The sequence below is a fragment of the Microtus oregoni genome, unplaced genomic scaffold (assembly GCF_018167655.1).
Source record: "Microtus oregoni isolate MIOR12 unplaced genomic scaffold, Mior012 000064F_ref0000363, whole genome shotgun sequence".
Classification (NCBI taxonomy): Eukaryota; Metazoa; Chordata; class Mammalia; order Rodentia; family Cricetidae; genus Microtus; species Microtus oregoni.
The window spans coordinates 3,660,083-3,804,261 of record NW_024543874.1 but is presented as its reverse complement, the minus strand read 5'-3'; the positions used below and the strand labels follow the sequence as shown (position 1 = coordinate 3,804,261).

The 144,179-nt window shown below is 41.9% G+C and overlaps 1 protein-coding gene across 3 annotated transcripts; it reads right to left on the bottom strand.

The window, feature by feature from the left end:
• Positions 1-40,658: 40,658 nt before the first annotated feature.
• Positions 40,659-111,382, bottom strand: Fam126a (family with sequence similarity 126 member A). 3 transcript variants are annotated; one of them, XM_041640608.1, is made up of 12 exons: positions 111,196-111,382; positions 83,399-83,477; positions 76,688-76,789; positions 68,611-68,790; positions 67,290-67,370; positions 66,678-66,793; positions 66,299-66,394; positions 64,278-64,394; positions 60,493-60,580; positions 59,836-59,995; positions 44,744-45,120; positions 40,659-44,199 (listed from the first exon to the last, which is right to left on the bottom strand). In XM_041640608.1, exons 2-12 carry the CDS (start codon positions 83,447-83,449, stop codon positions 44,155-44,157), a joined length of 1,413 nt encoding a protein of 470 aa, XP_041496542.1. In that variant the 5' UTR covers positions 83,450-83,477; positions 111,196-111,382; the 3' UTR covers positions 40,659-44,154. The 3 variants fall into 3 exon arrangements, with proteins under 3 accessions (XP_041496542.1, XP_041496541.1, XP_041496543.1); XM_041640609.1 differs by lacking the exon at positions 40,659-44,199 and adding an exon at positions 45,849-46,143 and having other exon boundaries at positions 44,986-45,120; XM_041640607.1 differs by having other exon boundaries at positions 40,659-45,120.
• Positions 111,383-144,179: the final 32,797 nt, after the last annotated feature.

The following is a 144,179-nucleotide window of genomic DNA, read 5'->3' as shown; positions in this document are numbered from 1 at the left end:
TCTATTACTTTCTGTAGGACTGGATTCGTGGCTACGTATTGCTTGAATTTGTTCTTATCCTGGAATGTCTTGTTTTCTCCATTTATAGTGAACGAAAGCTTGGCTGGGTATAGTAGTCTGGGCTTGCATCCATGGTCTCTTAGCTTCTGCAGTACTTCTATCCAGGACCTTCTGGCTTTCATTGTTTCCATAGAGAAGTCAGGTGTAAGTCTGATAGGTTTACCTTTATAAGTTACTTGGCCTTTTTCCTTTGCAGCTCTTAATATTCTTTCTTTAACCTGTATATTTTGTGTTTTGATTATTATATGGCGAGGGGATGTTTTTCTTTGATCCAGTCTGTTTGGTGTTCTGTATGCTTCTTGAATATTCAAACGAATATCTTTCTGTATGTTGGGAAAGTTTTCTTCCATAATTTTGTTAAAAATATTTTCTGGGCCTTTGAGCTGTGACTCTTCTCCTTCTTCTATTCCTATTATTCTTAGGTTTGGTCTTTTTATTGTGTCCCATAATTCCTGAATGTTTTGTGATGAGAATTTGTTGGCTTTGCAGTTTTCTTTGATCATTGCATTTATTTTTTCTATGGTGTCCTCAGAATCTGAGATTCTTTCTTCTATTTCTTGTATTCTATTGATTATGCTTGTTTCTGTAGGCTCTGCTCGTTGACCTAGATTTTCCATATCCAGCTGGTCCTCAGTTTGTGTTTTCTTCCTTGCTTCCATTTCAGTTTTCAATTCTTGAACTGTTTCCATTACCTGTTTGATCATTCTTTCTTGGTTTCCCAGGGTATTATGTACGTATTTACTCATTTCTTCAAACTTTTGGTTATACTTCTCATCCATTTCTATAAGGGCATTTTTCACATGTTGTTTAAGGGACTCTATTGCTTTCATAAAGTCAATTTTTTCCACTTCTTCTGTGTTAGGGTGTTGAAGACCTTCTGTTGTAAGATCGTTGGGTTCTGGTGTTTTCATGCTGTTTTTCGGATTATTGGGTGAATTCTTGCCTTGGCGCCTGCCCATCTCCTCCTATGGATGCTATCTAATGGGTCTTTTAAAAACTGGTTCAGGTTTCCCTGCTGGCCAGGGGCTCCTCTTACAAAATGCCCTCGCTGTGGTCTTCAGGAATAGGGCCTGGCTCCTCCTTTGCCAGGGACTTCGCCAACCAAAGGCCTACCTCTTTGATTTAATTGTAGTGGGGCGATCTGGTCTTGGTGTGCGGTCCCTGCAGCCTGTATCTGCTGCCACGATGGTTCCCACCGCCTGCGGCCTGCGCCTGCGTCCTCTGCTGCTGCTCAGGTCTCTGGGGGGGTGGGGTTGCGTCTGCCTCTGCAACCGACCGGGTTTCGTCTGCCTCCTGTCTACTGAATTGGATAGCCAACTGAAGTGACAGAAGGTAGCTTTGTGGAGGGTGAGAGAATCCGAGAATCCGTTGCATTATGTTCAAGAGACCATGCAGTTAGAAAACCCAGTGTCTCCTCTGCGCACCAGTTATATGCAGTCAGACATCAACAGGACACCATGCACCATGAGTGTAGGGTTCAGCTGCATTGGAAACATTTCACTATCTAGAGAGATAAGCACCATTTATTTTCTAAGGGACACCTGTTCAGCTCAGGAAGTGACAAACTGCCATCATTTCCCTTTTTATTCCCTGGGTAACAGAGGGTTGAGTATGTGCCATATTGAAGGTGCAGTCGGAGGCACTGAATCACAATGGACGTCAGTCCTCTAGCGTGAGTCTAATTTCGGACTGCCGCAGACCTACATTGGCCACAGGATAGCTCTAGCCACTGGGCATTCAGCAGACTGGGGATGCTGGGGAAAGATGTGGTTTTCGGGCGCAAGAGGAGTGAGTGCTTTCTTTGCTCTACCTCACCACATCCTGTCCTCGGCTGTGGCCCATGCCTCTAGCTGCAACAGCTGCCGCACAGAAATGACTAACAGGCAAACGCCGGTCTGCTGAGGGTACCCAGACAGATGGGCAGAACCGGCTGTGGATCTGGATGGCATCCCTGAGCTGCTGAACCAACTGACCCTCCCCGTCTGTCTCTGCTTCTCTCCCTCCTTCCCTCCCTCCCTCTCTCTTTCTGAGTCAGGATCTCACCTTGTAACCGCGATGGATTTAGACTGACTGTGCTCTAAGCTTTCAGACATGCCTGCACCACCAGGCCCAAACTGACTATTGAAATTCTTGGTTTGCAAAGGACAAATGGTCTTCAAGTTGAAGCCGCTGTCAGCTGTGTCCTGTGTGCAGTCACAGTGCTCTACCCTGTGACACAGATCTTTAATGACCACTTCAGTGACGGCCCATATTCAATATCCAGATTTCACTCTTGCTAATATTTCCCGTATTGGCTTTGTTTGTGTGTATATTTGCATTTTAGTTATATTATTATTACTAGTGTTGGGGGAGGGGAGAGATGTCGGGGGTGGGGGGATGTTATGTCCTGTGGTGCATACGGAGAGCAGAGGACAACTCTGGAGAGTCATCTCTCTTCCTCCACCTTCACACCAGTGTGAGCAATTGGACTCGGGTCACCAAGTGCCTTTCCCTGCGGAGCCCTCTCACCAGCACCGACTTTGCATTTTAATATGGGGAATGAGTTGTAGGTGCTTTATTTCTTTAGTGCTCATCTCCTCAAATGAACATTTTCCCTCATACCCCCAATGTGTGTATCTCTTCCCGACATCACGTTCATTCTCTGGTACCCTTAGAGAACCTGCCCAGCCTCAGTTTCCTCTCCTGTTCTCTGTGGCTGGAGAGATTTGTCATTTAATGAGCCTGATGGGACTTGGGAAGTTTTCACTTTTTCTTTTAATGAGAAAGGAAGATTCACTGCTCCTTCGTCTTGGGAGGTTAAAGTCACTTCCCAGTGCAAGACGATTTATGAGGCCACAGAGCCCCCGTGACAATATGAGAAAGTCTTGGAGTACTTGGGAGAGTGTGTGTGGAGTGGATCTCCTGGGGAGTGTGCGCTTGTCTCAGAAGGACACCCCAGACAGCCGTGGAAAAATGCCTGAATGCCTACTGCAGAGCCGGGGGCAGGCTTTCTTCTGATGACTATGTGGTCACACTCCACAGTTCACATGCGCAAAGTTCCAGGAGACGACGCTTTTGCGGCATTGGGCAATCACCCTGCTAATTGAGCACATCAGTCAACACTACTTCTGAGTATAACTAAAAAGTAGACTCAGCTCCAACTTTGGAAGAAAGAGATGGGAAAACAAAGCCGTGTTAGGACATTTAAATTAGTAAAATCAATTATGACTTATCTAGAATAGTATTACAAATTATTACAAAACAGCATTAAAGAGACAAATGTTACTTGACTTTCCTCGGCTATTTTTTAACTTCTTGTTTTGCGCAGTCACGGATGTTATGTTCAGAGCGACTATAACCTGGACCAGAGTGAGTGCAATGGTGCCGTCCCCACCCCCATCGCGGGATGCAGGTATGGACGTCAAGGCTAAAAAGGACTTACCTTCGGTGCTCATCTTTCTCTTCATGCCCCTGTTGTCTGAGGCTTTCGGCTGTTACTCCTCATTTCCAGAATTTTCCAACCATAATTAGCAGCTAAGAGGAAACAGGTTTCAAACAACAAGAAGTACATTCCAACCTGCTTAGTCAACTTAGTTCTGATTGGATCCCATTCCAGCAATCAGTATCCCCCTCATGCCCCTGGAGAGTTGGCTGTGTGATCCATCGTAAGGGCTTCATCACACACGGAGGCAGTCAGAGCATATGCAGGCCCACTATTGATGCTCAAAACCAATTATTCAGGGGAACAATCATCCAGCTGCAGTGAGAGACTCAGGAGATCAATCATACACACAGCAAAGGTTAAAGATAGGTTTGACCAAGTTCTCTGTGTGACCATTCAACCCTGGATCCACAGTCTATGCAATTTATCCTTTCTGAACATGTTCTTTCTTCCAATTTTGAATTTCCAGCAGGGTAAATTTATTACAGCTGGCAAGTCATAACTGATGAGAGTTATAAACACAAGCTTCTCTTCTAAACATTTATCCACAGAAGAAAATGATTATTTCTGCTAAGGACTATTTTATTTCTAAATAGGGTGAAAACTGGGGCATTCTCCCAAACATAACCACTTTACTTACCAAACACAGACAGCAGCAGGGTTCGGGTCCTTCACGGGAAGGCCACATGCAAAAGACAGGGAGGTGCAGCTGAGCAGCTCCTGAACCACACACAGGTCTTATTACCGTGCACGGCTCTGTGTGGAAAGTGCTGGAGGGGTGACCGTGTCCTGGGTGCTGTGCAAAGAGGTCAGTACAATATGCTCCAACAGGGGTCCTTCTGGGCCTACAGTTCAGTGCAGTAGAAGGGTACCTGGGGCTCGGTCACTCCCACGGGCCTGGACAAGGATATGCTCAAATGTTCTTGTCATACAAAAACCTGGGCACATCCAGGAACATCCTGAATTAAGATTCGTAAAAGAAAAAAAGCCTGTTGATACTTTGAAATATGTCAGACATGGCTTAGAAGCAAGTAGCTGGTCCTTGGTAGAGTCAGGAGGACAACATGTCACCAGACGTCTATATCCCCCCCGCCACCCACAAAGGCTACAGCTCCCCAGGGTTTCCAGAACGAGGTTACCCAGCACCCTCCCCCTGCCCCACTTCCGAAAAGACAGACTCTCAAATGCTGCGATTCATTCCTAAGACAACTACACGGGTTAACCCCTGGGCCGAGGACCTCACTACAAGGCAGTACTAGCCACAGGCTTTGAGCTGGTCTCCTTGGGGCCGGACCTTCTTCAAGAGCCTAACCTAAAGAGCTCAGGTTTAGAAATGGAATTTCAGGAGGTTTTGTTTGTTTGTTTGTGTTTTTCTGGCACAGTATTTTGGGAAGACAGTAGGACTAGAGAATGTATTGTTTACTTTTACATTTCTGGGACCTGCCAGAGAGAACTTTGGGGAGGGGCCTTTGTTTGAGTCCCTGCTTTCGGGGAGTTTCTGTCCAACATGCCATGGAAGCGGGCGGGGACACTCAGAGGATGGCATCAGAGTGTGCAGGAGACTGTTCACATCACAGAGGCCCGGAAGCAGAGGAGGAGACCTGAGGCAGGAGGTGGGCAGACCCTTCAAAGGCCTGCCCTTAACCTCCTCCCACCATCTGTGCCTCCTGGGCTTCCAAGTCACCAGGAGAAAAGCAGTCAAAACCCGAGCCTGCAGGGCATTTTGGATTCACACCAGAGCGCCATCTCCAGGTCTTTGGGTCATAATACAATGAATAGTATTGTGTAGCAGTTGTGGTCCAATGAACATGTCTTCACTATCCCAAACATTCAGTGTTGAGTAACGGAATGTCTTGATTATCTTCAGTAATTCCTAAGACAGTCCCTTCATGCAAGTGCATGTTCCCAACACGCTCAGGAATGCTCGGTCTGTACATCCTATTTGCAGTTAACTGAGAAATCTAAAATAACCAAGTTTTCAAAGCATAAATGTTTTTACAAAGAAAGAAGATTTGCAAAAGCCTGTGCTTAACATGTTATAGACACGGTATTTAACTTTTAACATGCTATAGACACAGTATTTAACTTAACATGTTATAGACACAGTATTTAACTTAACATGTTATAGACACAGTATTTAACTTCTGCTGCAAACATTTCAGCCTTTTAGTAGCATGATTTTGTCAAAACTCTCCTAGTTAGAAGTGCTGTAGTCCTGGCGACTGGGGAGCTCAGTGGAAGGGAGACTCTTATGAGCTGACAAGGGAGCGGGGTGCATGACTTCCATCCTGGTGGGGCTTTCAGTCACTAGGTCATCTTCCCAGCTTGGGACTCCATCAAAAGGTGGAAACAGAACAGACGTTTGTGCAAGGATCCCCATTTGTTGTATTTACAAGAGTGACTTGGGGGAGAAGCAGTTAAGAAGGAATAGGCCATGTCCCAGTTTCATCTTTGAGGAGCACACATGTTCCATCACCCGGAAGGAAAAAAAGAGGAAGTGGAATGGCTTCATCCAGGGAAACACTGTCAAGGACTATGAAGATGGTAGAGCATCATTGGGACAATAGGAGTTTCCCACGCAGAATTAGACAGGTGTCAGAAAAAGCCAGTTCATAAAAGAAAAAATACAAGTGGCCAATAAACAAGTGTTGGGGCCATGACAGAGTTGCAGAGTGTTATCATGTGGCTATGCTATGTGTTATCATGTAGCTCTGGTGTGCATTTTCCCACTTAGGAAACTGATTGATTTCCTTTTATCTGTCCTCACAGGTTTTCCTCTAGCTCTTGTAATTAAGCTGAAGACATCTGGAGATTTCGTTTTATCAATAGATACATTGTCAAAACATACATAGATAAAATGAATTTATTATGTGCATGTATACATACATGTATGCAAATACACTTAAATACAGATTCCTGTCATCTAACTCAAAATTTTAGTCATAAATCATGGATGCTTTGACTATGACTACAGAAATAATAAATTCCCCAAATATGGATGGAGCTAGAACAAAGGGGGAAATGTAGCAGTGTAAGATGGACAGCTTCCTGGAAACAGGAAGACACAGGAATTAGTGCAAGGCATGCTGGTTTATGCTTTCCATGTCACCAAGCAGCAAAACTGACATCCAAACTAAAATCAAAAGAAGGACGAGGGCACTGGTCACCGGCCCAGATCGCCTCTAAAGGACGCTCCTTGCTATACTTATTTAGTGCCATTGGTTAACAGAAGGTAAACAGATGACGGAGAAACTGCTGTGAGTTTGTATGTGACAGTAGGCAGACAGGCTTTTATTCTCCTGCTAAGATTTTCCTCCCACCATGCATTGCCTGATACGATGATGCTGCTGACTCAGAAACTCAAGGCTAATGGGGACTGAAGTAAAAGGCTTGAAGGAGATCAAGGAGGAGGCAGTGGGATGTGGATTAGACTACCTTCATGTCTTCAAAGTCCTATTCATCTCGGTTTACATCACATCCTAGTCTCTAGTCTCTGCACTCCTATGGACACTGGCAGTCGGTGTTCCTCTAAGCAATGCCCACTTCCGAGCCCACTCCAGATGGGTCTGAACCCACCCACAAGGATCAAAGCCATGGCTGTCTTCTTCTCGCCTTGGTTTTTTAACTCTAAGATGAATATGATGATGGTACTTACCTCGAGAAAGGTGCTAGAGCCGATGGGAATGATACTGTACAAGGTGCGTGAGACGGTGTCTGTCAGAGGCGGCGCTTGAAAGAGCTTAGGGAATGGTGTGTATTGGGAGCCGTATTCACATTCGGTTATTAACATCATCACCACTGTCACCACTATGAGGTTCAAAGCATTAAAGGGTCATCAATGCAGAGGAGGGGCACTGAGTGCTATGAGAAACATAAACTTATAAAAGCACCCTTTGCTCCTTCCCTGCCTGTCAGGCCCCAAAGATGAAGGATTAATATAGACATCCCACTGAGACAAAGCCAACAGGACGAGTTCCACAGAGCAGGACCACAGTGGCAGGAACAAAGCCTCTAGTGTGGCAGGGGACACAAACAAGATTGTTTTAGCGTTTGAACTTAATACTCATGCTATAAATACATAGGCTTGCCTTACGAATGATCAAATAACATAGACGAGGGGATACTCTCTTGACCACCACTGCTGACCTAGGTCCATTCTTCCATGTCCTGTACAGGGGGAAGCACACAAGATTTACTGTGAGTCTCATAAACGGATTCAGCTTCCCCCCTGTTCTGTAATTCTATTCAGCACCGTCTGGAAATGTTTCCATGTTGCCGTGTATAAGCAGTTCCTTCTCACTGATTCTTCTCTATTTGTGTCTATTCCTACTAATCATGATGGACGGCATCAATAGCGGGTGAGCATCCATTGCTTGCTCCCCTCTGTCTGCTCCAGAAGTCATGGCTTCATGGGAGAAATGCCACTAGCCTAAGAGACGGCTAGCTACTGTTCTTCGGTCCTAGCCGTTCTAAATAGAGACCACGAGCTCGTCGTTAAGCTCTTCTGAGCTTCAACTTCCTGATCCACGGAGGAGAGGGTGTGTTTCAAGATTCCCACACACCTATGCTAATCCGTGTTTTGGGTTTTGTGACAGAGAAAAGCCAGTCTCTTCTAAAAGTGAGAATGAAGGAAGTTACGTGGGTGGGCACAAGCTGATGGCCCCTGTGACATTCTTCACACTAACAGGACACAACTCCCACAAAGTGAAGCTTGTTCCGAAAGCCCACCTAACTTGGTCCTCCTAAGGCATACAGAGTACTCAACAGGATGTGAGCCTTACTCTACGTTCCAAGAGTCAAGGAACTTGAATGTATTCCCAAACTGAGAAAAGTAGTTGGATTGTTTGTTGAGGGGTGCTAGAGGGCGGATCTGAGAAGTACGTGATAGAGAGAAGGGATCTACATGCCCCCAAAGGGGGTATCAGACTTTTGTTCAGTGTTTATTGAGCATCTACTATGCAGCGGTGAGGATGTTGAAATAAAAGGTGTAAGAGCATTAACCTTTGGGCTGGAGAGATGGCTCAGAGGTTAAGAGCATTGCCTGCTCTTCCAAAGGTCCTGAGTTCAATTCCCAGCAACCACATGGTGGCTCACAACCATCTGTAATGAGGTCTGGTGCCCTCTTCTGGCCTGCAGACATACACACAGACAGAATATTGTATACATAATAAATAAATAAATATTTAAAAAAAAAAAAGAGCATTAACCTTTGTGCCTCTGAAGTGTTAGTCATCACTGGTGTCCACCCGTGGGGTGTGTACGTTATAGAGATATCGCTCACTGCCCAGCCCATCGCCAAGGTGTCCTTGTGCTGTTGAAGAATCCTGATGAAGACTTGGAAAGTTGCCTGCCAGCTTGATTTTTTGGTTTGTCGAGACAGGGTTTCTATTCATAACCTTGGCTTTCCTGGAACTATCTCTGTAGACCAGGATGGCCTCGAACTCATAGAGATCTACCTGGTGACCTTTGGCCTGTGGTGAGGTAATACCTCAAGGTGGAAGAAAACTGATCACTTCATGACAGCTGAGAAGCAAAGAGAGAATAAAGAACCCAGGTGTCAGTCATACCGGCCAAGGGCACATTCCCAGCCACAAACTTGTTCCAAAAAGATCCAGCCCTTAAAGATTCCCCTACTTTCCCGTAGTCTGTAAAACTGTGACTCCGGCATCATTTCAGACCTCTTGCGAAGCAGTCACCTCCCAACCCCCGTACCCCTTAGCACTGCCACACTGGTGATCAAGTCTTCTAGGCCAGAGCAGAGGGCAACATTTTGGATTCAAACCAGCTCCCCCATTTGAACTGCAGTTGGTTGTAAGACTTGGAGAATTCACAGCCTCCTCTGTCATCACAAAAACTTTGGTGCTAAGCCCTTGGGGAAGCTAAGGTCAACCCTGAAGAGACTGGCATTGGCACTGGATACATCAAGACCAAGTTCTTGGTGATATGTTTCTGCCAATGCAAAAGGCCAGATCAGACCAGATTAAAAATAGATAAATGCAGGTTTATTAGGCTTGGCTCCTGGGCTCACTGGTCCCAAAGAATAGGGCCAAAGGGCCACACATCCAGGCTAAAGCAGGGAGGTTTTATAGACTCTAGGTGAGTGGTGATGATGTGGCAGCCAGGAGCTGGGACTGTGCCCAAGTATGGTTAAAACCTTAAGTCCCTAGGCAGACACTTGGGTGCCATCCCTTTGTTCAGAGTTTTCTCAATGTGGGCAGGGTTGGGGGAAGTAGGGCAGATGGGGTTTTCCAGCTTGGGCAAGGGGGAGCCAGGGTTCCAACTGAACACTCAGCACAAAGCACTTTTATTTGCCCCAGAGGGACAAAGAGCAGGGAATAAAAGACAAAGACAGGAGACAGAGAATGAGGGAGAAGGGAAAGGATGCAAGGGAGAGGGAAAGGATATTTGTCCCAGAGGGACCAAGGACTGCCTCTCGATAGAGAGGAGACAGACATGGCCCATAGGCAAATGGCAGTTTATAAAGAGAAAGGGGGAAACCCCATGTTAGCATGAATCGGCTAATTTTGATTGAAGATATTAATTAGAATAGCCAAAAGGGGCTTTTGATAGTTTGACTTTAATACTTTGATAGCTGGACCTTGGTGATCAGCCTCAGAAAGTGGCCAAATAAGGGACTAGCTTAGCAACCAAGGTCGCTAGCTTTAAGAATGTTCTCTAATGGTTTAGCTGGGAGGGGGGAATGGAGAAGGGCGAGGCCTGCCAGAGCCACGTTTGTCATGCTCAGGCCTGCTAGAGCCTTTGGAGCCCCTTTGTCCCTACCTCACATTCTAAAAATCATGTCCACACCCCCAGCTGTGTTCTGGACTCTTAACTGTAGTGGCCGCTCCTGCCCAGCTCTTTTCCTTCCTGGTCCCCAGGGGAGTAACCTTGTTTGTTCAAGAGAGTCCTTGGAGGAAACCATGTTTGGTTTGGTTTTGGAGATACAGCTTCACTACACAGCTTTGACTGGCTTGGAACTTGCTTCACAGACCAGGCTGACCTTGAGCTCACAGAGATTCGCCTGTTTCTGTCTCCTGAGTAGGAGACAGAATTCTGCTTGGGTTAAAAACATGAATAGTTTTGTTTTTGAGACAGGGTCTGGTTGCATTGTCTATGCTGCCCCTATCTTCCTGTCCCTGTCTCCCTAGTGCTGAGATTCCAGGCGTGTATCAGACCTGGAGAAATGGTAGTTTTAATGGCATGCTGAGTTGTTTTAATTCACAAGGTTTAGTTTGGCTTTGTCTGAAGCCCACCAGATCTCCCCAAAGTGCCTTTCTAAGAACAGCAGCGCCAAGGCTTTGCCTAGTTCTCTTTCCATCCTTAAAACGAGAGGAAGAAGAGTGGAATAAAGTTGCCATATGCCCGTGACTCATCAAGATGAAACAGATACAGGCTGTGAGTTATTTTTAATGCAAACTGAAACAAACTCACCCGTGAATTAAAACCAGAATATTTGTATACTTTGGCAAAAGTACTCTAAGCCCCAAATCTGTGTTGGGTTAAATTCTTAAAGCTGTTCTATGTAGATTGCCTAGTATACATATGTTCATTTTCTGATAAATCGTTATCTTTATATTAACTTTATGTTAGAAATAACAGTGGACTAATTTAAATTTGTTCTGTTTAAATGGAAAGATCTGAGTTATTTGAATTGATTTTCTTTCTTTTTCTTTTTTTGGTTTTTCAAGACAGGGTTTTATAATATAAATTCTAATTGGTTTTAATAATAAAAACCTGGAGTCAGCTATCAGCGATGCAGAGTGGCAGTCACTGGAGTTCTTAGTGCTACCAATGCTCAGACCAAAGGGGCAATCCTGTCCTCAGACTGCGCTGCCCCTCAGACTGCATTCAGCTCCTGTCTCCTCCCGCCTTGCATTCCTCTCTTCGCCCAGCCACAGCACTCGCTGGAATTAAAGGCACGTGACTCCAGGTCACCTTTGTGTGATCTCTGTTTCTCTTTTAGACTGGATCAATCTCGTGTGGCCCAGGGTGGCCTTGAACTATTAGTGATCCATCTATCTCCTGCCCCGCCCCCCCCCCCCCCCCAGTCCTGAGTGAGATTAAAGGTGTGGGCTACCACTGCCTGGTCTCTAGTGGCTTAGCTCTGAACTCTGATCTTCATGCAAGCTTTATTTGTTAAAACACAAACAAGATACCACTAGTGGGTTCTCTGTGTAGCCCTGGCTATCCTGGAACTAGCTCTGTAGACCAGGTTGGCCTTGAATTTACAGAGGTCCAACTGCCTCTGTCTTTTAAGTGCTGTGCCCTCACCTTAAGGGCATCTGCCAACACCACCTGGCTTAGTTTTGATTAAATTAAAACCCCAATTTTTTTGCACATGTATATATTTAATGAAGTAATTTCATTATATTTTTATTAATGATGATTGTTGATGTTCACGGACTGAGGAACACCTAGAGAATGGGGAAAAAATGCCTCTGGGTATGTCTGTGAGGGACATTTTCCCAGGAATGTGCTTCCAGAGAAGATTAACCAAGAGAGGGAAGATCAGAACCATCCTGTAAATTGGGGGACCCAGACTGAACAAAAGGGGAATGAAGAAGTCTGTGTAGCATCTCTCCCCGCTTCCCACCCGTCTTTCTGCTCTACCTCCGAGCCACTGTAAGGTGAGCTGTTCTAGTCCTCCACACCCTCCCAGCCATGATGGACAGACACCTCCGAAACCAGGAGCCAGAAAACATCTTTCCTCCTCTGGTAATAGCTCTGTCACAGTGGGGGAAAAGTGTAACTTACAAAGGACATTCGTTCCAGAGAAGTACTGTCACTGTGTGACTAAACCTGACTACAGTTTGGAAGCCCTTGATACTGATTTGTGAGAGAACTTTGAAAAGGTCCAGAGAAGCAGGCTAGAGAAGCCATGGAGAATGCTGTACACGGGCTTCCATTGTTTATCATGGTGGGAGTTCAGAGAACCAACAGGCAGTAGTAAAGTCTATGCTCATGAGGTTTCGGATAGAAATGAAGACTCAGTTAGGAATTGGATTTAGAGGCCAGTGAGTCTGGCAAAGAATTTGTCTACATTTTGTCTGTGACTTGAGATGATTGGAGTCTTTGAGTTGAAGAAACATTTAAGGTGGCCTGGCATTTAAGGCGGCCTGGTATTTAAGTTGGACTAGTGTTCAGACTTTGCATGGATTTTGCTGATTGCTTTTAGTCAGCTTGACAGTGAGAACAGTGAGCAAAATGAAAGGTGTGAAAACTTAGAGTTTTCCAAGAAAGGGAGGAAGGGAAAGTTAGGGCCAAGGAAAGCGTGGCTGCTGAGGAATCAAGAACTTAAAACACTGGCAGGATGGTAGGAAAGAGGCCTTGAAGGCGCCCTCCGAGTCAGGGGACCCTGCTCATCACAGGCTCAAGGGGTAAGAGGTGTCTGCTGTTGTTGGGCTTGCTTTATTTTGTTTCTGTGGAGGAGATGGAGACAAGGATTCACTATGTAGTCCAGGCTGGCTCAGGACTCACTGTGTAGGCTGATCTCAAACTCCTGGCAATTCTCCTGCATCAGCACGCCACTGACAGTGAGATTGGAGGTGTGTGCCAGCAGGTCTGGCTCAGGGGTATAAAGGTTTTGGCTCCTTTGGAAGGTTACACCGAGGAAAGAGCTCTGAGGAACCCTACACTTGGACCCCTTATGGAAGCTTTGTCGTTCCCCCCCCCCGTACCCCACCAGCCACCCAGAGACCCCTGCAGACACTGCCTGACGGCTGCTCGTGCTGATGGCAGAACTTGGCATCCAAGTGCTGCTGGTTTTATAGTCATGGCGTCTATCAGATTTCAAAAGGAAGCCCTTAGAGGCGGTGTGTGGCTGGGTCCGGAGCCCTTGAGGTAGCCCTTGAGAAGTAACACCTGAAGTAGAAGAACAGTGTTAACTTTAGAGGCCTGGAAAGTGGGACATCTGCCAGGCAATGGGCAAATGTGAGGCTCGCTGGGGAACTGCCTCTCCCCCCCCCCCCCCACATATCATGCTATAGCGGTCAATGTCAGACAAAAACTGAGCACCTGTCCTACCCAGTTCCAACCTAGCTTTGGTCCCGTCTCACCTTCCTATGCCCCACTTCTCCGTTTTAGAATGGGGATGCTTACTTTGAGAAGTGGTATATTAGAAGTATGTAACTTTCTTTTCTTATTTCATAGGTGTCAAGGCTAAGCATTTGCCTTGAGCCTCAGAGGACACTTTGAACTTGGACTTTTGAACAGTGTTGGAACTGTTAAGCTACGGGGCCTCTTAGAGTCAGACAGAATGTATTTTGCGTTACAAGACAGACACGAATCGTTGAGCTGTCAGGGTGCAATGTTATGGTTTACAGAGATGGTTTGTGCATCATGTTGATACAAGGTAGATGGGATGCTTACCTTGATAGTCACCTTGATTGAACTGAAAGGGGCCTGGGGGTCAGAAAAGCACAGAGCTGGCTGCTTCTGTAGTTTCCAGAGAGGATAAATTAGTGTGAGATTCACCCTAGATGTGAGCAAAACCATCTCCTAGGTAAGGGCCCAGATGGAGTGAGAAGAAGAAAACCTGCCAATTCAGGAGTCTGCTTCCTGGCCACTGTGATGCGGGTTGCTTGGCTCTGCCATACTCTCCCCAACATGATGGACTGAGACCTTGGAAGCCATGAACTTATCATTTCTCCGGGTAATGGTTTCTGTCAGGTATTTTGTTACAATAACAAGTGTACACAGTAGCCAAGAGCGTTCTTAAAAATGGCAGAGAGATGGACCAATGAAGGTGTCATTTTCTATCTTCTTAACTTTTAGGCAGGATCAGGCTTTGTTAAAATTTAGTTCTGTTTCAGGTACTTATATATAAATGTTATCCCCGCCCTCCCTCAAATATTTCCACATGGATGAGCGGAAGTTCCAAAGCTGTGTATGTTACACACAGTCCTGGGGAGGGACCAGCACGTACTGAGAACCTGGGTGGTCCTCCAGACTTCACAGCAGGATCCAGGCCACTGTGTGCTAAAAGCCTTCCTTATAGCTTAGTGGTCTGTGGTTCTTACACCCTACATGGCTTTCAGCCTCTCCTCATTTTTTCCCTTACATAAACCTTACTTTGCCCCAGGAGTGAGGCAAACAGCCTTGAGGTTTTAGAAGCGTTGTTTCCAGACAAAAGCTCATCCTTCCAGCTGCTGAAGCCCTCACTGCGGCCTGGCCATTTGTCATAATTTAATTTCCTCCCTGTAGAGCTCTCGCAGACCATGCTGCTTCTTTAGCCCACAACATGCAAAACCTAGTGTAGGTCACAGACAGCACTAAACGCCAGCGAGGAGGGGAAGCCGTTTTTATTACCATTTCTTCTGTCATGTGCACTGTGAGATCCAGCTAGATGAGCCCCAAGGTTTATATTACTGCAAAATGAAGATATTCCAAGTTCTTTAAATTTGGCATTCTCAGAGCTGTCATCTTGCCTCTCTATATTTTAGAAACAGACTTCTGGATGCTATGATCATATTTAAATCGGCTTTGCAAATTCCAGCAGGAGATTGTGTCCGCATCGATGCTGGCCCGACTCTGCCGACTTCCCTTGTTTCCTCCTAGCCAAAAGATAAGTCAGTTTTTTATAATCATAACTTTCCTTGTAAAGCATACAGCTAGCTAGGTTCCTTGGGAACCACAGCACAGAAGGGAAAAGGACAGACAATATGACTTCAGGCAGAGTTCAAGAGAGACTAGTAAGACTAAAGCAACGGAGCAAAGCGGGCTTTTAACCGTGGGCCGTGACTCGGCTACTCTAGTGGCTTTAGTTCTTTCTCAGCTAACCTTGGGTGGTTAGCCTTTGAACATCACAGGGCTGTGGAAGTCAGCAGGGGACACCTGGCGGCACAAAGCCCTTTCCTGGGGCATCGGGCAGCAAGGACTACCCCGCAGAGCTGGTTGGCAACTACAAAGCCCTGGAGAGAAGCGGACTCTGGGCCCCGTTTCCCCACAGTCTCCTACCCTGTCCAGGCTTCTGTGTCTTAGAGTCCTCTACATACAATCATCTGTGGGAATATTACACAGACAACAGGAACCCAACAGGAGTGGGGAAGGGAGGGGAGGGTGAGAAGGAGAAGCGGGGAAGGGGGGAAGCAGGTCTACTAAGCATTTCCCGACCTTAGCCTTTTCTTTTCTTTCTGTTTTTTAATTTTTCTTTTCCCAAGGGGGGGGGGGTCTTCTCTCACAAGCTGGGAGCTTCAAGTATAATCCACTCCTCGTCAGCTCTGAACTCCGGGCAGAAGTCCCACTTCTCTAAGCCACGTGTGTTCAACCGTGTTCAACCAATACTTATCAAGCTTGTGTTTGCCAAGCAGTTTGCATAACTCCTCTAGGCGCTGACTTCTCGCCAGAGAGAAACAAAACACAGCGTGATAAAGTGACCTCTGTTACAGTGGACGGCACCAAAGGGCTGTGACAGGGAAGGGAGAACCGAGAAAAGAGGATGGGAAGGAAGGCTTCCGTTTGGTTTGGCTGGAAAGGCAGAGCTCTCTAGGAGAAGAGGTTCGGTCAGACACTAGATGAAGAGAGAGCTGTGTCTGCGGGAGAGCAAGCTTGGCCTGTCCCCATGAAGACAACGAGACAGCGTGGCTCGTGTGACATACGTGTAGGCACGGTAGATGAGGTCAGATGTATCTAAGGGGCCATGTATGTCCTCCTGTGCCGTGGGTCCACGGAGTATATTCGAGGACAGGGAACAACGGATGAGTTTTACATTTGTTTGTTTACATTTAGTGTGTGCGACCTATGTGCCAATGTTTGAGGAGGCCAAAAGAAGGTGTGGGACGCCCTGGAGCTGGAGTCACAGGTGGTTGTGAGCTGCCCACTATGGGTGCTGGGAAATTAACTCAGGTCTTCTAGAAGAGGACATGTAATAGTCTCCAGGCCCAGAATGGGAGACTTTTTAAAAAAGATCTATTTATTTAATGGACACGGGTGTTTTGCCTGTATATATTCTGTGTGAGGGTATCAAATCTTCTGGCCATGTGGGTGCCGGACATGTGGGTGCCAGGAATTGAACCTGCGTCTTCTGGAAAAACAGCTAGGGCTCTTAACCACTGAGAATCTGACAACAGAGTTTTAGCGGAGGAAGTGCATGGTGCTTTTGTGAAGCTGGATACAATGGCAGAGAGGCTTGCTCTGTCTAGCAAGGACTCTGGGAGCATTTTCACCCTTGGGGTCATTATTTGAAGGCAATTCTTCTGCCCTGGTCTTTGCCATTCCCATCGCCCAAAGTGACATGCCGAAGTAAAGCTCACTACAGGAAAACTGGTCAAGAATCTCTGACCTTGGTGGAGACCTACTGTAAACAGAATAAATCCAGCTGGGTGGGCCAGTCAGCTGACCGAGGGACCACCCATGAGGAAGGCAGATGCTGGGATCGACAGCTTGGCTTGCTGGAGTTTTTCAATAAAACTGCCACCTTTGAGTAAACTTGGACCTGGCTTGACTTTCAAACTTTTCCTGCCTTTTAATTCTTACTAGGTAGAAAAAAGGAGCCTGTCCCTGCGCTCCACGTGTGTCAGTGGGATTCCAAAAGCTCCTCGCTGACCTCCAAACATTTCCTCAAGGGCCTCAGAGCATCCTTACATAAAGGAGTTTGTTTGCTCAAGAATGCAGAGAATGCACTGAGCAACAGCACAGGGGTGCACAGCTGTAATCCTAATACTTGGGAGACTGAGACAGGAGGATTGAGAGTTGGTGGCCTTCTTGGGCTACATCAGTCAATTCCAATCCAGGCCAGCTTGGAACGACATGGGGGAAACCTCATCTTAAACAAACAAAAAGCAAAGCAGCAGACTGTCCTAAGCACGGGGTGAAAAAATCCTGCCACGGAGGACACAGAAGCAGCGTGGCAGCACGGTTCAGCCCTGCCTCCAGGGGGCGTCTGACAACAGAAAGGGGAATGTCTGGACCACAGCGCAGGATGGGGATGGTGCTGGTACTCAGTGGTTGAGAGCTGGAGCTGCTCGATGAGATAGCCCTGCACAGTGTAGAAACTGAGGACACGTGGCTACGGTTAAGGGGAAGGTTTTTAACTGTAGAAGTGAGGGGAGGACAGCTGGAGGCACCTGGGGGAGTTCTGAGCAGAGTGAGAAAGCAGTAAAGTAATAGCCTGGATGTGGTCAGCAGAAAGAGGGGACAGAGGTGGGGGTGGAGGGACAGGGACCAAGAAAGGGCAAAAGAGAGAGATCAAGAGAGCTCATAGCCAAAACAGCAGGGTTCTGAGGAGAAAGGAGTAGCTGGGGGACCGGGGTGGGAAGCTGGAGAAGTTTAGGGGAGGGGAGGGCCAGAATGCCAGCATGTGCTCTGAAATATGTACTTGGATGCTGAGGAAGCCTGGAGGCCAGTGTGCATTGGGTACGTAATAGGCACCGCAGATAGCTTCTCCCTTCTGCCAGCGATAAAGAGAAATGGCTCCTTTGATAGAGGGAAACTGACTTCACAAATTCCCAAGAAAAGCTAGCTTTTGTGTAATTGCTGGGATTTGGGGAAAGGGAGTCTCCTTTGGAACTGACACAAAATAAATGCTTTTCCCACCCCAACTTCCCACATTATTCCTCTGAGAAACACGCAGGTGGCAGGAAGTCCTGCATGAAGAAGTCCTACATGTAGTCTAGCTCTAGGGAACCCATGAAGCCTGGGCCCCGAGGAAACAGCACTGAGCCCCAGACTCAACCCTAACAGTAACAGAGTTGGGACCTGAGCTATTTCACTATAGCTATTATTTTGTCTTCTTTACCCAGAAAACAGGAAACCCTTTCTCTCACCAGCTCCGCGGAAAGCTAGAGAAATAGATTAAGATGTGGACTGTGTATGCTTTTATTACATTGTAAATCATCGGGCTAAACAGCTTACCCCTCTGCACACACAAGCTGTTAACAAGATAAAAATGCAGCCTATGCCCCAGAGAATTTGTAATTCAATCAGCAGAATTAAAGAGCTACAAGCCTTTATTAGATGACAGAGTAGGAAATATGCTTTCAAAATTACAGGACTGTCTTCGCAGACCAAACATCTTATATTTAATTAAATTTACTAATGTCAATTCGATTTTTTTTTCTGGCAAAGGATATTTTCCAAAGCATATCCATTCTATACTAACATGCATTAACTCAAAGGTATCTAAAATACTACTTGGTTTTTAGGTGCTACTGTTTATGTCACTTTCTTCCCTTTATTTTTCTGCTTTCGTTGAGAATACTATTATTTCTTATACGGCAAATTAGTTTCATTGAGAAAAAATATGATCTGTTAAAACAAAACTGAACCAATTCCTAACAAAATATCATGGGGAAACATTTTTAGGTTTATTTATTTTATTTTTATGGATATGATTATTTTGCCAGCATGCATGTATGTATGTGCACCACATGCTGCCTGAGGGGTTCAGGAGGAGGTGTTAGAGCCCCTCAACCTGGAGTTACAGATGGCTGGAGGCTGCCATGTGGGTGCTGGGAACCACATCTAGGTCTTCTGCAAGAACAGCAAGCCCTCTAGCTCCCCAAATTTCATTTGTTCACAGAAAATAATGGCGTCTGGGTAGGTGTCTCGGGCAGTAAAGGCTGTGTGAGGACTGTGCTCAATATCCCCCACCCCACCCCCACACTCACGGAAAAGGTTAACATGGTAGCACCCCAGTGCAGGGAGGCTGAGACAGGGAGAGCCCCAGGGCTTGCTGGATAGCCTGTCTGGTTGAAACGATGAGATAAGAGTCCAGTAAGAAACTGTGTCTCGGCTTCCGGTATGGATGTGGGTGGGAAAAGACTCAGTTTTCTTTAAGGGGCTGGCCCCTGGGAGTTTAACCGTGCTCCAGGGAGAACATGGGCAGCACAAATTGGACTTCTCCTTCTTTTTTGTGCAGGGAGGTCATAGTTGGTGGGGGTGGGGAACCTGGAAATTCCCAAATAATCAACAAAAATATTACATTAAAAAAAAGCAAGAAAGAAAGGAGAGAAATGGTGGCAGACACCTTTAATCCCAGTGCTCGGGAGGCAAAGGCTAGGAGATCTCTGAGAGTTCAAGGCCACTGACGCTGTTGAGCCCTGTCTCAACAACAACATTCCTCCAGAAAAAAAAATAAGGTGGAGTAAGATTAAGAAAGATACCCACATTGCTCTCTGACCTCCACACACAGAACACTACATGTACACATACACACAAACAAAGCCTCCCATACACACACACACACACACAAACACACAACACTTGCCCCTCATATGCACACACACATAATCTCCCCCACAATCACATACATATACAAGTGCACACACATGAGGGCGGGCACACATAAATTTTAAAAATTTAAAATGATACTCTACCACAAATAAAAAATGATGCAATTTGGGAGCATCTGAGCAAAATATACTCAAGTCTGGACTCTAATTCTTCGAGGAAGATAGTACTCTTAGTTAATAAAATAAATAATAAAAGTGAAATATAGACGCTGTGGTGGAGCGTTTGACAAAGTCATTGCCCACGCCGGCCCACAGCAGCTGCAGCGGTCTAAACACTGGCAGGTCAGTCGGCATAGCAGCATACATGCGGGAGGGGCTCGGGAGGCAGAAAACTCTCAGGAAAGACGGAGGACTTGAATAATACTGAAAACTACACTAAGACAATCAGTATTTAGTATTACATTCAGCAACCGCATAGGCAAAAGTTAAAATTAGAAATCAATTTTTAAAATGCTATCCAGAAAATCTCAAATATTTAGAAATTAAGGGGAAGTGAGAAGAAGCTGAAAAACAGCGAATCATCTGACACATCAGCATATATCGATGCCGACCAGGCAATGTCTGGAGAGGGATGGAGAGCGTCCCAGCCAGGGTCACTATTGCTGGGATGGAGCACCATGACCCAAAGCAACTTGAGGAGGAATGGGCTTATTTCACTCATCGTTCCGTAATTCATCATCAGAGGGCAGGAACTCAAACAGGTCAGGAACCAGGGAGCAGGAGTTGATGAAAAACTCGTGGGAGGGAGCTGCTTATTGGTTTGCTCCCTATGGCTTGTTCAGCCTGCTTTCTTATAGAACCCAGGACCACCATCTCAGGAATAGCACCACCCACCATGGGCTAGGCCCTCCCCTGTCAATCACCAATTAAGAAAATGCCCTATGTATGCCTGTCTACAGCCTAATCTGATGGGGGCATTTTCTCAAATGAGGATCCCTTCTCTGGGATGATCCTAGCTTCAGTCAAGTTGACATAACGCTAGCCAGGGCAGAGAGCTTCAGATGCTCACGATAGGAAAGCTCTAAGGCCGTGCATTCGACCGTAAGCTTAAAAAGAATCAGGAAAGTAAGTCCAAAGCAAGCAGAAGGAAGCGGATAAAGTCAACTAGAACAGAGGTCAGCACGACAGCAAAGAGACAAAATGAGACAAAGCCAGCACAGCAATCACCAAGGGTTACTGGAGCCAAAACTTTAAATAGAACCAAAGCAGAGACTCCCTGAGCATCAGTAACAAAGACAGGTTAGTACTGGCAAAAGGTGGATACACAGACCACTAGAGCAAAGAGCCCAGAGACAGGCCACACATACGGTCAATCAAATTAAAAACATTTTTAATCCCAAGCCACTTAAAAGTCAGGAGATAAAGTAACTTTTTTTTTCTTTTGAGGATTTCTCTGTGTAACAGTCCTGGAACTTGTTCTGTAGACCAGGATGGCCTCAAACTCACAGATCTGCCTGCCTCTGCCTTCAGAGGGCTGGGATTAAAATAACCTTCCTAACAGACGGTTCTGGTTATTTATAGGGAAAGGAATCACTGATTTCTCAAATCATCTACAAAACTAAGCTGAATTTTATACAACAGACAACTGTAGAACCTAAACTATAAAAGCCCTAGAGGACAATACAGTTGTGCAGAATAAACATGTTTTTAGACAAGAACACAAAAATATGCAAAATGAATGAGAGAAATACAGTGTCAGGTTTTCCAGCCAAAGGACAGTGAGCATGTAAGGACGGAAAGACGTTCAGGGCAATGGCCATGAGGCACAGATCCAAACCACAGCAGGATCCCACTCCCAATATGCTGGGGCAGCAGGGGCAGAAAGGTCAGGGCTGGCAGGTTAGCAAGCAGGTGTAGGGACAGCTATGGTGGCCCTGGGGCCAGTGCAGAGTTCGTGGACACTAGAGAGCGGCCTGTGGCTCCCCGGAAGGAAAAGCATAGTCTTACCACAGACACGGACAGTCCACACCCAGGCATGTGCTAACGACAAATAAAATGCAAATCCATGTTTTTAAAACGGCACAGAAATGCCCGTAGCATTTGTAGCTGCCCCCAAAGAGAAACAACTCAGAATGGACGAACTCATGGCAGGGTAATCAAGAAAATGTGATTTCTTGGTATCAAACATGATAGGGAAAGAAAACATGAATAACTGATACCAAGAATAAAAAAACCCGGGTTAAAGCCACATGCAACAGAAATTAAACGATTGTGGAAAGCTTTATGAAAATGTCAGTCAAAAAAGAAAAAGGGAACTGGACAGTTGAGATGAACTGACCAAATTCCTGGAAAACCCACAATTTACCAAAACTCATAGAAGAAACAAAATATCCAAGTGCCTGCAGGACAGTTCAAAGAATTGACTGTTTCCTCCTATCTGCTGTCCCACAGAATGAACTCAAGGCCACGTGGTTTCAATGGGGGGTTCGCCTATCAAGGGACAAAGAACACTGATTGCTTGTGAGATTTTTCAGAAAGTAAATGCAGAAACTCCAATGCTTAGTACTTGAGAGCCTATAACTCCAGCAGGTTCCTACAAGGCATCCATAGTGACATCCGCCACAGCTTCCACTCCCACCGCTGCCACACAGGAGGATGCTTTGCAGCGTGGGAAGGGCTTTTTAGTATCTTGACTGGACAGGGAGGGAACCAGACTGAGTGAAGGTACAGCCACTAGGGACCACATTTCTGCAATGTTTTAAAGGTTTTACTTATCACAGAACACTGAAGGAAAACAAGTAGAGGATTATACTTTTCTTAGATTTATTTATTTATTTATTCATTTATCTCTTTGCTTTTTCGAGCCAGGGTTCTTCTGTTTAACAGCCCTGGATATCCTGGAACTCACGCTGTAGACCAGGCTGGCCTCGAACTCACAGAGATCCACCTGCATCTGCCTCCCGAGCGCTGGGATTAAAGGTGTGCACCACCACCACTTAGTCTTAACAATTTTTTTTAAAAAAATCTATTTATTTTTATTTAATTTGCATTGGTGTTTTGCCTGCATATATTTCTGAGGCATTGGATCCCCCGGAACTAGAATTACAGACAGTTGTGAGCTGTGGGTGCTGGGAGCTGAATCTGGGCCCTTTGGAAGAGCAGTCAGTGCTCTTAATCTCTGGGCTATCTCTCCAGTCCCTAGATTTTTAATCTCGATGTAGACAGCTATAAAAACACCATGAGCATAAGATTAAAGCTGACAAAACAAATAAGGCCAGGAAGATAGGATGTATAGACACTGTCACACCAGTGGAAAGGTAGTGGTTACCACCTTAAAGTTCCCCTTCAAGAACCTGTGTCTGAAAAGCAAAGGGCAAGCACACACTGCGGTTTCAGGTGTAACGGCCTCATTTTAAAAGGCAGTTTTTGTCACCATCGTCACCTTGTTCTCCTCTTCATTTACTTGTCATTTGCTTGTTTATATTGAAGCAAGGTTTCATCGTAGCCTATCCTGGCCCCAAACACACGCTCTTCCTTCTGCAGGCTCCACAGTGGGAAATCACAAGTCTATGTTATCCTAGAGTTCCATTGCTGGGAAGACACCCTGACCGCAGCATCTCTTCTAAAGGAAACATTTAACTGGGGCTGGCTTACAGCCAGAGGTTTAGTCCACTGTCATCCTGGAAGGAAACATGGCCGCACTCAGGCAGACATGGTGGTGGAGAACAGTTGAGAGTTCCACATCTGGATCTTTGATCCCCAGGCAGCAGGAAGACAGAGAGGAGACACTGGGCCTGGCTTGAGCATTTGAAAACTCAAAACTCACCCCCAGGGGCACACTTCCTCCAACAAAGCCACACTCACTCCAACAAGGGCACAACCCCCAATGGTGCCACTCCCTACGAGCCTATGGGGCCATTTTCTTTCAAGCCACCACATTCCACTTCCTGGCTCCTATAGCCTTGTAACCATATCATAATGCAGAACTGCATTTAGTCCAACTTCAAAAGTACCCATAGCCTGTCAAAGTCTCAATGATGTTTAAAGTTCAAAGTCTCTTTGGAGACTCATGGCAATCTCTTAACTGTAATCCTCTGTAAAATCAAGATAAAAAAGCAGACCACATACTTCTAAAATACAATGGCAAAGGATTTACATTACCATTCCACAAGGGAGGAAAAGGAGCACAAAGCAGGACCAAAAACCAGCCGGGCGAACCCCAAAGTTTGATATCAAAACCCTCTTCCGATCTCCAACTTCTTTCAATTTCTTGGCTGCATCACACTTCCTTCTCTTGTGCTGGGGTCTCCAAGGCAATCCAGGGTTCACCTTCACAGCTTGGCACAGTGGCCTCTCTGGGTCTCCGGTCAGGGACACCCCTGGCACATTCTTGGTCTCAGCAGCTTTCCTTAGTTACAGAGGGAGAGTCCACAACCCCTGTCTTGTATCCTTGTCTCTAAAGCCAGAACCACGAGGCTGAAGCTGTCAAGTTCCACTGCTGACTGAGGATGACACATACCCCCTTGTTCAAACACATTGTGACCAGCTTGCTATTTTTGATGGGTCCAGAGCTTGGCTGTCCTAGATCATGCTGTATAGACAAGGCTGGCTCAGAGATCCACCTGCCTTTGCCTCCGGAGTGCTGGAATTGAGGGTGTGAGCCACTATATCTGGCCCTAAATGTTTCATTAATTCCTTTTCACAAGTTGGAAGCTTAGTTGGGTGGGGTCTTGACCTGAGGTCACTTTTCCCTTTATTCCGTTTAGTAGCAGATTTTTCTTTAAACTTTTTATCTCCTTGAGCACTGAACTTGACTCCATTAAACCCTAGGGCTCTTTTTCTCCTCCTTTGTACATTTGCATCTTCCCTGTTCAGCTGCATAAGATTGGCCACTAATAGCAACAGAATACCGTCAACACTAGACTGCTTTGAAATCGCCTCTGCCAAAGATGGTAATCTCTAATTCTTCAATTCGACCTCAGGCAGGCAGATTTTTTGACAAGGACAAAAGTAGCCACATTCTTCACCAACATATCATAAGAATGGTTTTTAGGCCACATAAAATATTCGTCTCCTCTGAAACATCCTAGCCAGGCCTCCACAGTTTAAATCACCCTCAGCACCGCTGTCTTCCATACTCCGACTAGTATGGCCCATTAAACCCTGCTTAAAGCATTCAACTGCTTTAATCCCAAACCCCAAAGTTCACATTCTTCTAAAAAAAAATCATATGGTCAGGCCTATCACATCAATACCTCAGTCCCTGGTACCAACTTCAGTCATTGCTAGGGTTTCTATGGATGGAGAGACACCATGAGCACAGTAACTCCTATAAAGGAAAACATTTAAATAGGTTATTCTCATTTTATGTGCATTGGTGCTTTGCCTGCATATATATACATATATATGTCTATGTGAGGGTGTCTGTGTGAGGGTGTTGTCAGATCTTGGAGTTACAGGCAGTTGTGACCAGCCATGTTGGAGCTAGGAATTGAACCCAGGTCTTCTGGAAGAGCAGTCAGTGCTCTTAACCTCTAAGCCATCTCTCCAGGCCAAGGAAAACATTCAATTGAGGCTGACTTACAGGTTCAATGTTTAGTCCTTTGTCATGGCTGGAAACATGGCAACATGCAGGCTCATATGATGCTGAAGAATAGCTGAGAGTTCTACCCAGATTGACAGATGGGGGGGGGGGGGAGGACAGTGGGCCTGGCTTGAGCATTTGAAACCTCAAAGCACAGTGACACACTTCCTCCAACAAAAGCACACCTACTCCAACAAGGCCACTCTTCCGAATAATAACAGTGCCACTCCTATGGGCCTGTGGGGACCATTTTCATTCAAACCACCACGTGAGCCTTTATATGGGGTTCATTTCTTAAAAACTTATCTTTGGTCCTGGGACTGAGTCTTCCACATGTGGGGCAAGCGCTCCACCACTGAGCTACATTCCTACCCCAAGATTAACAACAGGAGTGAAATCATCAGAAAGTGTGCGACTAGTTTTTGTCAGCTTGACACACACTGGACACCTGGGAAGAGGAACCCTCCACTCAGGGACTGGATTGTCCTGTGGGTGTGTCTGTGGAAGGGCACAGCCCACTGTGTATTACTACCTCTGGGCAAGCAGTCCAGGGTTGTATAAGAGAGTAGGCTGAGAAAGCCGTGAAAGCAAGCAGCAAGTGGCATTCCTACATGGCCTCTGCTTCAGTTGTTGCCTGAAAGTGCTGCCTGCCTTTGCTTCCCTTGCTGATGAGGAGAAAGCAGGACATGTTCAAGAGGAAGGAGGGAGTATGTGCTAATGAATCAAAATTCTGTGGTTTAAGACAGATATGCGGTTCACGCCTGCAGTCTTGGTACTTGGGAGGCTGGGGCAGGAAGATTAAGCTTAAGGTCATCTTGGGCTACATAATAAAGTTCCAGGCCAGTCTGGACTACCCTATGAAATCCTGCTCAAGGGGGGGGGGGGAGAGAGAGAAAGAGAAAGAGAGAGAGAAATTAAGGAAGAAAGGAAGGAAGAAAGAAAGATTCTCAAAGGAGCCTTAAACAGGAAACATTAAACATTAAAAATTATTGGTGTGGGAGGTCCTTCTGTCTATGTGTTGCTTTTATTGGTTAATGAATAAAAAATGCTTTGAGCCTATGGCAGGGAAGAACAGAACTAGGTGGGGAAAACTAAACTGAATGCTGGGAGAAAGAAGGGCGGAGTCAGAGAGAAGCAATGGAGCCACTGGAGACAGACGCTGGGAACTTTAGCTGGTAAGCCACTGTCTCGTGGTGATACACAGATTAATAGAAATGGGTTAAATTAATATGTAAGAGATTAGCCAATAAGAAGCTAGAGCTAAAGGGCCAAGCAGTGATTTAATTAATATAGTTTCTGTGTGATTATTTCAGGCCTAAGCTAGCTGGGCAGCCGGGAACAAACAAGCAGCCTCCTTTCTCCAACAAATTATTCTTATAAAATTAGGAAAAATAGAATAATGTATACAATGATACATTACTGTTTGTAGCAGTCTTACTATGTATCCTATAGCCTATGGTCTCAAACCTGGAATCCTCTTGTCTTAGTCTTCTGAGTACTAGGATTACAGGAATGTACCACAACTCCTGGCTCTGTAGTTTTATTGAGATCCCCACTTCTATTATTTCCTCAACTTAAGAAATATGCCTTGGTTAGCTTTTCTGGCCTGGCACCTGTGTGACACACAGCCTCCTGTTCCCCACACAGTACAACTAGGTTGACCCTTTCTCCTCCTCCTTCAACCCCACCAACTCTTAGGATTCTGGTTGAAGGAACAGCACAGTGAGAGAACCTCAAGACCAGCTTGTGTTGTCGGCTACAATTGTGAAAACCTCATTGCCCCCATCCACCTGCTAATTCCATGCATGCCTTTGAGAGTGTCTTCTTTTGGTGGCATTTATCTGCTTCTCATTTGCCAGCCCATCAGTGTTTCCATCCGGCCCTCCCCGCTTCCCTACCCCCAGCCTCTACTACCCTACACTCCAGCTAGTGAGCGCCTCTGGACACAGGTGTGGAGAGTTCATTAATCACCCCCAAAGAGAGGTCAGGCCCTTGTCCTTAGCACCTGAAAGGTGATCCCTAAGCTGTAGACTATGTAGGTTTATAGTGGGGCCTTTGACCATGCAGTGACAGCTTACCCTTCAGACATGCCAGCTAGGGTCAGCTAGGCAGGCAGTCAACCATAGCTATGCAACTGACTTGGATGGAAACTGTATGTACAGTTGGGCAATTCTTCATCTTGTCTTACACCATAGCCAGGAGAGGTCAGCAGTGTGCCGAGTCCACCAGAAGACAGGAGGCTACACAAGGACTCCTGGACTCCGCACCCTGCATCCCCCCCCCCCATGGGCTGGTTTTTAGTCCATCCTTTTGCTGGAATAACCCACAACTGTAGTGTGACCCCCTTCCTGTGAGTACTGTGTGACCTAGCGAATTACTGATCCTGAATCTGGTCTTGAGACTCTCTCCCGTGCACCGAGACTCTCTAACATCAAGGTCTTTCACACCCACAGACCTTCACTCCTATAGATCCTCCACCTACAACTTCTTCATGATGCTCCTGTCCCTTCTTCCATGCCTTTTTAAAAAATACTACTCAATACTGGCCTGATCTACATAGCAAGTTCTAGGCTTGCCAAAACAATATAGAGAGATGCTGTCTAAAAACAGCAACAAAAACAAAACCCAACAACAACAAAACACCCAGTTAGTGTTGCTTTCTTTCACCTGAAAAAGTAAGCTTTCTTTTTATATGAAATATTTGAACAGACAGGTACTAAAAATTATCAGAGAGTCACCTTTGTAACTGCAAAGGTTAGGAATTTAAACACGTGATGTGAAAAGTGTAACTGAAATGAGTTAAATTTCCATATTTAAATTCATATGCAGATTTCTCAGAGCAATCTAATTTTAACAAGAAAATACATCATTACAGTTTCCCTTTTCTTCTCAGCCAATTAATTTTAGTTAACTTCTAGTTGCGAGTTATTGTAAAAAGTACTTCATGACTAGGCTTCTCTCTCTTTTTTTTTTCCGCTGAGACAGTCTCACACTGTAGCCTAGGCTGGCCTGGAACTTACCATGTAGCACAGGCTGGCTGCAAACTCATGTCACCACACCTGCCCCAGCATTTTAAATGTTGAAGTTACACATAAGAATGTCCCATGACTGGGCTGGAGAGATGGCTCAACGGTTAAGAGTACTGCCTGCTTTTCCAAAGGTCCTGAGTTCAATTCCCAGCAACCACATGGTGGCTCACAACCATCTGTAATGAGACCTGGTGTATATGCAAGCAGAACGCTGTACACATAATTAACAAATAAATCATTTATTTAAAAAAAATGTCCCATGACTGACTTAAATGTCCTTTTTTTCTTTCTAAAGCACTGGTCACCAACCAAGAGGCAAAATTTACAGAAATGATGATGCTTTTGTTCTTTCACGCAAATGTGTGTGTTTATTGTGTTGATGTAGCTACATAGCTGGGGTTTGTCTTTCTGGACTTTTACCCTAATGATGCCTACGGTCGACAACATTTCATGACGGAGTAAAGTAACCAGTGTAGAAAGTGCCTATTTATTTGATCTCGAGAGCAGAGAGGAAGACATCCACGACACACTCCTGGATGACAGCCTTCATAAGCAATTACAGAGCCCACATCTTAGAGATTGCCAGCAAACCGGCGGCTGCTCAGAGGCCTTTGCCCTAGAAGGCATCCAGAGATCTTGTGATAGAAAGCATCGCTGAGTGAGCGGGGTTTTGTTTATGTTTTGGATCAATTGTTTACTATTTGTTAGCTATGAGTCGTTATGCTGGGACTGGTTTTGTTTTGTTTTTATTCTAAGGTCTCTGCACTTTAGACATAAACTTTAGCAGTGTCTTTGGCAGCAAGATAGTTTACTATGAAAACCATTTACGAGCCCACGTACTGCTGTTCTCACGTTCACCTTCAAGTGCAAGTTCCTGTAACGTTTCTGGTTCCAGCTCTGTACCCGTAAGTCTACCATAACCAAATGTTTCTGGCTCCATAGCCCCATCTCAGCAGAGCAGTCACATCTACGTCGCTTTTGTTGTGTTTGTTCTTTCCAAAAAGGATGCTCAGATGCTCAACATTTGAGAACCGGCCAGTGACAGTGTCACAAAGGTATGTCCTTTGGTCTCATGGGAGGCCACTGACCACCGGCCACTTTCAAACCCAAGAGATGATGCCAGTTCTTCTTCTAAACTCAAACAAATGATGCCTCTTCCAGGGTGACAGCATGAGGGACTCTCAGAAAACAAGCAAAGTGAGAGTTAAAAACTGCCCCCCTGGTTGGGACTCAAGAGATGGCTCAGCAGTTAAGAGCCCTTAATGCTTTCGCAGAGACTGTTTCCCATAACCCACACTGGCCAGCTCACAACAGCTTATAACTCCAGCTCCAGGGGCTCCAACACCTCTGGCCTCCACGAACTACACATGCTCTTACACTGTGGTGGTTTAAATGAAAGTGGCCCCTATCAGCTCATAGGAAGTGACATTATTTGATAGGATTAGGAGGTGTGGCCTTATTGGAGAAAGCCTGTCACTGTGGGGTGGATTTTTGGTTTCAAATGCTCAATCCAGGCCCTGTCTTTCTTTCTTCCTGCTGTCTGCTGATCTGGATGTAGAACTCTTGGCTACCTCTCCAGCACCATGACTGCCTACCTGCTGCTATGATGATAATGGACTATACCTCTGAACCTGTAAGACAGCCCCCATTAAATGCTCTCCTTTATAAGAGTCGTTGTGATCATGGGTCTCTTCACAGCAATAAAAGCCCTAACTAAGATACACATAATTAAAAATAAAATAAATAGCTTTTAAAAAAGAGCTCTCACTATTGGGACAGAGGGTGTAGCGAGGGTGGATCTTGGAGAAGTTAAAGGAAGAAATAGAGGGTGAGCGTGATCAAAATATATTGTGTTGTTGTATGGAATTCTCAAAGAATTGAGAGAGCAAGAGCAGAAAAATATTAAATGAAGTTCATCCGGCTAAAATAAAAAAAACTCATTAAATTTGAATGTATCTGAAAGCAAAGAAAGTGTGGGTAAAATTAGAACTATATTCCTGTGTAGATATAGAACTCTACTTTATTCTTTCATCTGACTTACCAAGTGTATAAACTTTATACATGCACGTATGTACGTGTTTCTGAGCCTGAAACATTGAGCACAGAAAAGACAGCTTGGGCTAGAGTATGGCCATAAAGAAATGACACAGTGAGCCGGGCGGTGGTGGCGCACGCCTTTAATCTGAGCACTCAGGAGGCAGAGGCAGGCGGATCTCTGTAAGTTCGAGGCCAGCCTGTGCTACGTTGCAAGGTCCAGGACAACTACGACTATTATACAGAGAAACCCTATCTCAAAAAACCACAAAAAAAAGAGAAAGAAACTCAAACTCATGAGACCAAGCAAAAAGCACAAAAATTACAAACAGGAAAGCTAAATATAAGAAGCACTAAATGTAAATTCATACCTTATAGACATTATTTTTATCAGTAACACATATACAGCTACATAACTAACAATTATGACATTTTCATGGCTTTGTAGAGCATAAAAGACGTAGCATGTATAACAGCAACAACACGGAGCAGTTTTCCCTTCCCATGGGGTTAGGCTGGCACATCTGACGGTGGCTCTGACAGGTCAAAATGTTTAAGATGAACTAGAAGACAAGTACTGAGACAAAGACAGAGGCCACAGTGGAAACAATCATTAAGTTTAAACATGATAATAGGCTATGTTTTTCTTTCCCCTTTTTTGAGATTTATTATTTTTCTGTTATATGTATGGGTGTTTTGCTGGCATGTGTGTCTGTGTGCCATGTGCTTGTAGGGCCCACAGAGGTTAGAAAAGAACACTGGATCTCCTGGAACCAGAATCACACAGTTGTGGGCTTCCATGTGGGTGCTGGGAATTGAACTCAGGTCCTCTGGAAGAGCAAGGCCATCTCTCCAGTCATAGACAATGTTCATTTGAACATAGACGTAGTGAGAGACAAATAAAACAAAAAGACAGAGGCAGAGACTCAGCCTGGCAATGGTAAGTCTAACTGTATTAATATAACATTAAATATGAATTATTAATTCACCCAGAGGCAGAGACTGGCAGTCTAGAAATGTAGAAACATCCAACTACAAGATCTCGATGTGTTATGCATTTCAGATTGAAAGACAAAAAAATCAAGTTGAAAGCAGAGGGGTAGGAAAAGAAATGTCATATAGACAGCAAGCATGGGAACCTGCACGCTACACCAATGGCAAGTCAAATAGCCTTTAAAATAATGGAGCACTAGAGGCAGCAACAGTTGGCCACAAGAAGCAACAAGCCGGGCGGTGGTGGCGCACGCCTTTAATCCCAGCACTCAGGAGGCAGAGGCAGGTGGATCTCTGTGAGTTGGAGGCCAGCCTGGTCTATAATAGCTAGTTCCAGGACAAGCTGCAAAGCTACAGAGAAACCCTGTCTCAGAAAACAAACAAAAAAGAGCACCATGCCAATGCCACTAGATATCAAGAATCAAGAAAGGATTTTAGAGCCTTCCTCAGACACATGGTGCTTATCACACTTAGATTTCAGGCTGCAAGAGCTGCGAGAACACACACTGTGTTGTTTTAAGCCAGAGTTGTAAGACTTGCTACAAGCCCTCCAGGGAACTAAAGCCCCACCTTCTGAACGTTTGTCTCCTGTGGAGTTATTGCCTCACTGAGAGGGAGCTCTTGATGCTGCTATTGTTACCATAGAGTTGTCACTTCCTCCTGGCAGCTCCGCCAGCCTTTCCTCATATAGTCTGAGACTTTTCGGTTAGGTCACTTGTTTTATAATTGCCCTTTCTTCATAACAGATTCACCTTGATGTTTATCATTATAAAATGCCTTTCTCTGTAATAAAATTTCACGTTGCAGTTAGCGTGTATGTGCGTGTGCAGTGTGTGTGCGCATATGCACACACCATGGTGTATGTGTGGAGAGCAGGGGACAGTCTGACAGTTGCTTCTCTCCTTTTGTCATGTGGGGCTCAGGGACCAGAATCATCAGGATTGATTGGCTGGCAACAGGAGCCTTTCCCTGCTGTGCCATCTCACTGGCCCTATAATAACGCTCTTCCTCGCTTTAAAGCACCAAGGGATGATGTCAGTATAGCTCACTGACTCCTTTATGATTTCCTGGCAGATACAGTTTGAGGTATGGGTGGTAGGATAAAGGGGGACTGGAGCTTGCTAGCCAGTTAGTCTAGCCAGTTCATGAGCTCTAGGTTCAGCGAGAGACTCTGCTCCAAAACATAAGTTGGAGAGTAACAAAAGACTGCAGAGACACCTGATGCCAACCTCTGGTCTCCATAGCACACATGCATACTCGTGAATATGCATGCATGAATAACATACATGCATGATTCTGAGTCTCATGACTCACTAATCAAACCCAGTTTTAAGTCCATCTCTGATAGCACTAATAATTGGCTTATCTGTGGACCCAAATTTTGTCTTTATATTTGCAATAAATGTATAAAATAGCATGTTTCTGTATGGCTTTCCCACATATTCTTTTTTTTTTCTTCCAAGATAGGGTTTCTTTGTGTAGTCCTGGCTGCCCTGGAACTCACTCTGTAGACCAGGCTGATCCGGAACTCACAGAGATCCACCTGCCTCTGCCTCCCGAGTACTGAAATTAAAGGTGTACACTACTACTGCCTTTCCACATATTCTTAGTTTGTTACCGTTCCCTCCTTCCTGTCCCCCCACTCCTTCCCTACTTAGACTCTTCTGCCTGCAGCATTCTACCCCTACCTCATGTCTTATGTGCTCTACGACATCCCTCCCCATCTAGTGGCCCCTGTCTATCTTTCTGGTCTTTACTCAGTGTTAAGCTCAGTACTCTAAAACCTGTAGCTAGGATCCGCCTGTGAAGAGCAGGCAGCATTCGTCTTTCTGGAGCTGGGTTACTACACTCAGTGTAATGTTTTCCAGACCCATCTATTTTCCTTCAAATTTCACAGTTCTATTCTTGTTTATTGAAAACAATTCCATGGTACATATTTCACTATCAGTTGATGGGCAGCTAGGCTAGTTCCATTTCCTAGGCTGTGAAGAGAGCCACAGGGAACATGTATATGCAGGCATCTCTGGAGTAGGGATATGGGAATATGCCCAGGAGTGGTAGAACTGGCGCATGTTGGCTGTTTTAGCATTTTAAGGAACCATCGAACTGATTTCCATTGTGGTTGTACTAGTTTTGTTTTGATTTTGTGACAGAGTCCCCACATATAATCCAGGCTAAACTAGAACTCACTATGTAGCCTAGGCCAGCCTCAGCTCTGTATCTCCCCAGTGCAGGAATTACAGCTGTGCATCAACATGCCTGGCTCCAAAATCTTGATTCGCCTGCCTCAACTACCCTAATCCTGGGATTACAGACGTGTATCATCACGCCTGGCTTTGTGAATCTGTTCTAGTTTCATTTTCCCCTCAACGATTCTCAGAACTTGTAATTCTCACGTACGTAATTCTAGAATTGCGTGTGACACATTTTATACCAGTTTCCTACAAATAGGGATCATCCTAGTGGGAGGAAAGTGGGGATGTGTAGATCACATTCATCTAATCAATAATTCAGTTGACTTGATCCAGGTTGTGACTTTAAAAGGCTTAATTTACTCTGACCCATCGGTTTCTAGGGTAAAGCTCTTTGGCATTCTGTGGGCTTTTCTGCTGTTTTGTTGTGTTCTGTTGGTGCTGGGCATCGAACCCAAGGGTGTACACATGCAGAACCTACACCTTAGCACCATGCTACATCCCCTGGTCTGATCATGAGTCAGCTTCTGGGATGTAACTTGCATTTTCCTCTTAAATAAATACTTTTCTTTTTTGCTTGTTCAATATTACAAACAATGAAAATATCAAAAGCACAACTTGGCTCTAGTTTTCAGCCTCTCTTTCTCTGTATCTCCCTGTATCTCTCTCATCAGTCTTTCTGCTCTGAGCAGTTGATGAATATGGCAACCCATCCCCTTAAGCAGACAGCCATCAGGGCCAGACTTGCTTCTCTGAGGCTCCCCCTTACCGGGCTCTGCTCTTTCCAATGCTGGCTGGTTTGGTGGCCTTCCATTGGTTTCTAGTTCTGTGTGCTGTTGCCATAGTATGCTTGTTTCTCATACTATGTTGTTCATAGTATGCATAGTATACTTAGCAGTGAATTTTTCAGGGGTCTTTTGCCCTAATTTGTGTCAAAAATTGGCAAACTCCAAATGGAAGAAATAGCTGTGGGTAAGCCAGACCCAAAAAGAGGAACATGGGATGTACTCACTCATAATTGGTTTCTAGCCATAAATAAAGGACATTGAGCCTATAATTCGTGATCCTAGAGAAGCTAAATAAGAAGGTGAACCCAAAGAAAAACATATAGGCATCCTCCTGGATATTAACCTTCATCAGGCGATGAAAGGAGACAGAGACAGAGTCCCACATTGGAGCACCGGACTGAAACCCCAAGGTCCAAATCAGGAGCAGAAGGAGAGAGAGCACGAGCAAGGAACTCAGGACCACGAGGGGTGCACCCACACACTGAGACAATGGGGATGTTCTATCGGGAACTCACCAAGGCCAGCTGGCCTGGATCTGAAAAAGCATGGGATAAAACCAGACTCGCTGAACATAGTGGACAATGAGGACTACTGAGAACTCAAGAACAATGGCAATGGGTTTTGATCCTACTGCACGTACTGGCTTTGTGGGAGCCTAGGCAGTTTGGATCCTCACCTTACTAGACCTGGATGGAGGTGGGTGGTCCTGGACTCCCCACAGGGCAGGGAACCCTGATTGCTCTTCGAGCTGATGAGGGAGGGGGACTTGATCGGGGGAGGGGGAGGGAAATGGGAGGCGGTGGCGGGGAGGAGGCAGAAATCTTTAATAAATAAAAAAAAATAGCTGTGGAATATAGTCCCTTCCTCAGACTATACAGGGAGACTCCACATCTCACCCCTGCTCCCCAGTCAGGGACTCACAGAAGGATTCCAAGGGCTCACCGTACAATTGTGTTCATGGCTACTGTTTATTACAGCAAAACACTGGGAAGCCAAGTCAACAAAGGGAAGAAAACTGCACAGGATGAGATCTGGGGGAAACAAGGTCTGAGCTTCCTTACTCTAGGGGGCGACACCTGCTGTGCTTGATTCAGCCAGCTCTGAAACATGCCCTTTATGGATGCTCATTAGACACTTACTGGCCAAAGTTTGTGTTACAGCTAATGCACATATCACAATTCCATACTCCCCAAAGAAGGCATTCAGTATAAACCGCATTGCTGAGAATAAGCAGCTTCCAGAGTAGGGAAGGTGGAGCCTTTTAGAAAGTTAAGTTCCCAGACCAGAGCCAAAGTCCAACTTAAAGTTCTTCAATAGCTTCAGACTTGGCTTCCAAGCAATTTTATCCAGTGTTGTTTATTTTTCCAAGGGTTGCACTGTTGTAAAATTTCAGGTTGTCTACGCATTGACTTTGAGAAATCGTAAAGCTGTTAAGTTCAAGATGATGGGCTGTTTGTTCCTCTGGAGTAGATGCTTATTGTCAGGAAGCCAGAAGAGTACTTGAACATGGCTTCAGGAATTGACATGATCTGGGGAGGGGTTGAGACAGTCCTGCTATGCAGACATGGCTATTCTGAGCTCACCATCCCCCTGCTTCAGCCTCTCCAGTGCTGAGCTCTCTGCCCATGTGTCTGTGGGAGAGCTATCCCTTCACTTCCCTTTCTCTCCCGTGGTAGAGATTTAAAGCCCTAACCCCAGGCACAGGCGCTGTCTGAACCCTCTCTCACGACTTGGCAGTCGCTGCCATCCCGTTTCTAGCTTCCTGAAGCAGTAAGATGAGCAGAAAGTAAGCTCACGTCTTAGGTGTTTCTTCTATAATCAGCCAGCATCGCCAGGAAATAAGCTGGTTTTAAAAGTTTTTGTTGGGCCAATGGGATGTTAGTGGGACAAGGCACCTGCTGCCAGGTCTGAACTGGATTTGATCCTTAGGACTCACGGGGTAGAAGAGAAGCAACACCTGAACACTGTTTTCTGACCTCCACAGGAGTGTGCGACACGCATGGGTGTGCATGTGTGTGTGTGCTGCGCGTGCGCACGCAAGCTGCTTTGGCCGGGCATTTTGTCCAGTAGTGAGAAGTGTGCTGTTCCTAGAAAGAGAACTCCAATTTTCTCTTTGGATGTTTTAAAGTGAGGCTCTTCAGGACCCTTTGGAGAGAATCAAGATGGTAAACAGGGCATCTAGTATTGTACATAGAAGTCAAGGTACTTGGGGAAGGCAAACTGAATCCAGACTCAGGACTTGTGTGGGAAGACAGACAGCTAGCTGCCTCTCCCTGAGAGGGTGGAATTGAAGTCCAACTTGCTGACATCTGTGCACAGCCTTGATCCAGTATAGCCAGTAGCCTTCCTCACAGTCGTCTGCTGACTGAACAGGGACCCCCCCTCCCATCTTGATTATGTGCTTATTAAGGGTCTCCTTCACAATGGGGCCTGTGCCTAGCATTTATGTGGCAAACAACTATTCTCATATGAGCCCATTTTAAGAAGTCCAATCATACCTGTAGCTCTAAAATTTCCATCACTATTACATCCATGTCCCCAAGCACCTGGATGGGTGTAAAGGGTGCCGAGCTGCACCTCGGGATGGCTCCCTGAGCAGACAAGAGCACAGCTTGTAGTCCTCATCCCGCCCTGCTGGCCTATAGCGCCACCTCCACAGGGGATTTAATACCACAGCTCCAACCTACTCCAGCACATTGAGCAGTATCGCTTGAGTGGTTTTTCTTCTTCGGTGAGCTCAAAGTGTATTATTTTCCATTGCAGGTGGTTCATGGTTTTCTTTCTGCCAATTTTCTCCTTTTGAAGGTCTTATACATTTCAGCTTGATTGATGTAAATAAATTAAAAAGGCTTAGGGAAAGAAGTAATTACTGAGCCAGGTGTTGGTGGTGCACACCTTTATCCTACCACTTGGGAGGCAGAGATCCCAAAACTACACAGAGAAACTCTGTCTCTAAAACAAACAATCAAACACCAAGAAAGAAGTAATTATTGCAACAGGATTCTGAACTAGCGAGGGATTGCAATAAAAGAGGGGAGAGTAGTTTTAAAGGAGAGAAGAAACTGCAACTGGCAATTACGCGAAGGTCAGGGGTAAAAAGGTGCAGGTTAAACAATGAGCAAGGGTTCCAATGAGCACCCCGACTGCTCAGCATTCCACAGCAGCGCACCCAGCCCAGCCACAGCTAGTGCGGCAAGGAGAATGTGAAATACAGAAGACAGGTCTTGCCTATTTCGTCATCTGTTTTGAGTCTCATCATTAAGTGCAGCAGACACAGGAGAGAATGATGGGGCAGAAAACGACAACAGCAACAAAGTTAATGCCAAACGCTAGCACAGAAAAATCATTCTGCTCCATTATCGCTCTGAGGAAAAGAAAACATGATGTCTGTATTTGCAACATATTTATGCAGACACATGCCTAAGAATCACAGTAATCACACTCTACTCTGCTCCATGCAGGGGAATGGGAGGGAACAGGCTTCCCAACCTCCCTTGAGTGCATGAGAAGCAATACAGTCCGCTGTGGTTTTGCTGCCTTCCTGGACTAGAGTCCATCCAGTAGAACACATCTTACTCTATCGTGCAGAACGTACTAAAGCCTCACTAGGGAAAACACAAACAGCACAACGTAGTGACTGTCCTAGAGCAAACAGTTAGGCCCAAGGGCTGTTAGGGTCAAGGCGCTTCAGAAGAAACTGTGGGGATCTTCAGGGTAGCCCTGAGAAGTCAGTAAACACACTGACTTACCACCCCTGTAAAAGGGCAATAATTCCAGCCCATGAGCCCCAGCTAATGGGCAGTGTCAGAATGGCTAAGAGAGGACGGGCCTGCCCGTATCAGCCTGGCTTCGTTACTGATTCCAGGAACTCTGTGTCCAGGAAAGAGGAGAATATAAACGAATGAAGCAAATGCACGAAGCATCTCCATTTCTCTCTTTGCACTAAACAAATTGGAAATAATAATCTGCAATCCTAGAGGTTGCTTCTCAGTGGTTAATTTAGCAAGGCTCTTTAAGACACTCCCGCCCCCGCCCCTCCCTCCCGCAGCCACCATGAATCCTAACTATGAACTCTTTCAAACCCAATCCATCCCTCATGACAGAGATGCTCATTTTCACAGAGATTCCCCAGTTCTGCAAGTACCTTACTCCTTGCTGCAGCCAGAGACGCCAAGGTGACCCTTCACGAAGTGAGTTCTATTTAGTTTTGCTTTGTTGACAAGTCATCTGAAGTTAAACAGCAGCAAAGATGTTTTAAAGGAGACTGTTGACTTAATGGGTATGCACTCACATACAGGAAAGAGTCTATTTTTTTTATGCCAGAACAGTTTGTCTTTCACTACAGGTCTCTGTCAACAATGTCACTGACAACTGAGAAACCCCACTGAAAATACCAATCTCTTTGAGAAGTCTTTTCTAATAACAACCCGGCACCGAATACCTGATCCACTGCTGCTCGTTACTGGGCCAAACTTGATGTTAAATTGAGGAACTTACTAGAAATACAGGTTTCCAAGTTTCACACACAGTGATTAGGATTCTTGGGAATTAGCACAAACCCAAGAATCTCCATTTTCAAAGCATCAGTTTTTCACAACATAGGTTGTGGCGTCTGTATGTGTGTGCGTGCGTGCATGTTTGTGTGTGTGGTCGTCTGTATAAGTATATGCTGTGTGTGTCTGGGTGTCCACCAAGGCCAGAAAAGGGCATTGGATCCCTTGGAACTGGAGTTGGTTGAGCCACCGGATGTAGGTACTGGCAACTGAACTCAGGTCCTCTTGAAGACCAGCAAGCACTCTTAGCTGCTGGTCCATTTCTTGAGTCCTAAGCCTGTCTTTAGACCACATTTTGATAAACAGTGTTCTTCCTTGGTCTCAAAAACCACACATGAATCTTGTGTGTAAGTGTGTATATTACATATAATATACATAATATGTAATATATACACAGACATTCAACATAAATATAATGAAATGGGCTCACATTTTTAATGGCTATATATACACTATATGTACTAATATGTACTAATTGAGACATTTAAAGTCCTGACTTTTTTCCTATTACAAACAACAAAATTTAATGCAAAACAGAGTAGAACAGTTATAGGGTAGGAGTACTAGGTCAAAGGCATGGGTAATGAGTCTGCTGAATTGCTCATTAATCCATTTGTAGCAACTTACATTACTACCAATTGTCTCAGGCACTAAGGATTTCTCCAGATAAATACAAATACTAGTTCCAATCTTTACCAATCTAAAAAGCTAAGGAACCATTTATTTTAATTTGAATTAGTATATTTTAAATACAGCAATAACTAGCATTCTAATTACCAATGAAGAACAATTATCTCATATTCCACAAAGTATGGCATCATTTAGTTTCATTAAAATTTTACTTTAAGATGGATTAAATAAGTTTAAATACATGTCCATTTGATAGGACTTAGGATCCTTTTACTGAGCAATAACAGAGCTGTAAGGCCAGCCTATATTCAAGGTTGGGCATGGCCACCCACCACTTGGTGACCTTGAGCAAGGCACCTGCTCCCTGAAAACTTCAGTTTCCTCTTTTGTAAAATGGGGTGCTGCTCACTTTTAAAGACAGTTTTGAGTACTCAAGTGATGAATCAGCTATTACAGCCACAATAACCCAAGAGAAATTATGGAATGATTTCAGTCCTTATGAATGACTATAGAATGGGCATGCAGGTGTTAACAAAGTCCGACTCTACTAGGGGAGCCGGCTGTGAGCGAGGGACTCTGCTGTCACCAGAAGACTGCTCGTGTCACAAGATCCAGTTACAAGTCTTTAAACTGTCAGGCGCTGGTTCCACAACCATCTTCTAAGAGTAGCTAAGGAAGTATTTGCTTAGGTTAGCAGGCGTTAGTCACATACACAATCAACTGCCCACTAGAATGATTTCTTTTTAATGGGGCTTGTTTCAGTATACACAATGCAGATCAGGAATGCCACTGGGATCTCCTGCCACCAATAAATGAAATATTGGGGTGTATCTTACCATCCAAAAGCCAGCAGCAGCCCAACTCTGCTCTGCCCACCACACCTAAAGGCCTGTGCTCAGGTCTCGAGGAAACCCTCTGCACTCAGAGACAAACTCATTGAAGTTAAAGGCAATCCTATTCACTTTGGCTATGCTTCAAGAACCCCGTCCCGCACCCGGAGCTCATCCTTGGATGGACACTAATGGGGTTTCCCAGTTCCTCATCCTGAGCTATAAAGGCAGGAGTGAAAGTCACTGGCCGGCTAATGGCCACAGCTCCCAGCAGCTCACAGCAGCTGGGCTCCCCAACGCTGACTTCTGCCCCCCTCCCCATTGCGAAGCTCACAAACTCTTATAGCAGCTTTTAATGACTAAAATGATCTGGAAAATTACTTTTTAGTTTTTATTTCAATGAAACAAGAGGAAACACAATGTATAAAGTACTGCATATGGATAACATGTATGCAAATGTACAAAACTTCAAAAAACTCAACTCCAGTTTATTTCAACATCTTAAAAACGTAGAGAGCACATAAAAATATCCAAAGTCACGTTTATTCTTAGGAATGTAAACTCTAGAAAAACAATGACAAGTTTATCTGTGAGAAGAGTTTAGCATTACCACATGATCAGAAGTAAAGGTCAGAGGCACAAAGTCAGCTCCAACAAGAGACAGTATGGGGGACAGGAGAGGAAAAAAAAACCACAATTGAGACCCATGTCCGCTAGCACTCCACTATAAGTTACAAAACCATCTTCAAAGTCTTTTTGGATATGTGCAAGTTACAGAGTACAGAAGCTAGCACACTGGTGCACTCTTCACCGGTACTAAGCACACATCTCAGTGACCCGCTGTGTCAGCACTCAGCAGCAAGCCTACGAGTGTAAACATATGCTCACTAGAGGACGAGGGTGTCAGCCTTCACTTAGGGACTGGGAAGACACTATTGTACATTAGTTTCTATCTATAACGCCTTAGTACCCAACATTGTGTTTTCTATTTTTCTGTTATAATACTTAACATATGCTTCCTTACTGTGCTTTCCTTATTATAGACGTTTAATGTGCCTGTAGACCTAGACATTAAGCTACCTTACTTCAGCTCTTGCTTAAAATCATGTTTCAGAGTAAATATTTACCCCGTAATTTACTGTTCAACATTTTAGTTATGACTTTCCAAAATGGGCAAAAATCCCTTTAAACTGGGACCCTTTCTATCTATTTTGATTTAAAGAAATACTTCCCTTTAATTCAACTTTTAACAACTGGGTATTATTTGCAGAGTGGTTGCTTTACAATTGAAAGGGCAATGAAAAATTGCTTTTTCAAAACAAATAAATTGTTAGGGAATCCTTGCTCTTGGTGTTACAGAGAGGAACGGTTCAGGAAGCCTCCCAGTGACCCCCTCGGGATCGAGGCTCCAGGGAGGAGGGGAGGCACCCAGGCAGAGGGACCCCTTGAAAAGTCCACTTTCTCTCCTGACCTGCACTTCAGAGGTTAGTGCTGGGCACTGCTTCACAGGGGTGCCCAGGCAGCACAGCTCTAAGAATGCAAGGGTCAGGCCAATTCAAGAACCCTATCTTATAGCTGAACTATGGGGTGCCAGACCCCAGTTTTGTGTGGAATCCTCTTGGCAAGAGCTATTACTCTGGATCCATTTAACAACTTTATAGAAAAGTGACCCACAAATCTACCCAACCTTTCACATTTGAAAGGTGAGTAGGGAAAGACTTGTGAGTATAATAACAATTGTTACCATAGTTAACATCATCTGACTTTTACAACTGTTATAAAAAGCCTTCAATGTACACAATCGTATTTGAAATAGTATCAAAAGTAGTACAAAAGAATCTCTTGTTAACATAATTCCACATTCCAGAGAATCAATTGTTGTAAATCATTTGGAGCCAAAATTCAGACTCACTCCATGGTGTAAGCTGTTACAGAGCCGTAAAGAAGCATGAACACATGCAAACAAGCTGTGCCTCACGGAACAGTTCAAAAACAAAGGCAGCGCCTTTCCTCTGAAAAGCTTCAGCATCCGAGGCTCTGGTTTCATTCACAATCAACAAGAGAAGCAGACGATGCCTCATTTTTACTACAGAAATAAGTGCGAACTAGGAAATTAAAATGAGAGGGTGTAACAAGTCATGTGTCTATGTTATTAGAAAGTTAATGAGCTGTCAAAACTAATGACGGTATGAAGATCTAGTATCCAATATCTGTGCTTGCAGGCTGTGAGACCACGGAGACTCCTGCATATTAGACAAGTAATTAGCACTCTGAAACTGCCTGCACAAAGATGTATGCACACAAGCATCATTGGGGACCTTGCTAAAATGCCAGTTTTGAGTCACTAGGTCTGCCCCTAAAACTGTGAAGTTTTATTAAGATACCAGGTCACACCAATGGTCTTTGAACCACATGAGTAGCAAATGTCTTGAACAATATCAAAATGAGGCTTCCTTATAGTAGTTGAACATTATCCTGATCTCTCATTTATGCCAGATAATGTTGCTTTAAACTTATTCTATGCTTAAGCAAGCACCTTAACTTGCCTAACGACAATCTTTTCAATTTCTTCTTAATATTTATCAATACTGTTAGTGACTATGTGTAAGAAAAGCTCTTTGTTAAAGAATTACAAAAAGACAATAGGAACTTCACAGTGACATTTTACAAACATTTTCAATGGTACACAAGATTACTATTAAATCATTCCAATATCAATCTTACTCTCTAGTTACAACTTTTGAGGACAACTTAAACTGACAGTTCATTCATTACTGAAACTAAAATGTTAAACTCACTGATGCTGAGAAGCACAGGCCTTAGCTTGTAGGTAAGCATTTAGAACTGGATCTCAGCTGTCAATGTTTTGCACTCTACAACAATGCAGTTTTGTCGTCAGTATGAGCTGGACCCACGCAGGTTCAAACGGAAACACAAGCATGTTCTTGTGACCACAGCTAGGGACCATGAATAAGGAGACCTTGGTGTACTAAGAGTCAAGGAAACCAGGAAGTGGTCAGCTTCCCAGGTCTTCCCCACTCCAATCACTACTAGAACACACTGGCTTCCTCAGTGCTTTAGCCAACAGAGCAGATCAGCACAGGCACCGAGCCTGCGAGTCCTCCAAGAGGTCACAGAGCTCCCCGGAGCTACAGACACAGCTGGTTTGCTTCTGCCTTACTGCCTTTCTTAGTTTAAGTGTTTGATTGGCCGGGGTGGGTGTGTAACTGATTTATTCTTTCTACATCATAACAAGAACACTTAAAGCTCACAAACGAGAAGTACATTCTTCTTTTCTTATATTAAATTGAGGAAGACAAACACAAGCAGTCCTAAGATAATGTAGTGTCCTTTGTCCAGAGTCACTGGCTTCATTTTCTTTTATCACATTTTGTAGATGAAAAATTATCTATTTCCTTCATTTGCAGACAGTTCACTATTAAATGCTTGATACTGGTATCTTGGGAGCTACGTTGAAAGATTTACAGTGGTTTCCAGGAAGTCTTCTGTGATGTGAGCTCTGAACTCTAAAATACAACCTAACTAGGATTCCAGAGTTGAGCAGCAGAGTCATTCAGCTTTATGGCTGGTTACACTTTAGAAACCGAAAGGGACTTTCGCCTGTGGAATCCAGATCAGACACTCGAAAATATTATCTACCAGCAATCTCAGTTTTGCAATTTAATATTCTAAGGACACCAACAGAAATCCTCCTGCCTTCCCTTTGCAACTGTTCTCATCTTAAGGATGTTGTGGTCACAGAGCTTTGACGGCACTTGGCATCCTCACTCTCTCTTCATTTCCACAGGCCTGTTTGTCGTCATGGCTTCATGGATTCGCTCCTCTGTCCAGGCTCCACAGCCAAGTCCTCTCATACAGAGACTCTCTTTGACTTCTCAGGGAAAACACACAGACACTACAATACGAGGTATTAAAAACAACCTCACTGAGGATGTACCAACTCAGACAACTGCAAAACTTTATTGTCACGTTGACAATCTTAGAGCAACAATAACAAGGGATGGTAAGGAGGAAAGAAGAGTAAAGAACTCAAGCCAAGGAGAGAAGGGTACCCAAGAAATTACAAGACCATATCTCAGTTTTCTGCAAACTACTAATTCGTCCCTTTACAGTCAAAGGAGCCTTCCAAATTCAAGACACAGGCCTCCTGCCAGGGCCAGACGTGAAGGACTCGGTACTTTCATATAGGAGCAAAGCCATCTTTCAGCCTCACTGGTTATAAGAGAAAAATAAGTTACAAGTTAATCTGCAGACAAAGTGATGCTAATACTGGGAGGTCCCTGCGGACTTGCTTGATACTTCATGGCAAGCTCAGTCCTTTCTGACACGTAAGCGAGCTTCTCTTCTTGGAGACTACAAGCAGAAAACCTATGAGCATCTGCCCCAGCAACACAGCCAATGGCAGGAGAGGGGCTGCGTGGGACTGGGACACCACTGACCTGTTCAAAGGATTTACTAAACACAGTGGCTGCAGTCTTAGCCAAGCCTTGGCTGCTGGGCTTGGGCAGGGACTGGCTGGAGGTCAAGGTTAGTCTCTTCAGAGAGAGAAGCTCAAGGTTCTCACTCTGGGCTCTCTGGGTTTGTTTGCGAGCAAAGTGATCTCTGCAAGACTCCCCTGCAGGTTCTCTCTCTTTTGCTCCAGCTCTGCTTCCTCCTGACCGTCTCTGGTTCTTTCCTACACCTGTCTTGTTACTACAATTGTGACTACTGTTTGAGAGACCCGACTGGCTGGTGCTAGACGCAGCCCTGGAATAAAATCCCTCGTCAACTTCAGTTATCTCCGTCAGTTCTTCTTGACCTGTTAATTCTGTATCTCCTAAACAAAGAAATGACAAAGATTAATTAACAGTAAGTATCTTAAGCAACATTTAAAAGAGTAATACCAAATCAATTACATTTAAATCAATACCTTAGCAGAATTTCTTAAAGCAATAGATTATAAAATGAAATCAGAGGATAAATTGAAACATTCTATAAATGTCAAAAAAGTTCATTGTAATTAAATGACAGTGATTTAGAATATATTAATCCAACAGCATGCTGTAAACTATCCCCCACTACGTTTTTAGAAAGGGTTCTCCTATTATGCATGCAAAGAGCAGAAGCAATTAGAAAAACCATCAGACATTATACACTGGGTGGGGGGGGGCCTCTCTATCACAGCTCCTACCAAGGAACTTAAAACAGAAGAATATTTAAAGAGGTTTCTTTTTAAAAGAAGGTTGTATTCTCTATTCCAAATACTCAAAGAATTTTAAAACAGCATATATATGGTTAAATTCTATATACATTAACCTTTATATATAAGATGAGAAAATCATTTAGTTCCAAACTTAAGCAGAAAATTACTTCAGAAGCAGTTTTCTGCCTCAGTTTCTCTAACAGATCCCTCAAAGACCATCTAGGGGTAATCATTCCAAAGAGCATTAAAAGTCATTGAGAAATTATGATGCACAATTCATGCACTGTATTAGATGACATGCAAATCGTCTGTGGCTGTGCAACTGTGGCATAGCATGCACCAGTGCCCTTGCCTCAGGATACCTTGGGTGTGGCTATAAAGTGCTCTGCTAAAACTGCACTCTGCCAGCTGTGGCCATTCCATCCTCCATCATTTTTCTTACAGATTTCTGCCTCCTGAGCTCAGGCAAGCCTTTGCTCTCACTTCTAGGGTCTGTGGCTGTCTCCTGCACACCCTGCATATGCTGGGCATCAATGTCTCCTAGTGCTCTGCCTTTTTCCCCATTCCCGGTTCTCTCTCCGGACACACTTGTGACACTAATCTCGGGAATGACAAGGATGCCCACTTCAGTAGCATCATTATTGCTGTCAGGTTGCTCTAGAATTGAAGATGATAAGACAAAATGATGGCTGAAGACAGAACAAAAGAAAATGCAAAACAAAACAAAACCCACAAAACTCGATGATTGAATGTTATGACGTAAGCCAAACACTGACACTGTGATTCCATGATTTACAATCCCGTGAGAGCACAGAAGACAACAGGTTCAGGCTCTTTAAAAGTCTGCAGAGCATCAGTTCATTGCCTGTATTTTTCACACATTTGTCACATAAATTATGAAACCCGGTTTTTAATAAACAAAAATAGAATTCCTTGAAAAAGAAACATTGTGACCAACTGAACATATGCAAACTTTAGGTAGATGTCCCAAATCATACAGGCAACAACTCTGGCTCTTGTCACCAATGGTAACCAAAGCACACAGAAAGTCCCCTTTGTACACGCCACATCTTATTTTTAATTAGGCTACATTAAGCGTGACTTAACCATGGTACTTAGTGAAATGCTTATTCAACCACGGCATCACGGTCAGTAATCCTACAGCTCTAGCTGTTGTCTCCCGCACTCAGCAAACATTCATGTGCATAAGGTAGAATTAAACAGTCTATTTCTTCAGGTTCAAACTGAGTCCACGCATTTTGGTCAGCTTGTAACAGTCCACTACTACAATGGAGAAAAATGAAAATAGATAGGGAAAAACAAATTGGTTCTCAATAATTTATTCTGAAAATATCCTTGTAATTCAAACAAATGAACAAAACTCACAGCTAGTAAATACCTATAAAGATGACTTTATTTTGTGCCTTAAATCCAAAAGGTTTAAAGCTCAAGGAAATATCTGCAATAAGTGGTAAAAATAAAATAAATATGTAAAAAAATTGGACAAGTGGTGAAATTTAAACTCCATAGAAACATAAGACAACACAACCAAAACCAAAAACAGAAACAGTTTATACTCTTAAAAAAATGTAGCACACAAATCTGTTTGAGAAAAATGACTTTGTGCTTTCAAAGTGTTTTCAGAGACAGACTTATCAACCCCTTGCTACTGTGTAACGTCTGAAGCAGAATAGATAGTAAAGCAACAGAGGCCACAGCTGCACATGCCTGAGGCCTAGCTTTGCTGAGTCAAGAACACCCGGGCATCTTTGAGCATTCCCAGTGCCCGTTTCCACCCTGAGCGGCCTGATTCACAGTAGGATGAGGAGGATGGGCACTGCATGTCTCCAGCTCCAGGGGGGGACAAATGTGCAGCTGAGTTTGGAAATCAATGCTCTGCTTCCTTCGTATTTGGAAAATGACTTTGACTATCGCACCTCGCACAGGGAACACTTCCGCACGTCTCCTCAAAGAGCCTGCTGTCCTGCGGCCACGAGCATGAGCTGATACAATTATTTCTCTTCACTGTTGCTTACACACCTGTGGCCACAGCTTCTCCACACCAAGTTTCTCATTCTCAGGCAGGCTGAAGGATGTGACGCTCTAGGGCCCTGCTGCTCCTGTGTGTAAATTCTCTAACAAAGCCTGTCCCCAGTTGCTAATAGCTATAATCAAAAGTAAGGGCAATCAATTCCTATTGAAGTACATGCCAGAGGTCATGGCAACACAGAGTAAAATCACCATGGCACTCTTGGGTGGCAGCCAAGACTTGTTCTTTTGCGTTTGTAGAAACCACTTCAAAAAGAAACATTACAGAGACTTCCACTCCAAAAAGTAAAGCAAAAATGTTGGCAGTTACTCAATTATGAAAAAACAACAACAAGAAGTAATATTTAAGTTTTATAAAACTTTAAAAGTTACACATAGGCATTCTTATAGAATAAGGGACACTCAAAGGCACTATTTTTTTTAGCACATTCTCAGATATTACTCTATTATATTCTCAAAACAATATGGCACTGAGACTCTGAAGTAGGCCTTTCAATCCCCATTTGCATAAGAGGAAACTGAAGTTTAGAAAGTTTAAACAACTGTTTAAAGAGAGAGGCTAAGAAATGAGACTTCCGTTTTCAATCGTCTGTTCACACATATGGTGAATTCTAACTCAACTTGTTAGGTCAACTTGATTGAATGTTCTCTGCCATCTCCCAACAATGTTTAATTTATTTGTTTAGAATCTTGGTCATTTCAAAGAAGGCAAATAATTTACTTTGGCTGAACAAAGAGCCACAGCAAATACACTCTAGATGAATACACAAGGAATTAATAAACTCAAGGTCAGTTTACTTTTGTTTTTAATTGGTTTTATTTGTGAAAATATGCTGATGGAAGTTAAGGTTTAATAATGGCGATTCCCTGGTGGAAATCCGCAGGGAAACTAAAAGTGGTGAGAAGAGCATTAATAAAGCAGCACTGGCAACTGAACCTTTAGCCACTATCAGGACAGCAGGCAGGGGCTGAGCAGATGTAAAATCGTGAGATTAAATGGGATTGAAAAGGGGATCGAGTGCTTTCCCATAACAATGAACTCTGGTTAAATAATACAAGTGGTTGCTCTAAAGGTAACCAGAATGTCTTAACTACTCATTAAATCCATAAAAAGAAGAGCCTGTTATTCTGGAAGAAGCAAGAAAGGCAAGATTATTTTTAGGGAAATTAGATAGAAAAGAAAGATGATGAAAGGCCCAAGCATTTATTACATGATCCCTTCCTTAATGTCTTTGGCATTTTCCACTGTATAACTCTGTGACTGAGTCCCTCGTTCCCCAGAGCTGTTGGACTGGCCCTGGATTTCTCCAACAGTTGAGGGGCACACCTTAGTTCTTCAGAAGACTTTCCAATGCAGACTTCCCTGTCTCAACATCCCCATATTCCATAAGGCCTCTCCCCGATTCTATTTCTTTTAGAAAACTACTTATAACAAGCTACAATCACCTTGTCTACCTAGTTGTATATTCCACAGTGACACTGATTTTTGTCTGGCCACTGCTAAATGCCTAATACTGGGAAAGTAACTTGTATATAGTAGACAATAAATCTTTTTGATTATTTTTTCTTTAATTTTTTTAAAAAAAATGCTTATTTTATATGTGTAGTTATTTTGCCTGCGTGTGTGTATATGCACTACTTTTTTGCATAGTGCTCTGTAGACCAGAAGAGGGCTTCTAGTCCACTGAAACTGGAGTTAGGAATGGTTGTGAGCATCTATGTGGATGCTGGGAATTGAACCTGGGTCCCCTGGAAGAGCAGCCAGTCCTCCAAACCACTGATTCATCTCCTGAGAGCCTGAAAATTTATTTTTTAAATGAACTGAACAAATCTCTATTGCAAAATAAAATTATTATTTAAATAAGTAAAGATGAAAATGCAGAAGATATGAAAAAGGTAAGCTTGGAAAATGCTATTTTTTTATTCAGTCAAGTAATACACAGCTTAAGATAATAAAAATTTTTAGGTGGCAAAAGAGCAAAAGTTCTTTTTTTAAGAAAAATAAAGTAGGCATTTCTAAATGTAGGTTTATTATAATGCCTAATAACACCAAAAATATTTTATAAGCCAGTTCATTTTTATTGTTATCCAAAAAATGACATATATAACTAAAGAGAGGTAATTAAATCTTTCTGTAAGAAAATTATATAGAAGATGTTTAAGGGAATAATAATTAGATAACAAAAGAGTTGCTTTTCTTTGGAATTTAAAAATGTATGCAAAAGGAATTACAATTAATTTAAAACCTTGTTGGGTATAAATTTTTGAAATATTTAATTTCACTTCAAATAATTAAAAAATTGAAATAACCAAAAAGAAAATTCTCTGCGACTATTTCATAACTTCTAGGTACATAGCACTTCTCACCTATGGAGATGAAGAGTTAAAGAGTACTTACTCAGGGTTACAAGATGCAGCGGGTAAAGGCACTCACCATGTAAACCTGACAACCTGAGTTTGAAACTCCAAACCCATGTGAGGGTGGAAGGGAGAGCTAGCTCCACAAAGTCGTCCTCAGACCCCTCATGTGCACGCAAGTCCCTACTTCCCTCCACACACACACACATTCACACAAACACACACACGCTTTATAAACATTTAAAATTTAAGAATATCTATGCTATCCTTTGTCAGTGTCTACTTTAATATGGATTCTTGTTGGATAGCCCAGTCTGGCCTCAAACTTCTGATTCCCCCGCCTCAGCCTCTTGAGCAGCTGGAGCTACAGACCATGCTTGGCCATGTCCACTTTTAATAGATAATTCCAATTTTCTCCTCAAACGTAACTCAAATAATTTCACCCTAAATATTTCTTCTAATTTTTGAGGGGAAAAAAGGTGAAGTGAATTACGACCATTATTAAAACTGATTTCTCACAAACATAATTTCATAAATCCAAGTATCTATTCTATCTGCACTCATGAAATCGTCTAGGTTCTGTTCTTACTGCCTTCTGGCTGTTTTGTTTACTAAAGGTGACAATTTTAAGAAAAACAATTTAACTATTAAGAGAATTTACATATCTTTGTACTCAAACTTATGAGCTAAAGTATGGTATGAAGCTGCTGAAACCTCTCTGTGAAATAATAGACTACAGCTTAGAACAGCTGAAGGGCTGCATCACATAGCTTTGACAGTAATTGTGAAAAGAGCTTTAGATTCCGAAGACAGCCACGTACATCCTCTACAAGTTACCACAATGCAGCTCCTTCTGCATACGTGTACAAAATGGTAGAAGGTGCATGAGCAATTCTTATTCTTTAATACTGCCTTTTAACGATCATATTTTATTCTATCAAATGGAGAAACATCCTCTATGTATTTACTAGGGTGTACCTTAAAGGATTATTTATAACAGGAGAAATTAGAAGCAACTTATTCGATACATGGACACAGGTGAGTAAATGACAAGTTAACAACTCAAGGCGGAATATATATTATGTAGCCATTAAAATAACTGTAATAAAGTTACCAGGAGAATTTGGAGAAACATTTGAAATGTTAATTAAACAAAACCAAAGTGCTAAACATTGAAGTGAGGTAAATGATGAAAATATATGCACGTGTGAGAGAATACAAGGAAAACTCTAACAACTGACAGCATTGCAAATGAGCAAACACCAGCCCACAAATCAGCTTTCATACAGCAATAAAACAATCAGAAAAGATGGACAAATTGCTCGCCCTTAAACTTTTCAAGTCATCCGTTCATTCACCCATGAATGTAACTACAATGTATCTAGCACCTATACTGTGCAAGCCATCATTTTAGGCACTGAGAGATCAATGGCAAACATAATAGATACCGGTTCTTCCTTCTATGTAGAAAAACAAATTTGAAATAGCAGAAAAATGCAAATAAAAATAGTGGAGCCAGTAAGCAGGCTAATGGGGGGCAAGGCTACTTCAGAGTACTTTGGGAGGCTTCTCTGTAAAAAAAATTACTTGAGATCTGAATATTGAAAAGGTACTGGATACAGAACAATCTGGAAGAAGAAAGGGTGCAAATGGGTACCTTCTTCCTAGTCAAATTTCAGCCAAACATCCCAAAGAACTAGTCAAAGGTCCTAAGGCAGAAATGACTCTCGAATGTTTGAGGGTTAGGAGGAAAGACTCTAGGGAGTCGGAGTGGGAATGCTCTAAAGTGAGGTGGAAGCAGTAGGGAACTGCACTCAGACTGCAAAGGCAGCACCAACAGGCACATGGACCAACCAGCTGCTTACTTTACTAGCATTTGAATGCAACAGAAGTTACACTGCTTAATATACTTGAACACAAGTATACCCCAAGTTACAAAGAAGAAGTTCTGTGGCAAGGTTTAGCCTGGGCTGGTAGTCTTAGGAAGAGATCAAAGCTTCACAGAAGCACCAAACCAGGACTACTACTGAAAGGGCTGCTCCCTGAGCAAGGCAAGATTGAAGATGGACAAGAACAGAAAGCTACACCTGAAAGTCAGAAGCAGACTGTGCAGCAAGGGAGCTTCTGAACTTACTGTGCAGAGCAGGCTGGCCCTGACCGCCATGATGCTCCATCTCAGTTCGTGGTGCTTAGGTTCCAGGCCTGGCTTAGAACTGTGACATTCTAATTGGAGATGTAGAAGGGATTCTAATAACCAGTTACTAAAGTTGCCATCAAAGTTTCAAATTATCACTATTTCTCAAAATGTTTTAAAAACTCTTACCAACTTTCATTTCCCTCAGTTTAAGCCCTTTTCTCATTAAATCATAAAATCAGACTCGCAAAATAAATATTCCATCTCAAGATTTATGAGTTTCTCTTCTCCACTATCTAGAAAGACAGTCTTAAGTGGTTTGAGATGCTTATAAACAATTATTTTAAAGACATTTTCCTAGAAATGCATTTATGACTTTTATCTTTTCAACAGTTACAAAGTAATTACTGTCTTGCTTCATCAATGTTATACACACCAGAAACTTATTAACACTGTCTACAGCACTAGCCAGTTTAAACAAAATGATTTTATATACAAACAGTATCTTCTGCATTTGTGTGTCTGTGTGTTTATGTGTGTGCACATGTAAATGTGTGTGGAAGCCAGAGTTCAGGAATATATCTCCTTCAGTTGCTTCTTCACCTTGTTTTTTAAGGGGTCTCTCAATGAACCAGCAACTCGCTGACAGAGCTAGACGGGCTCATCAGCGAGCGCCAAGAAGCCTACCATCTTTAATGCCCATCTCCTAGGGCTGGAGTTATGGACCTGCACCACCACACCTAGTGCCTAAATGGGTGCTGGGATCTGAAGTCTGATCCTGAGACTTGCCTGGCAAGTATTTTATCTACTGAACTATATCCCAGCCTCTGAAGCTTTTTATCATTTCTTTTTTTATTCATCTAGTAAGAGAACACTTAATCACTGAGCAAATTCTGACACAGACTACTTTTCTCGTATTTTATAACATTATTAGAAGTCTCCTAAACTATACTATCTCACTTAGTTTTAAGTGCCATGGTATCCATTAAATAGAAACAATTTTATAAACCAAAGCTGTAATCAAATTGCTTTACATAGTAACTTTCAATTGCTCTTTTTTTGGGCTTAATATATCTAAATTGTATTAACCTGATTTCTTTCTTTCTTTTTTTAAAAAAATCCTTCTCATTCTAATTGTTTGGACAGGAATGTATTATATATTTTCCCCCACTCTCCTTCCACTCTCCACCCTTCCCTTCCACACTCTGATTCTTCCATATAGTAAAATATTCTAAAATTCTCAAGGTACTTGCTTTTGGTCACCATGTCAGAAAACATAAAAATACATATTACCTCTTATTCTTTTTCACCACTTAAAAGGTTGAATTCTTGGAAATTCTAAGTCAAAATACTTAAAAAAGTAGCCCTAATTAAAAATATCTACTAATTAAAAGGTACATGAGAGGCTAAAGGAGGGGGCTTCTGCGTTAAAGACCAACCTGCTCTACATACTGAGATCCTACCTCAAAAACTCAAAGGTTAGGGATAGAGCACACGGGAGCCCTGGATTCAATCCCTACCACCACTAAAAAAGAGACCAAAAGTAGGGTGATGTTCAAAGGATCTAGTTTAGAAATATTTTCATTATCCTTTATTATTGACACTTTCCTGTTGCAGACAGTTCTGTGTGTAACTGAGAAATCCAAGTGAGATCTAGTTTCTATTTTGACATTAACAAGATGAAGTAAGAGACTAGGTATGAAACAACATTTTAAAAATCCTGGTTCTAAGAACATGAACAAGGAAGTCAGGATCGGGAGGGGTGCACCCATCCACTGAGACAGTGGGGCTGATCTATTGGGAGCTCACCAAGGCCAGCTGGACTGGGACTGAATAAGCATGGGATAAAACCGGACTCTCTGAACATGGCAGATAATGAGGGCTGATGAGAAGCCAAGGACAATGGCACTGGGTTTTGATCCTACTGCATGAACTGGCTTTGTGGGAGCCTATCCTGTTTGGATGCTCACCTTCCTGGACCTGGATGGAGGGGGGAGGACCTTGGACTTCCCACAGGGCAGGGAATCTGGACTGCTCGTCAGTCTGGAGAAGGAGGGGGAGTGGAATGGGAGAGGGGGAGAAGAGTAGGGGCAGGGGGAGAGGAGTGGGGGGAAGGGGAGAGGAGTGGGGGGAGGGGGAGGAAAATGGGAGGCAGGGAGGAGGCAGAAATTTTTTCAATAAAAAAATAATTAAAAAATAAAAAATAAATAAATAAAAATCCTGGTTCTAATAACAATATGTCAGGTACTAGAGGGATGTCCACAGCAACACTGGACATACTGCTGGTGTTTTATAACACACACGCTCTTATGCTTGATAGTACTCGCAAACTGAGCACATTTATTTCGAATTAAGAAAACTCAGAATTTATGTTTTAAGAGGAGAATATCATTTGAATGTCAAATTAGTTAGTAAAAACTTATCAAGAACACAATTACTGGCTAGCTAATAAAGAACTAGTCAGCCTGTGGCTGGTTGAACTCAGCCTTCATGTGGTACTTCAAAGCACACGGAATGCTCTGAACTTGCTGCTGCCGTCCCTCGGCAAACACACAGGAAAGGACACAGAGATGGAGACTTGGGGGGATTATTAGGTACTAGTTGGCAAAGTTGCCCGTGCTCATTATTTACAACCATATGTCAGTCCCTAACTTAAATAGGGGACTTATATAAAAAGGAAATGTTATTTCAGTAACCATTCTGAGAAAACAGAAAATAGTTTATGTTGTTCCCATGTAGGTATTTTTTTTAAGTGAAGAAGAATGAGTCATAATATTGGTAGTTGTGGGAAACAAACAAAAAGAACAGCTAAATTTTCTCTGGAAGAGGGGTAAGAAGGGAAACTCTGGGAGGACAGGGACCCACAGCTGCAAAGGCAGAAGCAGCTGCTGTTTTACAGAAACTCTCAAGACCAAAGAATAAAGCACAAAGAAATGCTTTGTCTTCCTTTTCTCTATATATTACTTAAGTTTTTACAGAAAATATTTAGGTAAAATCGCCCTTTTTTGGTTTTAAAAATAATGCTATTGCTTTATCAAAATTTAGCTTGTTTTTCTTACTAGAATTTTCATTTTTAGCTCTTTTTTTGTTACAACCTATTTATCCTTAACTTTTTAATCTCATCTTTCTTCCTCTACTTGCCTTTTACTTTCTATATAGCCTCAACATATAAGTGAATTAAAAATCTTTATTTGAAAAATATACCTTTGCCTTGAATTATTTACCATCACAGAGTAAAGGAAATACAACAGTATTGAAAATTAAATTATTGCCATGTAAATAAAGACACTAACCATGAAACTATGAAAAGTCAAAGCAACAACTGGGCACTATAACTTCCATTTCTAAACATAGGCTGAATCATTAAAACTTGCTCAAGACTTAAATACAAAACTTGAGGAATTTGAAAGGCACAATACTGAATGAAGCCACTTCACTGTAATATTCAAACAATCAAGAGAAAAAATGTGGAGATCGGGTCAACATACAGTGAATTGTTGAATAGCTTTCTCTAAAATAATACCTACCTCTGGGAATATCCTTCTATTGTTACTTGAAATAGGATGTAAACCCAGAGCTTCCAAGCAGACAATGGTGCTGCTGGTTGACAGCAGGACAGTGGTGCCAGTGAGTGACAGCAGACATGAAAACTTACATCCTATAAACTCACTTTTGCTGTGAATCTAAACTTGCCCTGGAAAAACCATTCTGTTAATTAAAAAGTAAAACACAGGGCCAAGCAAATGACAAAACCGGTCATAATACAACCAGATAGAGGAGAAGGCTTGTGATGGCTAGTATCAACTGTCAATCCCCCAGGACCTTGGCTCTGACTTCCTCATAGGGATTATCTTCATTAAGCTAACCAAGGTAGGGGAAACACACACACTCTGGGTAGCAGCATTCCCTGGACTGAGATTCCAGACTATAAAAAGGGGAAAACAAGCGAACATGCTTCACCTGACTTCCTCCTGACTGGGGAACACAGTGTGAGCAGCTGCCTCACATCCCGCTGCCTTGACTACCAAAATAGTCTGCACCCTCAGACCGTGAGCCAAAAAACCTTTCCCCTTAAGTTTCTTTTTTCAGGGTATTTTGCCACAGCAACTGTGGTGTTCTGAACAAGAACGGCCCCAATAGGTTCATATATTTGAATGCTTGGCCCCTAGTTGGTGAACAGTTTGGGATTAGGAGCTATGGCCTTGTTGGAGGAGATGAGTCACTAGAGGAGGGCTTTGAAGTTTTAACCCCCTGCCCCGGCACCATTCCCAGTTAGAGCTCTTTCTCTCTCCCTCCCTCCTGCTTGTGAAGCAGATATGAGCTCTCAGCTACTGCTCCTGCACCATACCTGCCTACATGCTGCCATGTTTGTCTTCGTTTTAGAGTGTTGGTTACAAGTTGGTATGGATAATGGTCAGGAAAAAAGCTAAACAAAAGAGATTAGATTCAGAGTTCTTGTTTTGAAAAGAAAAATAGAGGAAGTGCTGTGAGATAATGTTCTTGTACCTTATAAAGATTTGTCACTTGTATTGGTTTAATAAAACACTGATAGGTCAGTAGCTAGGCAGGAAGTATAGGCAGGTCAACCAGACTAAAATTCTGGGAAGAGGATAGGCTCTGTCTGCAGTCACCAGTAGATGCAGAGGAAGCAAGATGAGAATGCCTCACTGAGTAAGATACCAAGCCATGTGGCTAAACATGGATAAGAATTATGGGTCAATTTAAGTTGTAAGAGCTAGTTAATAATAAGCCTGAGCTAACAGGCCAACCAATTTATAATTAATATTTAATAAGTCTCTCTGTGTTTTGTTGGGACTGAATGGCTGTGAGACTGGGCAGGACAGAAACTTCTGTCAACATTACCTTGATCATAGTGTCTCTTCACAGCAATACAAAAAAAAAAACAACTAAGACAAAGTTCAACAGAAGAGAAATGCAATAGTCTTTCTCACAAGTGGAAAAACAAAGGACTCAAGAAGAAAAAATAGAATACTCCTTAAAATTGATTTTGCTTTTCCTGCCTTCTTCTCCAGGCTCCATCACCACTTGTGTAGGGTTACAGTTGTGTGTCTGAGGATGGCTGTGGTAAGAGTGGGGAGAGGGGCTGAATAGAAAGCATATCTAGGGTTCCATCAATCGCAGGAACTCTCAATGTCTTCACAGTCATATCCTGCAGTGACTCTACAGTACCATGCTTCAGAAACATGAGCATGTAGGAAGGCCACTGGAGGCCACCCTGGAGTCTTCAGGTCCTTTCATATTATGTCCCCTTCGTACTATTTCTTTTTCTTTTTTTTTTTTTGGTTTTTCGAGACAGGGTTTCTCTGTGGCTTTTGGAGCCTGTCCTGGAACTAGCTCTGTAGACCAGGCTGGTCTCGAACTCACAGAGATCCGCCTGCCTCTGCCTCCCGAGTGCTGGGATTAAAGGCGTGCGCCACCATCGCCCGGCCCCTTCGTACTATTTCTAAAAAATATTTTACTTATACATTGTTGCAATTTTTACATAAATACAATAATATAATCATATAAAGATAATTTTAAATCTATTTTTAATTTGAAAACTGTCTACATATTTAGAAATATACAATGATAACCATCCTCTCCACAAGAATGGTTAGAGAGCCAGACAAGAGTATGTCCAGGCAGAAATCACAGGAAAGGGCTGAACTGAGCAGAACGTAGTAACTCCATGAACAGTGCTTCTCTAGGAAGATATGGTTCCTATGTGGTTCAGGGCTGGATGCTAGGCTAGCATGATGTGTGAAAGGTAGTGCAGGCTTTCAGCACGGAGCCTGGGGGAGGCGTTTAGAACTTTCTGTTGTAACGATAGAAACTCACTAAGGAAAACCAAGACTAACTACCTTAGAAAGGACACTGCTGCCCCTGCAGAGACACATCAGACTAAACAAGCATTATTTCACTGTAGGCCAGTGGGTAACAGAAACTCACACTGTGTAAAGTGACAAATAAAGCTAATCCATATTCAGTATCTGCTCATGGCTGTGTCTTCTTCTCTTTCTATAGTTCATTCTCTTCTATTTCCTCATCTATGACATTTGTGCTCAAGTGACGTGAAGGCTAACATAAAAACAGGCAATAAAAAGGCTACTTTAATAAGGTTATAACCTGAGACAGAGCACAAACCGTGCAAGGAGCAGTCAAAATTGAACACAGATCCATAAGAGCATAACAGAAGCAATATACACAAGAAGTCTTTGATCTTGTTTTGGCATTTTTTTTTCCTACAAAATGTTTCTAAAAAATAACTTCCATCTTGTTGCAGGATATGTATCTCTTTCTTTTAAATATCTGGTCATGTTCACACATACATGCACGTGTGTGAATAGACACACACACACACACATGGACACGCACAAACTAGGGAGCATCAATATTTCTCTCATGTTTGAACTGTATGACACCCCCCCCTTCCCAATATGTCCATCTAAACAGTAAGAAGGGAAAGTAGAAATTAGAATTCATTCTTGCATTTTTTGGAAGCAGTAGTTTGGGAGTGATTATGTCCATGAGGCCAGTACAATCCAGTTTGTTGTATCTGCACCTACTTTCATACAACAAAGCTGGACAGAATTACTAATCTTTAGTGTATCACATATCCATTAGATTACTTTCTGTAATGTATTTTCATTAAACAGCATAGTTTCACTGAAGTACATTTGGGGTTCGCAAGTTTAAATGGATTTTGTATGTTTATTTGCCTAATAGCAAACACCACCACCTCTTTTATGCCTCCCTGTTGGACCTTTAGGACTGCTACAGTAATTTTAAAAGGGAGTAGAATCAAAAATGATCATTGGCTAAATGGTATAACTTCACTCTTGTTCTTTTCTGGCATATTCTCTCTTAGCACGTCTGAGGGGGAAATGGCAAGCCTGCTCAGTCAGGATTAGCTTTCTGCATTATGATCTTTTTTTTTTTTTTTTAATGTCTTCTTCCTCTTTTATCCATTCTCTCCCCCAAGGAACACTGATATGAGTTATAGTCTATCAAGCTGAGCTGCCATTTTCATCAGCAGAGGAGGAGGAAGGCAGAGTAGAGTCCTCCTCCTTAACACACATCCCCTCCCCCATGCTCTCTCGAGGTAAGGACGAAGTTTCCTGCCTCCCATGCAAAGGTTGCTTCTGAGGAGGGTGACAGTGATCCTCTGGTTCTTGCTACCATGACTGCCAGATAGGAGAAAGGTCATGAAAGGAAGAAGGAGTTAAACAAGTAGTAGATTAAGAGAAGAGACGGAAGTGGGAAAGCATGGAGGTGGCATGGTGAATGAAATTAACTTCCAGCAACATTTTACAAGAGTAAAATGAAACGATAAAAAGGAATACGGACATGTCCTGAATGAAAATAAACTTGTAAAATAGAAACACCTGGTGTTGTACTGACAGCATGGCATTCCTTACCCGGGAGTCCAGACAGAACGTAAGATCACTGGGAGTTTTACTCCAGTGTGAAAAACTTGCTTGGTAAATGCCTGACTGGGACGTAAGAACATTCATTAAGGACTATGCACAACTACTCAAGAATAGCAACTTAAAGTATATGAGTAGCTAAAATGCATTTTCTTACTCTCCTACGCTGCTGTAGCTGGTACAATTTTACATAATTCTTCATTCATATATTTAACATAAGAACATCCACTCCCCTCATTGTCTATTGCCCTGGATAAAAGTCAAAGGTGATGAGCTAGCACTTCCTTTTCCAGGCTACAATGGTGCTGTTTCCTAAAGTTACTACAACCGCAGAGAGAATTGTGAAGGAGCCACTAAGACTCAAATGTGAAGAGTTCTTACCATGCCTTTTCCACCTGTGACCTCTTATTGACATGCTGGTAACTGCATTTCTTGATATTCTAGAGGATGTTGGTGTGATTTCAACCTGAATACACCGTGTACCTTCCTTACTAGATTTCATGGCACCATGAGGCAATGAAGCCTTTATTGCATTAGCAACCTAAAAGGAAAAATAAAGTCTAAGATCAATAAATAGATGTAGTATTTACTTTTAGATAAAATATAAGACTAAGTGTTAATAGATTTATAAAAAAAGAATACTTTCTCCAAGGTATTATATGATAATCAACATACCCACCAATAAGGAGTAGGAGAGTCAGAGGGATACTTGTATCTTAAAACAGTATGAATGAAATGAAGTTTATGATTGTTAAATAATAAATTAGGCTTCTTTCTCAATATCAAATGCTAATTGACAAATGAATCTAGATGTTGAAGTTCTTATAAGCAGAAGAGAATGCTATCAGTGAAATATCTTAAACCAGTCTAATTAAATCTCCAAACTTAAGCAAGTAATTTAAATGTAACATTTCCCAGTACAACAAAGCATGAAGCACTGAGTAATAATGACATTTTAATATGCTACGTATTACTTCTCAATGCATAGTTCTGAAAAATTGTAAGTTAAGAATTTGTATAATTAAGCAAAGAACCTACCAGCAGTGGCTCTGGATATAATTCCAGCTGGGCTCTGTATATAATATCATCCAATGCTTTCTGAGCTAGATCCCATTCTCCATTGTATCTACAAAACCATGGGAGTTAAACAAGGAGTATTATTTTTAATTTATCCTATTTAACAGAAAAAAACATAATTAGGGACTATTTATCTCTACTAAAGAAAGCAACAGACCACATCAGCACACCACTTCCCCATCCTATTCTCCTTAAGAATGTATTTAAAGTCATTGAGTTCCTGTTATCTGAAAGCCTATTAATAACAAAGAATATTTTATACATGTACATTTTTTCTCTAAGGAACATGACTATTTATAGAACAGAAATCAAAGAGCTAAGGCAATTTCAAAGCATCTTAACCTGTCAAAGTAACTCAGAACATAATAAATTATAGACTTTAGAATAATGTTCCGAACAATTTATGGCCAAATTACTCTGTAGTTTCCATGGTTTTAGTGAGAACCCAACCCTACCCACTTTCCTAAGTAGCTATTCCTTTGCATTCTGATGGCCATTTAGAAGAGAACATAATACATGTTGCGAACATGAGAGAGAAGTAAAGAAAATCAGCATGTGTGTATTATATATGTGTAACTTTCAACAATATAGCAAACCCTTCCTACAAATCAACCAAGTGATAAAAGTCAACAGAGACATGCTGGTTTGGTCATCTGAGTTACAACAAAGCATGAGTGAGGCCTGACAGGCAAGGCCTTTAAAATCACAATTCTAACAAATCCATCAAAGAGAGCTGAGGGCACAGGGCAACCAACTAGCCTGAACCCAAAAGAGGGTCATAAGGCATCAACTGGGGAGAATTCAACTAAGTTTTCTAACGAGTTCTAGCACACCACGAAGCTGGGTCTGGAGATACAACACATATAAAAAATCTGGAGCATATACATGGACAGTCCACACCACCACACAGGCTTCCCACAAACCTCCTGTAGGTATGCACAGGAAACAGAGAAGCAGGACTGGGGACCAGAAAAGGTGGCCTGAAGAAGCTAAGTGGTCACTGCCGTGGAAAAAGCACAAGGACCCTGCCAGACACTTTTTCCTTTTCTTTTCTTCTTTTGTTTTTTAAGACCTGGCTGATCTGGAACTCACTCTGTAGACCAGGCTGTCCTCAAACTCATAGAGATCCGCCTGCCTCTGCCTCCCAAGTGCTGGGATTAAAGGCGTGCACCTGCACAACCACCACCACCACCACCATAACCACCACCACTGGGCCAGACATTTTTTTCATATGAACAAAAGTCCTACAGCTTTTGAGGATAGAATAGCCAATCCTATTACCCTATAAATAACCCCAGGGCATAGCTGGTGAGGAACTGTGGCTCTGAGAGGGAGAAAAGGAATATAATCCTCCTTCCATGCTAAGATAACTAGGGGTTCTCTACTTCTGAAGGGGCAGCAAGAGCACTGAGGACCACTCTGACACACCCCTGCACACACACCATTCAGAAACAGGGAGTCTGCCTAGAACATGGTTGACATTCCAGCTCCATCACTGCCTGGCTAGTGTACACTGAGAAATAAGGAATAACAATCTATTGTTGAAGGGGGGATAGAAAACAGAGGGCAAAACCCTCTTTGAGGGGCAGGCATACAGAGAGAACTGAAGAAGGGAAACTCTTCAGCAATCCAGCTCCCACTGAAATACTAGGTAAGAGTAGGGGGATTTGTAGTATGAATGTAACTATGGCAACAGTAACACAATACCTGCAGAAACCATCCTGGCAAGAGCAAAGAGAGACACTTGTGCCACTCCCTTTGACTATCAGCCCATTGAAACTGGGGACCCCAAAGAACTGGAGTTTCCCCAAGAGTCTCATGCTGGGATAGGAAAAGGACTGGGGCTATAGTGCCTGCTGGAGAGGGAGCGAATCTCCCAGGAATATGAGTCAACAGTCTGATAACTTGTCACCACACCTTGCAAGCGAGACTGGAACAGATGATGGATCCACAGGGGTGGATGGCAATTGTGTATTCCTCTATCTTCTATAATTTGCTTCTCTCCCTATTGGCTACGTTGAGTAGAACTCCTTTTTCTGCTTTTCACTGTTTCTTATTAAGGCTGCCGGGGCCCTGAGCTCTGACTCTAACCACTTCATAGCACTACCTACAAAATTTCATTAGTACCCTCCAAGAAGAATCATTCCTGTTTTCAGGCATAAATTATATTTCCACCAGTTTCTACTGACCTACTACTAATTGAAATCATGAACAAGAAAAATTACAAGGCATACTATAAGCAAGAGAAAAGAACCCTGTCAATAAATGAAGTAATTAGTTGATTTAAATTCATGGCCAGAGAATCAGGTAAACTGTAGAGTACTTATATGAGACACTAGGTTAAATCCCCAGCACCACTAAGGAAATAAACAAACAAGCAAAGTAAATAAGTAAATAAATGAACTAAATCCAGAGGTGATTCAAATGCTGAGGCTATAAGAGTAACTTGGGTAACTTAAATTGCTATGATCGTTATTTTAAATACTCTCGTGGAAAAGACTGGCAACATTCACAAATAAGTTGAGATTTCAGAAAAGAGCAGAACAAAAAGAGTAGAAGCAAAACACAGTAAAAAATGAAAAACCTTCAATGGCCTTGGAGTAGACTACAGATCAAGTCTACTAAGTCATGGAAAAGTTAAACATGGAGACATCAACAGAAGACACTCAAAATAAAATGAAAAGAAAAACAGAGTATCCATGTCCTGTGGGGGCAATCCTAATGATCTAACATAAAGTTTAGAAAATCTCTTTTAAGGGCCAATAAACAAGTATTTCAGAGCTAGGCATGGACATCTATAATCCCAGGACTTGGGAGGAGGAAATAGCAGCATCAGGAGTTCAAGGCCATGCTGTCTCTAACACAAAAACAACAACCAAAACCCCCAAATTCAATGTTCTAAGTTGTAGAATGCTTTCTCTATCAGAACTATCCAACTCTGCCATTGCAATGGCCAGTGTGCAAACACACAAATAAAGATATGCCTCAGTAAAACTTTACAAGGTGCAAGCCAGATTTGGCCTCTAAGTCATAAATTCTTCCCTGAGTCAATTAAAGTATCAAGCGAATACAATGCAAAGTGCCTTATCAACTGTGTAACATGAGAATTACAAGTACGAGACAGAATTCAGTTTAGTAACTGGTGCCTAAGTTACTACCTAAGGCTAAGCACCAATGATAGAAATTAATAAGTTATTTTTGATTGAAGATTTTCTAAAGTGCTTTTAAAGAGCTAAAAGTTCAAGAAACAAAAAAAAAATTCATTGGGAGTCTAAAAATCCAATTTGAAAATCATAGCAAAAAAAAGTCATATACAGAAGAACTGAGCATATTCACATTTTAATCATTGCATTCTGATCCTGTTTTTAAAAAATGAAGTATTTTAGTCTGAAATTCTGTACAACTTTAAAATACGTGTTTTAAATAATAAACTATTAAGAATTTGATTCCTATTCTTTCTAAAAATATGATGATTGGCCAGGTGGTGGTGACACATATCTTTAACCCCAGCACTCAGAAGACAGAGGCAGTCAGATTTCTATGAGTTTGAGGCCAGCCTGGACTACAAATCAAGTTCCAGGACAGCCAGGACTGTTTCACAGAAAAACTTTGTCTCAAAATAAAAGAAGAAGAAAAAAGAAGATGATTTTTTTTATTTAATGAGATTACACTGCTATAGAAACAGACTGGTAAGTTATATTATGCCAAAGAATCAATAGTGTGCTTTGTATATGAGACACACTTACAAGGCAAAATAGACTCCTGTTAGCATCTGCACCATGAATCCGGATGAAATTGGTATTCTGTTACTTACACCTTTGTATTTTCTTACATGTTGTCGAGGATATCCACAGACACAGATTCTGGAAAGACCAAAATAAACATATTTTTATGATGGTTTTATAATATTTATGAGCCAATAATAAAATTAACAAATCTAGTATCTATAAAGTAATCTCCCAAACAGAACATTTTCCTATAACATTTCCTTGACTATGTTAGACTGGGAAAAGCTTGTAAAGACAAGGGCAGGAGATGTATGCAGCTGATAAATCACACTCTCTGGTTGGTTTACTAACTTTGATTAATTCAATTATCAAAAATTGTGGGGACATTACATGGATATTGTCACTAATATCTTTAGAATAATCTTTAATTCCTGATTAAGCTCTTGGTGCAAACTGCAGGATCAGAAAATTTACTATAATCCAGATTCTACTTTCATTAAATATCCATAATATATTTCAGACAGATAAAATATTTTAGTGCTCCTGCTAGACACAGTGATGCACACCTTTAATCCCAGCAAGTGGAAGGCGAAGGCAGGTGGATCTCTGGACCACCCTATCTCTGCTCTCTCACTTCTCACACCAAGTGCCCAAAGTTGGGGGTGGGGAGCAAAGGGACTCTGGAAAGCTTGACCCTCCCTTCAGAGGAATTCAATTCCCAGCATCCTCTTTTATTCTTCTGACATCTGTTACTAAATTAAGAAGTAATGAAACCAACTGACTCCCTTGCCCAAGGTGGAAGCAGTGCAAGGTCACAGGGCTCCTCAGAACATATTTACTTTACACTGTGCCTGAGGATTTGGAGTCACCCAGGAAACGGTGTTCTGGGTGCTTCTGTGAGGGTGCTTTCAGAGGGGTTTAACTCTGGGAGGGAACACCAGCCCCCGGCATAGGCAGTACTCGCCCATGGGTGGGTGGGGTTCTGCAGTGAAAAGGAGTCAGTACACAAGGACCAGCCTTCACCTCTCTCTGCTTCCTCACGAGGCAGCCAGCCCACAGTAAGTCTCTCAATGCCAGGCCTTCAGTCAGGAAGGAGTGTATTCTGAGTGTGTGAGCTGAAACACCAGTCAGGAGGGAGTGTATTCTGAGTGTGTGAGCTGAAACAAACTCTTTCTGCTTAAGTTGTTTTTGTCAGTATTTTCTCAGGGCGATGAGAAAAGGAAACCGATATGCCCTCCTTCTGGCTAGTTTTTTTTTTTTTTTTTTTTTTTTTTTTTTTACTAAATACATTACTCAAATATAATCTCCATCTAACTTCCTTAACTGTATAATTTGTCTTATTTTCTTGACCTGTAAAAGGTAAAAAAATCTCAGTCTTTTCTGTTTTGTTTATTGTTTTAAAATGTTAATCATAGAAAACTAGAAAATTGTGGAATATCACAAAGAATAATAAAAATTATTTCATAATGCTCCCAATAAAGTGAAGTATTATTATTATTCTAATCATATTTAGCAAATATAAGAGCTGTAACATACTATACCACATATGCTATTAAATGTTCAAATGCTTAAAAAACTCTTAAGATTTTTAATGTTTGTATAATATACTGCAAATTTTATAATTTATTCAACAAAAAATTTAGATCTATTTTTTTAAAGGAAGAAAAAGGCAATGCCATGTTTCTCTTATTTTTTGAACCAAACTAGAACACAACAAACAACAACAACAACAAAAAATATAAGATGAGAAGGATTACCCAATGACATTCCACAAATTAAAAGGTTATGACCATGCCATCATTTTTAATGTAATGTACGTAATCTAACCCCTTCCAAACATTACTCAGTTGGACGTCCATTACTGTGATCTGTGGTAGCTAATCTACCTTCTATGTGCTGAATGGCCTGAACTGTATATTGAGTTGTATAATGTTGTAAACAAACAATTACTCAGAACAAAAATAACTTAGGCTTGCAACAAACCTAAGCAGTCCTACATTCATATACTCCAGTATTAGAAAAATAGGAATTTAAATTACCTTGAACAAATCTGACACAGTGATTGCAGAGAAACACTGGGCATATAGGTTAAGGCAGCATTGTAACACAACAAAAGGAATGTCAACACTTCGAACCTGAAGACAAGCCAAAGGAGTGTTAACAGATATTACGCAACAGAACCAAACTTACATATAGCTAGCATAATACGGAAAACTCAAAGGAAAAGAAGTCTTTGCAAGTAACAATTATACACCATAAAAACTCAGTGTTCCAGATAATCTGGAGCAAAGTACAAGGACAAATCTAGATATGTGTGGTTCTTTTATCCACATAATAGTTACATATAACTCATTAAACACTATAAATGTACTGAAATGGTTTTGAATTAGTTGGTGCGGCAGAATAGCTGGCTCTTACCTGTTCTGTGCTGTCAGCATCTCCCTCTGAGGATGGGGCCCACTGTACACTACTTTTGACAAGCCATGCTGAGACAGTGCACTCTCAGTCAGGGCCATAGACCCAATGCTGGAAGGCTAAAGAAAAGATGCTGTTCTGTTAAATGTGACATTCAGAATACCCAAAGCATGGAGAGTGCCTACTAGGAGCACCATATAGTTTAGGAATATTCAGACTGCCATCACATTTCCACCCCAAGATTTAATAAAAATTAAAAACACTTTCATATTTTCATTAATTAAAATTAAAAACATTAAGTTTAATTTCCAAATTCTATCCTGGAGCACACAAACTGTCTAACTACCTCCACATGCACACAAACTAAGATGAGAGATGAGTCTTCCGCGTTACACAAAGATAAAATAGCATTTTCAGTAAGGCTCTCATGATCCGATCTTAGTTAACCACTTAGTAATTTTGACTTATGTTATTTTTGGGACAGTATACATCCTGTGTGGTGCTAATTAATACCTTTTGAACTACTAATAATTCACCTTTATGCACATGTAACCCTATCTTATGGGACTGTCAGAGTATGATCCAATAAATATACTTTGATAAAAAGCTACTTACTTCATGATATACAGATGGTTTGGATAAAGATGGAATTGTAAAACTCAATACTTTACTATGTCCCTGTTTGTCAACTATTTCCTACAAAAGTAAAAGAAAATATCTTAAAATAGTCACCTTTAACACATAACATCTTAAAATTAAATTAAGTTATTATGACAATTTTTCCAGGTTTAAGTTTTTTGAGATTATAATATTAATTACATTTCACCCTCCCCTTTCTTCCCTCTAAGCCAATTTTTAAAAGACCAGAATAAAAGGTATTTTAGAGTCAGTTCAATCTTTAACATTGGTGATCCACCTATTAAGTAACCACTAGCATCAGCAACTACATGTACACTGCTGCAGTTTAAAAACAAAACAGAGCAGAGCCTTGCAGTTCAGCATAGACAAAACCCAAATAAATTAAAGCTCCGTGGTTTTCAGAATGGCTGTGGCATGGATAGCACAGTGATTGTTCTCTACCAGCAAGTTCTATTCTCTTAGTTAAACATGAGGTGTGTCTCCAGAAGGACCTCGCCCTTCTCTTCCATCTTAAAGAACAGACTGTAAAGAAGCCAGCATGCCATCTCATAATGAATGCTCAAGCTAGGAATGGCACACACTGGAAACAGAACACACGTGCTCAGAGACAGTAGAGACTTACAGAGTGTGACCAGTGAGTCTCAGGTCTTGCTACTCACTTTTTTTGTGAAGGTAAAAAAAACAAACAAACAAACCACTTACAGATAAACTTAAACATGCCATAAATAAAAAACTTTAAATACAATAGCAGTAGCTAGGCATGACAACGCAGGCCTTTAATCCCATCTCTGACTTGAAAATCAGAGACAGGTAGATCTCTGTGAGCTTAAGGCCAGCCTGTTCTATGTAGCAAGTTCCAGGCCTGCCAGGGCTATACTGTGAGATGATGCCTCAAAACAAAGTGAATCAACCCTGTGGTGGTACTGCTGTTGCTGTTGCTGTACTATCTCTCTCTATGAAAGAACGCAGTTCTGGGTTTCAGCTTTCATTCAATGCATACAAGTTTATTTAGATAATTATATGGATGCACCAATACTATTAGGTTCTTTTGTCTTTTCTTTTTCTTTCTTTCTTTCTTTCTTTCTTTCTTTCTTTTCTTTCTCTCTTTTTTCTGTACTGGAACTCACTCTGTAACTAGACTGATCTCAAACTCAGGCAGATCCGTTTCCCAAGTAATACAACGAAAGGCATGCATCACCATACCCCGATAGTCTTTTTTTTTTTTTAAACAAATAGTGGTTTTACTAAAATGAAATCGGTTTTTCAAAAAGCATTTTGTTAATCCACCAATACAAACCAGGTTGTAAACCCCTAGAAGAAGGGCCTCAATGCAGCCACTGCTGTGCACATTTCTGCTGGCCGACAAGGCGAGGTAGCACCAGATCAGCTCTGGGAGGAACTGCAGGGTGAACCGCAGTAGCTGCTCTTCCCCACTGCGGTAGAACTCAAAGAGCTGGTGACACACAGGCTCTAGCAACTGGAAGAGATGATATGTAAATAAGAACTGGACTGTATGTGAATGACACCACTGTATGAATACAGAAGGTTTCTCAAAATGCTTAATTCTGAAATACACAAATATTTTAATTTTCCTGGAGCAAAGCTAGTCACTGCCCAGCTATTTCAGAAAGCTTTAAATTCTAGTGGAGGGACAGTGTGACACATCAGCAAGATGCTCTACAGCTCTCAACAAGTCCTCTTCCTCAAGTCATGGCACACTACCTCTCAGCTAAGCTATAGGGAGTCTCTTCCTTGATGCCTTTCTTAGTAAATGGAAAGCCAGCATATAAGGGATTATCTACAGGGCAGAAGAAAGGACAGGAATCCTGGCACACTGCTTATTCCCATGTGTGCAATGGCTGGTGTGTAGAGCAGTTGTAGAGTCAGGACACCCAAATCCCGGCTGAAGCCATGGTTACTGCACCTGGCTTTTATATGTAAGTTAGAATCGTCTATAGCTTTTTTCTTTCCCAATATTCTCCCAATTACATTATGTTAGCAGAGCTAACTATACCTTTATTAAAGACTTTTAAAAATCAGAAAAGCAAGTTAAGAGACTCATGACTCTCAAGTGTTACTTTAAGTCATACACTGGATCAAGCACAAATCATAGTCAAATGTGTCAGGAGATTCACAAGGTACTGTTTTTCAAGGAAACTTGAACAAACTATGTATTTCATTAGCAGACAACAAATTAAAACAAGCTATCTAGCGTATTTCTATTACTAATAATTTAACAAAGAGAAATCAATGAACAGTATAAATTTTTATTCCAAATAGACTAAATAAGTAAACGAAGTATTAAGTCAAACACATCCACCTTCTGACAGCTACTCTTCCATAAGGGATATTTTTTTCCCATATCACAATGGTGGTTAGAAAGTAAAAGGTAAAATTGCCTAAAACAAAACAAAAGCACTAAGTGACTCTGCACTGTGGCCCAACACTCATAGTTCCAAATCCCTAAGCGAGCTTTAATTGAATCAATTCATGAAGCTTGGTTAAGTTTAACAAGTATTTGCAATTATGAACCTTGCTAGAAAATTCATTCAAGACACTCTGTAAGAACACATAATCAATTTTAATCAAAACACACTCAAAGTCTTTTAACCAGTTTCAGATTCCAAATTGAAAGGATTTTTACTTGATGAAAGCAGAATTAAATGAAGACAGATTTAAAGAGAAGAAAAAAAATCATGCTGCAAAAAGATTAAATAAAATTATGCATTTGAAGCCAATACAGATAAATACCAACATCTGTTTGATGTTTTACAGCCTGCAAAATACTATTCATACAGAAACATCAATTTCCATTACTCTGTAAGTAGAATATGATTAGCCGCGTTGTTCATATAAGGAAATGGAGACAGAAAGGCTCTCTACCATGACAGACAGCACACATTCACAAGAGCCAGAAAGGAGCCAGATCTTCTGACTCTTACAAATGTTAGAAAATAATAACATATAATGTGAGAAATATAGAAATACCTAACTTGAATATATTTTAGGCATGCAGTTGAACATGTTGGATTGCTAACGGCTCAGGTACATTTTGGAATATATTTCTCCATGGAAGCTTTGTCATCAGGCTACTAAAGAACTGTTAAGATAAGCCTGTACCTCAAGTACAAGTATTAAATAACTTGTGCACGTACGTGCACGTAGGGCAAAGGCGAACCTCAACTGTTGTTCTTTAGGTGGCATCTACCTTGGGTTTTGACCTTGGTTACTAACCTACAGCTTGTAAATTAGGCTGAGCTGGATGGCCAAGCCCCAGGGATCCACCTGTCTCTACCTACCGAGTACTGGGATTACAAGCATGTACCACCATTCCAAGTTTTCCATAGGTTCTAGGGGGCATGCTCAGGTCCTCATGCTTGCATGGGGAGTACTTTACAAACTATCTCCTCAGCCTCCTAAATGACCCAATCAGCCTCCTAAATGACACCCCCATCTGTTTTAAAATACACGCTGAGTTCTGGCTAGAACTGTATGTCTTAGTGGTAATGCACTTAGCATGAACAAGGACCTGGGTTATTAAGAAAAGAAAAAGAAAACCTCAACTTTTCAAATATTAAAAACAGAAGTGTGATATGGTCCAGCTCTCTCACTTCTGGGTATACACCAGAAGGAATCCGAGTCAGCTCATGATAAAGACACTGCAGGCCCATGTTTAGCACAGCACTATTCACAATTATGGGCTCAGTCCAGGTGCTGCAGCATCAACAGGAAAGGCTAAAGAAGTGTGATGAACATAGAAAATGGAGCTGTACTCAACCACAAAGAACAAAATTAAGGAAATAAACAGATGGCCTATAGATCACTGTCACAGCAAAGTGAGCTTCCTTTCATAAGTGGAATTTGGGAGAAACAAAGAACTTGAACGTAAGGGGGAGGGGCTTTGGAGAGATAGATGAGGAAAAGAGGGGAGGAGAGATTCAGAAAAGCAATAGAGAGGGTGGCTAGGATGAGCATACTGTATACATCTATGGAAACGTTATCATAGAACTCATTACTGTGGAAATAATGAAAGAGAATACTGAGTCCTAAAACAACTGAGTTACAATGAGTCTTTTACGACATCCGCTAATAAGTAAGAAATCTGTGTGTTAAGAGATATGTTCAGATATAGAACTATGGCACAAAATGTTCTCTCAGAACTAAGAAATGTTCCTAACTAAGCAAGGAAAGAATCAAGTTCACGAAATTTTTATCAGATATTTCCTGATGATACAGTAAGAAAAGGACTCAGAAAGTCGAAAGCTCACTATTCAGGTACTGGCAGTTAACAGTACCCTTCTTTCTTGCTCAAGACAATACTTGAACAGGGTTAGCCTCTGATTATATACTTGGAACTACAGAATACTTTTAAGCCATTGTATATGTTAAAGTTAACAAAAAGCACCATTTGAGCAAATGACACTACATGTAAGCTGCTAACTGTAAGTTCTTGAATATAAATGTGTATATGCATTCCCGTCCCACTCCCTGTCTCTCTCTCTCTGTCCCTCTCTGTCCGTGTGTCTTTCTCTGTCTTTGTTTTCAACTCTGTCACTTCCTTAGTCTCACCATATACTTCCCCCCTCTGTTTTACTAATACCACCAAACATTCAGTATCCACTTCATTTCTATCTCACCTACTGAAACATAAATTCTCTTTATAAGATCAGGAATTTGATCTATTTTTTTCTTGCCTATCAGTATGCCAATTCAATAAATAATTGCCAACTAAATAATGAAAAAATTCCATTCATAAAATCCAAATGATAAACTTGCCAGGCCTCAAATACCAACAGATTCAATGTCTATCCTGAATTTCAGAATTACCAAAAGACAGTATCAACTCCTTGGAAATATTTCCAAATAAAGACAAACTACTCCAAAAAGCAAGCAGGAAGTAACACCATTAAAATCAATTACTGTTACGTTTCAGAAGCACTTCAAAATACATTTGAAGGACTAAGTTATAAATGTAACAATACAGGACACATGCCATCTTCACCCACATTAATGAGAATCAAAGCAAAACAAGCTTATGTGAAGAATGTCCTACAGAGGTGCTTCTAAGGGCCATGGGCCGAGGAGCATCCTCATACTGTTCCTAGTGACCAGCAACACAAACAGAAACCAAGAGGGACATTTTAAAACTGTCACAGCAAGCGGCGGGGGGTGGGGTGGGTGTGGAGGGTGGGGTAGGCAGCCGCCCTGAGCAGAGTGCAGGCCAGGTTGTGTGGCGCCTCATAAGCGCAGTGCCATGTACGCCACCCATGAAGCAGACCAGGTGACTATTAATAGCCAGAGTGATCTGAAGAGTGAATGGAGAAGTCCTCGGTCCTCTGACCTGTTGGAGCTGAATCCCTTATTCAAATAAAAGGGATGCTCTAAACTAAAACAGCTAAACAGAAACTGGCCCTACAAACTCTTTCCACAGCAGCTGGTCAAAACCCAAGGGGCAGAAACATATTTCAAGCCTTTTAAAATGCCAATGAGTAAGTGATCAGTAATGTCTAATTGTTCAAAAACATATATAGTTATATTTATTTTATTTGGTGAAATGATTCTAAATCAAAGACAAAGAGAACTTCAGACAAGTTTTCACTTTTTTTTTAAGTCTGGCTATGTAGCTCAGGTCTTGAACTCATAATACTTCTGCCTCCATCTCCCAAGTGCTGAGCTAACAGCCTAAGTCACCACTCCCAGCTTGTACCCAGACCTCAGTTGTGTATGGCTGGGGTTTCCCGGGCTTTCCCCTTCCACTCTAGCAGTCTGTCAGTGCCCTTGTTCTGCTCATGTTTAGGCAGTTATGTTGGGAAGACTCATGGCTGTAGCTTTGACATCAGTAGGAGACACAACCTCACGGCAAACTCCTATTCCTTGTTCTGCCCCCTCTTCCACAATGTCCCCTAAGCCTTAGTTCAGGAGTGTTTTATAGTTGTAGCCACCAGGACTGTGCTCCACAATTCTGCATTTTGATTGGTTGTGGTTTTCTGATAGTCCTCCTCAGGAAAGAACACACAAATTAGTTATTCAATACCAAACAGTCAGTCCCCAAAGCACGCATACAAGTAACATTATAAAGACTGAGCAGGCTGTACTTATGTATTTAGGGAAAATACGCGACACACACACACACACACACACACACACACACACGTATGTAATGATTAACAAGAAGAAGAGGCTACACGTTGGAAAAGGAGCAAGGAGGTGTATATGGGAAGGTTTAGAGGGAGGAAGGGGAGAGGGAAATGATGTAATTGTATTATAATATAAAAATTAAAAGAAATATATATTTTTAAAAGCAAAATCCTTCAAGAAAATGGGCAATCCAGACATGGTAACAATCCAGCCTGAGTTCTTTGGAGGCTGAGGACTGCAGTCAAGGATCCCTAGGCAACATGAAACCCCACCTCAGAAAAGAAGAGGAAAGACAGTGGGGCAAAGAGAAGACAAGGTGAACATAGTTGTTGGATTGCATTTTTCCAGATGAAGTCTGTGGCTTGCAGGAAATCCTTACACCCACTAGCATCTCATTTACAGTACATTCCACAGCATAATAACTAGAATCTGGGCTATTCTACACTCCCTTGATCTGACTCAACAGACTGTATAGTCTTGTTTTAAAGGTCCATGGATCCATGAAGGACTGAACTCTGCAGTATGTTACACAACTCAATATTAAAGGTCCCTTTGTAGGAACTTTTTTTTTGTTTTTTTTTTCCAAATAATGGGAATAATTCATAGCAAGGTCCCTAAACTTAACTTACATGTCTGACTAAAGGAGAGCATCACATGCCCCTATGACTCTAGTCCTTCATTATGTATCATTTGCAATACACAATGATACAAGAGCCTTGTGTGTGCCTGAGGCATCTTGTGACCAAAGTCATGGGATGACTGCAGGGCCCCTTCAGTGAAACAAACCTAGAAATCACAGGAAACAATCACTGCCTTCCACAAGGATTCTCAAGGTCAAAGGACTTCTAGAAACCAGCTGTTCACTCTGATGTTTACCCCAGATACAATGACTCCGTTAAATTCCTACATTTCCCCCTTTTGTTTAAGATATATTAATTATGTTGACGATTATGCAGCCACATAACGAAGACAGTCTTTTCTCTTTTGTGCTGTCTCATAGTCTTATGTACATAAGTCAGAATATATTCAAAAGCCAGTAAAACTATTATAGTAAAAATAAGTATAACAGTGACTAGAATAAGAACTTATTAAAATTATTTACAGGGTTAAACGAAGCTATGGTATCTGCAAGGCTTTCCACAGCATCCACCCCTTTAGAGGAGTTCTCTGAGTTTTTAAAGGCCTTGTGGCTTTCTGACATTCTGTATCTGTACTTTCAAAAGCTAAAGTCTCAACCAAAACCTTCCTAAAATCAGGGTCAGTCACTGCTCTATGCACTGCTGAAGTCAATATTTGTAGAAAATCAGTGTAAGCTTCTCCTTAGTAACCATTTATTTGATAAGCTAACAACCCACTGTTTCAGGTGTTACATTTTTATAGAATTTAACCAAGCATTTCCAGAAAGAACCTTGAGCAGAGCCAAATTCTCAATAATGATAAACAGACAAGAACAAACACAATAATATAGTTTAAAATCATAAATTTTGTTTTTAGTTCATTTATTATAAAAATTAAACATTCATTTAAAGATTAATTAGACAATGATGAATGACTAACACCTCTGGAAATTCAGACAACATCGGCTTAGTGCTTTATGTCATGACTGTAATTGTTTTCTATTAGAAGATGGGCTTATTTTAAATTTTTTTCCCTTGAAGGGACCATTGATGTAAATAGATTAGAGGTAATCTAATCTATTTAGAGCAATGCCAATGCTTGGGAGGCAAAGGCAGATGGATCTCCATGAGTTTGAGGCCAGCCTCGCCTACATAGTAAGTTCCCAGAAGTCGGAGCTACAAAATAAGACCCTGCCAAGAAAAAGGCAGAGAGACATAGAGGGAGAGAGAGAGACAGAGACACTGAAATAGATTTTCAACCTATTAGAATCTTTCATAAACTCAAAAACAAGAGGTATCACGCAACTCATTCGCATCCAATGTCCCCCAGTGCTGACTCTCTAGCCAGACTTAACTGCCATCCACAACACTTCCCCAGCCTCCCGATCCTTCACTGCCACTAGGAGTGCTTGTTTGATTTGCCACATAGAAAATCTGTATTTGGCCGGGCGATGGTGGCGCATGCCTTTAATCCCAGCACTCAGGAGTCAGAGGCAGGCGGATCTCTGTGAGTTCGAGACCAGCCTGGTCTACAAGAGCTAGTTCTACGACAGGCTCCAAAACCACAGAGAAACCCTGTCTCGGGTAAAAAAAAAAAAAAAAAAAAAAAAAAAAAAAAAAAAAAAAACAACAACAGAAAAAAGAAAAAGAAAACCTGTATTTGTCCATGGCCTATTTTTTGTTTTGTTTTGTTGTTGCTATGACACCAGGTAATTTATAAAGAATGCACTCATTCACAGCTCTGCAGACTGGGCAGTCCAAGTCCAAGAGACTCTTTTCTGTATGTGCCACTTCACAACATGACAGAAGGGCAAAAAAGCTAAGAAGGCCCACTTACCTTAAGAATAGCACCAACCCCAAAACTGTTCCAGTCTTTCCTCCCACTCTTTATGCTGAGAACTGAACCCAGAACCTAGTATATGCTAGGCCAAGAGCTCTACCATTGAACCATATTCCAAGCCCATTTTGTAAATATTTGTTATGATGGCAAGCTTTCAGATGAGTTTTAGAGGGAACATATAACCACAGTATCAAGAGACTCAATTAAGAATGGTTGCTTAGACTCTTCTGCTTATCTCTCTCAGGATAAAGATCTCCCATCATGGATCTTAGAGTTCTAATATCCACCACGGATATCCACCATGGAAATGACTCATAATAGATACAAAATACTTGCTGAGGGCTGGAGAGATGGCTCAGAGGTTAAGAGCACTCCACTGGCTGCTCTTCCAGAGGTCCTGAGTTCAATTCCCAGCAACCACATGGTGGCTCACAGTCATCTGTACTGAGATCTGGCGCCCTCCTCTGGCGTGTGGGCATATATCGAGGCAGAATGTTGTATACATAATAAATAAATAAATCTTTAAAAAAAAATACTTGCTGAATAAAAAAAATTAATGCAGTGACCTAGATTTCTCAAGGCTATGGGGAGTCAGAGACACAGAGAGAGAAGGAAGTGCTGAGAAAGATGGATTGGGGGATATAGTAAGGATTCTAGTTTTGGGCATTTTATTCTTGTTTTGAAAACATATACATTTTTTACTTTACATAATATATGCTATATTTCATAATTAAATAAAATAATCAACTGAATATTAATACAAACTGTAAAGTACTTACCTCACTTTGTGGCTCCTGGATAACTTTATAGAGAGATGAAACTAAAGAACTCTTGTCTTTCAAATTTGTGGCATAATTTGGCAAAGATGTTTCTGGGAGTGTCTAAACAAATTTAAAAGAACACCTTTTATTTTTGTGAAGTTCTAAAGCAGACAAATTCATAAAAAGAAAATATTATCTATTGGTTATTACACAGACTGGAGGTGGGAGAGGGAGACTGAGAAAGAGTGTCTAATAGGCATGGAGTTTCTGGAATCCCATGCTGGTGTTTGGTGCAATCTTATAAATATATCAATAGAACAAGAACAAAAATAAATAAATAAAACCAATACTTCATTCTCATTTAAGATAGTGGATTTTATGTGATATGAATTATAACTCAACAACAAATTCCAAAAAATATACTTTATTCTCTTATTAGCAACAAGATGAATCACTATGGGAACTTCACCGCTGGGAATAGGGTAATGGCTCAGTGCACAAATAAAGGGCTGCACAAACGTGGAAAGCAGAAGTAGGATCCCCAGAACCCACTTAAAAGCAAGGGCCATCATGGTAACCCCAGTACTCTGGAGGCAGAGACAGGGCATCACCAGGGAAAGCTGGCTTGCTAGACTAGCCAACTGGTGGGCTCTGTGTTCCACTGAGAGACCCTGTGTCAATAGGTTAAGTGCAGAGTAATCAAGGAGGACACTCAACGTCAACCATGGGCCTACACATGCAAGTGCACATGGGCAAGAGCACCCACACACATGCAAACACTCATAACACATGCATGCAGCCACACACATGTGCAAGAGCACACACACATGCACACACTCATAAACACATGCATGCAGCCACACACATGTGCAAGAGCACACACACATGCACACACTCATAAACACATGCATGCAGCCACACACTTAAAAACATACAAACAAAAAGCTTCACTTTAATTATATTATTTTTAGATTAGAAACAATACTGAAAAACACGTAAAACTAGAGCTCTGTCTTCGAAGCTTCAGGAGTGATGGATCTCCTTAGACCTATGTATGATCTTGCTTCTTGTTACAAGAGGATCTAATGTCTCTAACCTGTAAACCATAGGCCACCTGATCCAAATACTCCATGCGACTCTCAGTGGTGAGTCTACACTATGGGTTGGGCAGACGACCTAGACACCAGGAACTGGAGACCACAGAACTGTACTACCACAAATTAGTTTTCCTAATGCCACTTAAGATACAGTCACAGACTTCTAGCATCACTGCTCCAGACGTGGAGCCTACAGAGGAGAGAGAGGGCTAGAAAGAGAGACACTCTCAGCTGTAACTCATATAACTGTGGGTGAAAAGCAGCATATAAAACTGAAAAGAAATTCTAGCAATACTAAAAACTTATCTTTCAGAGCATAGCTCATTAGCAGTATCTGTCTCCCAATCATTGCTTCCATCCAAACTCCTTTCTTCACTCACTCACTCACTCACTCACTCACTCACTCAGTTGGTGCTAATCCCGCAGCAGACATAACATCAAGATATTCCTAACAGTCATCTCAGACATAAACTATTTCTCATATATCCCATAACCAAATTAAATCATGATTTAATGTGGGTTGTGGCTAGGATACATAGCTTTATTGTGCAAAAGTATACACATAAAACTAAACTGCACCATTTTTTATAGCAGTGTTATTTGATTACTGGGGTCTCCTTGAGGGAAAAGCTGTCCTATCCTCTCTCCATCACTCAGCACAAGCCTCCTATTCAGACCTCTGCTGAGAGAACACAGAGGGACAGAATGAGAAATAAAACTATCACAGCTGCACTTGGACAGAGTCTTTAAAAACAGGTCATATTTTGCCTGAAGACAAGTAAGTGAACAGGCTTTTCTAATTTAACAGGAGAGTTCTGTTTACCAGCATGGCATGAAGCGTGAACCATTTGGGAACCTTCCACCATTTCCCAGAACAATAGCAGCCACCACCACAACAAACAGTGTCACCACACTGCTTATGTAAGGCAGAGATTAGGGCATTCTTCAATATTTTAAAAGCAAGTAACAAAAGGCCTCCAGGCAACATTCCATTCCTGTCATTTAATCAAAAGCAGCCCAGTACTGGAGAAATTTATATAAAAGGGGATGGTAATCAAGTAAGCGTCAGGTTTCTATTCTCCTAAGTAAAACAAGCCTGAAGATATGTATAAAGCACACTGTGTCTTACCAGCCCTAAAATGGATCCCTTAATGTAGGTATCTTCTTCCCTGCTCCTATATCCGCCCTTCCTCCATCTCCACCCTCCCACTCCCCCAAGCTCTTGCCAGTCCTTCCCTTCTCCCTTCCTGCTCCCCCTCTCCCCTTCCTCCAACCTCACCCCCACCCCTGCCCCCAACCCCATGCTCACAACTTTGGCCCAGCAATCTTGTTTGCTTCCAATTTCCAGGAAGATCTATATATATGTTTTTCTTTGGGTTCACCTTGTTATTTGGCTTCTCTAGGCTTGTGAACTATAGGCTTAATGTCCTTTGTTTATGGCTAGAGTCCACAAATGAGTGAGTACATACCATATTCATCTTTTTCGGTCTGGGTTATCTCACTCAGGATAGTGTTTTCTATTTCCATTCATTTGCATGCAAAATTCAAGATGTCATCGTTTTTTACCTCCGAGTAGTACTCTAATGCATGTATATTCCACACTTTCTTTATCCATTCTTACATTGAGGGGCATCTAGGTTGTTTCCAGGTTCTGGCTATTACAAATAATGCTGCTATGAACATAGCTGAACAAATGCTTTTATAGTATTGTTGGGCATCTCTTGGGTATATTCCCAAGAGTGGTATTGCTGAATCCTGAGGTAGGCTGATTCCCAATTTCCTGAGAAACCACCACACTGACTTCCAAAGTGGTTGCACAAGTTTGCATTCCCACCAACAATGGATGAGTGTTTCCCTTACTCCACATCCTCTCCAGCAAAGGCCATTATTGGTGTTTTCGATTTTAGCCATTCTGACAGGATCCCAGGTGTCCACAGGGATGTCCCCAGCTAGGTCCTTGGACAGCCCAGGAGAGGGTGCCTGAACTGTCCTTGCCCCATTATCACACTGATGATTATCTCAAATATCACCATAGAATCTTCATCCGGTGTCGAATGGAGATAGAGACAGAGACCCTCATCAAAGCAACAGTCTGAGCTCCCAAGGTCCAGTTGAAAGGCTTTAACATGTAAGGAGGGATTGGATTGGGTGAAGGGAATGAACAAAACTGCGGGCGGGTAAAGAATCAATAAACAGAACAGCCTCCTCAATGGCTTCACACAGGAAGTGGACTGAGCCACATACTGAGATTCAGTGACTATGAGAAAACTGAAAAAAAATGGAGTCTAGATAATATACACACAGCATTAAGAAAAACACAAAGCAATCTGAAATTTCTTTGTACTAATAAGCCATTGAAAATAGTAAATAGTCATGAAATTCTAGTTTACTATGTTGGTCTATCAAGGAAATACTACTAGAGATTACCTACTGCAGACACTGGATGCTTTTCTACAAGTAAAATATTTCTTTTACATTTACTTATTTTTATTTATTTAGTGTGTGTGTATGTGTGGTGCAGTGGACAACTTGTGGAAGTTGGTCCTCTCTGTGGGTCCCGGGGATCTAACGCAGGCCATCAAATTGGATGGCAAGTTCCTTTACTCCCCACCCCCACCCTACCCTGAGCTATCTCCCCAGCTCACTAGAAAAAACTTTACACGTGTTTATTTTGCTTGTAAATTTTTAGCTAAAGCTTTACAGGAGCAAATGGTCTCTGTGGGTTTCAGAGGCTGCTGAGTCAGACAGTGGAAGAATGAGTTCAAACTGTGCAGGGCACATCATCGAGCTGAAGTCACCTCTACAGACCACCTACTTCAACTTTTCTGATGCTACTCACTGAGCTGTAATGATTTATTCAAGAAAACCACCTACTAGAATTCAACGGGCTGCTGACTCTCAGCCCACTCAGTCAAGTACAATAATGTTGCCAGAGTTGTGCTACTCAAAAAACAGAGGATTTTCTTTAAAAATGCATAAACAAAAAACAAAAGCAAGGGGCTGGAGAGATAGTTCAGTTGTAAAGAGCACTTGCTAATCTTCCAGGGGACCTGAGTTTGATTCCCAGAATGCACTTGGGAGGCTCACAACCATTTCCAAGGTATCAGATGTCTTTTACACATACGTATGTCTTCCAATTCTGGTCTAACTCCACTCCTTGATTTCCTATCAACAAGCCCCATTCCAGGTTTGCAATGCCTTTCTCAGACAGAGCAAAATCTAACCCCCATATTCTTAATATATGTACTTGTTTACTCAATGGCACTAATCTACTACCGCAGCCTTTCCAGCTAGCTCTGGTAAAAGTCACCTTTGCAACCCTTCTTCCTAATCAGGTAAGTACTCTATTCCCTCAGACACCAGGACACACTACTGCCAATACTGCTGCCCTGCGCCCTCTGTCCTCGCTACTGCATTTCCTAGGTATCTGAACACTGTGGCAAGAAGGGAAAGAATTAACAGATAGATGTTGTCCCAGGATTTCTATCAGTGCAATAAAACACCACAAGAAGGGTTTATTTGGCTGACACTTTCACAGCATTGTTCATCACCAAAGTAAGTCAGGGCAGGAACTCAAACAGGGCAGGAACCTGAAGGTAGGCTTGCTCCACATGGCTTGCTCAGCCTGCTTTCTTATAGAACCCAGGACCATCAGCCTAGGGGTGGCACCACCCACAATGAACTGGTCCGTCCCCCAATAGACACTAATTAAGAAAATGTTCCACAGGCTTGTCTGCAGCACAGTCTTATGGAGGTATTTTCTCAATGAGGTTTCTTCCTCTCAGATGACTATAGTTTGTATCAAGTTGACATAAATCAAGCCAGCTTAAGCAACATGATTTTCAAACTTTTGCCATAATCATTACCCCTCCCCCATGACTGCAATTTAACATGTGTTCTGTGTATAGCTCCATCTTAAGGAATCAGTAACTGGCTTTTCCACATTTGACATAAGAATGATCTACAAGAAATGGTACTCAACAGTTAAATCCGAAAAATTCCATCAGCTGGCCCTCACTCCAAAATCATAACAGTGTGTGGCAAAATATTATAAAGACTTCTGAAGCAGAAGAAAGGCTTAAAAACTCCTTGACTGATCATTTACAAAGCTAACACAAGGCAAGTACATACAAAATTTAATTCAAATATTAAAATTTGCAAAAAGTGCTGTATAGTGTACTTTCATAGTATCCCACACTGCTCCGTGATGAATTAGGAAATCCGAAGAAGGATACTCAATTTGTGACAATAAAACTAAGAAAGTAGCCATGAGGTGGTGGTGCACACCTTTAATTCCAGCACTCAGAGGCAGAGGCAGGTGGATCTCTGTGAGTTCAAAGCCAGCCTGATCTATAAGATCTAGTTCCAGGACAGCCAAAGATACACAGAGAAACCCTGTCTGGGGGGAGGGGGCTGAGAAAGTAACAAAGTCTATCCAGCATTCACGAGGATTGGATAACAGAAGCAGATAAAGCCAGCATAGGGTTAACAGGGGATTGGATAACAGAAGCAGATAAAGCCAGCAAAGGGTTAACAGGCCACTTAGCAACTGGAGTGTAGTAACACCTCCTTTTTGAGTGATTATTGTATTCTTGCTCACTGAAAAGCCCTGTCTAAAATCACAGATCATCCAAACTTTGTCACTTGAACACGTATCAGTAAGAATGACACATCTGCCTCTTGTCTGGAAAGTCTAACTGACTGACACGGAGAAGCAGCCTTGGTTTCCATCACAGATAAAGGGCTTCGGACCAGGAAGTTTGAACATACTACAAATCTATGCTAACATCATAGTTTTCAAGATGGCAGGATTCTGAGTTCAAGTCTACACTAGACGGTAACCCTATTACACACAGCCCTACCATTGTCTGAGCCTATTAAATCATGACTTCATCTAAATGTCATCCAAAACACCTTCCTTCCAAATGCTCCCCCTGTTTGTTGATGTTACTGTTGAGCCTGCTGTGCAGTCTCCTTCCCTGCAGCAAGCCACAAAATCTGGCACTATGACATTGTAAATTTGTCCCTAACCAGCAAGACAAAATCAAAATGACATTTGCTGCCCAATCTCTTCAAGTCTGTTTAGATCACAAAGAGTCCCACAAGGTCAGGAGAAGGAACTAGCTGATTTAAGGACCACAGTGTTAGCCACCACAGAGAAGAGCTCACGGGGCAGCCAAGACCAAGCTTTATCTTCTTCACTAGTGAATCAAGGATTGTACTCTCCTAACACAGCTCCCAAGTCTCCATCTAGAGACAGAGCCCTTGGTGAAGAATAAGTCAGTATCTTACTGCCCTCTGCTTTCTGCCCAGCTCCACTTTTTCCCACCCCATTTCTGACGATACATCACTGATGATCACTGGGGGTGATCAACATTCATGGCCATGGCACTATCACATGGAAGGAAGAGAATACACAGATAATAAGCTTTTGGAGCCACTTGGGGGAAAGAAATTAATTCTCCACAAAAGATCACGGTGCATAAATTGCTCCCTACTATGATACTGTACAGCATTCTTTTTCCACAATGCTTTAGCATGCCAGTCACATAAAATATAAAAAACGCTAAAATTTAAATCCAGACAAACTCTGTCTAGAATAAAACTACTGATTTATAAGAGTTGCTATTACCTTAAATTCTGACAGCCATTCTTCCACAACCCCTATCTCTGAGGTGAACATCTTTCCACATTTGTTCCGAACCTTCAACCTGAAAATGAATATAGAAAATGTGAAATATTTGAACTTATTTGTATTTCATTTTTAATACTATCTATGTATAGAGGTGTTCCTGTAGTTACCTCTTACTTGGGAAATTGCAAATATAAATTACTACATTCATTTAAAAATCAAGGCCCACAAGCAAACCTTAATGCAAGATTCTAACAAAAGCATAAATATCATACAATAATAAAGCTGCCTCTACAATTTTCACTCATCTTTCAGGAGTGCCAGCTTGAAACAGAGAATGGGAGGGGCTTTGAGAGAGGACACTCCATTTTCTGGCTTCTTTTGATTGCTTTGTATTAAGAGAATTTTTAAACAAAAATGACAATATCCACCATAAAGCTACTCAATAAGGGTTACTCCAAAGAGTGACTTTACTTAAGTATAAAAATAACACACACACCAAAGGAAATGTAAATTTCTATTTCATGCAAAATCAAATCAATGTACAATCTCCTTTTCTTCACCTATCCATCTAAGTCTGCGTATCAGACTTACACAAGTGTTTCCTGAGGGAAAACACTTACTCTAGTTAAACTCTGAGCTGCTTGATTCCAGCACAAATCTGACCTACTATAGGTTCTTCTCAGCGATGTAAACATAGCAGGAAGTGAGGCCCAATGGTAAGAAACAGAATCCTGAGTCCACTCTTACTTGTAGTGTGACTTTGGCAAGACATTTCCCTCGCTTCTGTATTCATGAAGAAATGGTAACCACACATCCTATTCCAAGAGACTGTTCTGAGGATTAAGTTTCATAATGCAAATAAAAGCATTTATCACAGTGCCTGGCAATAAGGATTACTATTCAGTAATAAAGAATACCACAAACCCAAGGAACCTCTACTCCACTGTCTACCCAACCATGCAGACATACCTAAATGAAAAACACAGGTTCTTGCCAACAAATAAGTTAATTCATGGTGACTTGAGTGGTAAATATCTACTTTTCATATAAAAAAGGAGCCCATTATCTTTGGATCAAGTCAAGACTATCAGAAAAACACACATACTGTGTGCACTGTGTCGTCGATTCAATAGACCTGTCTACACAGGGTTTTGAAATTATGTTCAAATATTATCCAGAGTACTGTTGGATCAGGTTATCACCCTTAAAATTCAACAGGGAAAAAAAAATCGCACCTTCAGCTCTCAGTATGGGAAAACTCTCCTGTACAGCAAATGTTGTTTTTATATTGACCACTGTGAATCATAACTGATTGCCTTGTTTGACTCTAGAAAAGTTGAAAGGAAAAGTTTCCACCCTGACTTGATCAAAAAGGCAAAGCTCCATGAATTTCATCTGTCATTTTAGTTCAGGTTCGGTCATGTTGCTGTTGGGCTGCTCTGTTTGTCTTGTTTGGTTGGCTACTTGGATGGTTTCTGAGACAAGGTCTTACTTTAGCACAACTGTCCTCAATGCATAGCCCTCCCGGTTCAGCAGGACCCATATGCTCAACTACTTCCCATTCTCACCTTCTTCCCACCTCTACCTACTGACATTCGATTTCCTTTTGTATATATTTGCAAAACAAAGCAAATACAGACACGTGTGTTTTCTTGTATATTCTACTTCTGAATAAATGATAAAAAGTTATCACGAATAGGCCATAATAAATCCTTACGAATAATAGGGATGGTGAAATTTTCATAAAAATCCAAAACAACTGCTATTAAAATTAAGACTTATTTTTATACTATTAAGAATCAATAGAATGCGCAAAAGGCACAAGATAGTCAAGGCTGTCTTGAAAACAACTGAGCTGGAAGACCTGAGCTTCCAGACAACAGAGTTTACTATAAAACCTAACAAACCTTACAGCTAACTCAACATGGTATTCTCAGAGGGACAGAAAAATAAGTCGGCAGACCAAACAGTGGTCAGAAGCAGACCTACGAATACATGGCCATTGATTTACTGCAATTTTATGAGGGAAGAACACAATAAACGTGGCTAGGCCAACTCAACAGCTGTGTGGGCGCAATAAACAAATAGCCATGATGCCCTGGATCACATAACACGCAAAACCCATGTCTAGTCAAATTATAGGTCTAATTAGAAAAAAATGTAAGAAAGGACTTTCATAACCCGGGGTAGGGACAGATTTCTTAAAAGGCACAAAAGCACTAATCATAGGAGGGAGAAGTACATTGGATGTCATTAAATGTAAGGATTGTTTATTCATCAAAAGAAAACACTTAAAGACTAAGAGGGCAAAGTTAGAGAGTGGAAGAAATTTTTTTCAACTCAGCATATATGTATACAACCCACATAAAGACTATTTAAGAAGGCAGAAGACCCAATAGGAAAACCAAGACCACCCCTTAGCCAGGCAGAAACCTAACAAAAGAGAAAGAAGTACTCAACTTCATTAGTTATCAAGGAAGAGTCAGTAAAAACGTACGACAAAACATGACGCATCCCTTTTCATCTCCCTATCCCCAACACTCACACTAAATATGAACAAAATGAAAGACAGACGATACCATGTGTGGCAGTTTCCAATTGGTGGCTGTGCAGGGAGGACTGGGGGAGGACAAGAGGTGTGACTTGCTAAAGGAAGTATATTATTGGGGGAAGGCTTTGAGTTTCAAAAACTCCTGCCATTTAAATTAACTCTCTCTGCTTCCTATTTGTGGATTAAGATGTTAGCTCTCAGCTGTTGATCCAGCTCCATGTCTGCTTGCTTGCTGCCATGCTTCCCACCATGATGGTGGTAGACTCCTGTATCTCTGGAACCATAAGCCCAAATGACTCTTCCGTTTATAAATCTTTTTCCCCTTGCTATTTATTTCCTTGATACAGGGTCTTGATGTAGTTCAGACTGGATTTGAACTCGTTATGTAACCCAAACTGGCATCAAACTTAGCCGTTCTCTTGCCTTGGTTTTCCAAGTATTGAGATTACAGGAGTGTGCCATAACACTCAGAACCTATAATAGTTTTAAACTATGAAGTCAATCCAATTCCTGAAGGATACTGTTAAGAAATAAGCCATGTATAGAAAAGCAAATAAGCCAACCTCAAAAGCAGAAACAGAATAGAATGAAAATGATTAACACATTAAGACATTGGACAGGGTGAATAGAGTCTACCTTTCTAATATGCGTATATGAAAACTATCACGATGGTAGATCTTTTTTGTGTAGTAGTAAGAGCGGCGGGGCTGTGTCCCCGGCACCCGGCTGCCCACACGGCTAGCTTTACCTGAAATAATTACACAGAAACTGTATTCTTTTAAACACCGCTTGGCCCATTATATCTAGTCTTTTCTCGGCTAACTCTCGCACCTGGACTAGCCCATTTCTTATAATCTGTGTAGCCCACGAGCTGGCTTACCAGGAATGATCTTAACCTGCGTCTGCCTGGAGTGGGAGAATCATGGCGACTCCTTACTCAGCTTCTTTCTCCCCGCATTCTGCTCTGTTTACTCCTCCCACCTATGTTTTAACCTATGAGGGCCAAGCAGTTTTTTTATTGCTTAACCAATGAAATCAACAGATTGATATTTTTGTTTGTTTGTTTTTTGTTTTTTGGAGTCAGGGTTTCTCTGTAGTTTTGGAACCTGTCCTGGAACTAGCTCTTGTAGACCAGGCTGGCCTCGAACTCACAGAGATCCACATGCCTCTGCCTCCTGAGTGCTGGAAATAAAGGCGTGCACCACCACTTTCTGGCACGATGATAGATCTTAAAGGTTTTCACCACACAAAAGAAAAGTAAGAATGAAGAGTGCTGGGCGTGTTAATCTGTTAATCACAATGTGGACATATATCAAGACATTATTTTGGCCAGGCCCATAATAGCACCTCTTGGGGAGGCTAAGACTGGAGAATGGCCATAAAGTCAAGGCCAGCCTGGATTGCACAGTGAATTCAAAGCAAGCCTGAGCTACCTTTTCTCAAAATAAAAAATAAAATAAAAATAAAACAAAAAAAAAATCAGAAACATGGCATATATAATAAACATATTATATATCTATTTTTGAGACAGGGTCTGACCCAGACTGGCCTCAAACTCAATCCTGCTGCCTCTGCCTCCCGAGTGCAGGGTATATAATTTTTATTTGTCAATTATAATTTAGTAAAGCTTTGAAGAAACCAAATCCATACATGGTAAAAATAATAGTAATAATAATAATAATGACCCTTTTAAGGTGACTTTTTTTAACTTTTTAAAAAATTTTGACATTATAATTGAAACATTTCTCCTTTTACTTTCTTCCCTCCAAACCTCCCATATGCCCCTCCCCACTATACCTCAAACTCATGGCCTTTGCTTTCATCAGTTGCTAGTGCATGCACATCTGTATGTGGATATACAGATATATCCCCAAATATGGCCTTAATATTCCTAAATACGCTTAATCTGTCTAATGTTACTTGCATGTATGTCTTCAAGGCTGACCATTCTGCATTGGACAGCCAACTGGTACACTCTTCCCTGGAAAGACATCTCTCCTGTTTCCAGCTTTCTTTGGTTGCCTTACAGTCCTTTGTAAGGCTGAGGCCTCATGGGCTTTTCCTTCTCCACTTCAGCATGTTCACTGCGGTTGTCCTTGTTCAGCTTACATTTGGGCAGTCATGTTGGTGAGACATTATGGGTATATTTTCTGACATCAGTAGGAGACACAGTCTCACAGCAAACCCCCTAATCCTCTGGCTCTTACAATCTGTCCACCCCTTTTGCAAGTTCCCTAAGTTTTGGTTGTGGGAGTGTTTTGTACTGTATCCATTGGGACTGGGTTCCACAATTCTGTATATTGATTAGTTGTGGTTTTCTTTTTTAAATTGTTTTTATTGAGCTATACATTTTTTTTTTCATTCCCCTTCCTTCTTTAGTTATGGTTTTCTATAATGGTCTCTGTTGCAGGAGCTCCTTCCGCTCCTTCAGCCAATAGCCGCTGAGATGGGCTGGTATTTCAGAGGCTACTGGCTGAAGGAGCAGAAGGAGCTCCTGCAACAGGTCTCCATCTGTTGCAAAGAGAAATTTCCTTGATGAGGATTTAAGACTACACTTATCTGTGATGATTAAGGACAGATAGATTGTTTGTTGTTAGGGATTATGCTGGTTTAGTAAAGTAGTGGTTGTAGATTTTCCTCTAATAACCATGACACACGTAGTAGTTAGCTGGTTTTCCAGTACCAGGAATGGTTTCTCTCTTGTTGAACAGGTCTTAAGTCCAATCAGAGAGCTGTTGGTTACCACCAAGGTATGTGTACCACCACTGCACTCTTAGGGTTATTGTGCCATGCTGGTTGTTGATGTAGTTCATAGGTGTTATAGCTGGGTAGGGCTGTTGGTTGCCCCCCTCATTTAGAAGCTTGCATGATGCCTATTGGTTCCACGAAAGCTAGTTCTCAGGAAGGATGTAGCCACGTTAGTTCCAGCTCAGGGGTCTCTGAGTCCTATTTCTGAAATGCATGGTATCTGCAGCAACAGGGACTTACCTTTCACCTCTAGGAGCAATGAAGGGAAATAGCAATAGGCTGTATATTTTGGGAGTGTCTTAGATAGCTCTGGCCAACAACTCAAAAGAGAATTTCTCATGCCTAGTATTTTTTAGGTGGCCTTTGACTCTTTGACCCATATGAGGAAAGTTCATTAAAATTATAAATGATATTTATACACAGAATTACATGTATTAATTTTTCAGGTAAATAATTAATATGATTCCACATGGCCTTTTCGGACATCCTTATTGTTATTTTACCTACTTCTTCTACATTTACTTCCCTCCCTCTCCATAAAGAGTCCTTCCTTTCCCACGGCCCTATCAGTTCACTCATATCCTGGTATTTCACTTTACCCACCCCACCTTCTGTATTTACCCTTCCCCCCTCTCCCTAAGGAGCTCCCTTTCCCATTTCCCTATTCAGATGATTTGTACCCTGCTATTCCCCTCTCTATTGTCCCCAGCTCCTTATCCTGGCAAAGATTCACTGGTTATACAGGTTATGTACTCACTTCTGAAGATTTGGAGCTAGGAACCTCCAATGAGAGAACGTGCATCTTTCTGGGTTTAAGCTGCCTCATTCAATATGATCTTTTCTAGTTCTATTCATTTATCTAAAAAGCTCATTATTTCATTTTTCTTTCAGCTGAATAATATTCCGTAGAATGTATGTAGCACATTTTCATTACCCATTTGTTAACTGAAGGACATTTAGGCTGGGTGAACAAGTTTATGTAAAATTGAATGTCTAGTCCCTTGTGTATATACCAAGAGTGGTGTAGCTGGATCTCAAAGTAAATCTCATCCCAGGTTCCCAAGGCACCACCATGCTGATTTCCATAGTGGCTTTACAAGTTTGCAATCCCACCAGCAATAAATAAGTGTTTCCCTTTCACTACATCCTCTCCAGCAGGAGCTGTCATTTGTTTTACTGATGATGGTCATTGATTTGGCCATTCAATTAAAAGTAGTTTTAATTTGCATTTCCCTAATAAGTAAGGATGTTAAGTATTTCTTCATTTCTCAACTACTTGTGTTTCTTCTTTTGAGAACTCTCTGCTGTCTGTATCCCATTTTAAAATTGAATTACTTGTTTTCTTGATGTCCAGGTTTTTCTTTTAGTTCTTTATATGTTTTATATACTAACCCTTTATTGCAGTGGTTCTCAACTTTTCCAATGCTGTGACCCTTTAATATAGTTCCTCATGTTGTGGTAGCCCCCAACCATAATGTTACTTTGTTGATACTTCATAACTATACTTGATACTGTCATGAACTGTAACATAAATAACGGATATGCAGGACTGTCTTAGGCAAAAGGGTCATTCAACCCCAAAGGGGTCCCCACAGGTTGAGAACTGCTGCTCTACTGGATGTGTAATTAGTAGAGTTTGTTTCCTATTCTGTAGCTTGCTGCTTTGCCCAAAGGATGGTGCCCTTTACCAAACTGAGTATTTTCACTTTCGTGAGGTCCCATTTATTAAATGTCGTTCTAGTGTCTATGCCATCTGTGTCCTATACAGAAAGTCTTTTCCCATACCAATGAGTTCAGGGCTGTCCTCTGATTTTTCTTCTTATGATAAGGTCCTTAACTCATTTGAAATTGAGATTTGTGAAAGGTGATAAATATGGGTCTATTTGCATTCTTCTACATGAAAACATCTAATCCAGTTAGACCAGCACCATTCACTGAAGAGGTCTTTCTTTCCAGTGTGTATTTTTTGCTTATTTGTCAACAACAACAAAAAATTAGGTGTCCATAGATGTAAGGCCTTCTGTTTGGGTCTGCAATTTGATTCCACTGATCAACATGTCTGTTTTTGTGCCAATACATGCTGTTTTTATAACTGTAGCTCTGTAGTACAATTTGAGTTTGGGAATGGTGACACCTCCAGCAGTTCTTTTATCATTTAGGAGGGTTTTAGCTATCCTGTATTGTGTGTGTGTGTGTGTGTGTGTGTGTGTGTGTGTGTGTTTCTACATGAAGCTGAAAATTGTCCTTTCAAGTCCTGTGAAGAATTGTGTTAGAATTTTGATGGGGATTACATTAAATGTGTAGATTGCTTTTGGTGAGGCAGCCATTTTTACCACATTAACCCTACCAATCCACAAATCATGAAAGATCTTTCCATCTCCTAATGTCTTCTTCAATTTCTTTCTTTAATGTGTTAAGCTTTTTACTATATAAGTCTCTCACCAGGATATTTGTTTCAGGCCGTTGTGAAAGGTACTGTTCCCCTGATTTCTTTCCCAGTCTGTCTGTCAAAAGCATATAAGAAGGCTGGTGACTTTTGTGTTAATTTGTATCCTGCTACTTTGCTGAAAATGTTTATCAGTTGGAGAATTTTCCCAGTGGATTTTTTAAGGGTATTTTACATAAAAATCTTATCTGCAAATAAAGATACTTTGACTTCTTCCTCCCCTATTTGTAACAAGTTCATCTTTTAAAATATCTCATCATAATGGTGATGCACACCGTTAACCCCAGCACTCAGGAGGCAGAGGCAGATGATCCTTGAATTCAAAGCCAGCCTGGTCTACAGAGCAAGTTTCAGGATAGTCAGGGCTACACAGAGAAACCCTGTCTTGAAAAATAAATAAAAGAAAATTTTATTACAACAAGAGGTATATTAATAATAAAAATGAGGTCTGAATAATTAGTGCATTTTACAGGAAAGCGATTAATGTAATTCTATACAGAATAGGATACATAGTTCAAAGAAAAAGAGGAAGAAAAGTCACCAGTAATGCAGGCCGGCTGAAGCTTTTCTTTGTCCTTACCCCACGTTCATAACATTATGTCATTGTTTTTAACAATTCTTTCCAATAGGCCCAAGCTCCCAGATGAGCCACAGTTACAATTAAAGGCATCACTAAAGACTAGGTGGGGCAAAATGGAAAGTGACCACAGAATAAAACAGTGACTTAGAGACTTTCTGTCTACCAAGAGACTTTGCACAGTTGCTACTCCACCCCTGCATTGCCTACTGAATATGGAACTTATTAACACCACAGCAAAGCCTTGATTATGTAACAGCCAGCTCTCCACAAAGCTGGATATATCAAGCACTATTCAAAATATACTCTTACATTTTAAATTACTTTATTCTTTCCCAAGGTGAAAGGAACAAAATCAAAATGCAAGTTTCCCACTGGGTAACTAACCTCTTATTTTTCTTCAAATATGTTCTGGAGCACAGTAGTTAAAATTAAGTTAGACCGTTCAGTAAGATTCTAAGCAGCATTTAACAAGTATAGTTTATGAAATTAATTGCTATATTTCTGACACAATAAAACCTTCCCAAATGTGTTTATATATATATATATATATACACATATATGTATATAATATATATATCTTATTTTAAAAAACAAGTTTCTATTCATGGATAGTGATATATCATTTCTTAAATATGTTATTTATTTATTTGGGGGTTACATATCAAACTCAGAGGACAATCTGCAGGAATCAGATCTCTCAATCAGCCTTGTAACCAGGTTCCAGGGATTAAACTCAAGTTGTCAGGCTTGGAAACAAGTGCCTTTACCTACTGAGCCATCTTACCAGTTCCACATCATTAAACTTTAAACCTCTCCCCTATGTGAAGAGCCCACTGTGACAGCTAATTAAGTGCTGTCAGAACGTTCTCACAGTTACAAGGTGAAACTCTGAAAAACGGAGTAGAGGTAACTGTTCAAATTATGTCACAGAACAAAAGTGACTCCATCTATGGGTTTTACTGTTAAGTCTGACTATGAAGAAGCAGAGGATGAGGTGCTGCTGGCTCCCCCATGAAACCACTGCTCAGCATGTAAGGAAGAAAGGGTAGAAGTGTGGGAATCTTTTTAAATGCCCATTGTTTAAGCCTGTTTTCCCTATAAATCACAAATCACCTATCTGGTTACTGAAAATTGAGCATTTTTTTTAAACTCAAGGAAGTATTTTTTGAATAAAACATCATTTGCCTAGTCCACAGACAAATAAGAACATGCTGGAATGTCGGTGTGCTATGGCAACCAGCCCTGAGGGTGCCTGTTGGGAAAGCTAGGACAATAGAAAGAGAGATGACAATCATTCCTCTCATTTCCATCTCCTATTCTTCTCAAATTCTTCAGAACTTCACAAAATACCTTGTGCAGGAAAAGGATGTCTGCCATGAACTCTAAAAGAAGTTAGAAAGCAGTATTTTCAACAACCATGTTGATGTCGGAACTAGTCCTACAGCTAGCTGCTTTGACCAAACCCACACAACAAACACAATACCCGGAGCCCTGAAGCCAGGCTTGAAGACTTCTGTCTCTTCATTCCCTATACTAGGGGTCCCTTCTCCTGTAACTCAGGTAGCACAGTTAATAAAGCCCAAACCACCATGAAGGGGGAGTTTTGTTGGGCTAAGCAACTAAATTTGATAATGGTTTGACAGGGAACAATGCTCACAACTGCCTGTAGGCAGGCAGCAAGCAAATACATCACACACAACACACACACACACACCACACACACACACACACACACACACACACAGAGAGAGAGAGAGAGAGAGAGAGAGAGAGAGAATAATAAAAATAAATATTTTAAATAGTCATTTAGAGGAAAAAGTTTTCAAAGCTCTTTAATAATACAGTAATAGATTTGTCATCTGTCTAGGCTTACTAAGTATAACTCATTAAAATAGGAAATAAAATAGAAGGTTCTTAGTATCTTCATAGCCTTATGTAAATCATTAAAATGAGTTGCATAAAATATGCAATACAAAAATTGATTACTTTGTTAGACATTCTCAGACAATTTTAACACCTTAGCATTTCAGAAAAAGAAACATGCAAAAGATCATGATCCATATATTCAATCCATAATGCCTTAAAAGATGAATACACAGATAGTTTTCAAATGTTAGTATTTTTCCAAGGGATAATTTTTTATTTTGATAACAAAATCTAGAATATAATTTTACACACAATAACTTTAAATTAAAATTTTGAGATTTAAAACTTCTTCCAAAAGATGGAAAGAGGAGCTAATCACAAAAGATTTTGTTTCATACCACCAAGAAACCACAAATCATCAAATCCATAGTATGAAAGAGTTGCTTGGGTTTTTGTTGTTGAGACAGGGTTTCATGTAGTTCAAGCTGTCCTCAAACTTCTCTGTAGCAGAGAATGAACCTCCCATCTCCACCTCTCAAGTGTGCAGGCTACAGATGTGCACCACCATGCCAGCTTCCATGTAGTGCTGGGGATCAGCCCCAGCGCATGTTGTGCAGGCATTTCAGCATCAGAGCCATGTCCCCAGCCCTAGAATACTTCCTAAAGCAAATGCTACACCCAGGAGGCATGTGTTATTCTCATATTAATAAGAAGTGTCATTTCAACATCTGTATGGCTCTGACTAAAAGAAATTGGTCAAGAAATTGAAGGTAGTTCCAGAGAGGCTGAATGAATGTTCACTTAGAGAGAAGCTGCAAAGAATCTTGCAGACATCCAAAGAACAGAAATGTAGTATAACCCTCTTGAGAAAACTGGGCATAAAAGTTAGAGACCAAAACATAGGTCTCCGTGTTCTGAAGGCCATCCATCATCTTGTTCAGGTGGAAGCTCATCCCAAGCCCCACTCCCTTGGAGTTGCCTCAGTGCAGACTTCACCCCTGAGAAAGCTCACCAAATGATGACCCCTCCCCAGAGATGCTCAAGACCACTCCCACAGGGTATTTAAACTGCCCTGCAGAGAACACTGGATTTCCAGTCTTCCTTTCCCATCTCCTCTGTAGGGGGCTGGAAAGCCATTGAGGAGTGTTTGTTGTATCCATTAAACCTGGGCTTTTTCTAACTCGGGCTGATTTGGTCTGATTTAGATTAATGCCTCGGTGGAGAGGCTTATGGGGTGCAGAAACTTTTCACATCTACTCCTACTCCGTGTGCTGTGCTATTTGCTCACTGGCTTCCTAACTAAGGTGCTGTAGCCCATAATGGTTATTGTATCATCACATTTTTGCTCCATACCCACGAGCATTTTCATGTCAAACCCATGTGTCTCTGGCTGGGCCCTAATTTCTTTATTTTGGGCCTGAATACAACTGCCTGCGATCCTGGAGGCCAGCTGTCCTTGGGACAGATGTTTAACTGTGATCTAAGAGTTGAGGCCGAGGTAAAGACTCGGGTAGATAAGTTTGAAAGGTTTTTAAAGGACAGAAATGGCAAACATATCTAGTAGCTGTGTAAATATAACAATCCCAGAGAAATCTAACAGGAATAAACACTTTTATCAGGAAGACCTAAAATTTTATAACTTTCCTTAGCAATAAAGTTCCTCAGAAAGAGTTCATATCAGGTGTGTTAGTTTGAGTAAGAATGGCTCCCACAGACTCATATGTTTGAATGCTGGGCCCATAGGGAATGGCACTATTAGGGGGTATGGCCTTGTGGAGGCAAGTTTTGGGGTCTCATATGCTCAAGCTGCACCCAGTGTGGTACATAGTCTCCTGCTGCTGTGTGTGAATTAAGAAGCTCAGTTCCTTCTCTAGCATCATGCCACCAGCATGCCACCATGTCCCACCATGATAATGGACTAAACATCTGAAACTGTAAGCCGACCCCAATTAAATATTTTCCTTTATAAGAGTTGTCTTGGTCTTCACAACAATAGAAACCCTAAGACATCAAGCTTGGAATCAGTAAAACCTTGAGGTCTTTCAAAAGCAAAACAAAACAGTTGCCAAACAGATCACTCTTATTTTGTACTTACTTAGTCACACATATATATTTTGTTTGTTTTTTTCAAGACAGGGTTTCTCTGTAGATTTAGAACTTGCTCTGTATACCAGGCTGGTCTCAAACTCACAGATCTCTGCCTGCCTCTGCCTCCTGAGTGCTGGGATTAAAGGCGTGCGCCACCACTGCCCAGAACTTAGTCATATTTTTAACATTTAAGTTACAGTATGGCCTTGCTTCATTGGATCACACATAACAGGCATATAAATACTTATTTTATGGATGAACACATGAAAAAACATAAAATTTTGCTAGTTTGGACCTTGGATTCTGTTTTCTAAGTTGATTCTCAGAATCAACTTCTGATCTTCCTGTTTCTACCTCCCAAGTGGTGGAATTACAGGCTTCTGCAACCACACCTGGTTTATGCTGATCTAGGGATCAAGCCCAGGGTTTCATGAATGCTATTCAAGCACTCTTCCAACTGAACTCTATTCCAAGCCCCATTCTCATTTTTTAATACTATAGTCACATCATTAGCTAACCACCCCTAGGTAGGTGACATCATAGCATGCAATAAGAGTCATCCTAAAGGAAGAAAGTGTGTGTGTGTGTGTGTGTGTGTGTGTGTGTGTGTGTTTGTACATGCCTGCAATGTAAGTATGTGATAGTCATGGGACAACTTGCTAGAATCAGTTCTCTCCTTCTAACATGTGGGTTTAAGGGATCTAACAGGTCATTAGGCTTAATGGTAATTGTTTTTAACCTTACTGAGTCATATCACCAGTATAGGAATTTTATACTAAAGAAAATGTAAGGATCAGAGCCAGAGACATATAAAGTCATCTAACAATAATTGTTAAGATTTTACCCAAACTGAGTGTAGTCTGAATATAGGAAGTATCAAACTAAGAAAATATTTGTGTTAAAAATTCATACCTTAATATAGTTAATATAGGAAAGGAACAGGGTTCTATGCTAAGGAGAAATACAAAAAAAGACAATAAAATAGAAATCTCTGAATGAAAAAAACAGGAGAGATAACATGAACTATAAGGATCAAAAGAAAATCTGACAGCCCAAGAGCATAAAACAAAACAATGACAATGAAATGAATTCAATGGAAGCCAGGTTTTCACTAAACTCTAATGGAGGGAAAACTTAAAGCAAATATAATGGCAATAAATTTACAGTTAGGAAGGCTAGCTGCTTTTCTATTGCTGTGACAAAACACCATGACTAAAGCAACTTATAGAGGAAGGCTTTATTTGGGTCTTTCGGTTCCAGAGGGATAGGAGTCCGACACTATCAGGACAGGGAACATGGCAGCAAGTAGGCAGTCATGGCACTGGAGCGATAGCTGAGTGCTTACATCTTGATCCACAAGCAAGAAGCAGAAGGTGGACACATTGAGAACAGCTCCAGGCTTTTGAAACTCAAAAGCTGGACCCCAGTGACACACCTCCTCCAATAAGGCCACACCTACCAACCCTTCCCAAACAGTTCCATCAACTAGGAACCAAGTATCCGAACATATGAGCCTATGGGGGCCATTCTCATCCAAACCACCACAGAAGGTAAGAAGAATGGACTATTTGTATGCTGTAAACAAAGACATTCACTGTGAAATGCTTATGTTTAACTTTCTCGTCAATAAACTAACATATGATTCCTAACATGATGATTTCTAACTCCTTGGTCTCATTCTATCCTTATGTTTATATTCCAGCATGCCAACGATTAAATATTAATCAACATTTACTTACAGAAAACATTATTTTATAAGAATGGTTAATGCCATTAAGTAGATCCATACATATTTTATACTACTGGCTCTACGAAGAGAAAATGACTTTTTTGAACTTAAAAGGACTTTTCAGTTTCTTTTAAACTATGCAATAGCTTGCTTTAAGTATTGCTTGAGGTAAAATCAAGTTTATAACATGTTTTAAAAAGCAAACAAACAAACCTATTACACAAAGTGATAGATGGCATTGTAAAACTATAAAGAACTCTCTTCTCTCTCTGTCTCTCTTTTTTTTTTTTTTTTTTTTTTGGTAGCCCTGGCTGTCCTGGAACTCTATAGACCAGGTTTGCCTAGAACTCAGAGATCCACCTGTCTCTGCCTCTCAAGTGCCGGGATTAAAGACATGTGCCACTAAAACCGGCTCAAAGAACAACTCTTTATGTACTAGAATATTCGTAATACAAATGTTAAGTTCCCATTAAAAAAAAAATACAAAAGTCTGCCCAGGTGGCTGGGGATGTAGCTCAGCAGTAGATCACTTATCTACACCCACAAGGCCTGAGTCTGGGCAGCAATGTGGGGGCAGAAAGTCAAGCTCTCCAGACAGAAACTTCCTTCCTTTTTTTCTTTTCTTTGTTTCTTTGTTCTTGCCAGAAGACATCTTATCTGTGTGATTAAGTAGCTGCTGTCCCATTTGCTAACCAAATAAACTATAAAATGTTTGGAGAAAAATGTTTTTCTTTCCTTTTTAAATTTTTATTTCTGTGTATGTTGTGTGGCGGGGGCTGGGGGAGCTCTCAGAGCCAGAGAGGAAATCAGATCTCTTGAGCTGGAGTTAGAGGTGGCTATGAGAACCCAGTGCTGGTGCTGGCTACCAAACTAAGGGCCTCGGGAAGAACAGCAAGCATTCTCAATTTCTGAGTCATTTCTCCAAAAACTGCTTTTCATTTTTGAAGGACCTATAGCATTCATCTAAAAACACAAACTTCTAGAAAAAAAAATCAAGAATTCTACTACCAGTACACATTATTGTCATTTTACTTTATTTATTATTTATTTACTTTCAAGCTTTTTGAGATAGGGTCTCACATAGCCCAGACTGACCTGAAGCTCATGGTAATTATGTTGCCTCAGCCTTCCAAGTGCTGGTATTACAGTATTACACATTCAGTTCATAATTTTATTATTTTGTTTAGTAATATTTTATGTCTTGTTGTTACTGCTTGCTTGTATAGTCTCACTATGTAGCCCCAGCTGACCTGGAACTTCCTATGGTAGGCCAGGATAACATCAAACTCAAGACATTCATCTGCCTCTACATCCCAAGTATAGGGATCAAAGGCAAGTACCACTACACCTAGCTAATGTAATAGTTTTTCAAATATAAACATCTTAGTCTTGAGGTGCAGCTCATTAGGAGACTGCTTGCTTAACATGCACAAAGCCCTGGTTCTGTCTCCAGCACCACAATAAAATAAAAATAAAATAAAATAATAAAATTATGCTATGTAACAGTTTAGAACTTAAAATTGTGTTAGTGATTATAGGCAAAATTAGGCTCAAATATTATTAGAATAATGCATACAGTATCTAATAACTATTTGCTGAATAAAGGAGTAAATTTCGCCCATCACAATGCTTGTCAAATTTGCCATCTGCTCTCCATCTCCACGGCAACTCTGAGAGCCTGGCTTCATTGTGTCTGCACAGTGCTCACTTAGCCTTCCTCCTCTGCACTCCTCCCTTCCGCAGTGCACCAGGCACATTACTGCTATGCTGATCTTCCCGAAACATCATGCTTTCTCTAAATATATGCATCCATCCTATCTCAGTCTTCCACATCAAACCACCCTACAAAACGGGCATAGTTCACTAATCTCAACTTCCCTTGTCCTGTCTAAAACACCCAAGCCACTCCAGCCTGTGTGACCACTTCTCTCTGCTCTGTATTCTTTTTGCTTGTCAGCGTTTTACAGCCTGCCCAGAGAGAACTCCAGGTTCATGCTGATGAGGGGTGTGTTTGCCAAGGGAAAATGTTCACGGAGAGCCATGGCATTGTATCTGTGAGCCATCAAAGCCTCGCCCAATGGCATAGAGACTGATTAATATATGTAACCACTTAAAAAAAATCTCTTATTAGAAATAAAAATGATGTATTTTATTAAATATAAGAACACCATAAAATGAAATCTTCAAATTAGGTAGAAACCTGCAAGAGCAATTATTTGCTGAACTAAGATTTTTTTCCAAAACATTTGTATCATCTTTCACAAAATACAATTTTAGTACATTTTAGGTGACTCAAGTATTGTCTCGGTCAATCAAACTTCATTTTGCTCTGATGACTAAGACAAAATTCTTAAAGTCTTCTGACAGATTTAAAGAGGTTGCTGTAAAAATTTCGAACTACAAACTATCTGAAGAATATTCATTGACAGATTGTAAATGCATAGAAAGTAGCAGACTGATTAAGAATGCTTCTCATATATTCACTAGATCAGAACAGCAGGCTGACAGTTTAGTCTTTCAAGCCCTGTCAAGCTCATACAATTTATGCAGACTATAGGCTTGCAGCATCAGAGTGGGAACAAAGAAAGGGGCTATGAATAGGCAAAACCAGACAAACGAGGAGATCATGCTAAGGGTTATGCATTCAACATTTTTGTGTTTGCAAAATCAATATTACTATGTATTCAAATTGTAACATTAATATTTTAACAAGCCCTTGATTGCTTACTGAGTATAATGCAGGGTTTTCCTATTACTTTGCACTATTGGCGAAAAGACAATAAGGTCTGCCCTCTGTCCTTAAGGGGCACATAATGCAATGCAGGTGGCTAAGAAAGGGGGTGGGGAAGTGAGGAGAAAAATCAATTGATGCAGTACCAGACATTTTGTGGCTGGTTAATTACAAGACCTTAGTTAGCATCATGATTGAATTAGCATCCTAGTAAAGTTCATAGTTTAAAACAAGGTTTCTGCTGATTATGTCACCCAAGGTAGTTAAGAAGAGCTACTAAGGAAATCACACACACACACACACACACACACACACATTCACACACATACAAATACTGTGAACATTTGAGTCAAAGATCTACTATCTTCACTATTACTTTTCCTAAATGGAAATTATTTTTAATTGCTATCCTTGTCTTTTATACGTAAACTAAAACTTTACTATTAAAAATTATTGTGCCTGACATGCTGGTTCACACTTAATAATCCTATCACTTGGCAAGAGGACCGTTATCTAAAACACAAAAAAACATTGGCCTTCACCAATTCCTTTCTTAAAGTTTACTGAAAACTCCATAGTGGTTATACTAATTTTTATATTAATTTTTATGATATTTAGAATTTGAACAATATATTTTAAGTGTTCATTTAAAAATAAAATGTTAAGCCTATTCCATGTCAATATAAAAGAAATATGTTGAGATGAGTGTCATTGTTTCATATTTTTGTTAACTTCTTTAATGTCTTGGCTTAACAGAAGACAGTTGGATCCTCATAAACACTTCTGATTGCTGTGTAGCCCAGGTAGCCTCTGACTCTCTATGAAGTTCAGGCTGGCCTCAAATTTACATCAAGCCTCTTGCCTCAACCTTCCAAGTGCTGAGATTTACAGGTATAAGCAGCTATGCCCAGCTTCATTTTATTTATTTATTCTTTATTAAGTATGTTTACATGGGCCAGGCTAAACTAAAATTCATATTTCTCTTGCCTCAGCATCCCAAGAGCTGGAATTACAGGTATAGTAAACACGATTATTCTGTTTCTACTGAGGGCAGGGAGGAAGATGAAAGAGAAGGTGGAGAGATGTGCTAATAGCAGCCAAGCTGAAAATAAGAGGGTCACAGAAAGGACATGGTAGGATACTGGAGGGAAGAAGGTCTTCAGTTAAGACTTAGATCTAGCGGGGGGGTGGGGGGGAGCATGCCTTTAATCCCAGCATCCTGGAGAAAGAGGCAGGTGAATCTCTGAGTTCAACGTCAGACTGGTCTACAGAGAGAATTCCAGGATGGCCAAGGAAACAGAGAAACCCTGTCTCAAAAGACAAAACAGAAACAAAAAACTCAGATCTGCCACTTACCTATCTCCATGACTTGGGGGAAAGTCTTGGTTTTAGTATTTTCTTCAGTTGTAACAAAAGAAAGGAAAATGCCTAAAGAAAGTGCATCATCACAGAGTTAGGGTATAGCTCATTGGTAGCACATGTGCTTGTATGCAGTAGGTATGCAGTTGTAGTTTCAATTCTTAGCCTCAAAATATAAGTAATAGCTCACTAGTGTTTACCAGTATGGCCATATATTCATAATAAGGATATTCCAGAAATGCATGAGTTATGACCCACGTTTTATGCCAAAATCAAGCGAGACGTCTTAATTTTCTCACAAGTCAAAGTCATCACTTTTTCTTTGCTGGGTAACAAACCAAGTTTGTTGCTCCCCTCAGGGACCAGGGCTTTTATTCCATTCTGTTGTTCATCACATTTATTCTCAGAATTCTAGCATGCTGCCTCCAAATGATGAAAGAACTCCTTTGTACATATTCAAAACTAGGTTTTCATCATAGAATCTCAAAAACACTATAAAATCTGACTAACTAGAGCACTACTTGAATACGACTTTACTTTAAAACAATAAGAAATAAATGACTAAGAATTTTACAGACTTACGAAGCATGTAATGAAAAACTGCTGACAAGTCTGTGGCAACTCAGTAGGGCTGGTGACCAGAGGGCTCGCAAGCATCAAAGAAACAAGCAGGAGCCAAAAGACACTGTGCTACCTCTGCTGGATCTAACAAGGACAGAATAAGGCAGATGATATTGAGAGGCAGCTGTAATGCAATTAGCTGGAATTAATATCATACTAGAAAGCACTGCATCTGGCCTTCCATTTTCTACCTTTCAAGCCCAAACAGGACTGTTGTTAGTGGCTCCTTTGCGCTTAAGAACATAAAAGCCCATAAACACTTTCTCTTGGTCAAACTAAACAAACTCAGTTGAACTAAAAATTCAGTCACTTGCCACAGTAGTACTGTACTGGGGAGCTGGCCAAGGAGGCAAATAGCTATTTCTTTCTCCATTAAGCTATCCCATTTCTTTCCCATGTTTTGCTTAGAGGAAACATAAAATGTTTGGAGGTTTAGGCATTAAGCTTGGAAATCTGTTTCTTGGGAATAGGCAAGTGAAGGGATTTGAGATGCTGCTGCATACAAGCATATAACCCATCTACATTATTTCCTAGGGCTGTAGTAACAAAGTAGCACAGACTGGGTAAATTAAACACAGAAATTTACATTCTCCAGGTTCTCCAGGCTCGAGTTTGAGGGCAAGGAGGGTTCCTGCGAGGAGCCAGCCAAGAAAGGGATCTCCCTTTTCTCTTTGGCATGTAGATGACTACCATCTTTACATCCTCATCCCTCTTTAACTGTCATGTCCAAAGTTCTAGTTCTTTCAAGGACTCTGGTCATATTGGATTAGGATCTGTTGTGGAACAATGCTCTTGTACCTTGTAAAGATTTGTCACTTGTATTGGTTTAATAAAATGCTGACTGGACAGTAGCCAGACAGGAAGTATAGGTGGAGAGACCAGACAAGCAGAATTCTGGGAAGATGAAAGGCTCAGTCTGTAGTCATCACCAAGAGGAAGCAAAATTAGAATGCCTCAAAGGTACTAAGACACGGGGCTGGAGAGATGGCTCAGCAGTTAAGAGCATTGCCCGCTCTTCCAAAGGTCCTGAGTTCAATTCCCAGCAACCACATGGTGGCTCACAACCATCTGTAATGAGGTCTGGCGCCCTCTTCTGGCCTTCAGGCATACACACAGAAAGAATATTGTATACATAATAAATAAATAAATAAATAAATAAATAAAAAGGTACTAAGACACGTGGCTAACATAGACAAAAATTATGGGTTAATTTAAATTGTAAGAACTAATTAATAATAAGCCTAAGCTAATAGGCCAACCAGTTTTTAATTAATATAAGCCTCTGTGTGTTTTGTTGGGACTGAATGGTTGCAGGACCAGGCAGGAAAGCAGGACAGAAACTTCTGTCTACAAGTATCCACCGTAATGGCCTCATTTTCACTTAATTACCTCTTAAAGATGCTAGATGCTATCACCAGTTTCATGGGACTTCCACATATATTTTGGAGGTGGACACATGTCCGCCTATAACAGCACTGAAGCCACAATTGACCTGGCTCTTTTTCTCTTGGACTAATGCCTAAATCCTATCCACTTTGTCATAATCTATTAAATGTCCACTATGTCCTACTGACCACAAAAATGGATATGACATAGTAGCTGACTTAAGGGATTCACAGTCTATAAGTGGAGACACGTAAACCTAAAACAGCAGAAGTGAGTGTTCCTTTGTCCATTTTGAAATAAATAAGATGAATCAGGGTATAAGCAATGAAATAAAACAATAAAAATAAATGCTATTTATATAGGTTTAAGAATATAAACGAAAACACAAAGCAATATATTTCAATCATTTTGATATCACTCACTTCCCTCTTCTCTTTTCCAAACATAATAGCATACAAAAAATACACTCTTCAAAGCACAGTTGTGCTTTAATTTCTTAAAGCTTTTTGCATTTTAAGTGGCAGTTTTCACTGCTAGAGATAAAGCAAGATAGAAATACCAAGAGAAGCAAATTCCAATTAGCTTGTGGGTTGATGTTTGGAGTGAGTCACTGCCCTTTAATAAGCTGGAATAAGATTCAATCATTAGGAAGTCGGCCAGTGGAGCTCCAGATGTTTAAAGGAAAATGGTGAGCACTGGGTGGATACAATGAGAAAATGCAAGGAAACACTGTTAATGGCAGTAATATTTACTAACAAGACATAATTTGAAAATGTGATAGATCTAGGCTGACAATGTAGCTTAGTGGTACAGCACCTGCCTAGCATGTGTGAGGCCCTGGTCCTAGGAGTCTCTACCACAGTCTTAGAAGACAGGAGACAATGGATCTTCCCAATCAGAAACTTGGTGGTGGGTCTCAGTACTACAGATGTTTGTCTTAAAAGTTATAGTAATCAAAGCACATAGTTTAGTATGACCACATTGGCTGGTAGAACAATCAATTTAGTTTAGTAGAAGCTGAAGTATAAAATAATTTAAAAAATAGTTTCCAAAAATATTAAGTCATATACTAAACATCAAAACGACCCTAGATACTGCTTTATGGCTGACTAGGAAGCTAAAATTGGCACAGCAAACATTTTTTATCCACCCAAGGTACTTGAAAGTCCTAGAACGACTGTTTAATCTCTAAAGTATTGTAAGCATTTCTTTTTCAGCTGTGTTGTTTCTGAAGAAACTATTTCGTTTTGTTTTCTTTTCTTTTTTTAAAGAAAGAACCTGCTTGGACTTTTTGACAATAATTAATTCATGATTGATAGAATTCAAATTTCATAAATCACATTCTATTGTAATCAACTCCTGGAACTTTCTAACATGACGGAGTGGAGAGATCTGCTCTGACTGCTGACTCACAGCCAGCTCAGTTTCATTTCCATGACAATGCTGGCCTTCCTAAGGAGTGACTACAGAACCTATTATAGCTCTCACAGTGAAAACATCAAATTCTACTCTCATCTTTCTTAATCTTTGTTGGCTGCTCCTTCTTTTTATATATAATCTTCCCAACTTAGCATTATTATGGGAACATATATATACATGTACACTACACACAGAAATCCTTAAAATTAATAACAATACTAAAATGAGTCTATGAGATAACTAACAAGAATGCGCCTCAGCATTTTACAGTTTCCTAAAGAACAGCTCTTCCCCTTCCACTGCCTTCGGGCTCCTTCCATCCTTCTTCATTCTGTGCTGACTTTCTGATGCAGCAGTTTCATCTACGCCCTGCCTCCAGCTGCCTGCCATAAACTTCTCCCTTACCCAACCCCATACTACCAACTTTGGCTCTCATCATAAACTCTCCACAGCCTACAGACAGCAAATCAGTCAGCTCTTCCTCCAGACTCATCCTTTACCTTTACATCAAGTGTCTTTCTTCCATCCTGAACTTCTATGTCTTGACCTCACAGAGGACAACACTCCGGTTTTTATCGTTCATGTGACTGTTCTCTGTATTTCCTAGACATGTCTAACAGTCTGTTAGACTTCCATGGCTTAGGGGCTGCTTCTTGCTCCACCCATTTCTTAATCATTGTCAACTTCTTCTCCATTCCCTTAGCAAGACCAACTTCATGCTTCAGAATTTTCCAAAATGGTCTTCCCTCTTATAATTACTGTGTATGCTTTAAGAACTATGCTGCCACTCTGCCTGTAACATCTATCAACTAACAAATCACTGTGACCTTTGAAATTAGGTCAAAAGAATAAATAATACATCTAGCAAGTTCAGAGAAGTCAGAGTGGCAACATTCTATGACCGATGGGAACAGACAGTCTGGATACTGATTAGAACAAACCCTCTCAACTCTTCATTCATATTTCAAAGGGGGGAGTTCAGAAAGCTCATAATTGTTTGCCCAATTTAAGCACTTTTAAAGCTTACATTCTTCTCTTAAATGCCCTAGCTTACAGATCATATCACTCTATTCTTTTTGTTTTAAGACAGGGTCTCAGTATGTTGCCCAGGCTGGTCTCATAGGCTCTGGTACTAGCTGCCTCCTCAGTGTCCAGAGCAGCTGGAACCGACTACAGACATTGTCACAGTGCCTGGCCCTTACACAGACATAAACAAAAATGAATACAAATCTTCCAGGAGCTAAAACCCAACATGATTCCCATAGCATAAATTGAAGAACTCATACACACTGTGTTTATGAAGTCAAATACAAATGACTGAATGAATTCTTAAGTATTAGAATGAGAAACAAATAATGTTCATCAAGTAATCAAAAGACTCATTGTACATTTACTACTGAATCTACCCTGACACAAAGCTCAAAGAGAACAGACATTCTGACTACAACGGAAAGTACTGTTTTTCTAACTCTAACAGTCTTTACAACATACAAACAGGACTTGGGAGTACAAATCAAGCTTGGAGACCCAACAAACCTAGGTCTTAAACTTTAATTTAAGTCTGGGCACAAGGTTTAAACTGTTAAGTATATTGTATATGTTTTATAAAAATTAATTTTAAGTTCCCCATCTCATCTCACCCTACTCCAGAGTCATCTACTAGTATCACCGTATTAAGCTATATTTATTAAAGTAGCAGAAGATACAATATCAACACAGAAGAGACCAGTAATAATTATGATGGGGCACCAAAATATAATTATGCAAAGATGAAAAAGAATATTTCAAATAAGTGATTATATTTATTTTTCAGAAATAAGGAAAGCAAAAAGTAGCAAACCAGAAAGAAGTTAAGAAAATGATGTGAATACAGGGACTTGGGGAGATGGCTTAGATGGGCAAGGGCTTACTACACAAGCATGAGGACCTGAGTTTGTCTCCAGCACACCCAAGTAAAGGCTGGCATGGCTGCTAGCTCGGTGCTGGAGAGGGGAGGCAGGAGGACTTCCAGGGCTTTGCTGGCCAGCTAGCTAGCCTAATTGTCTAGCTGCAGGTTCAACAGAAGACTCTGACTCAGAAAATAAAGCAGAGAATGACTGAAGAAGCCAACTGATGTTGATGTCTGGCCTACTACAACATATGCAACATGCATGCACAGACAGTGGGAGCTGTGATTTTAGACACGGATTAGGTTTCAACTCCCTATACTTAACCTGAACTGAGACTTAACATCTCAGTCTCAGTTTTTTTTTTCAGTCTCAGTTTTTAAGCTGTAAAATAGGAACAATAATCTTTATTTCATAAAATTGTACAATTAAATTAATTATATTATAGAAAGGATCGAATCCCAATTTGAGATCTCAACAAACTGCAAGGAAGACGTACATGTTTTTACAGTTATACTATTTCAAATCTGCCAAGGGAGAGACTGCCAGAGCAGAGAGAGAGGTGGCCCCTTCACAACCTCTGCCCAGACTCTTTCCTTGTATTCAGAAAACAAAGCACTACAAAGTTTCTAATAGTGGAAAGGGTACACTATGAGGCCATTCTCATCCACTGCAGAAAGGAAGCTCATCAAGATGCCTTAATCCCCAGAAGAGAACCCTTCGGTGAAATCTACTAAGAAGTCTAAAACAACTCACCAACCAGCAGGTCAAAACGACACACTGTCATCTTAACACACATTCCGAGGGCATGTGATCATATTTAATATTTCAACTCAAAAAAAGAAAAAGGACAAAAGATTTTTTTTAACAGATCATAAATGAAAATCTTGAATATTTGACTGTGAAACCCTAAAGGCATTCTTCTGCACTGAGGCTGACTTCTTGGGATTAGCTAGCGTACCATGGGGCTCATCCCTGGGGAAACTAATCCTTCCTCTCTCAAGCACCCATTAATTGTCTGTATCTCTTCCTTTAGGGAGAAGCCTCATGAGAAATTCCCCAGCCACAGTGACATGCCAATTGGTATGGTCATTTTTTGGTTTGGTTTAGGAAACCACATTGTTGCAATTCCCTGGTACACACATGAGATTCCCCTGACTCATAGCAGACATCCCAGCTGTCCTCTGACTCTTAACAACCTTTCCAACCCCTCTTCCATGATGTTCTGAGCCAAAGGTGTAGAGGTTGTGTTGTAGATGTATTAACTGGGGCTCGGTACCCCATAGTCAGTATAAAAAGGATTTCCAACTGCTAAATATCCTCTTTCCCCTGTTCAGATAAGCAGCCTAACTCTGAAAGGACCAAAACAATTGTCTGGCAGCATTTGGTTTTCAAACAGTAAGCAACAAACTGTTAATTTCCCACCTTCCCCCTCCCCTACCCCCAAAAAACTGACCAAGCATTCCATAGCGATGCTAAGGGTCTCAGGAAACGTGTTCTCCTGAAGGACATCTGTCTCACGATATTAGGATGTGCTCTTGCATTTTTTTGAGAACCTTTAAAAGGCACTTCAGGAAACCAATCTTGGTTGGTACTATTGACAACATCGACAATTATTATTTTTTAGATATTTGTTTATTTATTATGTATACAGTGTTCTGCTTGCAGGCCAGAAGAAGGCATCTGACCCTACTATAAATGGTTGTGAGCCACCATGTGGTTGCTGGGAATTAAACTCAGGACCTCTGAAAGAATAGCCAGTGCTCCTAACCACTGAGCCATCTCTTTAGCCCATTAACATCAACAATTATACAAAGAAATATGTTATCTTTATTATCTTGTTCCTTATTAAAGATATTGCTTCCAGAAATATTCTTATTTTATAAAAGAATTCTTTTTTTTAATGTGTCTGAATGTTTTACCTACATATATACATATAGCTTACATACATGTGTGTATGAGAGAGAACTGAGTGCCTAGTGACTTTGAAGGTCAGAAGAGGGCATCAGATCTCCTGGAACTGGGGTTATGGATGATTGAGAATAACCAAGTGGGTGCTAGGAACCAAACTGGGGCCTTCTGCAAGAGCATCAGTGCTCTTAATCAGTGAGCCAATCTTCAGCCCCTAAAATGGGTTTTCAACCATGTTCACACAATGAAATTATCTAGGAAACCAATAATATTTTTAAAGGTTTTAAGCTTTTTTTTTTCTGAGGTTTAAATGTTTACAGGCAAGCACCCTATACCAACAGGAAGTAGATGACCAATCCTTGAGGATCAGAAGGAAAGATTACAATGGACACAAACAAACTCTAGGAGGTAATGGATGGGCTCATTACTTTAACAGTGGTAATGATTTTATAAATATAAACATATTAAGCATTAAATGGCACCACTGAAATATGTATAGTTTATTATATGCCAATTATACTTCAGAAAGTTCTTATTTAAATAAATGTTGATGCATGGGTCCTATCCTGCCCTCATTGTTAAAAGGGCAGGGATTCCTTCTGAGAGTAAAAAATTTTAGGTTCCACAAAAGATTATATATGTGTGGCCAAGATAGAGAAGTGCTATTCCACAGCCAGAATTTTCTTCCTTCCTTATTTCAGTTTTCTTGAAATGCCTCACGCACACATCACTGCTTTATTGCCACCAGTAATCTGATGACTGGCTTCTGAGCTACTCTTAAATCACCTATGAAGACCTTCTGGACTTGATTACAAAATAAATAACAGGCAACAGGATGCTAAATAAGAGTGAACTAGAAGATATATTTAAACGTACTGTCAAAATTGCACTATTCTTTAAAGATGCAAACAAAAGGGATTTTATAAGATAGAGGAATCAAAAACAAACAAAAAAGGTAGACAGAGGATATGGCTCAGATGGTAAAGACACTTGCCACCAAGCCTGATGACAGCAGAGAACAAACTAATCTCGGTGCCATTGCAATGGCATGCACGCGTACACACACACACACACACACACACACACACACTTTTTATATTTTTCAAAAGGAAAGACAACAGGAATTGTTCACTGGCCCAGCCTCTCTCTACCCAGCGTTCATATCCAGAGCTGTTAGTCCTGATTACCAACAGATTTCTAATCTGTTTCTGACAGCAATGTTAATAAATCAAGTGACTTTAAAATGTGTCAACTGTAGAACCTGTTTTCTAAACGCATGTGGGGCTTCCTCTTGCCACTAAAGTAATCAGATTATCTGCATATCTGACTTCGATGCTACTCCTGACAAAGCATTCTTTTTTTCTTTCTTGTCCTTTCCTGTGCTTCAAAACGTGGTTCAAAGATTCATCCTGTAAATCTTAAAATGTATTCATCTAAAGGGAAAAGGTGCTCACAAATGACGGAGGGCTGGTGCTCTTGGCAGCAGAGCGGTCTTAGGAAAACACATCTCCCAGAACTGTCTCTTTGCTTCAAGGTTACACTAATCTTTATGGCTTTATGTAGATAAAAGTTTAAAAACTGAAAACCTCAAACTGCAACGTGTTGCATGAACTATAGGGCTGGCACATCTCCAAAACCTACTACTGTGTTACCCGAAGGACACCCACTTTGCAAAAGGCCAGTGTAGCCTGCAGCCTGCAGTCTTTCTGTAGTAGCAGCACTCCCCCTACCTGAGCCACGCAGCCGCTGCTAGCGTGCGATAGCGTTTTATCCTAGAGCCAATTCTGTGCCGTGCAAAACCACTAGGGCCAAATTTAAATCCTTCAGGAACTCTAAAGATACAAAGCACACACATGCACGCTGCAGGGCAGACACCCAGTTTCGCCGAAGCGTGCAAACTTGGGGTGTTTTCGTGGCTGGGAGGAAGGTTTAGCGGAAACCCCAATGATTCTCGAGCGCGGTCACTGCTCGAGAAAAGGCAACACTCCAGGGTCCAGGGCGGCGCGGGCAGAAGAGGAGCTCTCCGAGTGATGGATAGACCAGCCTGGCACTCTGAACCCCGCAGCCCCTCGGGACCTGAGACCCGGGAAAGCACGACGCTGAAGAGCACCAGGTCTGGGGAGCCCGCGTGGGCCGTGGGGCCGGACGCTGGGCGGCGGGGACGAGTGGGCAGCGGCCGTAGGCTACCGTGGGCTCCGCGCTAGGCCGACCCTGGGGCGCCCGGAGCTCGCCGCCCCAACCGGGAACCGAGCCTCGTCGGCAGCAAGCAGCCGGAACGACCAAGTTCAGCTTCCCGGGCCGCCCCGACCGCCCAGCCTCGCGCGGGAGCCGTTAAGTCGCAACGGGCCGCCGCCCCAGGACGAAGTCCTCGCCGGCCGCCCCTAGCTGCCTCAACCCCGCTCCTCCCAGACCAAAGAAAGTTCTCGGTCTCCTAGCGCCCCCGGGGCCGGCGTGGGTCTCGCGGCGGACTCACCAGAGCAACTCCGGGACCCACCGGGGCCTCGCCTCGTGACCACGGCGACCGGGCGACTGCGCTCCTCCCGCAGACGCGCCACCTGCCCCTCTCCTCCTAGCAGCACGGGTCCGGGCGAGCCATCTTCCCTCCTCTCTCTGACTGACAATCCAGCCCCGACAGCCGCCACTGCCGCCTGCCTCTCTGACAGGCACCACCAGGGACCCGTCCCCAGACAGCCAACCACCACCGCCCCACGTCGGGGTAGCCTATCACTAGCCCCCGGGGTGGGACCAGAACAACTTCTCCACCAATGAGAATCTGCAGTTGCTGGACCTAGGATGGGGGGGCGACTTGAGTGGGCGTGGTCTGAGAGATGGGCGTGGTCGGGGAACGCCCAGGGGAGACGAGTGATTGTAGCGTTTGTGGTGGCCCCTAGGCGACGACCACCGGTCAAGGTCTCAGACTCTCTGAGCCCTTAGAGCTTATGGGCTTCTCAGAAAAAATTAAGCCTTACTACATGCTGTAAAACAAACGATATTTTATTACTCAAGTAAATCATTTCACGAGAGTGTATCAAAATTTGATCAGATCCTCTGAGGGAGGAAAAGTACGTTTTCAGAAATAGCAATGAAAATTCTTCCTTTTGTTATATTCATTGTTTTTTTTATCTTAGTCTTGAAAATTTCAAGTATGGGGTTTAAGAGATGACTTAAGAGTTAAAAGTACTGACTGCTCTTGCACCCAAGGGGTGGTGGTGTTCACACCCTCTGTAACTCCAGTTTCAGGGGATCAGTTGCCTTCTTCTGGCCCCTGCAGTCATCCGTGCACAGGTGCACATAACACACACACACACACACACACACATAACACACACACAAATTTAAATTTTTTTAACAGGCAAAGGGGGAATGGAGAAATGTCTCAGCTTAAGCACACTCGCTGCTCTTCCAGATGAATTGGGTTCAGTTCCTAACACCCACATCAAGGCTCATGGCTGCCCATAACTACAGTTTCAGGGGATATGGCCTCAGAAGATACCTGCACAGACATGGTACACATACATACACTTAGGCACACACATACACACATTAAATAAATAAGTCTTTTTCTTATAAAAAGAAATTCAAATATTTTTCTCCACTTTTTCCATGAGCCATTTTCCATCTTCCCTGCCTACTTTTCTCCTTAAGATAATATTATGTGTAAGGACTAAGAAACCTACACCCTGTCAGCTGGCTACTGCATGTGTTCTACCACGTCATCTGACATTATAAACTTCCCCTACTTACAATCCTCTCAACTCTGATCTGATGAAATTGAAGAAGAAGAAGAAGAAGAAGAAGAAGAAGGAGAAGGAGAAGGAGAAGGAGAAGGAGAAGGAGAAGGAGAAGGAGAAGAAGAAGAAGAAGAAGAAGAAGAAGAAGAAGAAGAAAAGAAAGAAAGAAAAAGAAAAGGCACCCTCCAACCTCGAAGAAAGGAAGCCATTCTAGCTTAAGGCTATATACGAAAAAATTTCTTCCAAAGCACTAAAGTTTTTAAACACATCAAAGAAATAACAACCAATCAACCCATTTTAAGTTTCATTAAGCATATTGCTAAAACAGGATTATCATTCCAAAGACATAGCTGAGTATATGAGATATGGTGTTAAAGTCAACAGAATCATGTTCAATGGGGTTGGGGGGACAAGAAAAATCAAAGAACTCCACAGAGAAGATGTTTGAGTTGATTCTGAGAGGAGGAGTAGATCCGAGGTGATGACACACATCTATACCCCCCAGCTACTGGAGAAGGAGAGGCAGAAGGATCACAAATCTGAGGCCATTCTGCACAACTTAGTAAGACCCCATCAAGGCAAACATTTCAAAGGGCAGAGGCCATGGTTCTGCAGTAGGACACCTGCTAGTTTGTGCTAGCCGAACTAAAGAAAGCTTTAAGTCAAGGGTCTTTTAAAAAAGAGAACAACACACCCCAAGTCACAGAGTGGTCAGGGAACACAGAAAAATGAATGGGGTGAAAAGATGAGAAGTCACAAACTAGCCTACAGCAATAAGTTTAGATGGAACTATGAAAAAACCAAAGGCCTCATCTAAGATGTTCATAGCAGCACCGTGCACAGTGGGGTCTGCAAGGCTGGAAGAAGTCTCTGTTGTACCGTCCCAAATGGCAGCAACTCACTAAATGTGGCTGTTGACCACTTGGGATATGGCATGATTGGGAATCTTGGGTTTTGTGTTGTTTTTTCAATTTATTGCAAGGGCTTTTTTTGTGTGTGTGTGTGTGTGTGTGTGGTGTGGTGTGTGTGTGTGTGTGTGTGTGTGTGTGTGTATGTGTGTGCTGTAGCATGTATGTGGAGATCATTTTTTTTAGAATTGCATCTCCCTTCCATCTCTGTGTGAGTTCCAGGCATCAAGGTCAGGTGGTCAGGCTTGTATAGTGAGTGCCATTAACCAGTAAGCCATCATGCCAGGTCAGGAACTCCGGTATTAAACACCTCAGGGTTATAGTTTAGTCCATAGGCAATGAGCAACCCTCAGAAGTGAGAAGTGCGGGTATTTGAGGTTTTTATGAGACATTGTCTCACTGTGAGCTTGCCTCCTTCCCTGTTTCCAGGGGTCCACTCCCATGTTCAGCTCAACAGAACTTTTAATTTACACGGTCAATAAAATGTTGCTTCATTTAGAGGGTCAAAATTCAAAAACAGAATAGAGTATCTAGTCCCTTTGACCAAGTAGTGGTTTGAATGTAACTGTCCCCCATAATCTCACAAGGGGTAGCACTATTAGGAGGTGTGGCCTTGTTGGAGTAGGTGTGGTCTTGTTGGAGCAAGTGTGCCAGTGTGGATGTGGTCTTACTATCTCAAGATGCTACCCAGTTTCTCAGACCACTTCCTGTTGCCTGAAAGATATAGGACTCTCGGCTACTTCTCCAGCACCATGTCTGCCTGCATGCGCCATGTTTCACCATAATGATAATGGCCTGAACCTCTGAACTGTAAGCGAGCCACCCCCATTAAATGTTTCCCTTTGCGGGAATCTTAACAGGTCAGCCCAGGTTCTGGCAGAGAACTGGCCTGATCATTTCTATCTCCTGGGAACAGATGAGTGGGAGTGTGTAGCCCCAAGGCACAGGGACAGGAAGCCTGAAAAGTTAAATTCTGCTTTCAAGCCCTGGGGAATAGGGGAGTGAAGGTCCTGAGAAAGACGGAAATCCGAAGACTCAACTAGGTCATAAACAAGATACATAAGATACGCACAAGAAGACACACTCATCCAATCCGTTTTACTGGCTATAGGCCATGCAAGCCACTGATGTCTTGGCCTGGTTTAAAGAGCCAGGGTGTCTAATGGTGGGAAGGACAGGACCACGGAAGATCCCAAAAGCTGAAGACCTAAGCCACACCAGTGGAATCAGGGCTGGAAGGTGGGAGGAAACACCAGCTTCCTGGATTGTACAGGCTCTTGACTCATCACACATACAATCCAGCCGTAGAAACGCACAGCACAGAGAGCTGGGTAACAAACGTGAAACGTTAACCGTTAATCTTTGGATGCAACCATAAGTGAGATGGCATGAGGCAGTACACAATGAATGCATTGTTCCAGCAGAGGAACAAGCCCTGCAGTCAAGCATGACAAGGGAGGCTTCGTGGAGGAGGTGACAGCAGAACTGCTTCTTGAGAAAATAGGAGGAATTTGAGTCAGGAAAAGAGGCCTGGGGAGGAAAGTCTTGGCATGCCTGGGAAAATAGCAGAGTGGGCCAGCACAAGCAATGTTCAGAGGACATTGAACGCATCACCGCTGGCTACAGCCTGGCATCTTGGCTGTGAACAGAGTGCCCTGACTACAAGCACAAGAGAACACGAAGACAATATTCTTTCTCTGTTCTCTGTCTACTCACTAGAATCGCTTAGGTTATTTTCCGAAATTACTAATACTCAACCTACCCTATCAATCAGAAAATCGGGGAGTAGGGATGAAGTCAAGGGGATGACATTGGAACAGTTTTCTAATGCTAAATTCAGACCGTGTGGATGGATTGACTGGAGAGACACTGGACTCGAAGTATACTTTATGTAAATTTGTGTTCTTCCTTCAGGAAGACAGGAAATAGTCTACTGCCAGGCTTCACTTTCTGTTCTACTGTCGTGAGCTAATATAAAATCTACCTAAGTCTTCCTCTAAGTCAAAATCAAACCAAAGAACAAATTTCTGTTTGCCAATTACTTCCCATCACAAGTTGTACACACTGATTTCTAATAATAGGAGTCTAATAATAAGTTAACTGCTACACAAAGCCGTTTATGTTTTAGTAGCAAAACAATGGGGGGGATAAGAGAACATTCTGTTTTAAAGGGAAATTCTTTTAATCTACTTTATAAAAGTCATTATATTCCAGGCCCTTCCTGCCTGTCTTTGCTAATCTTTGCTGTCTGTGAGCACAAGTCCACATAAACTGTTAAGATGGCTTCACCATCCAGAGAGTAGGTCTACAAGAAGGCCAGTTGAACATTTTCCCAATGATACTAAATCCCAGGAACTTTAGGAAAAGTGGTATCTAAAATGGATTTCTACTAAAGTGTGGAAACAAGAAAATAGAATGACTTTTTAGTAAAATGAAAGGATTTTATATTGAAAAATGTGGGAAAGTCAGGCATGGTGGTATCCACCTATAACCTTAGCACAGGGGACATTGAAACAGGAGAACTGCCACAGGTCAAAGCCACTGTGAGCTACACAGTGAGCACCAGGACAGCAGGGGCCACAAAGTCAAATATTGTCTAAAACCACCAAACAAACAAGAAACAGTAAGATTATGTCCAAGTTTTGCTTCAATAGTATGCTAAACATATACAATCTAAAACCTTCGTGTGACTAACATTCGGAGGTTTTGCAGTATGAGATGCCGGGCCCGAGTTCCACAGGGCCCACTTCATAGAACTGTATAACTTGGGGCAGCAAAGCTTAAGAGGTGGCTGAAGGAGTAATACAAAACAACAGAAACCGTGATGGCTTCTTAGACCTTCGAAGAACTTGCTGACCGCTGGAAGAAAGAAAAATCAATCGCACAGTGTGGGCTGAGCTAGAACATCAGGGAACCAAGGCTTCGGAAGCCAGCAGAGGGAGGAGTTGATGAGCAAAGCGATGCTGGGTGGGAGAGAATGGACACACAGCGCAGAGGGCAGAGAAGACAGTGGCAGAGCAAGTCACCATCATACAGTCATGTCTGGGTCATCTCAGATCTTTCTCCAGGGACAATGACACAGTCTGTTTCCCACAGCTGCACTGGATCACTCTGCACACACACACACCCCATGTTTGCATGCCACCTCTGGGAGGGCCAGCTGCAGCTGGTCACACAGCTCCGAAGGATTCCCATCTCCATCATCGACAGCTTCATCTTGTGTTTCACTTCTGTAGAAACCACTAAGGAGACTTGTAGAATTGTGAGCTGTGATGTGAGACACATTTGGAGTTTTGTCCTCGTTCCTGGCTCATAGTTCTCACAACCCTAGTTATTCTCTAAATGACCAAGACAAAAAAAAAATTGAAGTATATGGCCTTTTGACTTTAGTTTCTAAAGCAACTTTGAAAGGGCATGAGAGGGGTAAAGGAGAATGCCAATCTCCTGCTATATTGCTGGGGTACTCTAGGACTCATGCAGGCTGCAGCGAAATCTTTCTTTCTGACCTCCTCCTAGCTTTCTTTCCCCTGCTCTCTTTTCTTCCAAAGGCAGGCTATACAAATTAGAAACTATTGCGAATCTCCCCCTGACTTGGTCTTAGAGCTGCCCATAGGGAAATGCTCTCACACTCCCCAACAGATAGCAGATCCTTCTTAGACCCCCCTATTTCAGCAGACTGCTGTCCTACACCCAGAAGAATGCTGCACAGAGAAGCCAAGAATCTGAACAGACAGGCTTTGCTGGGTTTCCCCTCTCAGTCTGTTAGTATTAGGTCATGCCTTTCTGTCTAATCACACTTCTCCATGACTGTCCATGCTTCAGCCATGCTTATGCAACAGTTCCCATGAAAAGGGGCAGGCTTCAGAAAATTCTGGACAGCTAAACATGCGAAGGCTTGCACAAGTCAGCAAGAACTATACACATGCAGAAGGGCAATGCATTCAACTGCAGGGGGGCAGAGGCTCCTACCTGAAGATTCCTCCATTCCTTGCCCATGCATCTCTTTGTCTATCCGGTTAACGATATGCTTTTAGATATCCTTAGAAAGCTAGTAGGCATCGCAATATTAATGTTTCCCTGAGTTCTGTGAGGCTTTTTAAGCAAATTAATCAAACCTAAAGAAGAGGTTATGAGAGCTCCAAACTTAAGTCCGATAATCAGAAATTTTGGAGGCCTGGATTTTTTTTTTTTTACCAGTATCTGACTCCCACAGCCTTTGGGATCGAATACTATGTCCATGTAGAAAAAATAGTCAGAACTGAAGTATATTAGAAAATACTCAGCTGGTGTTTTCTGCACAGCTGCTTGCTGGCTTGCTGGTAGGGAGAAATCCCCACACACATTTGGGGATCATGGAAATGATCTGTAGTAGACTTTCTCAGATTGCCAGCCCGCAGGACATGGAGACTTATTATTATATGAATGCCCGGCCTTATCTTATGCTTGTTCTACTAGCTCTTATAATTTAACCGGGTTCTCATCATCTATGATTGGCCTCAGGGCTGTTTTTCTTTCTTTCCTTCAGTACGTCCTACTCTCTCTGCTTCTTCTGTGACTGGCTGGTGGCTGCCCGGCTGTCCCTCCCTTTCTCCCTCATTCTCTCTCCTCTCCTTCTCTTTGGAGCCTAGAATCTCTCTGCCCTCCAGGCCCACCTATCCCTCTACTTCCTAGCTAATGACCATTCAGCTTTTTATTAGACCAACCAGGTGCCCTAGGCGGCAAAGGAACACACCTTTACACCATTAAACAAATGTAGCATAAACAAATGCGAAACACCTTTACATAGTCAAAGTAATACTCCACCACATGGTCTGTGTCATGGGTGTGTAGGAGGAGGAACTGGGTTGATTCTTACTATGTCTTCAGATAAAGTGAAAGATGCCAGGTGGATATCGTTTTGCAAAGGGAATTTATTCTTCAAGGTTGGTATACATTTTTCTGGAAATAATATCCCTGGAAAATAGAGAACATCAGCCCAGTGGTGAGCATTGGTCTGGCACGTGTAAAGTCCTAGGTTAAATACCCAGAGTATATGCACTCATGTGTTAAACCATCATTATGGGAATTTGAAGGGAAAGGGTGCTTTTCTCTCATCTGTTAGCAGTGGAACCCTGGGTGGTACTAACTGGCGAGCCTTAAAGACAAGGCAGGATTCAATGACCAGCTGCTCCTCTTAAGTAACTGAAACTGAAAATCACCAAGTTGTCTCCTAAGATATCATATTATCCAAGGTTTTCTGAAGGAACTATTACTAGGGAAGAGTTACCACATCTCTTTCATAAATCATATTTTTGAAAATAATTTGTGATCTGGTAAAAAAAAAAAAGAAGACATTTCCTTCACAATGTTTGACAGCGAGGAAGCTATTTAAAGACACAGTAAGTTTCACAAGAAGACAAGCCAGCATTGCAGAAACGTGGAGAAATCATAACCTTTGTTTTCTTCTGTGTGTGCTTTCACGTTGCTAAACTAAATGTTCTATCATACACCAAGTCTTTCTTAAGGTTCCTTTTATTTTTAGTTATACGTATACATGTATGTGTGTGTCTGTGTGTGGGTGTGTACATGTGTGTGCAGGTGCCCATGAGGACATGGCTACCCCTGAAGCTGGAGTTACAGGTTGCTGTGAGCCATCTATGGGTGCAGGAAACAGAACTCGGGTCCTCTGCAGGAGCGGTATGCATTCTTAACCACCGAGCCATCTCTCCAGCCCTCAGGGTTAAGTTTTATTATCAAATAAGAGGAAGTGCAAATTATTTTTTACGATGAGGCAAAATCAGACTGTGCATGCTGGCTGTTCATGCTTCCTAAGTGAAGTTCCGTTCCACATCCTTCATTTTACTCCTAGCCCATGAATTTACCATTCAGACTTCTCTAAAATGTGTTCCTGTGTCATGCAGAGAAGCCCCCATTGGTGCAGACAGGCAAAAGACCTCACTAGGGAATGTTCAGTGTAGAACCGTGAAATGGTGTATCAGTTTGCCCTGCCAGATAGGAACCCAGAGAACAGAAAATATGTTGGTAACTGTGATAAACAATGACCGCCCCAGAGGAAGTTGAGCTGTGGTTTGTCATCTTTGGGTCCCCTGCAGTCGCAAAATGGTCGGTCACAGGGGAAGTTCAGACACACAAGTTAAAGGAGTACATGAAATGATGGCAGCTTCCTTTATTTGTCGCAGTTTGGTTTATAGCTTCTGCTCAGGTTCACACACTTATCTCCGCATGCACAGGGGAAGTGCTGGGTCATGGGAGGTTTCCCGTCACACCGCCCCCCCTGTTCAGGAGACCAGTGTATTGTAATTATGATCAATTACATATCTCATTTGTGTCGCTTTCATCTTGGAAAATCATTTCCTATGTGTTGGTCTGTCTGTCGGAAAACGGAGGCAGCAAGGAACACACACACACACATCTTTGGTTGCCTCTCTGAGTGCTGTGCAATTCCCAAAGCAACTGGACGAGCACAGACACTGGAGGAAGGGCAGGTGACTCTGAGACCACAAGTCAGGCTGCACGGAGAGGGATGAGCGGGGGAGCAAGAGGCACACCCTCCAGCAGCTCTGGCAGCCACTCTCTCTGGTTTCTAAAGGCCCAGGGCGTCCATCAGATGAACAATATTTCCATGTTTTAATTTTGCTCTCATCTGCTTAGTCATCATCACCACACCCTAATATTTATGCCAAAGAATTGTCCAACACAGAACAGAACAGCGCCACACGTTCCGTTAGAACAAGCCAGCTTCCATTTCTTCATCCACCTGTAAAAGTGCCACAGTTCGTCATGCGGTCCCTCTCAGCCTCCTGTGCTGGCAAAGTCAAAACACATAATCTTTCACTTTCTTTTCTACCCCAGCACAGACAAGGTCTGGCCAGCTGCACTGTGCCGTTTGCAAGGTATCAGTCTCAAGACCTCTATAGGCCAGACCACGAATCTAAGCCTCAAAGTGACTCAAGGATTTTTTTTTTTTTTACAGTGTTGGATTTATCAGCAAGGTGAACTGTCAAAAACGTATCAAAGATTCAGTGGCTATCCTTAAGAAAGACAGGGCTATTAGAAAGAAAATGGGGAGGGTAGAGAGAAGGATCTGCGATTAGACCAGTCCTAGAGAGCTCTGGAGACTGTGGACAAGAAGACGTGGCCTGAGGCTGTTTAGAAGTAGAGTGACTGTTGAAGGAGCCTAGGTGAAAGGAAAGGTTCAAGGTGAGGTGGGCCATACAGAACTGGGTCCGGCCCACCAGTTCTGCTCTTGTGACATTTTAAAATTGAAATGCAGGGCCTGGAGAGATGGCTTAGTGGCCAAGAGCATTGGCTGCTCTTTCAGGGGACTCAGGTTAGCTTCTCAGCACCCACACGGCTGCTCACAACCTTCTGTAACTCAAGTTCTGGGAGATTTGACTCCCTCTTCTGGCCTCTGTGAGCCCTATATGCCTGTGGTACAGAGGCATGCATGCAAGTGAAGCACCCATACACATAAGAAAAAACTTTAAAAAAATTGAAGTACAGTAATCCTTTGCTTCCTGACAGAGGATGTTCTCCAAGACACCCCCCACTCCCAGAGGATGCCTGGATATATGAGCATGGTATCAAACCCTACATATACTGTGGGTTTCTTTCTCTCAATACATGTTTACTTATGATAAAATCTAACTTATAAATTGGGGAAACTAAGAGATGAACAGCAATAATCTAATATTATTAGAATGATTATAACAATTATGCTGCAATAAAATTGCCAATGTCACTATGTTTATACATTGAGGGTTATTATTAAATAAAGTGAAGGTTGCTTGAACACAAGACTGTGATACTGAGACCGTCCGTGTTCTGACTAACACAGCCACTAGGGGGCAAGTGGGCAGGTGCCATATATGGAGCTGGGCAAAGAGATGTTCTGGGTGGCAACAGCCTATGATTCCATTGTGCTGTTCAGAATGGCTCAAAATTTAAAACTTATAGTTACTTATTTCTAGAACTTTCCATTTAATATTTTCAGGCTACCATAGAGCACAGGTAACTGAAAACTTAGAAAACAAAACCTTGGACGAGGCAGTGGGACTACTGTACAATATCTACAATAAAAAAAGTAAAAAGTCAAAAATACAATTAACTCAATATTGTCCCAGGGGACAGTCTGCAACCAGGTCAAGAAATCAGCACTGAGCAGCTAAGATCTCGGCTGGGCCTATTCCCAATCATTATTCCATCCTCCTCCCTCTCGGGTGGCTTTAGTTTATTTATGCCTGTTAAATTCCGTGATGAGGGATCATATGAAATTTAGACATTCAGCTCTAGCTTCATCTCTCGGTACTGTGTTTGGAGAGTCCATGTTTTCGTAGCTCTAGTTTGCTCGTTTTCATGGCTGCCCGATGTTTTCCTATAGGAATATGCTCTGGCTTAGCGGACCATTTGGGAGCCAGACGGGAGGGAACTGTAACAGAGAACGTGTTTGGGAGCGTTCCTGTGCATGCCTCCGGTACACGTGTGCACTCACTTCCACGGTGCACAGCCAAGAGTGGAAACGCTGGGTGTAGGATCAGCACATTCTCTCCTTTTCATGGTTCTGCCAAATCGCTTTCCAAAGTACTTGTACCTCTTACACACCCACAGTGGAGCAGGAGAATTCCAGTTGCTCCACATTCTTGCCAATATTTGAATTATCACTCTTTTAAATGCTAGCTGTCTGGGTGGGTGTGTAGTACTATCTCATTGTGGGCTTAACTTGCATTTCCTTGATGACTAATTCCTATCTTTTCAGGCTATGCTGTTTTAAGGTATCTCCGCATGTCCTCTTTTATTGCAAATTACTGTTCGGAAACATTTAGATTCAGAAGCAAAAATCATTTATTAAGTCTCAATGGTGAGTCACAGTCTACATGCGTTTGATACCTGCCATACTCAACTCCTCCGGGTACTTTTCTGGATAGGGTTGTTCCTCCTCATCAGTCCCGGTTAAGCTTTCTGATACGTAGCCATGAACATTGTGTAGAAAGCAATTCTGAGTGGAGGGTGCCCTGGTAGGGGTGAAGGCAGTGGGGCAAGGATGGAATGGAGTATGAAAAGTGAAAAATAGATGGATTTTCAAACCTTACAGTTCTAAAAGAGTGGAGGGCAGTTTGAAAAACTTCAAATATCATTCATAAAAATAGGATGGTGATTAATAGTGTTAACGATACATCAGTTCTCATAAGCAAGAGAAAGATGAGCTGGCTTTGGGTGGTACTGTGAATAAGAGTGGTCCAGGAAGATCTTGAGAACAAGCTCTCTCAAAGTGTGGGTAACCCTCTGGTAACACGACGTACTTTGAGAGCCAAACACAGGTTTACCGGACCTTGACCACCTCATAGCTTTGTGTAGAGGTGATGGGGAAGCCAATGAGAGAGAGGCTTGGGATATTTTTAGACGAGGCTCTGAATTTCCTTCCAGGGCATCTCAGCAGAGAGGCGATACTGGCGGGAACTCTCTATGCTGCTTCTGTTACAGGCTGAGCGCAGTGTTTGAATACTCCATCTAAGGTCAACTGATCGGACGGAGATGAGATCAGTGTGGAAAGGGTAGCTGGAAACTAGAATGGAGGACCCCAAGCGAAGGTGAACAACTAGATCCACTGCTGAATCTCACAAAAAGGAAAACCCTCAGACAGAAAGATCTTGACGGAGCAGAGGGTCAAGGACAGTCTAAGGTGTGGAACCTGTGTGAGAAGGAAGGAGGGTGGCTCCAAGCGGAGGGAGGGATGCTCTAAGAGGGAGAAAGAGGACTTGGAAAGAGATGAGCATCAATCACCCACAGCAGTCATCCATTCACCAGTTCCCCAAAGCCAGCCTTTCAACCTAAAGATCCTTTTTCCTGAGCAATCTGAGCCGTGACCAGTCCTAATTAAGCCAATATTTTGGCTTCCTTAAGCACCCACTCAAATTGCCACACAGCACACCTGGGAGCATTAGATGAATCAAATAACTCTTGGTGAGCCAGTTCTTCAGGTTCCCTCAGGCAGGACCAAAGAGTGATACCTGTGCTCGTGTTGGTCAGATTTGTAGCACCAAATTGAATACCTGCCCCAGGCTACTTCAGAAATCGGGTTTGTTTGTTCACAGATGTGGAAACTTGAGATACAAATAGCACTGTGAGAGTTTTCCTGCTGCAGCTGACCCCTGGCTGCACTGACTCCTCGTGGCACAGAGACCGATGACAAGGGCAGGGGGGAGGGAGCAAGCACTTCATCAGAACAGGAGCAAAGGCAATGGGAGGGCGGTGGCAGCTGTGCACCTTTTCAAAGCTGTCTGGTGACAACTGCCAGAACTCCCCCACAGCGTGATGACCTCAGCTCCTCCTACTAAGCCCCACACCAAGGGCCCAGTCGCTCTTCCTAGGACCACCCTGGAAACCAAGACATTAACACATAAGCGTTCGGAGGAACACAACTAGATGCTATCCAAGTGAAAGCAGGTACATTGAAATTCCTGCGGAATTTGTGCCCTATTGCATTTGCAGGAACCGAGGAAGCTGCCTTGCTCTGACGAATCAACCAGTGATGGCGTGTCTGCTTGGAGAGAAAAGCTTTGTCTCTTTTTTTCCTTCTGTAGGAAACAGGGGATCTGGGAGACTGGACTTTAAGGACAGGTAAGAGCATGGGGAGACCTCGAAGGACTGAAGGCAAAGAAAGGGAGTGGAAAAAGCTAAGGTCAAGGCATCACGTTCCCCTGGTAACAGGTGTGACCTTAGACACAGCATTCACCTTGTGCAGATCTCAGCCTTCTCGTCTATTCAATGGACTCTCATCTAAGAGGGAGATAGTTCCTTAACTGACACATAGGGGTTTTGCGCAGAATTTCCCCAAGAGGTTATAAGAGTGGCAAAGTGGAGGCCCAGTGAAGCTCCATGGCCTCTCAGAGCTGCTCTCTCGCCCCCGCAAGGCTCTTGGGTCCCATCGGGCTTTGGTCAGTGATTGACCCTTGCAGGAGAACTGAAGCCTGCAGCAGAGGAAGGGAGAACAGGTAAACGCTGATGTGAATGTTCACGTCCCCTCTAAAATTTATTTGTTCAAGTCTAATTTCTAATAGGATAGGAATGAGGCAGGCAGGCCTTAGGAGGTAATCAAGTCATGAGGTGCTCTTGCCCCCTGGTCCTTCCACCTCCTGCTGTGTGAAAACTCGTTATTCTAGGCATTATCTTGGAACCTAAATCACCAATCTGTCTGACCTTGACAATGAACTTCCCAGCCTCCACCAATATGAGCCAATAAATTTCTATTCATCATACATTACGCAATCTGTGGTGTTTTATTATAGGAGAACAGTGAATCATGGTATTTGCCTTCTGCCTCCTTCCTGCATTGGTGCCTTGCATTTCCAAGGCCAGCTTCCATGCCACGGCCCTCTCCTGTCCTGTCGCATCTTTCCTCCCTTTGACACCGCAGCCTCCTAGCTTGTCCTCGGGCATCTTACTTAGCATTGTAACTGTCTCCCTGAAATATGCCCTAACCTACAAGCAGTCAGCTAGTGGGATCTGCTTAAATGTCTATCCACAGATGAATGGATTAAAACTGTGACCAGGAGAGAATAGAGAAACAGTGTGTAGGTCCGCCTTTATAAAGTACGCAATTCTGTCATTCCCAACAGTACAAGCGAACTCAGACCATCGTATATGACAGTATATGATATAAATACAGCATAGGAAGACAAATACTGTGTGGTTTCCCTTGTGTGCATGATCTAAAGAATTAAATTCACAGACCTTGAGAGCACTCGGGTTGGCTGTTGGTTACCAGACAGTGACAAGGAGAAATGTGGAAACCCTGGGGGGAGGGGTGCAACGTTACAGTTGGGTGGGAATGATCAGTTCTGATGCTCCGGGATGCAACAGAGTGGCTATAGCACAGGGTCTGTTATTTCAAAATAATTAGATTTTGAGCATTCAACAGAAAAGAAATGATAAATGTTTAATGATAGATAACTTGATTTAGTCATTGCACACTGTGCACATGTGCCGTGGCGTCGCCCTTGGGCTGACAATTAATGCAAAGTGGGGAACTTTGTTTCCTACCAGGACTCTCATTGACACAAAAAGTCCCTTTTCAAAAAGAAAACTACAAATTGTTGAGCTCCAGAGTCACCCACTGTGTACTTGTGTGTGTGTGTGCGTGCACGTGTGCACACGTGACACACATATTTGTGCATTTTTGGATTTGCAAACAGACACACACACAAAAAAACTTGATGATGCTTCTTATTTCTAAAGAGCGAGGAGATCTGGGCAATTTTAATTACTTGGAAGAAGAAAGATACACAGATTAAAATTTCTATCCCTTACACTACTGTTGCCCGCCTTGGATACCCAGGGCAGCAACTGAGGATGGCACAGCTTCACACTTACAAGAAATCCAGGAAAGGAAATGGCTGAGTTATCTGACTACAGGAATGGCCAAATGACAGGGTGCAGCTTCCAAAGGCCGTTCTCTCCCTTCTCACACCTCCTCTGAGCAGAATTATTGGATGTAATTACAAAGTGAAACCAGATTAAGCCAGCCTTTCCAAGCTCTCCCTCCCCTTTGCATCCCAAGATAGATGAGATCCATTACTTTAATCTAAATACATTTGGGGTTCAAAAGTCAGGAGTTGGCAGGTTTTCAGAAGGGCTGTGCCAAGTTTTCATTTCTCTACTAAAATTTACATTTTCCATTTCTGGTCCTAGCCTTCCTCCTCATGCCCTCTACTTCTCTCCAGCCCCTCCCAGCTAACCGCTGCAGATGGAGGGCTCTTAATCATCTGGGAACTAAGGAATTCGAGAAGCTAAGTGTCAATCACCTACATCCCAGATGCGACCAGAAACTGCTGTGATGTTTGAAACTAGAACTGCTGAAGCTGCAGAAGGTTTGTGGAGTGTTTGCAAGTGTGGAAAGTAAAACTGGGGGCTTTCAGAGCATTAAAGAGCTTAAGAGGAAAAGGAGAAACAGCAAGAGAAAAGCTATCAAAGCAGACACCATGATTCATGCCTGTAATCTCATGACTTCAGAGACTGAGGCAAGAGGATTATCACAAGTCTGAGCCCAGTTTGGGCTACCTAGAGAGTCCCGGCTGACTTGAGCTACAGGCTAAAACTTTGCCTCAAACATACTTGTCTCCCCCAACCCCATATACCCAAAATTTTTTAAAAGAGAAATAAATTGTATTAGACTTCTCTAGTGTTTGTGCCTTGGTACCCCAATAGCCTAGAAGCCCCCTGGTGAAAAGAGAAGTTATGGAGAGATTTGGGAAACAGCATAAAATGTGACTCCTAGATAGTCCCAAAGTATGTTAAAGACACTGAGAATCTGGTAGAAAGATTCCTTATACTGATTTGAGGCACACACTTGCAATGCTAGCACTCGAGCGGTGAAGGCAAAAATGATTGGAAGTTCAAGGCCAGTTCCTCATGAGACCTTGTTTTACACTGGGGGGCTTGCATAGGACCAAACTAGGCTTTCTGAATGTGGGTGTCAATTGTATGACTTGGGCAGTTGTGAGGACACTAGCCATGAAACTAGTGTTTATCCCTAGTGCATGAACTGGCTCTTGGGATCCCTTGCTTAGGAAGAGGGCCTTGGTTCTGCCTTGGAATGGGACAAACTCTGTTGACTCCCCATGGGAGGTCTCACCCTCTCTGAGGAATGGATGGGGCTGGGGTGGGGAGAAGGTGTGGGGAGAAGGAGGATGGGAGGGAGAGGGAATTAGGATTGGTATGTAATAAGATTGTTTTAAAAATAAAATAGAGAAAAGCAAACGAACAAACAAACAAATGTATCTCCCCTCCCCTCTCCATTGTCTATCTCTGGCAATGGCACTCTTGCCCTAGAATCCCAAATCAGACAATATTCCTTTCCATCTAGTGGAACATTCTAGCAGATTTCACAAGTGCCACGCTAATAAATGGACTGAATGAATTAATGACCGAACTAAATAAAAAAACATTGTGAAATACTTAACCCAGTGCCTGAAAATGGAGCAAGGTTTCCATGAATGCTATTATTCCTACCATTTATCAGGGGCTATTGTTTAGAAGAAATAGAAAACCTTAAAACTTGTTGGGCCCCTTGTAAATAACTTAAAGACTGCTAATCTAAAGTTTCCAGAAAGATCCAAATGCTTACAACTCAACAAAGTGACCTTTCACACAGAGAAGCCGTATATGACAATGTACCAGAATCACAGGGAAAAATATGTTTGCTCACAACCATAAACGATGAACGGCAGGTTTCTACAAGAAGGTGCTGGTTTCTGGTTAGAAGGCAGAGCTAACATGGTATATGAGTCTGCCCTTGTTCTTAATAACCTTGCCATAGATGCAGGTATTTACGGTTAACAGTATAGAAACATGAGAAGTATCTTTTTTTCACTTCTGATCTTCCTAGGACTTACAAAACAGAAGAGTCGTGCTAATAAACTGGCAATAGTTAGCACAGTGCAAATCGACTTCCTTGGAAGGATGGATCTTGTCTGAGAATTTCAAGTGTTTCCTAATTTAGTAATGTACTGGGCTAAGTTTCTCACTGACATCTAACTAATCACACTGAATCTTTTCAAAGAGAATTGTTTTTCCTGCCCAGCGCATATCAAGGAAGCGTTAAGAATCGGGTCCTGCCTTTATAGAACACCTTTTATAATTTATAGCACAGAAGTAGATGTGGGCTCTCATATACATTAGCTCATTAGTGAGAGATGGAGTTGCCGGTTATTTCCAGAGGAAAGGCTGTGATCTATTAAAACAATACTTGTTTTCAATACATGTTCCTTCCTCTGATTGAGTCTTGGGAATTTATCTGACTCTAAGTAGTAACGTTTGGCCAAAATCACAGAAATTCTTGTTTGAACTAGTCAGACAGCAAGGCATACGGCGAGCTGTATGTAACCAAGTCTTTATCAGGGGCTTCTGCTGGTAAGGATGACGTGGGCTCCATCCATTTCTCTGCTCTGTCATCAAAGCAGCAGTCCCTCTCGGTGGCTAGCTCTTTCCTCACACCATAAGAGGGCCACCAGCAAACCCTTGAACAGTGGTTCTCAACCTTCCTAATGCTGTGACACTTTAATGCAGTTCCTCATACTGTGGGGACCCCCAACCATAAGATTGTTTCATTGCTACTTCATAACTGCAATTTTGCTACTGTTATGAATCATAATGTAAACATCTGATATGCAGGGTATCTGATATGACACGCCAAAGGGGTTGTGACCCATGGGTTGAGGACCACTCCTCTAGAACAGTATTGTGCAGTACTTGACCACAGCAGGACAGAGCAGATCCTCCCGTCAAGAAATAGGCGTCTTGATGGCAGGTTCCCAGCCATGCCTGGACTACATATATCCAGAGTGAGACATTTCTTTAAAATGTAAGTTTATGCAGTGCTAGGACTCAAACCTAGGGTTCTGTGCATGCTAAGCAGGCAGTCTACCAACTGAGCTATGTTCCTAGCCTCCTTGCTGTTTTACTTTGAGCAGCAGAGAGCAGCCACTGAATTATGATCTGTCCTGTAGATAGTAATGTGCCCTTCTCAGGAAATTTAGAAGGCGTGGGTCATAGAGAAGAAAATCTTTAAGCAAAAAAACATTGATGCTCCAACCCAGGTCCTAGATCATTCCTGGCAAGCACTCTACCACCCCAGCCACATTCCCAGCCTCTGGAACTTATTTTTAAAATTAGAAATTGACTTTCAAGAGGCTCAAAAGTGGTGAAATTCACTGAATATTTTTTCCCAAACAATAGAGAACACCAAAGAGACTAGTTGGAGCCTGCTAGAGCTAGAGAGACCCAAGGACTTTACCTTCTAACTCAGGCCAGCTAAAGCAGCAACTCCAAAATCATTCTGTCTGTTTCTTTTCTTCTTTTATTTAGGGAACTGAGCTGGACTCTCAGAGTTTATCCCTATACAGAATTTGTTCTTAAATTCTAAAAAGAAAAACATAGACAGCATTTATCATGCACTCATTGTATACGTGAGTCAGCAGGAGTTTGTTTACCACAACACCATTTGATACTTTGATTAGCCTCTAGGAAGTGTGTAAGTCACCCACACTCAGTGAATGATCTGAAATTCAGGTGCCACAGACCCTTTCTTTGCTCAGATGCTGTGTGCACCACTTTCACCCAGCTCCTATTAAACTGACTCTTCGCAATTCTACAATTCATGTAGTTTTAGTTTACTCTGTTTTGTTTTTTTTTTTTTTTTAGCATGAGGCAGTGTGTTATAATGAAAAGAATGTAGACTTTGAATTTAGGTTATAACTTGAATCTTGAATTAATCACTGGTGCATGATTTTTGACACGTTAACTAGCTCCTCTGCAAATTTAATTTTTAATCTGTGGACTAACATCTTGCATAGCATCTGTAAGAGTTAAAATATGTAAAAGGTTAAAGGAAATGATACATATAAAAGTGTTTCCCGCAATGCCTTGACTATAACAGATATTCAATTGCTGTTCATTTCCTCCTTGTCTGCTGCCCTGTGGAAATATTATCTGCTGAATGAAGATGAAATATTTTGGGACATTTATTTCCTCAAATAAATATTTCTATTCATAAGTGACCTTGTAAAGTATTCAGGAGAATAGGAAGGGGAAAAAAGCTGCCTGTGACCTGTAGGCTGGACATTTTCCAGACCTGAAAACCCAGGCAGAAGACTTGATCCAGAAAAAGACAACCCTGGAAACTTTCCTCCTTCTCCCCATGTCTATCCCTCTCAACTGTTTCATCCCAGTCTTCATATGGGAGCTTAAAGAACCACATTTAAATTTGAGATGCCATTTTCAAACTTCCAAAGTATCTCTGGTATTTCTGGTGTTGATCTGAACTAAACACAGTCTTTATGGGATAAGACACACATAACACACACACACACACACACACACGCACGCACACACACACGCACACACACACCATGCAATGGAGGGGCAACAACACCCACCATTTCAGGAAAAGTATTTTCCTCTTGATGACAATGGCTGTGGTTTCCACAGATGCTGCTCCCACTGGGCCGCTCCATCAAGAAGGAAGGCCTCTGACCTCTGCACTCAGAAGGGTGTGAGCTGCACTCATCATGATTCACTTCCAGGCTTTTGAAGAACAGTTTAGGACACTTTTTTTCCCCCAACTCTATCATCATCTCACCTTCAATGGTGAGAAATAGTGGGTTTAGGAAGCTCCCACTTCAGACTCTCGGAAAGGAAGCTGTTCCTCTGTTTGCTTTGAGTTTTAATGTTATAGTTGATGGCAGATTGTTGAATTTTGTCATCTTGAAGAATAACAGACACCTTGAGGAAAGTTTATAGTAAATAGCTTCTGAAGTTATATGATGCTTCCGTTTTTTTACCTTTATTTGAGCACAGTGAGTGTTTATGGCTTTATGTTTTAAAAGGTTAAGACTAACAGCCCTTACAGTCAGTTTTTGAAGCAAATATTTGACATCCAACTAGAGAACAACTCTATAAAATGTTCTGTATTGTAATTGAGATGCTATACCAATCAGTATATCTCTGGTTCACAGAGAAAAAGCAAAATAATAACATCAGAGAGGTTTATTCCCTTTCTAACACAATGTTGGGAAGGCCTGTGCAATTTGTGTTGTTCTTCAGAAGCAAAGGAAATTGTAAAATTAAGAAAAACATCCCAAAATGTCCTTATTTGTGGTCATTCTTAATCACTCAAGTTTATAACTGGGCTGCTATACATAATTATAATATATAATTATTGTAATACTATTGCATGAATATATTTTTGGTTACTAGAACCAAAGCTGACTTAATACCCAGGACCTTGAGACTCCGTGGGCTGAAGGCCAAGAACACCAGTGGCTTGTTTTGTTTTGTTTTTTCAAGATTTCCCAGGTGACTACCGTGTACGATATTACCAACCACAAGTGAATACTATATTTTTAACCTCACTGGGAAGATATGAATACTTCTAGTAGCAGAGTGTCAAATTACAGACAAGCTCAAGGGCCTTGCTGGCGGTCCCATGATCCTTTCTTAGCTTTCCCTTGAACACGTTTGCTCTGTGCATGCATGCGTGTGTATGTGTGTGTAGCAATGTTCTTTGTTCTTTTTCTTCATAAAATTAATTTCATAAACTAAGGATATGGAGCAAAGGAGAGATATCAGGGCTGAATCCGTGAGGAGGGCTCAAGCCTGGCCTAGAACCTGTTCCATTTTCATCATCATCCAAACCCAGAGCTTCCCAAAGTACGCTTTAAAAAATGTGATTCTCAGACACCGAAGAGCTTCATTCCATCCCTTGCTGCTAAAAGAAGGCTCATTTCAAAGGCGGCAGGAAACCCAGAGCTGTCTGCTGAAGTCATCTAATAATCGGCCCCACCCAGGAAGCCGGGATCCACCCACGACTGGAAATCCAGAAAAATGTTTTTAGCTCTTGTATTGACAGCGCTTTCTGTCACTGTTGGGGTGGGGCTCGATTTGTTTTGTTTATTGTTCTGATTTCTTAGTGATGCTAGGAATTGAGCCCAGGGTCTTGCTCAGGCGGGAAAGTGCTCTTCCACTAAGACTCATTCACAGTCCTGGGCAATTTTGTTTTGTTTTGAAACAGGGTCTTGTTATGTATCCCAAGTTGACATTGAACATGGGATCTTTCCACGGTAGCCCCCCAAGTGTTGTGGTTCCAGGTATGTGCCAACACATGTGGCCTTACTGGTAAGCACAGGCTTTTCTAATGGGTCAAAGAATGAAGCAAGCTGCCCAGTGTGCTCCATTCTCTCTCATGCTTCCAAATCAGACCTCCAAAGCATCTTAAAGGACCTAGAAAAGGAAGCCCACCGTAGCTTATCACATAAACTGGGCTTGGAGGAAGGAACTGGCTAAAAATGTAGAATGCATAAATGCACTCACGGCGTACAGTTATTCATAATGTCAATGCTCAGAGAAGTTAAGAACTTAACTAGGGTCACCCAGTGTGGACTTGACACTTGACCCATAATTCTCTGTAAGGATTTCTGACTCCAGAAGCCAACAGCTTCTACTACATTAGTCTGATTTATCAGAAAAGACTTTAGTTCAGATAATGAACAAAACATGAACAATTTTGGACAGATGAAATTGGGAACAGACCATGCCTAAATAAATACTAAGGTTATCTAGAAAGACAAAAAGAAACAAGGCCGCCACCCACCAATGAGCTAGGAAGGAAGACCTGAGACAGCAGCATCACCAGCTTCAAAACTTTGAGCATCATCACATTCGAGTCTGATATTCAGACATGTACCTGGCTCTATAGGAAGACAAAATAGTGCAACATTTGCATTTCTTATTCTGTAACATTTTAATTATACAGTCTGCATTCAAATTCATTTGGGTCTTCAGCTTGTTTTTTAAGCAGTGAGCAAAGGGAACCGAGCAGATCTGATTTGCCGTGGGTGTGCTGTGACCTTTGCTGTTGTTTAAGGTTATGCCATTGAGATTGACACTTGCCATGGTGCCCTGGTCTGTCTCAGACACAGACGCAAAGTCACACACTGATTCGTTAGTTTATTTACAGTTCATCACAAAAGCGTTCCTATCTCTGTGGATGTGAATGTAATTACAGATGTTACCAGTGAAACTTGCCCCTTGTTCTCTTCTTCTCAAAGGAGAGAACTCAGCTAAGAAACACAGACAGTTTAAATGGAGTTCACTTAGCAATGCAGAGGATAATTGGCTCTGGAGAGAGAAACTGGAGCAGGTAGATTCAAACGGGGCAGTCAGCAACCCACTGAGTTCTGTGTGATGGAGTTTTAAGATGTCATTGTTAATATTCGTGAGATGTACAGAGTTATTTATGAGGTAAGGTCATCCTTTCCCTTCCCCACCTTAGGAAGGACCAGATCTCCCTATTAGGATATTTCTTACCATGATTTTCTTAGAAAGCCCAAAAGGGATGAAGCCAAAACATCAATGTAAATATGTAAATTGTATTGTAATTAATCCTGGATCTTTTGCCGTGCATGTGTGTGTGCCAATTTCTGAGTTCCTAATACAATAGAAAGAATGTGCCAGGTAATGGTGGTGCATGTAGAGGCAGGGGGAAACTCTAAGTTCTTGGCCAGGCTGGTCTACAGAGTGAGCTCCAGGATGGCCAGGACTATGTGCACAATGAAACCCTTCTCAAAAAAAACAAAAACAAAAACAGAAGTAACCATTTAACTGTCAAAGGGCATGCTGAGGATTCGGAGACAGTTACCAACATACAGCTGCAGTTTTTTTAGTTCCCTCAAATTTAATTCCCTGATTTTCTAGTCGCAGATAAACTAGATAATTCCCTGATTACCTAGTCCAAGATAAACCAAAATGAAGTGAGATTTTTAAGTAATTTCAACAACAAGCAAAACAGCAAGAAAATCTGATCATCCTTATTCAAACACCTAACTGAAGAAAACAATGTGTAAGACAAGGGACTCAGGAGGTAGCTCCATCCGTAAGTGCCTATCTTATAAACACAAAGACCTCAGTTTAAACCACAGAAGAAAAAAAAAATCAAACCTAAATTAAAAAACAAAGCCAGGTATGGTGGTGTGCATTTGCAATTCCGGAGCTGGGGAAGTAGAGACAGGTGATCCCAGGGGCTTGCTGTTCAGCCAGCCTGGCCTTCTTAGAGAGTCCAAACCAGTGAGACTCTGTCTGGAAAACAAGATGATGGCATCTGAGGAATGACACCCAGGGTTGTCTTCTGGTCTCTGTGTACACACACTGGCACACCTACGAACACATGCTCACCTGCACACACATATACATAGCACTCAAATACATGGAGAAAATAAAATATGAACACCGACAGAATAGTGAAGGAATGAGTTGCCTGCTTCCTCGGTTATAATAGTACTGTGGTTAGTGTGTTAGGACTTTAGAATGCTGTGACAGGAAGGCCTGATAACTTAAGGGAGAAAAGATGTATTTTAGTAAGAGCTTCAGGGGTTTTCATCTGTGACCATGTGGCATCATTGTTTCTAGATCTGAGCTGAGGCAGGACCTCCTGACGAAAGCAGCATGAACTCCCCAGGATGGCCAGGAAGCAGAAGAGACACAGCCCCGAAGAAGGGACCAGGGAAAAACACACATTTCAAAGACATACCCTTAAATGACCTGTTTTCTCCAAAGAGGTTCTACCTAATTTTTATTACTTCCCATCAAATTATGACTCTGCCAATAATAAGTTCATTGATGAAGTTAGACTCAACGTGAGCCAATCATTTGCCAAAGCCCGCTTCTGAACACTGCTTCATGGGAACCAGGGTTTCAACATACAAGTCTTTGGAGAAACATTTTCATACCCAATTGTGATGATTAGCTTTGATTTTCATTTGGCATTACCTAGAAATCACCCTGAAAGAGAGTCTTAAGGAGGGATGATCTATGCTGGGCTGGCGTGTGGGCATGTCTGTGGGGGACTGCCTTAACTCAGCTAGTTGATGAGGAAAACTCCAGCCTAGGCAAGGGATTCTAAACCGTCTAAGAGTGAAGAAACTGAGCTGAGCATAGACGATCATGTACACACTGATTTCTCTTTGCTCTTGACTGGAATGTCATGTGACTAACTGCTTCAGGTTCCTCTTGTCTTAACTTCCTTGTAATGAGAGTCTGTAACCTGGAATTGGGTGCTAGAAACTATTTTCTCCCTTGATTTTTAGACTTATCTATTTTAGTTTACATGTATGAATGTTTTGCCCATCTATATGTATGTGTGTATGTATGTATGTATGTATGTGAACCATGTGCATGCCTAGTGCCCCAGGAAGTCAGAAGAGGGTGTTAGGACCCCTGGAACTAAAGTTATGCATGGTTGTGAGTCACCATGTAGGTGCTGGGAATTGAAACCAACTCCTTTAGAAAAAAAATACTCCATGCTTCAGTAAATATATGGGAAATACAAAATGGACTTGGTTTTATTTTTTTCTTCTTCGTTTTTTTGGGGGGAAGTCACAGGGAATGGGGAAAGTGAATATGATAAGCAAGCATTATGTGAAACTCCCAAAGAATCAATAAAAACATTATTGGGAAAGAGTAAACAGAAAACTCATCTTTAGATCCGAATACTTTATAACAATAAAAGAAATGAAACTAGAATGCTAACGATGGCAAATATTTTTTGTTTGTCTGGAACCGCTACCTTTTAAAACTACATATTTTTTTTTTTTCGAGACAGGGTCTCTCTGGGTAACCCTGTCTGTCCTGGAACTCAGAGATCCACCTGCCTCTGCCTCTCAAGTGCTGGTATTAATGGTGTGCGCCATCACAACCTGGCTTAAATTGTTTTTCAAATGAAATGGCATAATATTTATGATCTACCGCAAAATAAGTGAATAGAAGGCAGAGAGATTAGAGAAATAACAAGCCAGTAAAGATGAAATAAGATTGATTAAATTGGTAATTGAAGATAAATGAGGGATATATGGGCTCATATTCAATTCCTTCCCCTTTTGTTTATGTTTAAAATTTCCACTGTTTTTGCTGGGTTTTTTCTCTGTATGTCTTTAGCCAGTGAGATGAATGGAGAAAGGTGAAACAATGACAAAATGTATTCGCTTCACTAATGAGTTAAGAAAAGTCTCACCTGCGGAAAAAATCCCTGTGTTTGCAGAGCTTCTCCTTCATCATTAAAGTGATAGTACTGGGGCTGGAGAGGTGGCTCAGAGGTTCAGAGCACTGACTACTCTTCCAGATTGGACCTGGTCAATTCCCATATACTGGTGGCTTACAACTGCCTATAACTCCAGTTCCAGGGCACTGAACACCCTCACACAGACAGATGGACAGACAGACAGACATGCAGGCAAAATACCAATGCACATAAAATCAAAATGAATAAATTATATAAAGTGATGATATTGACTTATGCCTCACAGTTATCATGGAAATTAGAAGAAATTACATCTGTTCATCCTTGATACACCACCTCGTGTAGGGCAGGTGGAGAACCAGCCTGCCTCCATTTTAGACTTAAAAGCCATCCCACAGTAAAGACAAACTAGTTTTATTCCTGCATTTATGTTTAAACCTCTGTTTTTCAAGGACTGGGCAATGCCTCACCTGTAACCTTAACCACAATTGGTTCTGTGCGGCCTGCTCCAGGAATGGCTATCACGTCTTTGTTTCAGGAGGTCATTGTGATTAACTTGTTATGCTTTGTTCTGCTTCTATAACCACGCCTGTTCTGCCTGCTAAACCCCGCATTTGGAACCCCACCCCCACCCCTGAGTTATATAACAACCTTGTCTTCCTCACATCCGGGACTGCTCTCTAAAATCTGGACAAGGTGAGACAGCTGGCCAGTCCCAGGTGCGCCTCTAAAATAAAGCTTGCTTTAATAAGACAGCTGTGGATTTGGTCTTTCTCTTAGCAATTTTCCGGTTTAGCAGACATCCACTCACTGCTATGACAATTGGAGAAGTTACTGGAGATGTAGACTTTTTTATATTTATTTATTTTTACTTTACGTGTATGGGTGTTGTGCCTGCCTGTATGTGAGAGATCACCATGTACACACACTGCCAAAGAGGGGGTGTCCCATCCCCTGGAACTGGAGTTAGAGACTGGTGTAAGCCACCACTTGGGTGCTGGGAATCAGACTCTGATGCTCCAGAGGAACAATCAGTTCTCTCAACCTCTGAGCCATCTCTCCAGTCCCAGATGTGGGCTTTTAAAATAAACTTGGAACACCTTGGTTTAAGACTGCAATGAAAAACCTCAAAGCGGAGAAAAATAAACCTAGAAGAAGAGGTGGCTCCCTTTCACTGAGAGCCTGAGGTTAGGATTTTTTGCCTAGGCAACAAGACAATTACTCACACAAAAGAAGACTATTCTGCATTTATCTCATCCCTAAGGAAACCACTGTGGCACTAGGGAGACGTTCCAAGCAAGAATTGGGCATGGTCTGCAATATCTCCGATCTCATCTTTTGAATGAAAAGCAGCAAAGAAGCATGTCCTTGGCAAGGAAGGACAATAGGATGCAGAGATTCGGGGATTTTACTGATATGTTTCTCTAGTTTTTATCTTTTCGGTTTTTAGTCTTTGGGGAGAAGAGTGGATTCTTATCAGAGAGCTGTGTTTGAATCTTTTCCTTCTCCGTAACGGAATAGGTCAGAGCATCGCCACCCGTCTCTCCAGACCAGAGCTCCCTGCGCAATTCTGCCCTACAGTCTCAGCTGCACACCGCCTCACTTTCACGTCTCAGGTATGTCTTGAAAAGGCCTTAATCTATATTCTCATAGGGATTGCCTTACGTCAGGCCCTCGACACACCACGTGTCAATTTCCACAGCAAGGATCAGACTGGTTTCCTCTGTATTGTCTCCTCCTTTAACCAACGTTCAGAAATGCAGGCAAATTAGCCATTTCAACATGCATCTTTAAATAAAATACCCACAGCAACTCCCTCCTGTCTGCAGAAAAGATTCCAAGGCAGGCATGCAAAGGCTTTATGGTTTTCTGTTTTCTACCCACGTCTCCTTGTCCTTGGCTCTCCAGCCATACTAAGGGGCTGGTTTTCTCCAATGACTTCTGATATTCACAAGCTATATACACAGAGTTGAGGTTTTAGGCATAAAAAAAAAATGTTTATATGGGCCTCCAGATTTCTTCTCAATAAAATTCCTGGTCAGGTGTTGTGGTGGGACACACCTTTAAACCAAGCACTAGGGAGGCATAGGCAAGCAGAGCTTTGTGAGTTCAAGGTTAGCCTTGGCTACACATTGAGACCCTTCACCAAAACAAAACAACCAGTAGCTCCCCAGAATATCTCCGTCATCCCAGCAAGCACAAAGCAAAACAAAACTGGCACCGTAATGTGAGTTTCCCACACCAACCTTCCCAGTACAAACCATAGCTTTCCAGTTCCACCCAGTTACTTGATGAACCTTTACAAGCAAATTCCTCTCCAGGGTGACTAAATGAAGGGGTCTGCACTGGTGAAGAGTCAGTGGGCTGTGGATGCCTAGCTCACTGCTTGGTCCAGAGCAATGGCTTTTTAGGACCAAGGGAAACCTTCTCGGCCTAAGTGATATAGCTGAGGATAGCTTATTAGCTTATTGGTGTCTTGGGAATCAAGAAAAAAAAACCACATTAAATCCAAGTGAGTCTGGTTCTATCTGTGGAATCGTTACTCCGTGTTGTTTCAGAAAATTCACTATCACTGAAATATGATCTCACGGTAAATAGGATATTAGCACAAATCATGGAAATTTTGGAGCATTTAGTCATTATAATTTAGCGATTACATAGGCCCTTTAAAATGAAAGCAAAGTTCTTCATTTTTGGTTCAATTTTTCCTGCAAATTATTCTTGTGACTAAATAAAATGTTCTCTAAAATACTTTATGTGTTATAAAGGTCAAGATTTAAATCTTCCACTGTTGGTAAAAGTTTTCCATTTATCGTTAGATCTTAAAATGGGGGAGCAAGGAGAAACTTTATCAAACGTAAGTAATGGTTGGCTTAGAAATTTCCCCAATCCTCAATGTCTATGACACTATAAAGCCTCTAGCTGCCAGCTGTACCATACATTAGATTAAAATGTTGAGGTGTATTCATAGTCCCTTGGCAGACATACTTTTAGTCTTCCAAAAGCTACTTAAACTTCTCAAATAAGCACATTTTTATGTCCATAGCCATTCTGAACCTGTCAGTAAGAAAAACACCCGTATCCGCCCATTTCAATAAACCTATCACACAGTGCAAGGGAGAGAAGCCAGCGGGAGAGCTCCAAACTCGTCAAGCAGGTGGTCTGAGCCGGTTAGCTGGCTGCCACCACAATGACGCCTGTTGGTATAACCAGCACTGAGCCCGCAGAGGGAGCAGCCTTGGCGTCCGCCCCTTTGCCTGCAGACTGGCTACAGGAAGCAGGGGGCCGGACTTCTTGAGAGCAGAGACAGCATGTTGTTCAGTTGTGCACCTCCAAGGCCTCGTATTTTGCTTGTCCCATGACAGATGCTCCAAAATCTTATTGGATGGTTAAAAATGGAACTATTCTTTATTTAAGCTCCTTAGAGGCATGGATTCTAAATCAGAAGACTTTGGTTAAAATTTTGATTATTGAATTTTGTACTTTCTAAGAAGATGATTTTCCCCCTTCCATTGTCCCCATTCCCAGAACAAAACATGTTGATTATGTGCAATATTTCTTACCATGCCAAGAAGCAATGACCGAGATTAAAGCTGTTTACCACAAAAGTTATTGAATTTTAAAAATATTAAAACCTTCTAAAACATAGATCTTTTGTCTTTGTAGCTGACAACCATCTTTTAAATTCTAGCTGGAGGCTGTGGTGCATGTCTGTAATCCTGGCACTCGGGAGGCTGAAGCAGGTTCAGGGCTAGCCTCAGCTACTTAGCAAGTTTGAAGCCAGTCTGGGGATCCTAGTTAGCTTGACTGTCAACATGATACATCCTAGGGACCGCTGAGAAGGAAATCCTTGATTGAGGAATTTTCTACAACAGATTGACCTGTGGGAGGTCCTCTTGATTGTCTTAATTGTTATAGGAGGGCCCAACCTACAGTAGGCACCGTCCCTAGGCAGGTTAGCAGTATAAGAAAGCTAAGCATGAGCAAGTCAGAAAGCAAGCTAAAACAGAATCCCATCAAAGATCCCGCCTCCAAGTTCTGCTTCAAGTTCCTGCCCTAACTTCCGCGGTGATGGATTGTGGAATAAAATAAATGTAATAGTAAATGTAAAAATAAATGTGTAAGCCAAAGAAATCCTTTCCTCCCCTAAGTTGCTTTGGTCAGAGTATTTTAATCACAGCAACAGAAAGCAAACTAAAACACTAAACTATATGAAGCTCTGTCTAAAAAATAAAATCAAAACAAAGTTCCAATAATAAAAATAATTTCCATCTCCCAGAAGATATGATGCAATCTTGCAATTTTATGAAGGTTCTAAATCTCATCTTCCAAATACAAAGCTAGAAACTGCAGAGCCAGGAGAAGGAAGTGCGTCTTTAAGATACTCTGAAACGCATCTGAACAATGATACAGCTAAGAACCCAGTGAAGACTGCGTAGGATGCTAATGTCCAGAACACCAACAGTAAGTACCAAATGCTTGGGCAGGAGCCAAGTAGTCAGAAGGTTTACACAGAGCTCGTGGAAAGGAGATGGTGCAGGCACTGGAAAGACAGTCTGCTAGCTTCCCACAAAATCAAACACACCTTACCAAATGATCAAGTCACCATGCCCATGGCATTACCCTAATACATTTAAAGCATTTGTCCATACAAGAATACACAGAAATATTTATATCTGCTTTATTCATAATCACCAATATCTGAAACAACCAATAAGCCTTCAAGTGGGAAAATGAAAACAAAAACTGTGGGATATGTATCTAAAATGTTACTAAACAATGCAAAGAGACAAAGTGTTGGATGAACCTTAAATGCATGTTGCTCAGTGAAAGAGCTGGTCTGGGAAGGTGCATATTGCATGATTCTGGGTATCACACATTCTGAAAAAGAAAACACCAGGGAGACAGAGGAGAAGGGGATAGAGGTAGCTGCCAGGAGCTAGAGGAGAAGGGGATGGCTAGGTGAGCATAGGGATGTATAAGACAGCAAAAGTGAGCTGTGATACCCTAATGTGAGTACAAATCGTCCTATTTCCAAGACCCAGCGTACCTGCGACACAGTCCGCGCCCTAAAACGGCACTATTAATAGCAGATCTAAGGTATCCAGATCGGCTCATCCACTGTGACAGGTGCACTGAGCTGATGCAAGTTGTTAACAGTGGGGAAAACTGAGGAGTGGGAGAAATGAGGATTTATGTAAACCACCCTTTCTTCTCAACTCTTCTGCATCTAACTCTGCTCTAAATTAATCTACTAACCTAAAATTAAAAGAAACTAACTCTTTTGTATTGGATATATTTTCGGGTCTATTTGTTACCTTTCTTTAGGAACTCCTGTCGGCCCATGAGTAATGAACTCAACAGGTTTACAGCCAAATGCTTTCCCCTGTAACAATTTCAATGGCACATCATCCATCACAGGGATTTATTGGGCTAGTCCTTGTAATCAAGCCTCTACCAGAAGGCCTTTTCTCCTGAAGGAGCCTCAAGAACAAAGAGCTTTGTACTTAATTCTTGAGTTGATAAAATTAAACACTTCATTTGGTTAGCTTTTCATTGTGGTGTCCCTTAGGAGTGGGACCTGCCATTACCAGAAAGTGCTATAAATCAACTGTGGATTGCTAGGGCGAGAGAGGAGGACTATTCCCGTACAGCTCCTGCCAAGACCTGTCAGGAGCAGCCAGCAAGCCACTGCCAAGAAACGCTTAATGATGTGGTGGGAAGTTCTACTCCCCAGACACTGGTGAAAAACCAAAAATTGTTTCAGTTGTAAAAAGTCTCCGGCTTGAAACTGATTACCATTTCCTTCTGTGGAGCCCAGTGGCAGCTTAGCGAGTCATGGTTCCCTCAAGTCTTTATGGGGAACGCTGGTGCTTACTATCTCAGTCACTGCTCTATCCCTGTGAAGAGACACCACGACCAAGGTGAATCTAAAGAAAGAAATCATTTCCCTGGGGGCTTGCTTACAGTTTCAGAGGTTTAGTCCGTTATCATCACGGTTGGGAGCATGCACGGCGCTGAAGCAGTAGCTGAGAGCTGCATCCTGATCTGCAGGCTGAGAGACAAAGACTGGGCCTGGCAAGAGCTTTTAAAACCTCAAAGTCCATCCCCAGTGACATATTTCCTCCAACAAAACCACACCTCCTAATCCTTATAATCCTTTCAGACGCTTCTACTCCCTGGTAAATAAACATTGAAATGTATGAGACTATGGAAGCCATTCTTTAAAAAAAAAAAAAAAGATGTATTTATTTATTGTGTACACAGTGTTCAGCCTCCTTGTATGCCTGCAGGCCAGAAGAGGGCACCAGATCTCATTACAGATGGTTGTGAGCCACCATGTGGTTGCTGGGAATCGAACTCGGGTCCTTTGGAAGAGCACGCAATGCTCTTAACCACTGAGCCATCTCTCCAGCCCTGGAGGCCATTCTTATTCAAACCACCACGTCTTCTAATGAGAACTAGCCATGACATGTAAAAGAACTTGTCATCAGGAACCATGTGGTAGGAGAAGAATACTGACTCCACAAGTTGGTCTCTAACTTTCACAAGGCATTCACACAAGCACATGTACACACACGTACACACACACACACACACACACACACACACCCCAAATAAATAAATATACAAAATATTTTTTAAAAATCCATTTAACCTAAAAGCCATAGGTTGTTAAATTAAAAGCCTAGTGGTCAGCGTGGAATCTCTGCCCTTGTGTTGTCCCCAAACCTCATCAGAGAGGTTTCTTTGTGCAGTGGATGGCAGTTAATTCAGAAACTCACCGCTGGTCAAAATTCAGAGAATAAATATCCATGAAAACTCTTCCACAAATGGGGCATCTATCACTCCCTATCCTGAAGGCTCAGGGGTCACCATGGAAGAGGGGCCAGAAAGACTGCAAAAGCCATGGGTTGGGAAGGGCTAGACACAAACAGAACAGAACATGACAGGACAAGACAGGACCTCTGCACCCATGAGCTCGCAGTAGCTGTCGATCTTCCAGCATGTAGGGAGACAAAGTTCACAACCCTTCACACCTAGCAGAGGAGCTATTGACAGTTGGGAGCTTCTGTGGGAAGGAGAATCAGTTTTCTTTGAAGGCATGTCCCTGTAGTAAGTTGACTATGCGCCAGTGGACAGTCCCATGTCTTAGGGTTTTCATTGTTGTGAAGAGACCATAACCATGGCAACTCTTATAAAGAAGATATTTAATTGGGGTTCACTTACAGTTCAGAGGTTCAGTCCATTATCATCAAGGTTAGAAGCCTGGTGGTGTACAGGCAGACATAGCGCTAGAGAGGTAGCTTAGAGTTCTACATCTGGATCAGCAGGCAGCAGGAAGAGAGAGAGAGAGAGAGACACTGGGTATGGCTTGAGTGTCCAAAACCTCAAAACTTATCCCTAGTGGCATACTGCTTCCAATAAAGCCACATCAACTTCAACAAGGCCATACATCCTAATAGTGCCACATCCTATGAGGATATGTGGGCTGTTTTCCTTCAAACCATCACACCCACATCTATGAGTATGTGGGCTGTACAAGGTGGACCAGGTGGGTCACTTTTTTAAAAAAGGTCATGAAGCTGAAATTAGAAGGGAGTAGGGTAGTGGAGGGTGGATCTCGGACTATTAGGAGAAGTCATAGGAATAAAGACATTGTATATATGTATAAAATTCTCAAAGAATTAATAAAAGCATGATACATTCTATAAAAGAAATAGAAGTCATAACGTGGCAATAAGAATGTGTATCTACAGGACGATATAACTTGGTGCCATTTAGATATCTGAGCTAAATAATTTACCCACATGACAGCATCATAAGTCTATTAAGAAGGCGGGGAAGACAAGAGAATGAGCCTTGGACAAGAGGCTAGAATACATGTTGCCTTCTATGTCTACTGCTGTGAAGAGACACCATGGCCAGGGCACCTTGTAAGAGAAAGAGGATTTAATTGGGGACAGGCAGGCAGATGCAGTGCTGGATCCCTAGCTGAGAGTTTGCATCCTAATCAGCAGCAGGAGGCAGAAAGAGAGAGTCTGGGCCTGGCCTAGGCTTTTGAAACCTCGAAGGCCGCTCTCAGTGACACACTTCCTCCAACATGACCACACCTCCTAATCCTTCCTAAATAGTCTACCAACTGGAAACCATAAGCATGTGGGGGCCATTTTCATTCAAACGACCACACATGTCTTAACCACAACTTAGAAATCCAATTGTTCTTACACCATAAAAAACAAGCCCTGGGGAG

What these genes read in the sequence shown, in the direction of transcription:
- Fam126a (XM_041640607.1), bottom strand. Translation starts at nt 83,449, where the DNA reads ATGTTCACCTCAGAGATAGGGGTTGTGGAAGAATGGCTGTCAGAATTT. An exon ending in AACCATCTGTATATCATGAA is followed by an intron (nt 66,794 to 67,289) that starts GTAAGTAGCTTT and finishes TCTTTTCTTTAG; the next exon opens with CCTTCCAGCATTGGGTCTAT. An exon ending in CTGTGTCAGATTTGTTCAAG is followed by an intron (nt 64,395 to 66,298) that starts GTAATTTAAATT and finishes TGGTCTTTCCAG; the next exon opens with AATCTGTGTCTGTGGATATC.